The 144179-nt window shown below is 41.8% G+C and overlaps 1 protein-coding gene and 2 non-coding genes across 5 annotated transcripts; all 3 read left to right on the top strand.

The window, feature by feature from the left end:
- The first annotated feature begins 48324 nt into the window (after positions 1 to 48324).
- Positions 48325 to 99765, top strand: GPCPD1 (glycerophosphocholine phosphodiesterase 1). 3 transcript variants are annotated; one of them, XM_069495521.1, is made up of 20 exons: positions 48325 to 48474; positions 54113 to 54189; positions 57756 to 57852; positions 62243 to 62327; positions 68638 to 68713; positions 70518 to 70559; positions 73418 to 73541; positions 76688 to 76919; positions 78774 to 78936; positions 79245 to 79377; positions 81050 to 81104; positions 83550 to 83642; positions 85536 to 85613; positions 86251 to 86290; positions 87620 to 87681; positions 89833 to 89898; positions 91547 to 91683; positions 92178 to 92313; positions 92838 to 92998; positions 98569 to 99765. In XM_069495521.1, exons 2-20 carry the CDS (start codon positions 54141 to 54143, stop codon positions 98756 to 98758), a joined length of 2019 nt encoding a protein of 672 aa, XP_069351622.1. In that variant the 5' UTR covers positions 48325 to 48474; positions 54113 to 54140; the 3' UTR covers positions 98759 to 99765. The 3 variants fall into 3 exon arrangements, with proteins under 3 accessions (XP_069351622.1, XP_069351623.1, XP_069351624.1); XM_069495522.1 differs by lacking the exons at positions 48325 to 48474; positions 54113 to 54189; positions 57756 to 57852; positions 68638 to 68713 and having other exon boundaries at positions 62300 to 62327; XM_069495523.1 differs by lacking the exons at positions 48325 to 48474; positions 54113 to 54189; positions 57756 to 57852; positions 62243 to 62327; positions 68638 to 68713 and adding an exon at positions 63817 to 63827.
- LOC138401315 (small nucleolar RNA SNORA40) lies at positions 71767 to 71894 on the top strand. The gene has a single exon (XR_011236474.1). It is a non-coding gene; the product is annotated as a small nucleolar RNA SNORA40 (small nucleolar RNA).
- A 9579-nt stretch (positions 99766 to 109344) lies between the features above and the next one.
- LOC138401314 (small nucleolar RNA SNORA48) lies at positions 109345 to 109478 on the top strand. Its single transcript, XR_011236473.1, has one exon. It is a non-coding gene; the product is annotated as a small nucleolar RNA SNORA48 (small nucleolar RNA).
- Positions 109479 to 144179: the final 34701 nt, after the last annotated feature.

The raw sequence follows: 144179 nt of genomic DNA, 5'->3' as shown, positions 1-144179 counted from the left end.
GACAAAAGGAACTTTGCAGGTGTGGTTAAATTAAAGATTTAAGGTGGGAATAGTCTCCCGAATTACCCAGGTGAGTACAATGTCATCATATCACCAGGATCCTTATAGGAGAGAAGCAAGAGGGTCAGAGTCAGAAAAGGAGACGTGATGATGGAAGCAGAGGTCAGAGTGAGGTGGGGCCATGAGCCAAGGAACACAGGTGGCCTCTAGAAGCTAGAAAAGGCAAGAAAATAGATTTTTTTCCAGGCTGGGCGCAGTGGCTCACACCTGTAATCCCAGCACTCTGGCAGGCCAAGGTGGGAGGATCACTTGAGCTCAGGATTTTGAGACCAGCCTAAGCAAGAGCAAGACCCTCTACTAAAACATAGAAAAAATTAGCGGGCATGGTGGCATGTACCTGTAGTCCCAGCTACTTCGGAGGCTGAGGCAGGAGGATCCCTTGAGCCTAGGAGTTTGAGGTTGCTGTGAGCTAGGCCGACACTACTGCACTCTAGCCCGGGCAACAGAGGGAGACTCTGTCTCAAACAAACAAACAAATAAATAATAGATTTTTCCTCTAGAGCCTCCAGAAGGAATGGAGCCCTGCCAACCCATTTTAAACTTCTGACCTCCAGAACTACAAGATAATAAATTTGCGTTGTTTTGAGCCACTTAGCTTGTGGTAATTTGTCACAGCAGCCACAGGAAACTAATAAGTAAGGCACTCAGGAATAAGAATTGCTAACACGTAATAATATTTCCTATGAGCCAGAACTAAGCGCTTTAAGTACCTTGACTTAACTCCTTTAATCCTTACACAAACTGTAGTTACATTTGCTATGTGGCCTTTAATTCATTTTGCCATGTCCATTTATAATTCTTCTGTTCTATATCTTAATGATAAAAAGCTTTAAATTAATTTTATCATTACAGTTTTCCTATGTAGACATCCAATTCTCATCTGATGTCAAAAGTTTCCTCTCCCTGCTGATAAAAGTGAAGGCTGATGCAGTTTCACTTGAAGTAGGTTGAATAAAAATTGGTCTTGGAACCTTTAATTCCAGCTGATTACAAACGGGTGCTTTTTATCTTTTGCTGTGGCTCTGGCTTAGTACAGCCATTTAATTATTCATGGGAAGGCTCCTTGGTATTTTCACTTAAGAGTCACATCTAAGACTAAAATCTTACTTCCATCAACCCCAGTGATGAAGTTTCCAGACCGAAGTCATGGAAACGTCAGTGGTGTGACATTCCTGGAATCCATTCACTTAGCTCTGCAAGGAAAGCTAGACTCGGGCTTCGGGCTTCGGATTGTTGGGGCGTAAAGTTCCTCACTCCCTACAGCTGCATCAGCCGGAAAAACCAGCAGACGCTCTAAGCCAGTGACTATATTGACGTGAATGTAAAATCACCATGACTATAACAATGAAAGTTTTTGTATTCTGGGAAAATCCTTGGCATTTGGAGAAAGAATCTCCGTTGACTTGCAGGTCAGTATGCTATTAGATTAGGCTTTCTCTCTTTCTTCCTTTATTTCCCATTTATTTCTAAGTAGCCCTAGATATTAATATAAGGGGGGAAAGGTAGCTAGGCTATGGCTTCATTTAAGAAAGAAAGGATGATTACTTATCAACCAGAAGGGTGGCACCCGGGGCAGGGGCAAGATAATGCCACATGCTTCACGAGGAGAGGGGCAGTGCTGTACCACTCAGAGAGATGACAATAGTCCTCTTGAGATCTGCACCTTTGCCTTCTACCTGCTCTCCCTCTAGTTCGTAAGTTAAATGATGTCCCCATCTCCAACGAATAATTGTGGCACCCTTCAAAAGCCATCAGGCATTTGTTGAGTTCATGTCAAGGCCCTTATGTCTTTCTCAGGGCTCATGCCTGCTGTCCTCTGTGGCTTAGAGCACAGTGTTTCTAGAGTACACTGTCCTCATATTTCCCTCAGCACCTAAATAAATTCCCAGGGTTATTGCCAGAACTCAAATAAACAACCCCGACCTCAGCCTGAACTGAAAGAAAAAAAAAAAAAAAAAGGATGACCTCAGACAACCTTTCCTCCCCCTTTTAGGTACACAGACCTTTTAGCACATGACCCAATGGGATTGCATCTTATGATATTTATATTCCTTATCCACATGTCTTAAGCTAGAACCTCATAATCAGCCAAGAAGTATGTGGCAGGGACGGTCATTTATGTTATTGTGGTGAGAGACCTCATTAGTGGGAGACAACTTGTTGGCATGGGCACCAAGTAATTGAATAGACACTAGCCCATCAGACTGGATGCCTGTAAACCAGCTGTACTGGTGCATACTGGGTTCCACCATGCACACGGCCATATCACTAACTCTCCATAAAACATCCGTGATACGTGATCTCTAGTTGGGTTTCCCCCAAAAGCAAAACCGGAGAGAAGGACGTGGGTGCAGGTAGTTTATTTGGGAGGTGATCCCAGGAAACAGAAGCAGGGAATGGGGAGAATGAGATAGAAAAGGAAGAAAAGCCAACACAAGGTGTGTTCATGAGCTGGTTACCATTGTGGACAACCGAGGCTCAGTTTTGCCGGAACCTTCTGAGTGACCATGGAGATAGCACATTGGAAGGCAAAGGAGGCAGCGGCCTTGAGCCCCTGATCCTACTCCCCACTGGATGGGCGTTGCTCCCCGGGGGTGTTAACTCCCCTACACCTTCAAGTTATCCCTGAATTTGGCTCAGCAGCCTTTTACTGTCTTAGAGAAAGCAGAGAGATGTTTCCACGTATGCTTGATAGAAAATGCCGGCAAAGTGCCCAGATCTGTCTACCAAAGGTGCCCTGAAATCAGGTGGGTTGCAGGGATGTGACACACGGGCCATCACCAACATCTGCTACAAATACTTAATAAAAATATAGATGAAGTACACCAAGATGGGTACACACAGCCCCTAAATCTTAGGTTGTCATAGAGGACATATGCTATTTGTCTGCCCAACGTCCCTTCCTTTGGGGTGGGACGTTGTCTCCATTTCCATGTAATTGTGTTTGTTCTGTGCAGTGTGCAGAATAATAGCCCCTCAACGATATCCACACCACCATCCCTGGAACTTGTGAATATGTTAGATTGCATGACAAAGGTGAATTAAGGTTTCAGGAGGAATTAAGATTGTTAATCAGCTGACTCCGAGATGGGGAGATTATCCCAGATTATCCAGCGCACCCAATGTTATCACAAAGGGCCTTATCAGCAGAAGAGGGAGACAGAAGAATGAGAACCAGAAAAATAGCAACAAGATGAGGTTACTGGTTTTGAAGGTGGAGAAATAGGGCACAAACCAAGAGACACAGGCAGTCCCCAGAAAAGGCAAGGAAGGAGATTCTCTCACAGAGATTCCAGAACAGAAGGCATCCCAGCCAATAGCTTGATTTTAGCCCAGGGGTTTCTGTTTTATGTTTCTGACCTCTAGAACTGGAAGAGAATAAATGTGTGTTGTATCAAGACACTGAATTGGTGGTAAATTGTTGCAGCAGCGGTATAAACCTAACACACTCCACACTATTTGATGATGCTGACGAGGCCAAATCATGAACCCAGGGGTGCGAACATGACCCAGTCATCCTTCACCTGTCTGTAGTGATTCATTCAAGGACAAGTACATAACCTAGGCAGGGCCAGGCCTTTTCTGGTCCTAGTGGAAAAGAGACAGTTCCTTTAACTAGGCTACGGCCTTTATGGTCCTTCCACCTGTAAGGACCTTTGTAATTACACTGAGCCCACCCAGATGGCAGTTCTAGGATTACAGCCATGAGGACTTCCTTCCTTTTAATCTAACTGGAATTTGTACTCATGCCAATACTTTTGCCATGAACATAATCTCTTATTTATTTTTCTTTTTTCTTTTTAACTGTTTGTTTTTAGGGCCGGGCGTGGTGGCGCACGCCTGTAATCCTAGCACTCTGAGAGGCCGATACGGGCAGATCATTTGAGCTCAGGAGTTCGAGACCAGCCTGAGCAAGAGCGAGACCCTGTCTCTACTAAAAATAGAAAGAAATTAGCTGGACAACTAAAAATATATAGAAAAAATTAGCCGGGCATGGTGGTGCATGCCTGTAGTCCCAGCTACTCAGGAGGCTGAGGCAGAAGGATTGCTTGAGCCCGGGAGTTTGAGGTTGCTTGCTGTGAGCTAGGCTGACGCCATGGCACTCTAGCCAGGGTGACAGAGTGAGACTCTGTCTCAAAAAAAAAAAAAAAAGTAATATTTTTAATTATTGTGGGTACATAATAGTTGTATTATTTTTATTTTTTAAATAAATTTTATTGTGTACTTTTGAGGTTTACAACATAATGTTATAGGACACATATGATAATAAAAAGGGTGCACAGTGGCTCACGCCTCTAATGCTAGCCCTCTGGGGGGCTGAGGCGGGAGGATCACTTGAGGTCAGGAGTTCCAGATCAGCTTGAGCAAGAGCAAGACCCCGTCTTTACTAAAAATAGAAAAAATTACCTGGGCATTGTGGCTTACACCTGTGCAGTTCCAGCTACTAGGGAGGCTGAGGCAGGAGAATTGTTTTGAGCCCAGGAGTTTGAGGTTGCTGTGAGCTATGATGACGCCACTGCACTCTAGCTGAGGCAACACAATGAGACTCTGTCTCAAAAAAAGAAAAAAGTAAAGCGGTTACTATAGTGACCAAATTAACATATCTATCATCTCACATGGTTACTACTTTTTGTGGTAAGAACAGCTAAAATCTCCTGATTTAACAAAAATTCCTAATACAATTTTCTTAACTATATTCCGCATGCTGTACATTATCTAGACTTGTTCATCCTATGTATCTGCTACTTTGTCTTTTTTTTTCCCTCACAGGAGCAAGTGTCAGAATATATCTGCTACTTTGTATCCTTTGACCTACATCTCCCCATTTCCTGTCCCCACCTCATAATCACATCTTTAAATAAGGTCTGCTCAAATTCTGCTTTTCCAAAAAGAGCACATCATGACTACCTTCTTTTGCACTCCTAGGCCTAGAGCATTGTGTATGAATATTTTTGTTTTTGCAGTGTTTATTAAGAAGTACAACCTCTGGGAGTAAAGAGAGTACTATCTGAAAACCCAAGGGACTTTTTCCACCCACACACATACTACTGGGAAGACAGCAACATCTGGCCCCAAGGAAGCCTGGCTCATGCTCACTGGGGCTCTGGGTTAGTGTGAGCCACAGCTGTTGCCCGGGATGTGTGGGGCGCAAGAGGGAGTTAGAACCACCCAAGTACATTTATCCCCCCAGCATGCAAGTTTGGTCACATGCCTCCTCTGCTCAGAGCCCTTAATTGGAGGAATTCGTTATTATATGAATGGGTACATGCTGCAGGTCAGATCATGACCCCTAGAAGACACCATAGTCAACAAAGCCAACAACGTGTCACCTGTTACCTGTTACCCTTTTTCTTGGATGGATCTCTTTGGTGGGCTGGTGAAGTTTGTGGATCTCCTTCTTAGAATAATGTTTTTAAATTCCTAAATAAAGTGCTGTACATAGGAATACAAAGGAAACCAATTATGCTTAAATGTACTTATCAAAATTTTTTTAAAAACAAATATCTGATACAGACATAAATATGTTTCTTTATTAGCTCACTAAATATCACAATCTAAAAACAGGTCTAAAAACCATTAGTTTGTAGTAGTGATGAGTGTAAATGATATTTGAAGTTGTCTGCAATCTGGAAATATCTGGGATTTTTTTTGTTTGTTTATGTTTTTACTAGTGATGAAGTCACAATTCCTACTAACATCACTGTGGTTTGTTGCCAGCATTCATCATGGAAGGAAAAAGTCAATTTCAGTCAGATGTTAGTGAAAATAGAAATTATTCTTTTCCTATTCAAGTATATGGACCTCCTAAATTTTATCCAGATTCTTTGGGATCTATGGATCCCCAGGTTCAGAAGTCCTGGATTGGAGGGTGGGGGTGGATGAAAAAAAAAAAAAGAAGTCCCGTATTATGGTTACGCATTTCCTAAAAATATGGCCCCATTTTAAAATACAGACGGCAAAGGTAACTCATAACCTGCTACCCACCTTTCTAGCCTGACACCCCACTGGACTCCTTGTCCCCATACACTTCATGTGTGGGCACAGCCAACTAATCAACATTAACCTACAGGCAGCACAACACCCACCACCACCACCACTATAACAAATGACCACAAATTTAAGGGCTTAAAGCAACATCCATTTCTTATCTCGCAGTTCTATAGGTCAGACTCTGGCTCTGACCAGTCTCTGGCTCAACTGGGTAATCTGCTGAGGGTCTCCCAAAACCATAAGCAAGGTGTTGGCTGCGTTCCCTTCTGGAAGCTCTGGGGATGGATCCCTTCCCAAGCTCATTCAGGTTGTTGGGCAAATTGAGTTCCTGGTGGTTGCTTGTAGGACTGGGGTCCCAGTTTCCTTGCTGGTTCGGAGATGAGGGCCAGTCTTTGCTTCTAGAGGCTTTCTGCCTTACTTGTCATGCTTTCCATGTGGCCTCCTCCAACCAAAGCAGGTGAAGTCTTTCTTGCACTTGGAATCTCTCTGACTTTTCCTTCTGCCACAGCTCTCTGACTCCAGCTGGAGAAAATTCTCTGCTTACAAGGGACCATACGATTAAACTGGAACCACCCCGATAGCATAGGACAATCTCCCTATTTTAAGTCCTCAACTTTAATTTCATCTGCGAAGTCCCTTTTGTCATGTAATGTAACATATTTACAGGTTCCAGGGGATTAGGGCACGGATATCTTTGGCCATCATTCTGTTTAGCACATTGGTCTTTCCACTGTATCAGTTACCTATTTGTCCATAAAGAAACCAGGTGCAGTAGCCAGGTACAGTAGTGCACAGCCACAGCCCCATCTACTCAGAAGGCTGAGGCAGAAGGGTCCCTAGAGCCCAGGTGTTCAAGATTAGCCTGGGCAACATAGCAAGACCCCATCTTGAAAAATAAATAAATAAGTAAAGAAAGTAAAGAAACTATCTAAAATTGAATGGCTTAAAGTAACCACCAGTTTGTGTCCTTATGATTCCGCAATGGGGGCTGCACTTAGCTCTGCATTTCTTCTGCTGGTCTTGCCTGGGGTTGCTCACGTAGCTGCCTACTCATCCCACAGCTTGACTAAGAGTCTAAAATAGCCTCACTCTCAGGTCTGGGACCTTGATGTTGGCTGTGGGCTGGATGATCTCTTTCTCCCTGTGGTCTCTCATCCTTTGGCAGGAATATTAAAAGAGAGAGAAGGTGGGAGCTGAGAGGCCTCTTGAGTTCTAGGCCACCATCACAAATTTATTCTGCTATTATTCCTGTTACTTCCTGGGGTTGCCTTCTTATGGTTTTTCTACCTGGCTTCAAATTCCCTATATGGACACAGCTTTTGCGAAAGTGTTTAGTTAGCATTAACAATATATCCAGGCCCCACTTGTGCCTGACTTGGTGGTCCACACAGCAGGTCTTCTTATGATCAGAAATCAATCTTTCTAACTGGATTTGTCCTGCACTAGCCCTTTGTTTCCTTGCAGTTGCAGAGAAAGTCCAATCATCTAAAAGAAACTTCATGCTGAGGCTATAGATTTTCATTTCCTAATTTTCTCTACTACATTTTATGACTTTCTATTTGTTTCCCCAAACTCCTGGCCTGTACTTGAAAGCACTGGTTGGCATCCAATTTCCGTTCCTTGACAAAGAAAGCCCTGTTTACACTCAGGGTTTCCTATTCTGTTACATAAGGGGCCTGCAATCACACTTCCTCCTCATGCTGTACAAGAAGTTTATTTCAAGCTACATCTACACAGCAACAGAGCAATTGCAGAAATCTCAGGATCATAGTCCCTCTGCATAGCCAGAGTCTAAACACAGAATGTTAGGATTTGAGAGGCCACCGTGTACCCTCTGCTTTCAAAGAAAATATCCTTGAGTGGGGGTATTAGGGGCAATTTTAATTTTTTTAAATGTACTTTTCTGTACTTTCCAAAATTTTATAATGGTCATGTTTTTCTTTCCTTTTTTTTTTTTTCTTTTTTTTTTTTATCTTTTTAAATTTTATACCGGGCCCGACCCTGCTTAGCTTCTGAGATCAGACAGAATCAGGCGCGTTCAGGGTGGTGTGGCCCTGAACATGTTTTGCTTTTATATTGAAAAAAATGATTAAAAGCTTTTCTTTAAAAAAAAAAAAAAAAAAAAACAATGATCTGATCAGCCTCTATAACACCCTATCCAAAAAAAAAAAAAAAAAGTCCTCCTCGAGACTGACAGTCACCCACCTTTGCAGACAGAAACCAAGGTCCAAAGTGGTTAGCCTGTGGCCATCTGGCCATTTAGTGGCTGACTAGGGCCCTGCTGGGATGACCCTAGGCATGGGTCTTGTCTTGACGTAGAAATCTCTAGAAACTGACTCTGAGACAAGGACTCTCCTGCAAGTAGTTTATGTAGGATGTGAGCCCAGGAAACACCAGTGGGGAGGTGGAGGAGGGAGGCTGAGACAGGGGAGAGAGAGTAGCCAATTAAGGCATGTTATCAAGTGCGTTGCCATGGAGAGAACAGAGAATGGGAGCTGAGCTATGTCCTCAGGAGACCTCTGGGAGCCACTGCAGAGCACACTTCTGGGTGCTCCCCCAGGGGACAGGGAACTAGGGTATCGAGTGCACCGCCTCCCATCAGTCAGGTATCAACAGCTACTCCTAGGGTGGTGGCCATTCCTGGGCACTCTGGCCTGCCATGTGGGTGGGCAGAGTAGGTTCTGGCAGCAAGGAGAAGCCCCAGAGCAGCTGGAAGTGGGGCCCTGCTTGACGAAAGGGTCCGAGGGAAGGGAAGTGGTGGGCAACAAGGGTGCCTGCTGCAGGTACACGAGGGAGTGGCCTGACCCGTGAACCTTGAGGGGCCTCGAGGTCCCTAACTACCAAAGCCAGAAAGCTGCACTGGTGTCACAGGGCCCCAATTTACCACCTTTGGAAATGTCACTTAGGTTGATGGATTACTTCCAAGAAATTAATTATGAGCAGCAACACATTAATTCATGGCACCTGGAAACATCTATGTCAGTCAGAATTCTTTGGTTGCAAAAGACAAAACCCAACTCCAATCAGTGTAGACACAAAAAGGGGCAGGGTAGAGTGTTGCTTCCTCGCATAAGCAAGACAGGGAGAGTGCAAGTTTTTGTAATCCATCCACACAGAGTGGGCACACATTTTGCAATTTGTCTACCCAAAAGGGGTACCTTTAAAAATTGTTTGCATTAAAACACCTTTATGTTAGCAGCGGCTTAGTTATTCCCACAAGAAGGATACAGGGCACACAAAATGACAAATGTCCTTGTCAACACCATGAGAGATAAAGCCCTGTTGGTAGGATGCTCAGACGCTTGAGAATATTTACCATAGCTCTTCACTTATCAGGAAAATTGGATTTCATGCTTTGACTATTTATTATCTTTTGATACTTTTTTTTAGTTTTATGTGGAGTTTAATAATTCAAAAAGGTAGATATTCAGTTATTTCTTCTGGAGAGATAATAAGACAAATCACATCATCTCAGAGTCCAAGAGACATTATTAACTGTTTTGTTGATGGAAAAGTAAATTTCATAACCTCCCTGAAATGAAGACATGAGACTGGCCTAAAGTTTTCTAAACAATTTTGCAATGGTTTGACAGCTGTTTGTCCTTCTTTTCTAGGGTGTTAAACTGAAAGAATAGTATGGATTATTTGCAGTAGAAGGAAATCTCTGATGGTGAAAAAGAAATAAATAAAAATGTTGATATTTCTATTTTCTTTCTTTCTTTCTTTTCTTTTTTTTTTTTTTTCAGAGAAAGGGTTTTGCTATGTTTCCCAGGTTGGTCTTTGAACTCCCGGGCTCAAGCAATCCTCCTGCCTCAGCCTCCCAAGTAGCTGGGATTTATATAAGGGTGCACTGCTGCACCTGGTGACAATTTCTCTTTCATGATTTTAGAAAGGTAATTACCTTTTCATATAGCTTTGTATTTGCTATAGACTGAATGTTTGTGTCCTCCCACAATTCGTATGTTGAAACCTCATTGCCAATGCAATGGTGTTAGGAATCACGGACTTTGGGAGGTGATTAGGTCATGAGGGTGGAACCTAATAAACAGAATTAGTGCCCTTATAAAACAGGTCCAGAGAGTTCCGTTGTCCTCTTCTTCTGTATGAAGTTATAGCCATACAGAAGCCATTTGTGAACCAGGATGTGGACACCCACCAGATACTGAATCTACTGGTGTCTTGATCTTGGACTTCACAGCACTTTGGGAGGCCAAGGCAGGCCGATCACTTCAGGCCAAGAATTGGTAGCCAGGCATGGTGGCTTGTGCCTGTAGTCCCAGCTACTTGGGAGGCTGAGGCAGGAGCATCACTTGAGCCTATGAGTTTGAGGTTGCTGTGAGCTAGGCTAACAGCACAGCACTCCACTCAAGGCAACGGAGTGAGACTCTGTCTCAAAAAAAAAAAAAAAAGAAAAGAAAAGAATTCGTGACCAGCCTGGGAAACATAGTGAGCCCCTGTCTCTATGAAAATATAAGAAAAATTAGCCGGATGTGGTGGCGTGCACCTGTAGTCCCAGCTACTTGGGAGACTGAGGCAGGAGGATCGCTTGAGCCCAGGAGTTTAGGCTGCAGTGAGCTTTGAATGAGCCACTATTACTCTAGCCTGGGCACCAGAGTGAGACCCTGTCCCCCCCCCTCCAAAAGAAAGGTCATGAATTGTGTTTTAATCAGATCATATTCTCTGGTTTGCTTGAAGGTGATAACACAGGGAGAAGCAGGGAGCAAAAATATATAAATAAAAATATTAATTAAAAACAGAAGATAGTGACACAAACAAAAGCAAAAAATACCAAGAGTTCTATTTCCCACCCCAAGCCTGCAATTATCAATATCAGTTTTGGCCAACTAAAATATATATAGAAAAAATTAGCCGGGCATGGTGGCGCATGACTGTAGTCCCAGCTACTCGGGAGGCTGAGGCAGAAGGATCGCTTGAGCCCAGGAGTTTGAGGTTGCTGTGAGCTAGGCTGACGCCATGGCACTCACTCTAGCCTGGGCAACAGAGTGAGACTCTGTCTCAAAAAAAAAAAAAAAAAATATCAGTTTCTTCCCAAAAGGCAAACTCTTGATTCCAGAACATTGTCCCTAAAATATTCGATGTATATATAAGCATTTGATATGTTTTTTTTTAATTTTAAACAAATGCAAACTTTCTAACACCTGCTGTTTCATATCTTGTCTTTTTTCATGTGGAAAAAAAAAAATCTTGGAGTTCATTCCATATGTGCCAACAGGATTCCTCAAAAGTGACGAGAAAACATGGGAAACCAACACTGTTTTGAGTCATTTTCTTATGAAATGGATTGGTAAGTGTTTCTTCATGAAATTCCCACCCAGCATGTGCTCTGCTGCATATATGGAAAACTCAAGGATTTCGACGTGTGAGGAATCACTGAAAGCGTATCTTGTAACAACCTTTTGACTCTACGAACATTAGTAACATTAATATGTGCTTCGTGATCATAATCACTTTGCCATGATTTCAATGTCACTGTTGGAGATTACAAGGCATCGGAAAGTAAAGGCCACTCTTTAGCAGGGAAATGGAAATTAAAATAATAATGAGATACCATTTCAGAGCCATTAGATTGGCAAAGTTTTCAAGCCTGATAACACCAACTGTGGTGAGAATGAAAAATCAGAAACAGGGGCCTTTGTACTCGGCTTATAGGAGTGAAAATTTGGAATCATGACAATAAGCAACAATTTTGCAATATTTGGTAAAGTTGATGTGTACATAATCTCAACTCAACAAATACACTTCTATTAATATGAACCCAAGCAAGGTTCATGCATGTGTGGACCAGGCGTACATAAGCCTGTTCATTGCAACATTGCCTGGGATAGTGGGACAATGGAATGCCACAGAGCAGTTGAAATGAATGTGTGAATTAGAGCTACATTTTTTCAGCATGGATAAATATTAATAATAAAATGGTGAATGGAAAAAGCAAGCTGCAAAAGCACATGCAAAAATATGATACCAATTAAGTAAATTTGTAAAACATGCCAAGGATGCTTTATGTGGTTTGTAGACACATATTCTTCAATTGTTACATCCACCCTCCAGCCTTCTCTCCGTCCCCTTTCCCTCTAGCTTTGCTTGGGTTCCTCCAACAGAGGCACCAGTAGGAATCTGAGGGGAGGAGAGGGAGACTAGCATTTAACTCTGCTCCCCTTCCCCACTGATTCCCTCTTTGCCAGGCTGGGGCATACAGAGGCTGCATTTGTGCACTGAAGACCACGGCTGTTGTCAGGTAGCCCTCTGTTCCGGGGACAGGTCTCTCTGGGTTCTGCAGCAAGTCCTTCAGTTGCTACCCCAAGATGCTTTGTCATCCCTTACTAAGTTCCCTTATGGCAGCCTCCACATTTGCAAAATATCCTGCAACCAGCCTGGACAACATAGTGAGACCCCATCTCTCCAAAAAAAAAGTTTTTTTAATTAGCCAGATGTGGTGTCATGCACCTGTAGTCCCAGGTACTCGGGAACTGAGGCAGGAGGATCACTTAAGCCCAGAAGTTGGAGACTGCAGTGAGCTATGATTGTGCTACTGCACTCCAGCCTGGGAGACAGAGCAAAACTCTGTCTCTAAAAATACAGCCACCAAAAGTCCCCCATGACCCCATTTGCACATGCCTGCTAAGGTCTTGAATGATGCACATATTTATGTGGGGAGATTTAAAACTAAGCTCGCTTATGATATATGTTCAGTTCAGGAAGCTAGTTATGTCTGCAAAAGGAAGTGGAAGAAAAGATTTGGCAGAAGGGAAAATTTGATGAGGGGGTGGGGTAATGTTAGCTGTATTTGCAAAGTTTTGTTCTTTTACTTTTATTTTTATTTTTTTTAGAGACAGGGTCTCACTGTGTCGCCCAGGCTGGAGTGCAGTAGCACACGATCATAGCTCACTGCAGCCTTGAACTCCTGGCATCAATCAGTCCTCCCACTTTGACCTCCCCAGGTGCTGGGATTACATGCATGAGCCACAGTGCCTGGCCAATTTTTTAAAATAGATTTTTAAAAATTGTATCAGAAGCTATGATGTAAAAATGCTTAAATCAGTTAAATCTGAGTTGTTAATACATGAGTAACATACAATTATTATTATTGTTTTGGTTGAAATATTTCTAAAAATATTTTCCTTTAATATTTAGAAAATGAAGAGATTTTGCAGTTCGAATCAAAGCTGTTGAGTTACTGAAAGAAAAATAAAAGAAAAAGAAGAAAAAAAGAAAGAAAATGAAGAGCTTCCTCATTCAGATATGGAGTGTCATACGAGGCCCAAGGCAAACTGCGTGTGATGGAAAGTTCTCCCTTGCCCTGGACATCCTGGATCCTCTCCTCACGAGCATCTTCTTCAAAGACACAAGATAAATTCTGCACGTCGGACCAGGCAGTTCCACCCTGTTTGCCTGGAGATCGTGGGAAAGCACAAGTGCAGCTAGAAACAGGACACCCTAAGATCACACGATAAAACTGGCTCCCAGTCAACTGCGAAAGGCATCGCATGGGTGACAGATGAATGTTATTGACAGAACAGATTATTTGCATCTTTCTATTTCTACAAATTCTTCTTGTCAACCAAGACCCAAACTCATTTGTTTCCATGTTGCTGAGGAAGTTGCCTGTGCAGCCAAAATAGACACCAAATGCTGTTGAAAACTGTACAATTGTTCAAATTCCTGGAGTGAAACATTTGGTACTCTCTAAATGTTGGAGTCTAGAGTCAAAGCCTGTATTGCTTTGCCCTAGGTACAGCTCTGTGTGTGTGCGTGTGTGTGTTTGTGTGTGTGCCTGCAACGTTGAGGTTTTAAGGTTTTAAAATATTTTTATTGCTTTCTGTTGTATTTACACAGGTTATATTGCTGTAAAAAAGGAAACAGTACTGAAGCATACAGTTAACGAGACAAGTCCCCTTTGCTGCCCCAACCCCAGCTAAGCCCCTTCTCTCCCCAGAAATAAACACTGCAATTAATGAGGTATGTTTTCTACTGAACCACTTTCTATGCACGCATAGGCATGTGCATATATATATATATATATATATATCTTTAATAGTAAAACACATGTTCTACAACTTGCTTTTCTCATCTAACAATATGTAAGAGCTGGTATTTATTGATAAGTTACTTTGAGAGGCTAGGCACAGTGGTTCAGGCCTGTAATCCCAGCACCCTGAGAGGCCAAGGAAGGAGGATTGCTTGAGGCCAGGAGTTCAAGTTCAGCTTGGGCAAAGTATTGAGACTTCATCTCTACAAAAAATTTTTTTGAAAAATTATCCAGGTATGGTGGTGTGCACCTATAGTCCTAGCTACTTTGGAGGCTGAGGCAGGGAAGATCACTCAGACCCAAGAGTTCAAGGTTGCAGTGAGCTATGATCACATCACTACACTCTAGCCTGGGCGATAGAGCAAGACCTTGACTCTAAAAAAATAAAAGACTTAAAAATCAATTTTAAAAATTACTATGATACATGTACAATTCAAAATGCTACATATGGCCGGGCGCGGTGGCTCACGCCTGTAATCCTAGCACTCTGGGAGGCCGTGGTGGGTGGATCATTTCAGTTCAGGAGTTCGAGACCAGCCTGAGCAAGAGCAAGACCCTGTCTCTACTAAAAATAGAAAGAAATTAGCTGGACAACTAAAAATATATAGAAAAAATTAGCCGGGTGTGGTGGCGCATGCCTATAGTCCCAGCTACTCGGAAGGCTGAGGCAGAAGGATTGATTGAGCCCAGGAGTTTGAGGTTGCTGTGAGCTAGGCTGACACCATAGCACTCTAGCCTGGGCAACAGAGTGAGACTCTGTCTCAAAAAAAGAAAAAAAAAAAAAAAAGACCCATTTAATTCTCATTAAAAACCCTAGGAGGCATATACCACTAAAAAGAAAAAAAAAAAAAAGTTTTAAAAATGGGGAAGTGGAAACAGCTTAAGTGGCTTCCCTGAGGTGTGACTTCCAGGAAGTTCCAGAACCATGATTTGAATCCAGGCAGACTTTTAGTGCTTATCCCTGTGCTATGCCACTATCTTGTCATGTCACTATGTATAGATCTTTCTAAATCATTTTAGGTGCTGCGTGGTTTTCAATGGAATGGATGAACCATAGTTGACGTAACCATTCTCTCATGCTATTCATGTGTTATTTCCAGTGTTTTGTGACTCCTGCCTCTTCTTGTGTACAAAGGGGCACATTTCTCTGGGCTAGCTAGGTAAAATCGGAACCCCTGCACAGGATACCCCATGCATAAGGGATTGACACATTGACATTAAGGTATTGATATATGCCACTAAATTCTCTTCAGAGAGGGCTCTTTCAATTTCCAGTTCCACCAACAGCACTATTTATTCTCATCAATACTTAGTACTATTAGCCTTTTAAAATTTTTAAGAAATCCTTACAAACTCCAGTTGCTACCAATTTTTAAGGTGTTTCCTAAACTAATAGGCAAAAAATATGTCATTACTGGTTGTGGCTTCTATTTCCTTGATTTTTAATGATGTTGAGATCTTGTCATATATTTATTGGACATTTTTACTTCAGCTTCTATAAATTGCTATTATCTTTTGTCTAGTTTTCTGTTGTTTTCCTTTTTTCTCGTTGATTTGTATGATATAGATTGAAAGATTACAGTCGTTTTTCTTTTCTACACATTGCAAATATTTTCTCTCAGTTCATTCTTTGTCTTTTAAATTAATTTTTGGTGTCTTTTGACTCAAGAAGTGTTCAGCTTTTATGAAAACAAATTCACTGATCTTTTTGGGGGAAGGATTCTGGGGTTGAATCTCACTTCCCACTTTCAGAAAAACATTTGTTTCTTACAAAAAATATAAATATGTAATATATGTTTATTGTAGAGAACATAGGTACTACAAATAAATAAAAAGTAAAAGTAACAATCAAGTATAGGATGAGAGCAGTGGCTCATGCTCGTAATCCCAGCAGTTTGGGAGGCCAAGGTGGAAGGATTGCTTGAGCCCAGGAGCTCGAGACCAGCCTGAACAATACAGCAAGATCCAGTCTCCATAAAAACTAGAAAAATTAGCCAGTCATGGTGGCACGCACTTGTAGTCCCAGCTACTCAGGAGGCTGAGGCAAGAGAATTGCTTGAGCACAGGAGTTAGAGGTTGCAGTGAGCTATGATGATGACACTGCACTCCAGCCCAGGCGACAGAGTAAGACCTCGTGTGGAAAAGAAAAAAAAATCACATATAATCCTATTCCTTAGATACAAACAAATATGGTTAATGTTTTGGGTATGTCTTATCAATATTTTTAGCATAAGAACAGATATAGCACAACATTACATTAACAACAACAACAAAAAAAACACAGAGGGAAGTGGAGGAGGGAAAAAAATAAAAAAAAAAGTCACTTTTTTAAAAAAGGTTCTGATGTGACTATCTTTTAATGTCTGCTGAACTGTTTTAAGACACTCAAGACTGCAAGGTAGACTGGGCATGGTGGCTCACGATTGTAATCCTAGCACTCTGGGAGGCCTAGGCGGGTGGGTCGCTTGAGGTCAGGAGTTCGAGACCAGCCTGAGCAAGAGAGCAAGACCCCGTCTCTACTAAACATAGAAAAAATTATCTGGGTGTGGTGGTGCATGCCTGTAGTCCAGCTGCTTGGGAGGCTCAGACAGGAGGATCACTTGAACCTGGGAGTCTGAGGCTCCAGTGAGCTGTGATTGCTACGTACAGCGTGGGTAACAGAGGGAGACCTTGTCTCAAAAAAAAAAAAAAAAGTGAAAACAGGTGGTAATGGAACATTGAGTGATTATTTTTCTTTCCATTTACATTGTGATAATGATGTTTGTGCAGTAATTAAACTTGAAAGTGAAACAATGCTCCTAAAATTCACTACTTTTTTTACTCTAAAAAATGCACCCCATCTTTCACTTTAGTGGCACAAGTTATATATTTTTCTAACAACCCAAGGAGCTCAGTTAGTGAGATCCCCTTTGAAAACAATGGAAACTTTGTGCTCAGCTTCTTTAGTGCCTGGAGCAAGACACCAAATGAGGCCCAAGGGAGCCCTGGGCTCAGGCAAAGTTCCAGATGACATTTGGGGCATAAGTGCTCAGGTGGAGGCTGTGAAGCAGGGAGGGAAGGTTGGAGCCAGGGCACCTTTGTGCTGTGTTTACAACACAAGAGTGTCCAGAGCTGTCTGGGGGTGGAGGGTCCTGGTGGGAGCAGAGGCATCTTGCTGACAAACAGGGCTGCCCCTCCCCTCACCTTGAAATGGAAGTGGGACATTCTAGCAACCACCTGGAAATGTCCCCTTTACATTTCCCCAGCCAAGATTGGTAAGGACCAGTGCTTTCCTTGGTATGTGATAGTTACCTTGCAGTCTTTTTTTTTTTTTTTTTTTTTTGAGACAGAGACTTACTCTGTCACCTGGGCTGAAGTGCCATGACATCAGCCTCGCTCACAGCAACCTCAATCTCCCAGGCTCAAGCGATCTTCCTGCCTCAGCCTCCCGAGTAGCTGGGACTACAGGCATGTGCCACCATGCCCGGCTAATTTTTTCTATATATTTTTAGTTGTCTGGATAATTTCTTTCTATATTTTTAGTAGAGACGGGGTCTCACTCTTGCTCAGGCTGGTCTTGAACTCCTGACCTTGAGTGATCCTCCCGCCTCGGCCTCCCAGAATGCAGGATTACAGGCGTGAGGCACCACGCCCGGCCGAAATAAGCTGTTTTCTGATGAAGCAATAACACACTGATACATTATGAACATAATATTTTCTTATCACAAACAGCCAATGGAAAATACCTTTGGAATATGTACTCAAAATGCTTCTGGTACTCCTGGATGCCAAAGGGGTCCCTCCAGCCTTGACAACTGTTAGGGATAAAGCTCTTGGGAGGGCCAAGCACGGTGGCTCATACCAGTAATCCCAGCAATTTGGGAGGCTGAGGAGGAAGGATCCCTTGAGCCCAGGAGTTTAAGACTGCAACGATCTATGATTGTGCTACTGCACCCCAGCCTGGGCAACTGAGCAACATCCTATCTCTAAAAAAAAAAATAAAATAAAAGTTCTTGGGGCTCAGAGCCCTGACCCAATCTTCTTGCAGCTAAACTGCCCCTCAAAATGGGAAATAAGTGATAAACCTTGAGAGGCCAATGCATCCTCAAAATACGTTATCAGTAAAATGTGGAGGCTGGCCCCAAATGATCATTCAGTATCTACGTCTGCTCCATGCTTTTCTGGTTATCCTACACCTAGCTGCATGTTGAAAATTGGCTGTGGTACCAGATGAGTCCCTTGAGGGCTGCAATTTGTCCAGCAAGGTGTTGGATACATTTCACATTATATAGCATCAGTTGAGAAAAAGCCTTTACTGTGAAAAGGCAAGTTCCAGAAGGTGGGGACAGCAAGGTATAGTTACACATGGTCTTCAGTTTCTCATCAAATTAAGGACCAATCTGCCAGAACCCGAAGAGCTTCTGGACACAGAGTGGGGCCATTGCAGTGAAAGGACAGCACCCAAAATCAGGTGCCTATTGGACCGGGATACTTTCCCAGTGGGGGAATACAACAGCCCACAGACTACAAGGTCCCCAACGGCCCCAGCTCCAAGGCACCTGGTATTCCCAGACAATTCCATTCTACAGCTGACATTCCAAATTCAAACCACTTGACATCAGTCTGTGTAATCTTCTCCTGACAAGGCTACTTTATCATTCTTGCTTTGTAAGAAGAAAGACCATAGGAAGTAAGGAAGTTTCTCCAATAAAACAGAACCCACACCATATCCATAGATGCCCTGGCCCTGGTATATCTTCGTTGGGATTATGAGAAGAGGTGGTGACAGTCAAACTCTGTTGAACAGTAGAGCCACATTGCACAAGGACGAGGGGTAGAGTGAGGATGGAGGGTGTTAGTTCTCCTGTGAACTGGTAAAAAGGGCTTGGCTGGGCGCGGTGGCTCACGCCTGTAATTCTGGCACTCTGGGAGGCCAAGGCGGGGGGGGGGGGGGGGGGGGGGGCGGGGCGGGGAAGGGAATTGTTTGAGCTCAGGGGTTCGAGACCAGCCTGAGCAAGAACGAGACCCTGTCTCTACTAAAAATAGAAAGAAATGATTTGGACAGCTAAAAATATATATAGAAAAATTAGCTGGGCATGGTGGCACATGCCTGTAGTCCCAGCTACTCGGGAGGCTGAGGCAGGAGAATTGCGTAAGCCCAGGAGTTTGAGGTTGCTGTGAGCTAGGCTGACACCACGGCACTCTAGCCGGGGCAACAGAATGAGACTCTGTTTCAAGAAAAAAAAAAAAAAAAGGACTTACAGCTCTGCAGAAACAGAGCCTCTGAATGGGATGGCTGCATGAATGCAAGCGGTTTGGGACCCTAGGAGCTACTGAGGAGCCTTGGCAAAGAGCCCCCACCCAAACTTGAGGGGAGGTGACACTGGAAAGAGGTAGTGGAACTCTACCTCTTCCAACAGATCTCATGGCAACATATCTAGACTGAGTAAGCACTGGGTGCTGGTATAATCCCAAGGGAGTGGGGAGGGGCCTCTTCATCAAATGTCCGGGACTGGGTTTCCCCACCACTAAAGCCAATGGCAACTGAGCCAGATTTAATTTCATTTAGGAATATACAGATAAGTGAGGTTCTTGAGTTTGATTCTCATGGAACAAATTCATACACATTCATATATATGGCATAAAATTATATTAACAGAGGGATGTTGTGGAAGATGTAATACCCAAAAGAAAGGACTACTAAAAGGTGGTTTTGGTACTGAAAGAATTGGTGAGAGAAGTCATTGGCAACAACAATGTTCTCATATTATCTCAAATCTTATCAGAGAGGCTGGTGCCTCTCACCCTGCTTTCTGAAAAGCCTCACTTACTTGGTCTTAGAGACTTTGCAAAGAAACATACTTCAGTAGTTTGTCATTATAGAAAATTGAAAGTCAAGGCCAGGTTCAGGGGCGTGCATCTGTAATCCCAGCTACTCAGGAGGCTGAGGCGGGAGGATCACTTGAGCCCAAGAGTTTGAGGCCAGACTGAGCAACATAGCAAGACCCTGACTCTAAAAAAAAAAACAACAAAAAAAACAAAACAAAACAAAAAAACCAAAAAACTAAGAAAAGAAAGAAAAGAAAATTGAAGGTCAACTTAAGCATCATGTCCATATTTGCAGAGATGAAAGACCTTTACGTGCAATTTGTTTTGAATAGTTGCCATGCCTAGGAAAGGCAGCCAGCAGAAGATAACATTGTATTGCATCAATATAAACAAAGGCTATCTTCTTATAAACATGTGCCCTAAATACCATGTACAGCTCACTCAACCCTGGGAGTCAGCAATTGCGTACTGATGGAATGATTAGAAGTTTATTTATTTTTACCAGCTCACAGTTCAAGGAATGTGATTGGAAGTTTGTTTTTTTTTTTTTTTTTTTTTTTTGGAAGTTTTTAAGTAGGAAAAAAACCCGACAAACCTAAGATATGTCTTTTCAGGGTAAACTGGAGAGATGAATAATTACATTAATATCCTATTATGATACATATTCACTGCTGCAGTAGAACCATCTCCTTACACTGTAGCTTGGCTTCATGATAGTGGGGAAGATCACTTGCATATATAAATATGAAACTGTTACTATAATGGGGGTATAATGCTAATGATCTTCAATGATAAGTCAAGGTCAGTGGATTTAAGAGCTTTTGAAATACCTAAGGTTTATCTCAGCCCAAGATTATCTGGATGGAGAGTGATTTAGAAGAATGTCTTAAACTGTCATAACAAAATATCATAGACTGGTGGCTTAACCAACAGAAATTTATTTTCTTACAGTACCTAGCATGGGCAGATTTTGGTGAGGGCCATCTTCCTGGCTTGCAGATGGTGTTCACGTGGTCTTTCCTCAGCGGAATCTCTCTCTTCCTCTCCTTATAAAGCCACTTTATAGATCCTATCAGATCATGACCCTACCTTTGTGAATTCAGTTAACCTTAATTGCTTTCTTTTTGGAGACAGAGTCTCACTCTGTTGCCCGGGCTAGAGTGCCATGGCGTCAGCCTAACTCACAGCAACCTCAAACTTCTGGAGTTAAGCAATCTTTCTGCCTCAGCCTCCTGAGTAGCTGGAACTGCAGGCATGTGCCACCATGCCTGGCTAATTTTTTCTATATATTTTTAGTTGTCCAGCTAATTTCTTTCTATTTTTAGTAGAGACAGGGTCTTGCTCTTGCTCAGGCAGGTCTTGAACCCCTGACCTCGAGCAATCCTCCCGCCTCAGCCTCCCAGAGTGCTAGGATTGCAGGCGTGAACTACCGTGCCTAGCCATTAATTGCTTCCTAAATGTCCTGTCTCCAAATACAGTCAGTCACTGGGGTTAGGGCTTCAACATATGAATTTGAGGAGAACACAATTCAATCCACAGCAAAGAGTAAGCCGCCTCTCCTTTGTCTCAGCATGGAACTTTCAGTTTGCCAACCACAGAACCCGTCATGCACAAAGCGATAGTAACTGGTAAGGAAGGTGGAATCTACAGCTCAGATGGAGGAGGGTTGGAGTACTCAAAGGAGACTAAACTTAGGACTCTCTTGGACCATGAAGTTTGAGTGTAATTTTTTGAAACCACAAATCCATTCAACTCTTTTACTCCCTAACTTCCTTGCTCAGTGGCTTCCCATTGGCCTTAAGAGAATGCCCAGGGTCTTTATCATTGCCTACTGACCCTTTCTCTTGCCATGACCTGATGCCATCCCAGTGAGCTTCTTCCGGTCCCAAGGAACTCTCTCGGGCCTGTGCCATGTTGTTTCCTCTCCCTGGAACGCTAATCCAAATACTTCCCATCTTATCCCTTCACCCTCAGTTTATGCCTGCTGGCTTCTCTCATCCTTGAGGTCCCAGCTGAGAGAATCCTTCCTCCAGAAAACCTCAGGTTACTTCCACCAGCGCTGCTTATATGTACTTTTTATCTCACTCTCCAGCATGGTAGAGAGAATAGTTGTCATGAACCCCCACGTACGTATCACCTGGCTGCATTTGATGATGGCAATCCTCAAATATACCATCAAAATCCACGAATTTTATGATAAATCATTTTTAATAGTTTATTTGTTTAAGCCAAAGTTCACAATTTGCAAAATAACACTTCAGTTTTTCCACTGAATCATCATATGTAATATTTACCCATGGCTCATCCCTTACCCCAATGGTCAAACCACAAAGTCTGGCCTCCTCACATCCCCGGGACCACAAACCTGGGATGCAAATTCACAGTCCATATTCATATCTACAAGCTAAACCCTAACCTCAAACTCGCCACTGCTGACATTGTTTCCATCGGAAAAAACTCATCAGAATTTATTGACAGCCCAGATATACCACCAATATGGCAATTTTCAGCACAATCTGACCTCAATGCAGACTCTTCAAGAGCTAGATAACTGACAGTATGTTGTTCTTAAAAGGACAGAAGAGCAAGGGTCTATGGCAGCTCCAGGGACAGCTCCCAACTACCCCAGTACAGGCTTTGATGACATCCCAGGAAGTTTATAACAGGCAGCGTGAAATGTTTGTGCCCATGCAGGCTATGTCCCTGTGAGACACACTGTACCAAAAGCTGGATCTAAGTTTAGGCAATTTCTGAGATCTTCCCCCTCCCGAGATGCTCTAAAAATAGCTTCTCTGTTACTTAGAGGATCTATCTTGCTTCTGAACACAAATATGCTGATTTGAGTCCAACAGAAAGAGGCATTACTGCCTGACAGAAAAACCAGGGCTTTTAGTGAGGGACATGGGCGGGTAAGGGACTGTCTGAAATTACTTTCCTTGTCTTTTAGGGTATATGCAATGCCCCCTGCTCAAGTTGTACCCTGAAAACAGTGGAGAGGGGGCTCTGCCACTGCACTGTGGTGAGCATAGGAGGAGACATAAGCGGTGTCCCAAGTCCTGCTTTGTAACACAGAACATGTCGCCAAGAGAAATGCTGGAAACAGAGAATAGGGGAGGATTGATATTTCCATGTTGGCAGTTAATCACATCCAGTCTTGTTCAGCAACGCTGCTTCAGAGGCTGTTGCCATGGTAACCAGACGTGATTAAGTAGTTTATTGGATGCAGTTTCCCTGGACTGAAGCTCTGAAGCTGAGCCAGGGTTTCACCCCCACGTCAGGTGTTTTGAAGCTGCCAGGGTTTTTTCTTCTGATACATATGTTTTTAATTTCCCTCTCCATGACCACCCAAAACAGCTAAATTTAGCCAGAAATGGCTACCTGCACGAGCCTAATATTTGTAGGATTTATTTGGTCAGGAATGAAATAATTCGGCACCTTTACCAGAAGGAGGCTGTAACTGTAAATCGTACACGCTGAATTTCACATCCCAACGTAAAAGAGAGACTTTGAGAGATCACCAAGGCCAGCCCTGATTTGCAGCTTTTGCTCTCCCCTGACTGTGCTGGTTCAGAAAAACATTCATCATCGCAGCGACGTCTCTGCAACCTTTCCAAGTTCTCCACATTCCTCATTTGTTCAGGGCGGATAGTTCTCTGGTGAGAGTCTGGCCAGAAAGCTCGTCTCCTTAACCACCCAATGAGGTGTAGCAGCACCCATTTCCTCCTTGCAGGCCGCCCTCTGAGTTACTCACACGACCCACGTGGATGGGCAGCTGACACTTACAGACTGTGTACCTGGGATTCTTTCCAGAAATGCCTTATAGCAGTCACTGTGTACAAATCAGCACACACTGGACAGTAAGCAACGAGGTGGGCGCTGGAGCAGCAGCCTCTGAAAGGCCCGAGTTCAGACCCGGGTTTGGCCTCTGAGGAGCTGGGTGACTTGTTTCTTTTTCCACGACTGTTTCCTAATTCCTGGGATGTGCTGCCCACATTCCTCCTCTGCCCAAAGGACTTATTCTCCCAGCTGCTGGAAGTGTTGTCAGCCGACAGCTGAGTGCCCGTCCAGGAACTGCCTTCGCCTAAAAAGAGCTGCCTCTGTCAGCGCCACACGCCCTTCCTGGGCATCCCACAGACGATCCCTGGTTCACAGGGGCGGGGGACATAAAGGCCCGGCCCCCGACTCCCACCCACCCTGCTCCCACTCAGGCCACCTCTGAGGGTCACCCCAGCCAGCTGAAGCCCTTGCTGGGACTGCTTTGCCGTCCAGCTCCTCCCCCTGCTCAACCCTGCTAACTTGCCTTCCTGTCCAGAGGTGCTGCTCACAAGGACACTCCCAAATAACACTGCGCATGAATGCCCATCTCAGAATCAGCTTCCCGGTCACAAATCTGCAACCCTGAACTTCCTTTGGGATGTTCCCTCCCCTATCTTTGTGGTTGGGTTGTGGGGTGATTTATTCCATACTCAGCCTCGGGCTTTTTTTTTTTTTTTTGAGACAGAGTCTTGCTCTGTCACCCTGGCTAGAGTGCCGTGGCGTCAGCCTAGCTCACAGCAACCTCAAACTCCTGGGCTCAAGCCATCCTCCTGCCTCAGCCTCCCAAGTAGCTGGGACTACAGGCATGCGCCACCATGCCCAGCTAATTTTTTCTATATGTTTTTAGTTGTCCAGCTAATTTCTTTCTATTTTTAGTAGAGATGAGGTCTCACTGTCACTCAGGCTGCTCTCAAACTCCTGACCTCAAGCGATCCTCCCGCCTCAGCCTCCCAGAGTGCTAGGATTACAGGCATGAGCCACCGTGCCCGACCCCATACTCAACCTCAGGCTTAAGGCATTAGGAAAAGCCCATGTTCTTTCCATCCCCAGGCCTCACTGATTTCTGAATTAGGGTAAAAAATAAGAAGTCTACTGAAGTTTTTGACAAAAGCAGCTTTCTTAATTTTCTAAAAAGTCTACCAGAAGAGATGTCCTCCGTCATTGGATGTGAATGAGGAACGTGCATAGGGCCCTTGAATTACTGACAGACATCTTGTGATGATGAGGAGAGAAGCTTGCTAAGATGACAGCCACCCTGAGGAAGTGGAGGCAAGAAACAATCACAGGATTTGACCCACCGGCTCAAATTACACCTGCCTGACTCATCTGAAGACAGCCTTTCTCCAGATTATTGCTTAGTACCCTTCAAAGTTCCCCACCTGTAAAATGGCACTGATGTTACTACAGCCTACCTCATGGGCATGTTTTGAAGCATGAATTATCAATGCATCCTGTACATAGAAGGTGCCCCACAAATGTGAGTGATTCATATGGTTTTCAAAACTTATGGCCAATTTACATGATGGTAGACAAGGAGTTTCCTTTAAGCAGGGGTTCCTTGAGGGTACAGAGGTCTTTCTTGGACAATTTGGGCTTTCTTTCAACTTATAGTTTGAAGTTTGATCTGGAGCTGAGATTTTCGAACAATTTTTAAGCAGTGGCATTTTTAAAAACTGAAATCTCATGTGGAAACCATAGACATATATATACACAATAATATTCGAAAAAACTTGTAAAGCACTTACGATATGCCAGGTAGCCTGCTTTGCACTTTATGTGTAGGTTATATGCAAATGCACGTATGATGTAATCTAGGAGTTCACTGAAGCCTCCTTACAAGCCCGTAGCTAAGCACCGTTACCATCTCTATTGTAGATCTTGGGGAACCGCTGCAATGCATTCACCGGAGTACAGAGGATCCCATGTGGAATTTGATGACTATGACTCTCCATTTATTCAGAATAATGGATACTTTGAATCCAGCTTTGGGTCACAAGATTTTTTTTTCAAAAGCAGGAAATAGAATACATGTAGCACAAATAGCTGAAAGTAAGTACACCACACACAGAATACATTCATTTCAGAGCTTTAGCTGGGTCTCTGTGTGGCTGAGAGAGTTGTGGAGAGACAGCAGCTCAGTCACAGACCACTTTCACATTCCAAACAGGCCTGAGGGACACAGTTGAAAAGGGGAAAGTCCAGATCAAGGAAAGGAGTGAACATTGCCTTATATAGAAATGTGAAATTTTATATTCACTGGGGAGAGGCAACTGTGCAAATTATAGGGTATATTTGGAAAACATTTCATTTCCTCCTTTTGGGCTTAGATTGCACTGAGAATTGATGTCTGCGGTTGGGAGATTGCGTGTGTATTTGTGTGTGTGTGTGATCCTTCGATTCCCTCCTGGGCAACTAGGAAGTGTTTTATTTATTTACTTACTTTTGGATACTAAAGGCATCAAATGAACAACGAGGAAATTAAGAGCTGTGTCTGCAACTACACTGGTAGGGAGATTTGGAGTTCAGGGTTAGAGTTGGAGGATCATGTTCACACTGGACTCTTCAGGGAGGCTTAGAAGGCCACTTTGAGAACTGTCCTGACACCCCCAATGTGCTGCTCCAGACCAAATAAATCAGCTTCAGGGCCATATACTACTCAGGATGATACAGGGACAAGGACCCAAGACCAAGTCCTATGGGCAGGGGCTGGAGTTTCCAGTGGGTAGCAGAGCTAGGAAGGCAAGGAAGGGAAAGAGGATCTTTGACAGAGAGGAGGAGATGAGTTGGTTGGCGGGGGCAGATTTAGTAACTGAGGTGTGCCGACAAGCAACCCCAGTGAAGAATTGAACTTTTCAGAAGATTTTCCCTTAAACTAGAAGAAAATTCTTGCAATGATTCATTTTAAATTGCTTCCCTCATGTTTCATATGTAGTTTGAGTTTTCCTCCACCATTTAATGAAATCTGATACTCCTGCATATCTTGTGAATCATGGCAATTTGGGGAGGATGGGACATGGGGGACAGGCCGCAAAAAGGTGTGGTGGTCCAAGGCAGAGAAATGAGGGACAGGCCCCTGGGACCTATGGAGCTGGGGGGACCCAGGATGTGGATGTCAGGCAACACTTGAGTGCTCTGCATGTAACAGAGGGGGTCACCCTTCAGGGATCCGGAAAAATGAGTCGAGTTATAAGCGTAAATGGATCTATCTCCATGACTAGAGCAGATAAAGGGAAAAAAAAAAAAAAAAAAAGAACAAAGCATAAATGGGGTCAAATAAGCTTTATTCCCTCGCAGAGAGGAATCAAAAGTCCATTCCAAATATTTCTCTACACAATTGAAAATATTTATTTGATACTTCCTGTGGTAGAAATGCAAAACTGTGTTGTTAGTCGTTGACTGTAGAAGTCGTGGGAACTGTTGTGTCTTAAAAAGAGACGTCCACTGAGAGCGGAGGTGACATCACTCTCTGCAGAAGGTTCATTATGCAAGTAGCCCAGGTCCATGACATCCGGGTGCATTTTTTGGTAGATGTTGCTGCGTGGCAGGACATCCAGGTGGCAAGAAAGCAGCATGTGTGGGAGGGGAAAGGAAGGGCTCCAGCTCAAGCTGCCACCAGCCAGCAGTGTCACCTCGCACATCTCCTTGGCCTCTTGGTGCCTCAGATTTCTATTCTTTAACATGAGAGCTTTGCAGATCCCACCATTAGAAACTCATTCTTTCAGCCTAAGGTCTTTTCTCCCGCTGAAATATACACGCCCCTAAGAGTATACCAGCGATTGGTAAGCAAGTACAAAATTATAGCTAGAGAGGAGGAATACATTCTAGTGTTCTATAGCACTGAAAGGTAACTATAATTAACCTAAAGTTATTGTATATTTTTAAATAGCTAGAAGAGCAGATTTTGAATGTTCCCAATACAAAGAAATGATACATATTTGAGGTAATGCATATGCTAATTACCTTGATGTGAGCATTACACTTTGTATACACATATCAAAATATCACACTCTACTCCATAAATATGTACAATAATCTGTCAATTAAAACTAAAAATAAAAGCAAAAACAAAAGCCCCATCATCAGGTATTTATGCTAAACTGAATTTATTCCAGACTGGGCTTTGATGGAGGAGAAGAGGAATTGGAAGTGGTCTGGGTGCAGGACCCCTGAGACAGAGGATGAGCACAGAAAGGGAAGGTCATGCCAACCAACGTCAATTTTTGATTAGCTAAGAGAAGTAAAAATAAAGAGTTTGACAGTATTACCTTGTCAAGGGAACAAGGAAATAGAATCTATATACATGTCACATCACGACAGTAAGAGTTGAGATTTAATAAATATTTGTTCTATTGAAAAACAATTGCTAGCCGTGCTTGTTAAAAACGCAAACATAAAATCACCCTTGAGTTTCTTCCTGGGTTGTAGTGTGAGCCAGGTATACTTCGAAGTGGGATAATTAATTCCTTTTTTTTTTTTTTCCAGATTTTCTCCCTAAAAAATGTGATTGGTCGTCATTTTCTAATGGAGTCATTTATTGACAAAGTAGGAAGGTTCTACTCTGTTTTATCAACTTCAATGCCTGTGACCCTACCACTTTGAGAGGCTAAGGCTGGAGGATCTCTTGAGGGCAGGAGTTCAAGACCAGCCTCAGAAACACAGAGAGACCCCATCTCTACAAAAAATAAAAAATTAGCAGGATGTGGTGGCACACGCCTATGGCCCCAGCTACTTGGGGAGCTGAGATGGGAGGATCACTTGAGCCCAGAAGTTCAAGGCTACAGTGAGCTGTGATCAACCCACTGCACTCCAGCCTCGGTGACATAGAAAGAGCCTGTCTCTAAAATAAAAAAAATAAAATAACTTGGCCAATGATTAAAAAAAAAAAAGCAGTGGAGAAGGTGACTTCATAGGTCCCTTCCAGCTCTGAAATATTTCAGATGTGTGTCTTCCCTCAATTTCTGAAAGTGGGGGTGTCTGAAGGAGGCCCATGTCCACAGGACCCAAGTAAAAGAGAAGGCACAGAGCTCCGGGTTGGCCAATCTGACTGACTCACTGAGGCAGAAACACACCCTGTTAGCATTTGTTGAGCAATAGACGGAGAGCTGTGTCTTGTGTCTTGTTTCTCATGGCATTTCATAAACTTCCTTCAGAAATTCGCCAGACACTGTGACTTAGAGATGGAGCTGATGTAATTTTCTACATAGAAGTTAATCTGAGCAACTCACTGCAGGGCTCAGAACAAACAGGTCCCTTTAGAAGCAGCCAAGAAAATGGTCTTAACAGATACAGCGTGCTTGGACAGTTTAGGGAAATCTCTCAGCCCAATCATCTGATCCTTATGGTTTAAAAAAAAAAAAACCACACACACACACACACACCAAAAATGTTTCTCTTGAAATTGTTTTAAATTTTTATTTGGGTCTTAAACAGACTTATAAAAGTGCCAGGAGACAAAATACATAAAGTATTTCAGCCCTGAATGAAGCTTTCTTCCTCATAGAAACAAATATAAACAACTGGGCACATTTCCTCTTCAATGTTTCCTCAGGGATACACGAGCCTGGGATCTTTTACCCGTGTGGTATCTGGTGACTCACTTTCCATATGCAAAAATAATTTTAGTTGCCTAAAGAAGATTTGCCAGTATAGGCCTGTCCTCTGCAAAATACATTTCTTGCCAGAGAATTTTATCTATCCATTGTTTCATGACTTATTTTGAAGCACTTCAAACAGTTTTGGTTCCTTGGGAGATGATTTGAATTCACTGAGCAGAATATAGGCTCCTTTGTGAGCTAGAATTTTAGGGTCTATAACGCAACAAAAGTGATTTATGGCTTTTATAAATGTTGGAAAACACGAGTTCCAGTGGGTTAAATTCTACTGAAAACTTGCTGCTGATTTTTGTGATCACAACATTCAGTGATTTATTAACAAAACAGAAGAGAAGCTGTTTTACAGTGTTAGAATAGAATGCAAATTCCTGAGTTAGGTTTTAGCCACCCAAATGACAACTGGGAGTGCATACTTATTAGGAGATCTGTCATCAAGTCAGTGTATATGACACAGGTTCTCACCATAGAAACAAAAGTGAGAAGTCAAACTGTAAAGGGTATATTTTCTGGATGTTGATATTGTTTATGAATATAAGAAATTTTAAGTGCTAGAATCTAATCTGGAGTTTCACTGATACACTTCTATAGAAGAATTTGAATTCAAACCTTCTCTTAATTCTACTAATGTCCACCTCATGGGACTTTGGTCTTAAGGAGGGGGAAAAAAAAGGAACAACAATAAACTCTAATGAAAAACACAGGAAATGAGACTTGTGAGAAAATTCTCCCAGTCTTTACGTGCTCGGTTGAGTGCAGCTGTGTCACTGAGGACCAAGGTTGCAGCAAAACAGAAACCGGGTTGCTAAACACTTTCCACTGAGAGGGGTCTCAAGATTGTCCTTATTTTCAGTTTCAGCTGCTGATTTGCCGTATCAATTTTTAGCTATGGGTGCTGTTGGGATGACTGGTCACATCCAGCAGGGTTCCCAGTTCAGAGAGAAGCAGTTCGTTGTGTATGTTGTTTTTTATTTGTCTCAAATCTAGCAAGTTCCTTAAAAGTCTTCTAATTCTCTCCTTTGTGGAAAAATTGGGCTGGCATTTTGACTATGGGAATAACTGTGATGATGGAAAGAAAAAAGTAGCTAAGAAGGGAATAAGGGGGAAAAAAAGAGGATGGTCTGGGAGGTCACTCTGATGGACAATAATTAAGCTGAGACCCAGAGGAAAAGAAAGCCAGTGTGACAGAAGTAGGGGAAGAGCCTCTACGATGAAGGAATAGCGTAGCTAAGACCCCGAGGCCAGACAGAACTAGTGCTGTGAGCCAAAGAGACAGTGGCATGAAATGAGCTTGGGAAGGTGGGTAGGAGCCAGGTCTGTAGCAGCTAAGGGGACAGTATGAGTCTATTTTTAATTCAGTGTAGTAAGAATGAATTGAAAGATGTTACGTAGATTGTGGACGATCTGATTTTTACTGTTTAAGGCAGACCTATTTTCTGAGTAGACAATGGCTTCGATAGGGGAAGGAGATCAGGTGGTAATGGAGGTGGATGAGTCTGAAATGAGCTTTTTGGAGACAGAATCAACAGCACTTCTGATGAACTGGATGTAGAGGGTGAGGGAAAGAATGACTCCAGATATAATGAAATTTCTCACTAGGCTAAATGAGAGGTGGTGCCACTTATAAGACAGGTAAGGCTAGGGTGTGGGAATAGGTTTGGGTGGTGAGAACCAAGAGCACTAAGAGATACACTGTAATATCTGAGAAATTGTGTAGTGGGAACATCAAGAAGGTGGTTGAATGATAAGAGTTTCCCGTACCAGGAAGAGATCAGTTCTGGAGACATAAATGTTGACGATGTTGGCATCTAGATGGGACTGGAGCCATGGGATTTGGTAAGAGCATGCAGAAAGAGAAGAGACAAAATTTCTAGGATCCCCAGCAATTAGAGGCTGGACAGTAGAGGAAGAACTCACACAGATGGCCAAGGAACAAACGGTATCCCAGAAACCAGCAGTATTTCCAGAGAGTATTTCCAGAAATAGTGGGTGGTCAACTGAGTCAATGTTGCTTAGAGATCAGAAAAAACAAAATAGAAAAATGTCTGTTGGATTGGGCAACTCAGAGATCCATGTTGACCATGACGAAAGCAGTTGGGTGAGGTGGTAGGGCAAAAGCCAGGCCAGAGGGAAGTAGAGACAGCATGCAGAGGGCATTCTGCCAAGAAATTCAGCCCAGATGAAAGTAGTTTAAAAAACCCTTTGCTTCCCCATGTGTTGTGAAAGAACAAAGCTCTAAGGTTATTGTCATATTGCAGGCTGGTTTTCCCTTCCTGTTTTGATTGCAAAGTTCACTTTGCTTCAATTTTCAATTAGCACTAACTGGAAAATCACCTCCTTTTATCCAGCATGAAACCTGCGTATTATTGCCCTGTAAAGTAACTATCAATTATGTTGGCACAAGTAAACTTCCTGAAAGACTGTGTCCTTGTTGAATAAAGATATCATTCAGGTGACCCTGATATCTTCTTGGAAGTTAAAAATATCTTTCCATCTTCATAAAACCAATTAATTATTCAGGAGAAATATTCTCCTTACAGTTTGGGCAAGAAATTGAAAACGACTTTTTAAGGGCAGGGACAGATTGTCTGCTGTTGCTAGTGCAGGAATAACTTTGAAAGTGGAGAAACTGCTGTCATTCTCACTTCTGTTTCACCTCCTCTTATCTTCTACAAGATGTGTCAGAGATTACCAGGTCTCAAGACCCTCCACTCCATTCCTAGCTCCTGGGCTCAAATTAGTGCTGGATTTTTCCTTAAAATGCTCCTGACTCCAATATTACATACCTCCTTTGTCTCTTCTTTTTGCCCCTCAACATTAGCTATTCTTGGCTCAGTCTCCCAATGACCCCCACTTCCTGGTATTCACGCCCCTGGGGTAGTCCCCATTCTCACTGAATAGGGCTGATCTATGCAACCCATAGGATATTACAGAAATGACAGAGGGTGACTTGAGAAGCTAGGTCACAAAAACCATTGTGACCTCTTCCTTGTTCTCTCTTGGGTTGCTTACTCTAGGGAAAGCCACCACCATATCATGATAACAGTAAAGCAATCCCTTAGGGAGGATCTGACACTTCCTGCCAATAACCAGCACTATGTGTGTGCACCGTCTTGGAAATGGACCCTCCAGCGCCAGGCCAGCCTTCAGATAACTACTGCCCCTGCCGACATCTTGACTGCAGCCTCCCAAGAACTCCAAAGCCAGAACCACTCAGCTAAACTGCTTCTAAACTCCTAATCCACAGAAACCATGATTAAAATGTTTGTTCTTTTAAGCCACCACATTCTGGGGTAAATTTTATATGTCATTAGATAACTTATACATCACTGAGATTCAATTACTAGGAGCAGCTCCACAACCTCCAAGAAGAGCTTACATATTTTAAAGAGGATTGTTTTAAATTCAGATATGTAATTCATAAATTTCAGGAAATAAAAAAAGTGATATGAAAGATTCAAGGCAGAGGGTAAAGAGAGGAGATCATTTTTTTCCCCCTGAGTATATGTATCTTTTGAGATGTAGGAAAGAGCAGAAGAAATTAACACATAGTTAAGTAGGTACTGAGAGCCTGCCTTCAGATCAGACAGCTCCTAGCCTATATTTGTGAAAGCTTTCTTCCTCATTACACTTAAAAAAATCTTTTATTGAACTATGTTATTGGGGTAAATTAAAAATAGCCACTCTAGGGGAAGCCAGTCACCACGTGAGAAACCTAACTCTCCTTAACCCACCATGCTGAGGAAGCCCAAGTTAGCCATGCGGAGAGGTACTTGAAAAGAGAGAAATGCCTGACCAGCTGCAGCTGTTTCAGCCATCCTAGTTGAGGTGCCGGACAGAACAGTAAAGAAGCCATCTTGGACATCTGGTTCGGTCAGCTTGGAGCTAACTCAAGTCCCAGCTGCCATCTGACTGCAACTGCATAAGAAACTGCTGTCAAAACCACAAGGGGGTTTCAGTCTAGGTCTAGTTGCTCCTTGCACAAAGATCCAATTATTGAGACAATGAAGATGCTAAGGAAGAATTTTTAATACAACAGGTGTCTTGTCAGGAGAATGGGAGAAGCTGCCCCAAACCTCCCTCTCGGACTAATGGAGATCTTGGGCTTTGTAAGGAGGGGCCACATGCCTTGGGTTAGGTGGAGGAGGACAGTAAGCCCTGGCATCGGGAAGTCTACCCTGGAGCCTTCAGAATCTCAACTTCTTTGTCTTGCAGAAAATCTTCATTTCTGGGAAACAACTCAAAGGGTCAAGCAGTTATTTAAGGGTGAAGATTTTAAAAATCATATAGGGGTCCTTGAAATTTGTTCACTGAGCTGGTTACAAAACCCTGAACAAGAACCTCCCAGCTAAGCCCACTCAGCCAACCAAACTGAGAAAGATAATAAAATGGTTAGTTTGGGTTTGTTTGTGTTTTTTTTTTTTTTTTTTTTTATCCTAAAGAGATGGGGTCTCACTATGTTGCCCAGGCTGGTCTTGAACTCCTGGTCTCAAGCAATCCTCAGGTCTTGGCCTGCCAAAGTGCTGGGATTATAGGCATGACTCACCATGCCTGGCCTAAAATAGTTGTTTTAAACCACTAAGTTTGAGTAGTTTGTTCTTCAGCAAAAATAATTAGGACAATGAAATAAGGAATTGATCAGAGATGTACAAGGCATCCTGGTTGAGACTGGTGATCATTAGTTTGTAATGGAGCCATTTTGTTACTGAAAGTTCAGCACTTGTCCCTGAGGCTGCATCAGAAGAATGAGGACAGGTGGTTTGAGGAGAAGGAAAGAGGAGTTTATTAATTTGCCGGCAAATGAGGAGGTTGGCAGACTCCTGTCTCAAAACACCAACATCCTGTTTCTGAGCAGAAGTACAGAGCTTTTAAAGGTTCTGATTAATCTCATAATCCCATTTTTGGCTAAGACAATCTCGTGACCTCTGTCCAGACAATTCCCTTGAGCCATCTCCTGTGGCACAAAGAACAGAGGACACTCTCCTGCCCCTCCCGACCACTGGCCTGAGTCAGGGATGTAGATTTTGGTTCTCAAGAAGGGTGAGGGGGTTTTGAAGAGACAGAAAATATTTTTACCCTTTTTCAGGCCATTCTCCCTGTTACAATTTGTCTGGCTGTGTGACTTTCTCCACCTCAGCTTCTCAGGTTCAGGAGATGAGGGAATGAACCATAGGACTTATGCAAGATTTTCATTTTACCACAGGACATGAAGAGACATCAAATACCTTAGCGGTGAAAAATGGGCATTTAATAAAATTGGGTTTGATTAAAAAGGAGAAAAAGAGTCCAGAAAATGAAGGTGTGCTGCCCAAAGATTTGCTATCTAGGGCCAATGTTGCCCAAATAATGAAGCTGTTAAAAAACAAATAAACAAACAAAAGCTAATGGATGAACATTAGCATTTCCTCTTCTGAACTCTTGGCCACCGTGTTTCACAATTTTGTGTCTTCTGTTGTAATTACTTAGGCACTTGAGTTATTCCCAGCTATAAGAAGGTGACATCCAATAGGGCAGGGGCTATCTTACTCTTTTGGCATTCCTGTAGCCCACTGCCCAATGCTTCAATCAGGCCTTTAGTAAAAGTTTATAGTGCTGCTAGATATTTAAATTTTAATAAGAAGTATCCATATCTTTTCATTGCTAGTATTTTTCTTGGTCACGAAAGAGAGTGCTGGAAGCTTTCAAAACCACTGGGAACAGGCTTCCCATCACTGTTTTTGGTTCCTTGGAGCCGTCCTCTTGCTCAGGGCAAACTCCTCATTTTTGGTGTAGCTCTTGACTTCGGTGAAGACTTCCAGTGGCAAATACTTCAGACTGGGATGTTAAGTACATCATTTAATAATGAAAAAGCTTATTCTTTATAAAAGTAGGAAAAAAACAGGATGATTTTATTTTTTCCCCAAAATGAGGCTTTGGCAAGGTCCTCTAGCTGGCAAGGAGATGGCATTTGAGAGTTGGTCACGCTGGGTGGATGATTTCTACCGGATAGCCAAGAATTGGAGAGTTTCTTTCAGAAAACAGGGACATGCTATTAAAGAGGTCAGTGGGTCCAAGTTTATTCTCTTGGCTTGTACCACCCACTATTCTGAGGCTGTTCTAATTGGAGAACAAAGAGTAGGACTTACTGTCTGGTGTTTCCATAGGTGCAGTCTCAATGTTTGCTAAAAGTCACTAACTCCACAGCAACCACTCCCAAACCATTAAAACAGGCCTAAACCCATCCTGTCTGATAAATAGCTGCAATTTCACAAAACAAAGTTAGAAAGGTAAATGCTAAGGAGCCCAACATTTCCTTTTAATAACTTGGTTGACTGAGCAAGAAACAGGCAGATGTCTACAGAGTGGAGTTTTTAATCTCACTAAGTATCTGGAAGCTCTTCAACAGATTTAAAACAGAGACAAACAAAGGTAAATACCCTACCATACCAAAGCCTGAGCACTGGGCAGGAAACATTGGCTTTCATTTCTCTAAAAAGGTAAAGAACAAAGGTTACGTTCCTCATACTTTAAACAAATAAATTTATTTTATCACGCCTGTAATCCTAGCACTCTGGGAGGCCGAGTTGGGAGAATCGCTTGAGCTCAGGAGTTGGAGATCGGCCTGAGCAAGAGCAAGACCCCGTCTCCACAAAAAATAAAAAAAATTAGCTGGGCACGGTGGCAAGCTCCTGTAGTCCCGGCTCCTCAGGAGGCTGAGGCAGCAGGGTCGCTTGAGTTCAGGAGCTTGGGGTTGCAGTGATATATGATGACCACTGCACTCTACCCCGGGTGATAGAGTGAGACTCTGTCACAAATAACAAAAAAGGAAATTGAACTCCCCTCCTCACTCTCCCCACTTTCATATAAAAAAATAAAATAAATTTAGATGACTTAATACCCTGAAAACCAAAGCAGCAGCCATATTCTAAAACTCTTTCTCCAGCCATTATTCCATAATCTCATTGCATCAGAGGAAACAAACGTGTAGGATATTACTACTATTACTGAAAACTCGGCACTTGTCCATGAGGATGAAGAACAAGGACAAGCAGTTTAAGGAGGAAGGAAAGAGAGTTTACTTTGCTTGCAAAGGAGGAAATATGGTAGACCTTCTCATCTCAAAATCCCAAATTTCCTGAACATTCACAGAAATACAGAGCTTTTCAAGGACGGGTTCCAGCTCCGGCCAATTACAGTTGATAATTCTGACCATCCTATCTCCACTGAAGACAATCTCATGACCTACACCCAGGATCTCCCTTTACCAAGTTGGGCTGGGCCATCTCTTGTTGCACAAACAAAAGACTTACCCTGCCCCTGCCAACCACTGGCCTGAGGCAGGGATGCAGGCTTTAGAGACAGAAAGTATTTTTGCCATTTTTTTCCAGGCGATTCCCTCTGTTATTCTACCCTTCAACTTGGAAAACTTCTTTTGGTCATTTAAAGAACTCTTTAAAGAGGGACAAATATGGCCAGGCGAGGTGGCTCACATCTGCAATCCTAACACTTTGGGAAGCCAAGGTAGGAGGATCCCTTGAGTCCAGCAGTTCGACACTAGCTTGAGCAAGAGCGACACCCCGTTCTCCATGAAAAAATTAGCTGGTGTGGTGTGCACCTGTAGTCCTTACCTACTCAGGAGGCTGAGGCAGGAGGATTATTTGAGCCCAGGAGTTTGAGGTTGCAGTGAGCTATGATGACGCCACTGCACTCTAGCCCAGGCAACAGAGAGACCCTGTTTCAAAAAAAAAAGAGAGGGATAAATATGTCTCTTAAGAAAAGAAAAATAGGCCGGGCGTGGTGGCTCACTCCTATAATCCTAGCACTCTGGGAGACCGAGCCAGGAGGATCCTTTGAGCTCAGAAGTTGGAGTCCAGCCTGAGCAACAGCGAGACCCCATCTCTACTGAAAAAACAACACAGAAAAAAATTAGCTAGACAACTAAAAATACGTAGAGAAAAAATTAGCCAGGCATGGTGGCACATGCCTGTAGTCCCAGCTACTCGGGAGGCTGAGGCAGTAGGATTGCTTGAGCCCAGAAGTTTGAGGTTGCTGTGAGCTAGGCTGATGCCACGGCACTCTAGCCTGGGCAACAAAGTGAGACTCTGTCTCAAAAAAAAAAAAAAAGAAAGAAAGAAAGAAAGAAAGAAAAGAAAAGAAAAGAAAAGAAAAACAGCTCAGAGCAGTCTGAGCTATGTGAGTTATGCAAAATTTATCAGGCCCAGAGAGACAAGAGTATAGGACTTCAGTCATTCCCTTCCCCACACCTGCACTCATCCCTGGGGGCAATTGTTTAAGGTCATTTTGTTCTCAACTGGCTGCCTCACCCATTATCTTCAAGTTCCTAGAATTTGTGATAGAAAAAAACAATGTATAGCCAATCAACAGCTTATATTATTTTGTCTGTTTATTTATTATTTAGAGATGGGGTCTCCCTCTGTCACCCAGGCTGCCCATTCATAGCTCACTGCAGCCTCCGGGTCCTGGGCTCAAGCGATCCTCTTGCCTCAGCCTCCCAAGCAGCTGGGCACCACAGTGGCTAATTTTTTTTTATTTTTTGTACAGACAGAGGTCTTGCTTTGTTGCCCAGACAGGGCACAAACTCTTGGCATCAATCTATCCTCTTGCCTTAGGCTTCCAAAGTGCTGGAACTTCAGGTATGAGCCACCAGGCCCCTGGCTTATTATTTTAATGTAAATTGTCGGTAAACAACTCAGAAACTGTCTCTTCTTTTCCTTTAAAAATCCACTTGGGGCCAGGCAATGGAGTGAGACTCTGTAAAAAAAAAAAAAAAAAACCAAGGCAATTGAACACCCCTTCTCACAACCCCCCTTCCAAAAAAAAAAAAAAAAGTAGAAACAAAGGATATTTATCAAAGGATAGCTTTTTATGGGATAAATTTTGCTTCATGGAGAATTTTATTACATTTCCTTTGTATGTATCATTTTTCTTCCAGCAAGTCTCCAGGAATCATCACTCATTCCACAATGACTTTGGGAAAATCACCCTTGTGTTCAGGGTTCTAATGGTTTTACAGCATAGAAACAGAAAGTCATTCAGGTGAACAAAAATAAAGAAGGGTGTGTTGGTACATTTTGTGCTGCTATAAAGGAGTACCTGAGGCTGGGCAATTTATAAAGAGAAGAGGTTTATTTGGCTCACAGTTCCTCAGGCTGTACAAGAAGCATCGTGCCAGCCTCTGCTTCTGGTGAGAGTTTCAGGAAGGTTCCAATCAAGATGGAAAATTAAGAGGGTGGGCGCCTCGTATAGTGACGGAAGGAGCAAGAAAGAGAGGGGGAGGTGCCAGGCTCTTTTAAATAACCTGCACCCAGGCCAGGTACAGTTTATAAGCTTATAATCCCGGTACTGTGGAGTGCTTTAGCAGGAGGATCACTTGAGGCCAGAAGTTTGAGACCAGCCTGAGCAATATAAGCAGACCCTGTGTCTACAAAAAATAGGAAAATTAGCTGGGTGTGGTGGCCTGTGCCTGTAGTCCCAACTACTCTGGAGGATGAGGCAGGAGGATCCCTTGAGCCCAGGAGTTTGAGGTTGCTGTGAGATATGATGACACCACTGTGGGTTTGGATTTAATTTGCTCTTTTAGCCCAGATGACAGAGCAAGACCCTGTCTCAAAACAAACCTAAACAAAAACAACCAGCTATCTCCTGAGAGAACTCACTCATTATTGTGGAAAGCGCACCAAGCCACTGGTGGCAGATTCACCAGGCCCCACATTCAACATGGGGGATCAAATTTCAATTGGAGAGCCCGGGTACGGTGGCTCACGACTATAATCCTAGCACTCTGGGAGGCTGAGGCAGGAGGATCGCTGAGGTCAGGAGTTCTAGACCAGCCTGAGTGAGAGGAGACCTCATCTCTACTAAAAATAGAGAGAAATTAGCTGGACAACTAAAAATATATAGAAAAAATTAGCTGGACATGGGGGCGCATGCCTGTAGCCCCAGCTACTCAGGAGGCTGAGGCAGAGGGATCGCTTGAGCCCAGGAGTTTGAGGTTGCTGTGAGCTAGGCTGATGCCACAGCACTCTAGCCTGGGCAATAGAGTGAGACTCTGTCTCAAAAAAAAAAAAAAAATTCAATCTGAGATTTGAAGGGGGACAAACATCTAAACCATATCAAAGGATTCGAATAGGTGGGTTAATGGAAGGGATGTGGTGGAGACCATTCTCTCAATCTTTCAGGGATTGTTCTCTCTCTGCTTCCCTCCACACACTGTTCTGCCTTTCTCACCCTTGGTTGACTCACCTTGAACTTGACCTGATTATTTACAACCTCTTGCCCCAAACATTGAGCATTTACTGCAGACTTCCTTCTTAGTATCTGTTTGGTTTTGTTGTTGTTGTTATGGGTTGAATCATGTCCCTCAAAAAGATATGTTCAAGTCCTAACTGCCATACCTGTGAATGTGACCTTATATAGAAATAGAGTCTTTGCAGATGTAATCAAGTTAAGATGAGGTCATTAGGGTGAGCCCTAGTCCCACTAGTGTCCTTATAAAATGAGGAGAAGAAACACAGAGATAGACACACACAGAGGGAAGACAACAGGAAGGTAGACACCCAGGCAGAAGACTATGTAATGACAGAGGCAGAAGATTGAAGTGATGTGTCTACAAGTCAAGAAATGCCAAGGATTGCTAGTAACACCAGAGGCTCAGAGAAGGGTATGGAATAGATTCTCCCCTAGAGCCTTCACAGAGAACATGGCTCCACTGGCACCTCGATTTTGGACTTCTGACCTCCAGAATGGTGACTGAATAAACTTCTTTTGTTTTAAACTGTTAAGTTTGTGGCACTTTGTTATTGGAATCTTAGGAAAGAAATATAGTATCCTCGGGGAAGTTGCTCAGACAAGCTGATTGGCTTCCTTCTAGTCAGGTGTCTATCCCTGGTCCAGTCAGAGGCCAGCCTAGCTTTGCCCCCTGGCCTGGGTATCTGCAGGTGGAGCAGTTTGGCCACATGTCTAATACAGGAAAGCCAGCAGGGTAGGCCCTACTGGACAATGGCCAGTGAGTATGGCCAGGAGATGGAAGACATGAAGTGGGTAGAGAGGGAAGCTGGACTCTTACCTTTAGTCCCCTTTTGGGTTGAAGATTGCACTTCAGGAGGGAACAAGTTTCCCCGTTTCTTAAGCCATAATGAGGGAGTCTCGCTATTTTATTGTGGAGAAAAGGGGAAACTTTCCAAGATTGAAAACCAACCATGAAATAATGTTGACCAATACCTCCTCATTTTGATAAAATATCTTAATTTCTCTATGCCAAAGCATTCTCACAAGATATGGTCCCTTAGGAGAAGAAATAGTGCTTGGTTAGTAAAATACCTACTCCAAAGTGCAAATATGCCAAACAAGATGGGCTATTCACAAAAATTATTAATCTAGCCCTTTATGGCAATAACAGGTAGCATAGAGATTTAAAAGAAAAAAAAAAAAGCCCACATCAGCACTCAAAGGATGTATGTAGTGTATGTGTTTCTCTAATCAGATTGAAACAGATGAAATGGGAAAAATCTTTTTTGCAGGCCTTTTTTTTTTATGGCCATTCTTAGAATCCCTCTCCATTACAGCTGAGAAAACAGGCCTCATGACATGCAGAGCCAAGTTACGAATCATTCTACCTAAATAAATACATAAAGCCTGAATTTGAGCCAGACCAGTAAGTCCTTCAATCTTTCAATCCAGTAACTGTGTGTGCTGGTAAATATCGAACAACTCTCCAAGAAGAAAGGCCCTGATTTATAGTGTTTACTAATGGTTTCTGATTCCCATTATGGCCAATTTCTTTTTTTTCTTTTCTTCTTCTCTTTTTTTTTTTTTTTTTTTTTTTTTTTTTGAGACAGAGTCTCACTCTGTTGCCTGGGCTAGAGTGCTGTGGCATCAGCCTAGCTCACAGCAACCTCAAACTCCTGGGTTCAAGCAATCCTTCTGCCTCAGCCTCCCGAGTAGCTGGGACTACAGGCATGCACCACCATATCTGGCTAATTTTTTCTACATATTTTTAGCTGTCCAGATCATTTCTTTCTATTTTTAGTAGAGACAGGGTCTTGCTCTTGCTCAGGCTGGTCTCGAACTCCTGACCTCGAGCGATCCTCCTGCCTTGGCCTCCCAGAGTGCTAGGATTACAGACGTGAGCCACTGCACCCAGCCAGCATTGTTTTATTATTATTATTTTAGAAACAAGGTCTTGCTCTGTCACCCAGTCTAGAGTACAGGGGTGTAATCATAGCTCACTATAACCTCAAAGTCCTCCCACATCAGCCTTCCAAGGAGCTAGGACTATGAGTGCCACTATGCCCAGCTAATTTTTAGAAATTTTTTTATCTTGCTATGTTGCCCAGTCTGGTCTTAATTCCTGGCCTCAAGCAATCCTCTCTCCTCAACCTCCCAAAGTGCTGGGATTACAGGTGTGAGCTACCATGCCTAGCCTATTTTATTAATAAATAAAATATTGACGTCCAGAACTGACAAACGTAATACTTTCTCCTGAAATTTTCAGTGTTCTCTATATTTATACCACTATGTGCCAGGAACTGTGCTGAGGTGTGAAAATCAATCAGACATAGTTCTTGCCCTTGACCGTGTGATTACAGGAGAACAAAATAGAGATATAGCAGATAAAGTCAAGGAAGCAGTAGTTCTCACTCTCATTTTCGTTTTCTAGGTAAATAACAAAGCTATGGTGTGAGCCAGCATGTCAGAAATATAACAGAGAGTAGAATCATGGACTATGATATCCCCATCTAAATCATGCACATAATGAATTGTGTGCCATTGCCAAGAACCCCTGCCTTGCTGACTCCAGTGCCAGCTCTCTTTGGCTGGCTGCCAGTCTGGAGCTGGCAGCTGGGTTTAGAGCCCGGTGCGTGGTAACTGCGCTGTTAGAGTTCTTTTGTTCACAGTAAGGATATGCCCTGAAAACAGCACCTCATTCAACAGACAGTCATCAATATTTTCACTAAAATGATAAAATGATAGCCAGTCAATGGTTGCTACATTGAAGCAGTAAAAAGAATTTTCTTGGGGAATCTATTTTAAAGCAGAATGTACAAAACTGAGAGGCATTTGGAAAGATACAAACAATAATAATTAATGGAGCAGGCTGGAAACAAAATGTAACTTTTGCTTCTTAGTTCTATAAGGTCTTGATTTCTAAAGAGTTCATAGGACATATGTTTTCCAGAATTGCAATTATGTCAAATTATGTTACACATGGTGATTTTTCTTTAAAGTATCATGATGTCTGGTTTCACCTACATACTAGTCATTTAGAAATGGTATCTCATTACTCAGGATGTTTCTAGAATGCTACACTAACAGAACATGAAAACTTGAACTAATACTTATATGGGGCAGTTATTACCAAATGATGAAAAGTTACTTTAGTCAAAATAGAATGGAAGCTTTTCCCAATCAGTTGTGAAAAATAGTTATGCCACTGTCTCTTTTGGTTGGCAAGGAGACTTTGTATAGTAATTGACAAATCTTTCAAGACAATTCTTCCATTAAACAAATAATATTCTTTAAAGATCTTCCCCTCTACCTTTTTTTTTTCCCTTAAGAAACAGGGTCTCACTATGTTGTCCAGGCTGGAATGCAGTGGCAATTTGCAAGCTCAATCATGGCTCACTGCAGCCTCAAATTCCTGGGGGCTCAAGGGAGCCTCCCACCTCAGCCTCCTGAGTAACTGGAGCTATAGATGTGTGCCACTGCACCTGTTCTCTAATGCTCTTCATTTTTTATTATATAGATTTTAAAACATGGGTAAGAAAATCTAATGGGTAAATAACACTGGAGATCTTCTTTCTCTCTCTCTCACAGCAAGTAGCTTAATTGCCATAATTCTGTGAGTTATGGTGGGTATTACACTATTTCATCTATTCTAAGGGCTTTCTTTAAAATTTTAACTTCTCTAAAATCACCGATGGCCAAGCAGCAGTCCTGACATAGTTGTCATCTCCTGTGCATGCTTGAATATGGTTGTTTTTCTCAGTGCCACAAACAATAGCTGCAACCCTGGGGTGTTTCAATGACGGAACCATTTGAGGACCACTGGAGGATAAAGCAAAGATCCTGACTATTTTTAGAAGTCGACTGTTGACACTTTCTCTTAGGATTGAAAATAGTATTGTTACCAAAACTTGCACAACAGTATTGGTAGCTTAGAGAAAAAGACAGCATTTCTTGATTCTTAGTATTATCTTGCAATCAGTTTCTTAAACATGATGAAATTGGTAGTTTCTTCATAGAAGTGAGGTTCAGAGAAGGCCTGGGAGGGCCTTCAGCCTTAGGGATCAGCAGGCACTATGCTAGGTGCTGGGAGCCTTCTCAGACTTCACCGGAGATGCCCTGGGGTGTTTAAATTCCCATTTCAAGATAGAGAAACAGGTCAAAGGAGACATTTTGATCTTACTATTTGAACCATTCTTGCTCCAGACCTTTTGATCTTATGATGCATCTTAGAGTTTGGAAAGGAATACACCAAGAGAGCTACAGCTAATTTGAAACTGGTTAAAGGCTCACATTTGAGGAACCTAAATTGCTTTGGAAATCAGCAATTTCCTTGGCTTTCTCCATATAGGATTTATCTTTATCTAAAAGAATAATCAATAGCAAACACTAACAATTTGGTCACCTACATGAAGCATAAGTAACGCATACTGTAATTTGGGAAATTGTCTGTGGACCCAAACAGAGGGAATGAAAGGCATGGACTGTCCTTTTGAGCAGCAAGACCACCAATGAGGTGCATAAAACACACAAAATTGATAGTGTTTGAGACTGATAAAAGATTCTGACAGTAGAATGTGGAATTATCTGAAAATAGTCACAATATTTTCATGGATTGGTCAAGAGATAAGTATAAGTGATCAGTCTTTTATCCAAGTCATAATGCATATTTCTGGGAGAAGAATCAGCACAAAACAAAGCTCATTATAGCTAAAACTGCCAAGGTAAACAGTGCTATTATCTAAACATTGTTGGAAGAATCAATACTTTGTAATGAAACATAGACTTGGGTAAAAATAATGGCCACAAAAGGGAACTCACAATGGTAGAAGCTATAGTTGGTAGTTGGTTTAAAATATCATTGTATCAACATAAAGCAATTTTTTGGTGGTAAAATGCATATGAAAAAGTTGAGTCTAATAAAAATAATTTTAGTAAAATAAAAATGGAACAAATTAGCAACAACTTAACTGTACCTTCTAGAAAAATCAAGACATTAAATGGTTTCAACAGTTTTCTCCAGAAATAAAGTCTCAAAATTCATGAATAGTAGTAAAATTTTTTTTACCAAAGATTTATATTTAAAATGTCACAGATTGTGAGGGATAGGATTCAAGTCCAGCTCTGGCTTTTAAGTCTAGAGCTTTTTATTTATTTATTTTTAAAAAAGAGACAGGGGTGGGATATCTCGCTCTGGCTCAGGTTGGTCTCAAACTCCTGAGCGCAAGCAATCCTCCTGCCTTGGCCTCCCAGAGTGCTAGGATTGCAGGTGTGAGCCACTGCACCTAGCCTAGAGCTTTTTAAATCAATACTACTGTAACAGAGGTAAAGACCTGAAAAAGGGTAACATGTTTTACAAGTTGTCCCTTTAGAACCCCTTACCCTTTGTGAGGAATTAAAACCTGCATTCCTGTCCGAAGCCAGTAATCAGAGAGGCAGCGGAGTGTTCCTTGTTTTCTAGTATCTTAAACTGCAAGAGATGGCTCAACAGAATTTTCCCGACTGAGGTCATGAGATTGTCTTCACTGCAGATGCTATAGAACCCTCTTTAAAAGCCTTGTATTTCTACTCACAGAGGGGAATGGTGGTTCTTTAAGATGAGAGCCTGCCATTCTTCTCATTTGCTGGTAAATTAATAAAGTTGTTTTTTCCTTTTCCTCAAACCACTTGTCCTCATTCTTCATTTGGCCTCAGGGATAAGTACTGAGCTTTCAGTAATACTACTACTGGTTTTTAAAAAAAGAATTCATAAAAGTGAGATCTTGTGGTGCTGGTTTTAGACAAATGGGACAACATATTTCATTATTTAATCAAATAAGATAATGAATGTTAAACATTTTGTAAAATCCATAACATACGGAGCTCTTCTGGAAATAATGAGGTAAGCCCTAAATTAATCTCATTAACCACGTGTTTGAAAAGTTGTAACATTCCACAGAAGTGGCAGGAGAAAGGAATGTGTTATCTATGCTCTAATATCCCAATCAGATCAGGGTGGAAATGCAGTAATCTGAAATACATTGCATTATCAAAGAGTTTCTAACCAAGGCCGTGTAAAATGGCATTTCCAGGAATCCCTTCTTCTTCCTGGGTGAGTTTTGTTTTCTCTGTCAATCATCTAATGCTACTGGCTTGTTTCTCAGTTTTTGGCCCAATGATGGCATCCCTTTGAATATGTATAATTCTTCTGCCAATTTCAAGAGCATTTAGGGAAAGAGCGTGGATTAGGTCTAGCAACTTGAACTATAAACATTAGGCAAATAATAGCTTAACTAAATGGTGAGTACACGAAAATAAAGATCTACTACAAATATTTTTTTTCCAGAGCTGCTTAGATCTGATACTATAAACATTTAAAGGAAGCAAACACTTATGAAAAAATTTATCACTTAAGTATGACCAACAGCAAAGGAATGAAATCAACTCCAAGCTATTTTGGAAATGTAGGACAGCAGAATGTAACAGATAATGGTACATAACTAGAAGGAAATTTTATTTCTTTAAGAAATTTGGTTCCCAGGAGAAACCAAAAATAAAAGTAAAAAAAAAAAAAAAGAAAGAAATTTGGGATTAAGCACAAACTACTGTGAACTCAAAATCTTAAGCCCTCCAGCCAACTGAATGGACCCCCCCATGGTCAATGGGACCCCAGAAATGCCGTAAAGCTGAGTTGATGGCCATGAGAAGGGAGTTTAGACATGCTCCAACATGCCCCTTTCTCTTCTTGGAGATATCCTTTGTGACTCATTAACAGGCCTAAGGCTATGCAAGATAAAGCTTAAACCACACCTGTAGGTCCTTAATTTATTTAACGGATCACTTGAGTTTAATTATATGTCCTGTGGCTTGTCTCTGATTAACAGACTTCCTTAACTTAAAACATTCTGAGCCTTGAAAGCTTCATTCCTTTAAACAATTACAAACCTATAACCTGTAATTCCCCACTTTGAAATGTCTTGCCTTTTCCAGCCAAACGAATGTATACCTTCCATGTATTGATTTATGACTTTATGTATAATTCCTGTCTCCCTGAAATGTATACAACCAAACTGTAACGCAATCATGGGGAGACCACTTGCTCAAGGCTCCTTGGGCATGGCTTTCTGGGCCATGGTTGCACACATTTGGTTCAGAATAAACATCTTTAAATTATTTCACAGAGCTTGGTTCTTTTCTGTTTATAGTAGGTACTTAATAATTTTTTTTTTCATTTTTATTTACCTCAACCACATTGGAATGCAAGGACTTAATAATTATTTAACTGACTGGATGACATTGTCAGAAATGCCCTGGTATCTAATCCAAGCTCAAATATCAAATGTGGTCAGGAACAATAAGATTTATAAGACCAGAAGCTCTGTCTATGGTTAGAGCTCATCTATTCCAAACACCTTTTCAGTAGGCCCATGGGAACCAATTTGAAACTCTTACTGAAAGAGAACTTAAACATCTCCTGAACAGCTGGTTCTTTTTAGTTTTCAATACCTCATTTGATTTAAATGAAATCTGATAACATAGTTTTACCTTAGAGCTTAATCAGAAGTTAACTTTGATGCTGATGTAACAGAGGGATTGGCCTGGAAAAAAAATGGCCAAAAGCTGTTTCCTGTCTTTTAAAACTTCCCCCACTCTTTTTGGAAAACTAAGGCCTGCATCCCTGCCTGGGGGCGGGGGAAAGGGGAGGGAAGGTTGGGAGGGCCGGGGAAATGTCTTTTGTTCTTTACATCAGAAAAGAAAGCTCAGCTGAATTGTCCATCTCAGGCTTCCTCTTAAGCAGAGATGAGATAATTAGAACGTTAATGACAATAGCCTAGAACTCCTCTCTTTAAAATCTCTGTATTTCTGCTTACGTTCCGTAAGTTTGGATTTTCAGAGGAGAGTCTGCCATTTTTCCTCCTTTGCCGGCAAGGTAATAAATTCTTTCCTTCTCAACCGCTTGCCCTTGTTCTGATGCGGCCCCGTGGACAAGTGCACGAGTAACAATTTAACTTAGGTAAGTGGCAAATACTGATTAATTTTGGGGAAACCAAAAGAGAAAAAAAAATTGTGCTTTTTAAAAAAAATTTTGATAGGAGCCATTTCAGAAAAATAAAGGACTACAACTTTTGCAGAGAGGGTCTACTTTCAGAAATGTTCCTTCAAACTTTAATTTGCATACCCATAACGTGGGGAAGTTGCTAAACAGATTTGACTAGGCAGGTTTGGGATGGGCCTGTGAGTCTGCAATTCTAACAGCTCCTAGGTGCTGCTGGCTCATAGACCATACTTTGCGTAGCAAAGGCATAAACTCCCAACCATCCTAGGTGACCTAATCCTCATTTTCAACTTTAATGATTTGATCCAATGGTGACTTGTTTTGCAACTAAAAGTTTCCAGGAAACATCAGTCCTGCTAATTTCTCTGGTTGTCAAATGGGGAAAAAGTGCAATTTAGCATTGCTGGTCCAGCCTCCACCTGCGTTGGCCCTAAGGCAGTTTTGGAGGATTACGTTATGCGGCAAATGTCCTGCGCGCTGGCACCACGGCTCACGTAGGCGGAGGGGTTGGGTGGAGGGGACCCCCGGGGATACCCAGCCGCAGCCCGGAGCCCCGCCCGGGAACTCGTGGGCCCGCCCTCCCGCGCGTGGCCGCCGATTGGCTGGGACGGCGCCGGGCGTGACGTCAGGCCCCGCCCCGCCGCCCTCCGGCCCCGCCCCGCGGGGTGGCCTGGCGGTTTGGTCTGGAGCAGCTGAAACCGGTTTGAGCGGAGCGTCTTACTGCTGCTCGGCGCCGCCGCGGGCCGCCTGGGGGAGCGCTGGCGAGGCGCGGACGGCGGGCAGCCGGCACCCGGCACCCGGCACCCGGCATCTCGGCCCGCGGCCCTCGCTCTCGGGCGCGGCGGCGAAGACAACGCGGACCCGCAGACCCGCGGACCCGGCAGGTGAGGCGGCCGGGCCGGGCCGGGCGGGCGCTGGTTGCGGAGGCCGCGGCGGCCGCTCGGGTGGCGGGCCGAGCTGTCAGGGCGGCCCCGGCCTGGGGTCGCGGCGGGCGGGCGGGCGGGCGGGGTTCCCGGGGCCGGGCGGGCACTGCCCGCAGGGGAAGTAGCGGCCGTGACGTTCGCTGCGGTAAGTCGGCGGGCAGGACGCATTATTTTACTTCTGTTTGCTGCGGCGATTCCGCTGGGCTGCGTTAGTTCCCTTCTGAAAAATATCTGGGGTGTCTTAGGTATGGCCAGAGTGAGTAGAGCGTAGGACCACCAGGAAGATACAAAGTAGTAAGTTAAGAAACAAAGAAACAAAAATGCAGGTGAAGTCCTCTGGGCACCCGGTCCACAGGGCATACTCCTCGCCCATCACCGCTCTCTGTGCCTAAGTAATTCATAGTTTTGACAACTGCTTATTTTCTGAAATTGTCCAGAGACGTAGTCTGGGGCATGTTTGTATGACTTATTCCGAGAAACCAAAGTGCCTTACTTTCCTAGGAAAAGGTTCCAGGAATAGTCATTAGTGCCCTCGATAAAATTTTAAGACTGCTGCCCCGTTGTCTCCAAAGCTGTACTTTTCCCAAAGCTCTTCAACTGCCTTGCTGACAGTTCGAGAAAGCCTCAAATCAAGTAAGTGTTGTATCAGCCCCCTCCCCAGCGTCCACTGCCTAATTGCGGAGGAAATCACGCCCGAGTTGTAGAGAATTCTTTCACCTTGAGGCAGCTGTTGAGTCTGTAGCACTAACACAGGAACTGAGCAAACCAGGCAGGATGTTTGGACCTGGTGTTTTCTTCATACTCTTCTGTCGCCCTCCTCCCGGTTTCTGCGCAGCTCCTTCAGACTACTCTACCTCTTCATGCTTCTCCTTCTTGCTTCATTTCTGACAGTTGTGACTTAAGAAATAAATACAAGCTATCAGTCTTTCCAAAATCCTTAATGCAGTGGATACAAATAACACAAGATAAAGCTAACAGAGGTAAAGCTGCACACGGTCCAATCCACTTCTGATTTAAGAACTAGGGAGAAGCAAGAACTAAAGAGAACCTGTATTCTAGATCAAATTTCAATGCGCAAAAATAAGGTGTAGGAAAGTTGGACTCAGAAATAGTGACCACAAAGTAAAAAAGTGGCAGAGTGGGTAAAATTTGATATGTACAAAAACTAAGTTGATGAATCAGATCTTTGTGTATAATTTAACCAGGAAAAATGTATGAAATATATATGTGAAAATAATATCAAGATAAAGTGAAATGGAAAACATTTGGGGAAATGTTACTGCATTGTTTAGAAAGTTGATCAAGGAAATAAGTTGGCTTCCAGAAATCTATTTCAGAAATGCTTTGTTAATAAAAATCTATTAATGTCTGCATACAGTTGATTAAAATATTGGCTTAAAGTATGCTGGAATCAGAACAGTGGGTCATAATGGTCTTCCACCAAGATGAGGAAAAACTAACTCAGGGAAATGTAGACATTTCATATATTTCTTTAGTATAGTTATGAGGATTAAAGGTTCTGGGGTCTAGAAAGAGCAAGGAGATTTGGGGCCGGGCGCGGTGGCTCACGCCTGTAATCCTAGCACTCTGGGAGGCCGAGGTGGGCGGATCGTTTGAGCTCAGGAGTTTGAGACCAGCCTGAGCAAGAGCAAGACCCCGTCTCTACTAAAAATAGAAAGAAATTATATGGACAGCTAAAAATATATCTAGAAAAAATTAGCCGGGCATGGTGGTGCATGCCTGTAGTCCCAGCTGCTCGGGAGGCTGAGGCAGGAGGATCCTTGAGCTCAGGAGTTTGAGGTTGCTGTGAGCTAGGCTGACACCACGGCACTCACTCTAGCCTGGGCAACAGAGTGAGACTCTGTCTCAAAAAAAAAAAAAAAAAAGAAAGAGCAAGGAGATTTGGAAACAGATTTTTTTCTGAAGGAAAATATAGATGTTCTTTTAGGGACGAAAAGCAAACTTTAAAAATATCTGACTTCAGTTTATCTCTAAGCTAGATGTTGCTGTACCTTGGTTTACTTAAATTCCCCTTCTGTTCCCCAATCTGGTAAATCAGGAAGGTCATGTGTTGGGAAAGTTTATTTGACAAAAAGTAAAATTTATTTTGCTGGGTAGTGCGAACTTTGAAATTTTTAAAATATAAATTAATTAAAATACCATATTTTGCTAAGTGTTTGAGTCTTTTAAAAGGGTTAAAATAGTGGTAAGTACTGCTTGAAATCTGAGCTGGGAATGCTATTTATTATTTATCTTCAAAAAGTACATTAAAAAACCCAAAAGCCTGTCTCAAGAGGTATAGTTTCTGTATATAAGTTATTTACAATATCATATTTTGCTAATTGTTTGAGTCTTTTTTAAAAGAGTTAAAATAGTGTTAAATAGTACTTGAAATCTCAGATGGGAATACTGTTTATTATTTATCCTCAAAAAGAACAAAATGGAGGTTATATTTTTAAAAAAACAAACAAAAAAACTTGTCTCAGGAACTATAGTCTCTGAGTGAGATAATAGGTGAGTTGGTTAAATTATCTATTTGATCAGCTCATGTGCATACGATGACTAGCATTTTTCCATCTTACTCTCCTTTTATGACTATCTAGAAGACCTCCCCCCTCCAAGTTGGGGTGTTTTTTGCATGTTTGGAAGAGGAAGAAGTATGGGTGGGTGTGCAAATTTTTTGGTCCACAACAGAACAGTTTTTTACTTTGTCACTGCTGTTTTGGTAGTGCCAAAATTTTGCACTTCAATCCTGCACCAAAATTTGGCCTCTGTCCATGATCAAGTAAATTGCCATTGGAGCAGCTCCTCAAGCTTTTATTTGGTATGGCAGTACATTTCTGGGGAGTGGAAATTGAACCAGATTGCTTGACTTTTGGCAATTCAAGTGGAAGATGATGCTTTGTTGACTGTGAGGAGGTTTTCTGGAAGGTGTTTTGTATATATAGTTTTTGTGTATATAGCTTTGTATAGTACATTTACTGCAGCTGTTTGCTGCCAAGGTACTATAGTCATTCTTATAAAAAACTTTAAGAGTGAAAGTCTCAATTTTAATAATAAGCTGATTTCCCTCCAGAGAGAATTTTGTACCAGCTGTTGATTTTAATGCATAGGAATAATTAACATCTAATTTCCCTTAAATTGGTTACAATAGTTATTTAAAATTGATCAACAAATAGCTGAGTACCAATTATGTAATCATGTAGATGAAATTGTCCTTAGTTGAGAACTATGGCAGTAAACACTGGGTGAAAGTATACATTGCAGGTTAATATTGAGGTTGATCATTTATTTAGCCCTTTTCCTGGATGATGGGTTTTTGCTGTCTCTTAAAATTAATTTGGTAACTTAAATGCCACGCTTTTTTGTTAGCTTTAAGGTTTCTTCTTGATATGATAATATATATCTTAAATGTAAGGTTGCAGTGCTTTAATGAACCATTTTATTTATTAAAAAAGAAAATACTTTGTACTGTGTTATACTCAGATTCATATCAGATGTCATGTTAAAAGGGAACTATTGAGATAGATAACAATAGGCTAATGAGGGAGTCACAACCTAGAGCTATTTTTAGGTTTGCAGCATTCTTTGGCAGTGCTAGAACTGGATGTATGTGCTTAAATAGATCGTGTTTACTCTTAGACGCAAAAAGTTAGAATAAGGTATCGTAGAAATTATTTTCGTCAAGGGCAGGTTTTCTCTGGTGCAGTGTCTTGGGTTTTCTAACCAAAATAGAGTTGCTAGGTATGGAATTCATCCAAGTGTGATATGACCCCATGGAGACCAGTGGTCTTGGGCTCTCTGCATGAAAAAAAATACACAGCATTTACATTTTATAATTGATGCGAGTATGATGATACATAGTTTATAGCTAACATTGAACTCAAACTCCTGGTTCTCATGACAGCTCTCTGTAGATATTATAGATAAGGTTTCTCAACCTCAGCCCTATTGATGTTTGGAGCTGGCCAATTATTCCTGGAGGGCCGTTTTCATTGCATGGTGTTTAGCAGCACTCCTTGCCCTTTTGCCCACTAGATGCCAGGAGCATCACTCCCAAGTGATAACGAAAAATGCCTTTAGACATTACCCACTATCCCCTGGAGGGCGAAATTGCCTTCCCTGAGAACTGCTGGGATAGATCTACTCACCTTGACTTGGCAGTGTGTTTAACTGTGGGTAGCAGTGTTCGTTAAATGACCATTGCAGAGTTATGAATGTGTTCAGGAGGAGGGGAAAGGGAGCAAAGGAGAAATAGAAGAATGAATAATTATGAGAGGTACTTTGTTTTATAAAGTAGTAATATGTAAGTGCAAATAAAATTTAAGTTGGTAAATTAATGGAAATGATGCAGAATAAAGACATGATTGGAATTCTTTTAGGAACATTGATGGATTGGTGTACAAAAGCAGGGGTGTTGGAGAATTTATATAGAATATGATGTGTCCTTGTGTGGAGTATGTGTTCTTTCTCGATTTAAATTATTTAACTATCTTGAGGTATATTATGTCTGTATTTGTGTATATATTTTTTTCTAAACCTATTTTCTGTCTTCCCTTGTGTACTTACGTTAGAGAATGGTAAACAGATTAGCCTCAGAAAGCTAGAGAAGAAATGAAAAAATTAGCTAGAAGGAAAATGCAAATAAGCCGTAAGGGACCTCAAAGTAATTCCAAGCCAGGGATGTGAGGAAGGATATTTTAATTGATATAAAATGTATTATTGGAAAGAGATTTAAAAGCCTAAATAAGGGTAGGAGATTTAGGGTTTTGAATGAAGTTGATAACTTTAGAAAGAAAGACATGGATGTAAGATCAATTAAATAGAATCAATAAGATTTGGTAATAGATTGTAGAGCTGAGACACTAAATTTGACCCTGTAGAACTTGAGTAATGGTGGTTCCATGGTTAATAAAGAGAAAATCTGGAAAGTTCTTTGTGGGGGAAAAGGTTTTATTTTAGTAATTAGTTACATGTGTCTTAGAAGCAGATTCTCAAACTTGTTGCAGAACATAACTAGTTTCAGTGGGTAGTACTTAAGTTCTTTGGTTTCCTTGTTATTAAAGTTCGTACTTTGTTATTAAAGTAAAAGTCCTCTTGAGTTGAGCTTTTTCCTCTCTCTACTTGTTTTTTTTCTTTGTCCACCATAATGAGCGCCTGGTCAGGAAAAGATAGGTTGAATTCAGAACAGCTGCTTATCAGAAGAGAAAGCATTAATATGTGGCAAGAGTAAGAAGGTTTGTACACTTTTTGTTTTGCAGCACATATTTCAGATCTATAAATTCTTTCAAAGTAGGTTTGTAACATCAAGCCTGAAAACTTGCTAGATACTTCCCAGGTAATTCATTTAGTTTATACATAAGGACTCTGAAATGAATTTTTTGCTCATAGTTGAGATTCATTTTCATTTTTTACTTGTTTCTATTTTTCCTTTTTCCCCACTCATCAAAATTAGTTATTTTTGTAAAAACAACCCCAGCATAAAGCTGAAAAGATATTAAATATTGCTTTTGAAAATATAAACATAGCTCTTGTTTTAGCTTGTTTCTTGATAGTATTTTCATGTACTATAAATGACAGCTTTTTTTTTTCTTCCTAGCACAACATCCTAAAATAAATCCATCAGAATGACGCCTTCTCAGGTTACCTTTGAAATAAGAGGAACTCTTTTACCAGGTATTGTAAAGTTTGACTTTAAAACAATGTCTTAAAGTAAGTGAATATTTTTCTTATCTGGATTATCTTAAATATAGTGTTACTATAAGAGTGGGCCTGGTTTTTAGATGAAAACATCTTTAGGTCTTGGCTGATATTAGAAATGTACTTGGAGCATGGTAAACTCAACAACAAAAAACCTCCTCAAATAGTAAGTGTCTTATTTTCGTGTTTTCTAAGAAGCTGTGAATTTAATTTTGCACAGTACAAAGATGGTTGGGCTATGATTTTTAAGTAGCATGAAAATGAGGGAAATTTTGCTAGGGCAGGAAATTGATGAAATATTTGGCTGAGATAACTTTGTTCTTGTGAATGTCTATTTTTTGTTATCTAAAAAAGCACTGTGAAACAATTTTAGTGTAAGCATGTCAAAACAGTATCGCACCTGGGTTTTGTACCTCCCTATCTTATATACTCTGGCTATATTGGCCTTTCTTTCAGTTCTTCAAATCTGCTATATTCCTTTCTTCTTTATTCCTCTTTTGGGACTTTCTCAAATTATGTTTCCTCTGTCTAGATCTGTGACACCCCTCCCCCCACAATCCCACATTACCCTAGGTTAAGGCCCCTGTGAAATTTTCTCAGGGTTCCAGCACTATTTTGTAGCGCCTTTAAGAGATTTTATGGAATTATTTGAGTAATTTTGTTTATAGACAGATTATAAACTCTATGAAAACATGGCCTTGTCTTGTTTATGCTGAAGTCTTGCACCTAGCACAGTCCCTGGCTCAGAGCAAGAGTATAGTATCTATGTATTCAAAGAATGAATGAATGACTCACTTTACATCTAACATCTTTGTTCTAGCACTCATTTCAGCAGTTGGCAGAGTGTGTGTGTGTGTGTCTAAGTTCAGATCCTTAACCAAGGTCGTCTGGTACAGCTGCACCTCTGGGCAGAATTCTCCAGATTGAAAATTGCTAGTCAGCTGATGGACTGGCTCCATCAAGTGCTCACCTCTGGTCTAGCATGTGTCCTCCTCTGTGGAGAGAAGACTGTAGAACTATGTCGTAACCTTTTAGGGAGTTGCAGGCAGGAAGTTAAAGCTAGAAAGAAGGAGCTGGCCATGTCGGGCAAATGGACTGACCACAGAATTAGCTATAGAAGGGTCAGCATGGTGAGGGGGACACTTATTCTCAGGGATTAGAGGGAAGAAGAGAATGGTGGACTTGGATGTAGAGGACTCTGTAGATGGGGATGAGGTGGTAGAGGGACAGCAAGAGGATATTGGGGAGACTCCCCACCTCAACACCTCCATCACCTTGATTTCCTCACTGCATGGGAGGAAGGGTTCACTGCTGAATGTGGAGACAGTGGGGAGTGCAGAGAGGAGTGAAATTGGAGGGAACAAGTGAAAAGAATATGTGGAGTTACTGTTTGCAGATTCCTTTAGTTAGCATTCAAGCCTTTATAATCTTTTATAAATGAGGGCCAATTAAAGAAAGAGGCCTGTTTGTTCTAGTGAAAAGTTTCCTTTTTCTCAGAAGCCATAATCCCTGGAAATCAGCAGCAGAAGAAATAACACTGCAGGAGGGAAGTGGTAAAATGCAGGAGCCACCTATAGGACAAAAGTGAACCACTCACTGATTTGCCCAAGTTTCATTTTTTCCATTTGGGCCCTATGTTCTTTTCAGAGCATAAAGTAGCCTGCTGTTTTGGGTGGGGATGAGAAATAACTGACTCCATGAAAAAGTTTTTCTTTGTTTTGTTTTGTTTTTTTTAAGACAGAGTCTCACTCTGTTGCCCCAGGCTAGAGTGCCATGTTGTCAGCCTAGCTCACAGCAACCTCAAACTCCTGGGCTCAAGCAATCCTCCTGCCTCAGCCTCCCGAGTAGCTGGGACTACAGGCATGCGCCACCATGCCTGGCTAATTTTTTCTATATATTTTTAGTTGTCCAGCTAATTTCTTTCTATATATATATATATATATATATATATATATTTTTTTTTTTTTTTTTTAGTAGAGACGGGGTCTCGCTCTTGCTCAGGCTGCATGAAAAAGTTTTAATTAGACTGTCCTTTGTGAAAGAACTGTGATGGCCCAAATCAGTGATTTTGTGGTAATCTCTACAGTGGGAGCCAGGAGCCATAACATATGTTACATATACGCATGGCAACCAACATAATGATCTTGGGAATGAATATTTGTGCCTTATATTTAGCTCCATTGTTTACTCCCCCTGCCTTTTTTTTTTTTTTAAATCAGGGAAAGTAGTGATACCTAAGTTTATTGCAAAAAAAAAAAAAAAAAAGATCTGGTTACTTTCATGGATTGGTGGATATTTTGACATGAAATCCTTAACCATGCTGTGTTTCACACACATGTAATTCTAGTCCTGAAAACTGAATGACTATCACACTTGGAATTTTACAGTCCAGGCTTACAAAGTGCTCATGCAGGTGGCCAAAGCTTACTACGGTTCTAGTCTTCCTAGAGCAGTGCCTCAAGGTTGGAAGCCCAGTTGTTTTCAGAATGTGGAGGAGTTTCTCTTGAACCGAATCAGCATTTGGACTCATTATATTTTTTTAATGAATTTTAATTATATTTATTCACAATGTGTTGATATATGTCAAAGACTTAGGCATACTTGTATCCAAGAATTTGTAGACTTCTGCTAAATATGCAAGATTTAGCAAGTAGAGATGAAAGTTTTATGTTGGCTTTTAAAAAGCCTTTTATTTTATTTTTGAGACAGGGTCTCTGTCACCCAAACTGGAGTGCAGTGGCACAATCATAGAGGTCACCGCAGCTTGGCACTCTTGGACTCAAGCCATCTTCCTGCCTCAGCCTCCCAAGTAGCTAGGACTATAGGCATGCACTACCACTTCTGGCTCATTTTTTGTAGAGATAAGATTTTGCTGTGTTGCCCAGGCTGGTCTTGAATTCCTGAGCTCAGGTGATCCTCTCACTTCAGTGGCCCAAAGTCCTGGGATTATAGGTGTGAGCTAGCACGCCTGGCCAACTTTTAAGTCTTTTGATGAAAAGTGTTCAGAAGAAATGATAGTCATTATTTCTGTAATAAGTACTAGTAATAGATTTTTCACTATATAAGTCTTTGTTTTGTGGGGTTTTTAATTTCATTATTTCTGTCCTATTAGTAGTGTTCTTGACCTTTAGCTTGTTAATAGTTCCTCAAAGATACTGATTAATATTTCTCTAGTATACTTAATACGCACTTAGTATTTGCCCCTTTAAGTTGGAAGCTGCCATGAAGGTGGGGACTGTGGTTTGATCACTTTGTATTCTTGGGTGCTTGTTACTGGCTTAATAAGTAGTTGAACAGATGAAGGAAAGTGCATTCCTATGCCTTCCCCTCTTCTGAAGAGGTGAGTCAGGTTAATGTGCAGGTGGTAGTGTGGTACCTGGGCCCAAACCCATGCCTCTAGTGAGGCTCTTTCATCTGCTAAAGGAGATTCCACATCTGGTTGAGCTAACTAGTGCAACTGACTGCTCTTTTCTTGCTCCCTAAAACTAAAATCTGAAGCTTTCTTATTTATCCTTCTGTAACTGATTGTTTTGTTTCTTTAGGAGAAGTTTTTGCAATATGTGGAAGCTGTGATGCTTTGGGAAACTGGAGTCCTCAAAATGCTGTGTCTCTTCTTCCAGAGAACGAGACAGGTGAAAGGTAGGCATGGAAATGTCAGGTTACAGAATAACTGCAACATTCAGATTATAAATGTAGGGGCTTCTAAGATACCTTGGTGGTTTTCTTCTTTTAGATTTAATTTTTGTCAAAGTTACCACATTTGTATAGTTGAAAGAGTGAAATTGTTTTGCAAAGTTTGTGTGAAAAAATAGGTTCCTCTGTTCCGTAATCTCTGCCTCTCAACCACTTGATTCTTGACTGGTTATTTAGGTACTTACCACAATATTTCTAAATAACTGGGCTTATATTGCTTTCTTATTTTTTAAAAAAACTTTTAGGCATTATCTTTTGGCTTCTACGTATATATTGATAATAAATCTAATTCTGTTTTTGCCTATAAAATTATTTTCCTGAGAAGTATATGGTATTAAAAGGGGCAGAGAGTGGAATGCATACTTAGATATCTTAGCTAATGTAAAGAAATGTATCCCTAGCAGCTTAACTTAGTCTGGGTGCAGTGGACTGGGGAAAGGAAGACGGTGCCGGTGGCCCTTCTGCAGTGAACTGTCTCTCACATGCTAGTTATTCCCTTCAAGTGGCTATTTTTTCCCTTGATTTGCAGATCAGCCATTCCTGGCTGAAGTGAAACCTCATATCTTTCTGAACTTGTCCCTAAAACACACCTCTATCTGTCTTAAGTTGATTTTAGCCAACTTGGTCAAAGCAATGTGAACAGAATGAGATAACATTTTAACTACTTAACTTTAAAGGACCAGTGCGTTATAAATTGATGTGCACTGAAGTAGAATTGATTCATATATAACAGATAGTGTTTCATAGGGAGAAAGGAAGCAGATGATATGAGAGAATGTGTTTGCCTTTAGACAACATTCTTATGTTAGAATTGTTTCTTTCGGATTTCAGTGTACCATACATCTAGGTCCTCTGTGCTCCTCTTTCATAGTCTCTTAAACTTTCCCTCCCCAGCTCTCCATACCTGTAGGCTCATGGCAGCTAGAGCTCTGTTGGAATTTTTTTTCTACTTACAGATAATTTGAACATCATAGTATTGTTTCCCAGTAATGCCAAAGATGTGGGTCACTTGTGGTTTTATTTGGTCTCCTCGTTAAGATTTTATGGTATTTTGGGAGAGGATACGAGGGCAATTCAAAATCAGGCAGCCACACTGAACCATCTCACTGCCCTTCTTTCCTGAGTTTTCTTGAATTTTATCAGATTATGTTCAGTCTTCACTGAGCCATTGTGCTTTATTCTTAATTTTGCTGCATTTGCTTAGAGAAGTGACGTAAAAATACTCATTGCTTTGTCTTTAGTGTGTGTATGTGGTGTTTTTTTTTTTCCCCCAAGAGATGAGGTCTTGCTCTGTCTCCCAGGCTAGAGTATAGTGACTCAACCATAGTTCACTGTAACCTCCAACTCCTGGGCTCAAGCAGTCCTCCCACCTCAGCCTCCTGAATAGCGAAGACTATAGGCGCATGCCACCTCAGCTAATTTGTTTTGTAGAGACAGTATCTTGCTCTTTTGCCCAGGTTGGTCTTGAATACCTAGCCTCAAGTGATCTCAGCCTCCCAAAGTGCTGGGATTACGGGCATGAGCCACCACTCCTGGCCATTTTAGTGGTTTTTAACCAGGAGTACACATTAGAATCATGTGGAAGGACTTGGGGGAAAAAAAAAAAAGCCTAGATCCTACTCCTGGAGATTGAGAAATAGTGGACGAGAGGGGGGCCAAGCACATTTCTCAACTCTTTTTTTTTTTTTTTTTTTTTTTGAAACAGGGTCTCACTCTGTTTCCCTGGGTGAGTGCTGTGGCATCAGCCTAGCTCACAGCAACCTCAAACTCCTGGGCTCAAGTGATCCTCCTGCCTCAACGCACAGCTAATTTTTTCTATTTTTTAGTAAAGATAGGGTCCTGCTCTTGCTCAGCTGGTCCTAACTCCTGAGCTCAGGCTGCCCTCCCACCTCAGCCTCCCACAGTGGTAGGATTACAAGCGAGCCACCATGCCCAGCCAGTTTTCAACTCCTACCACTAATTCTACTACACATATCTGGGGTTAGTTTCACATACTCTGGCTGTTTTGTGGATGAAATAGTACTGGAAATTTGTCTTTTTTTTTGTAGCAGAGATGGCAGATTTCTACTCTTGAGTTTGTACAGTTTGCCTGGAGACCTGTGTTAAAAGTAGGGACACATGTGCCAAGTATTTGCTATCCTTGCTTTACAATGGTGATTTGTAACCAGTCATATACATCTGAATGCCCTGTAAAGTTTTATCAATTTACGTAGGACCAGGCACCACCCCAAACCTGTGTAATCAGGATCTCGAAGGGTGGAGCCAGGGCATATGTATTTTATTACTACCAGATTCACCTGATTGTTCAAGCTGGGATCATGGGTGACAGTTGGTTGTGGATACAGGCACACTTTGGAGGTGTGTGGGTTTAGTTGCAGACTACTGCACTAAAGCAAATATTGCAATAAAGTGAGTCATATGAGGGTTTTTTTGTTTCCTGATGCATATTAAAGTTATGTAGTCTGTTTGGTGCAGTAGCAGTATGTCTAAAAAATATATATACCTTAATTAAAAATATTTTATTGCTAAAAAAGACAGTCATGTGAGCCTTCAGTGAGTTGTAATCTTTTTTGTTGATGGAGGGTCTTGCTTCGATGTTGATGGCTGCTGACTGATCAGGGCGGTGGTTGCTGAAGGTTGGGGTGGCTGTGGCAGTTTTTAAAAGTAAGATGACAATGAAGTTTGCCACATTGACTCTTCCTTTCATGAAAGATTCTCTGTAGCCTTTAATCACCGATGAAAAAGTGTGAAATACTGTGAGAATCACCAAAATGTGACACAGATAAGAAGTGAGCACATGCTGTTGGAAAAATGGCATCAAGGGACTTGCTCAACACAGGGTTGCCACAAACCTTCAATTTGTAAAAAACAATATCTGCAAAGTATAATAAAGTGAAGTGCAATAAAACGAGGTATGCCTGCGTTTTGTTAGGAGCCAGGATTGCATCAGAGTGAGGATAATGCCCTAAAACTTGTCATGGTGGAGCCAGGTGGAGAGCAGTGTTAGCCATCTGGCATCGTGGAAGATTATTTGGGGTTGCCATTTATTCACTGAACTACCTGCTGAATTAATGTTTGGGTAATGGTCTATGACGGTGGTTCTCAAACTTAAGTGTTCATGAGAGTCACCTGGAGGCTTGTTAAAATACAAATTTCTGGGCCCTCACCCCCAGAGTTTCTAATTCAGTAGGTTTGAGCAGGGCCTGATAATTTTCATTTCTAAGAAGCTCCCAGCTGATACTGATGGTCCTGGGACTACACTTTGGATATAATTGGTTTATGATCTGAAGTTAAAAATCAGTTACAATTAAGAATTGTAGTGAATTCACGTTGAGGCAGCCGTTGAGTCAAAGCTTTAGTTTCTGGCCGGGCGCGGTGGCTCACGCCTGTAATCCTAGCACTCTGGGAGGCCGAGGTGGGCGGATCGTTTGAGCTCAGGAGTTCGAGACCAGCCTGAGCAAGAGCGAGACCCCACCTCTACTAAAAAATAGAAAGAAATTATATGGACAGCTAAAAATATATATAGAAAAAATTAGCCGGGCATGGTGGCGCATGCCTGTAGTCCCAGCTACTCAGGAGGCTGAGACAGGAGGATCGCTTGAGCTCAGGAGTTTGAGGTTGCTGTGAGCTAGGCTGATGCCACGGCACTCAACTCTAGCCTGGGCAACAGAGTGAGACTCTGTCTCAAAAAAAAAAAAAAAAAAAAGCTTTAGTTTCTGTTAGAATAGTGTAGTTCAGAGGAAGACATGAAGCTGAAACAAGATACAGGTACTGATTGTTTGGCTAGGGGAATAACCAGAGCCTGGGCGGGACAGTTAGAACAAGGGACAGTACGGAACGTGAATTAATTTACCAGTGTGCATCACTCACTTGTGACGCAAAGGCCTTGGGCCCAAAGCCTTTTAGCAGCCGTGTAACATCCGTAGCTAAGTGGAATGTCAGAAGATCCTGACTCTGGCTTCCAACTTTGCACTACTTGGGTTTTCTGTTTGGAATACTTTGGCTCTTTGTATGGCTGGTTCCTTCTCATCATTTAGGTCTCAGCTCAGATATTCTTCCTCATCCAAGTCTTCCTTCCAAAAGGCTACTCCAAAATTTCTGTTGTGTCTTGTTTGGTTGTTTGTCTATCCACACACACAGCAAAGGAAGCTCCTTGAAGATGGGTCTTTTTCTGCACTATTTATTTCTGCAGAGTGAGCCTGGAGTAAAATTTTGTGTAGGAAAATAAATGAGTGGTGTTGATCACAGATTTTATTTAAAGGGTTTTGTGAATTAAGAGGTCTTTATGCATTGTAGTTTGATATTGATGCTGTTGCTGTTATTTTTTTCTTCACAGCATGCTGTGGAAAGCAACCATTGTACTCAGTAGAGGAGTATCAGTTCAGTATCGCTACTTCAAAGGGTACTTTTTAGAACCAAAGGTATGTTTTCTTTATCTAGTTTCCAATTTCTTTAGCACTTCTTTCAAAAGCAATTAAGTTTGAAAACATTAGTAGTAAAATGAGTCTGGTCAAATAAAGATTAGAACTCTTGATTAATAAAATTTTAGTACCAAAAACAAGGAAAATAGCCACTTCGGAGGCAGGTGATATCTGCCATGGAATTTTAAAAAGACATAGTAAGTATGTTCTGCAATATTCTTATCGTGAAATTAATTTTAATAAATGTTCTCTATACCTATGCATTTTCTATAATTTGTAAACTAGTAACCCATTGCAGAGGTTTTTCTTTTTGTTTTTTAATCCTAATGTGAGGTGAATACATTTAGAGAAATACATAGCCAGCTTTGAGTAATTTCCTTTTTAAAAATTATTTTGCAGCAGCCATCTCTTAGTAGCTGCATGAAATCCAAAACTGAGTGATTCCTTTTAGATTTTTCTAAAGATTGTATTGATAGGCCAGGATCTTTTCTGAAGGCCTTTGGAATATCTGTTAATTCTAAATCTGCCTGTTCACAATAATTCATTATTTTGGGATTGTTTTCATATTTAGAAAAGACAAGTCAATTCTTTTTCTTTCATTCTAAAGATACTTATTTGCTGAAAGGATTCTTTTCCTTCAGATTTTTACCTTTGGCACCCTGGGGTTGCATGTGAATAAGGGTTTAGGGCAGGAGTCTAGGAAAAAACATGGATTACAACTTTTTAAAGAATGTATTTCCTTTGGGGTCATTGAATACTTTTGTGACATGTGAAAAATGCAAGCAGCCACTGTTACCTCATTTTCTTAGCCACCATTATTTAAAGAAAAAAAAAAAGGAAAGAAAACTGACAAACCCACTTTAGCTGTCTTTTGCACCTATTACGTTTCTTATTCTGAGAATATTTTGTGAATATTCAGTGATTGAACTTAAATTACATTATGGTTGATCATTGTGTTGGCTTTTCTTGACAATAGTCTCACTTTAACAACTTAAGAAAGGGGCATCTATCATTTATTTGGCATCGAGGTTATATGTACATCATGACAGAGTTCTTCAATATAAATTAAACTGTTATGTGTAGATACATAGGTCATAGCTCATGCCATTGGAAGTTTATCTGAGGATCCTGGTATATGAAATTTAGCTTTGTAACCTGTGAAATCAACTAAATTTTTACTTAGCAAGGGGGATTTGGACAAGAAAGATCATATTGAGTCCTTTGGGTATAGTTTTCTAAAGTAAGACTATTGTCAACACAGGTCAAATTAAGCCAACCTATAGTATTTTTCCTCTTCAATGAAAATGTAACCATAAGCACAAAATCAGCCCAAAATGCCTTTTGAAAAAAAATTGGCAAGAAGTCTGCTTAGCAGTAAAAAACAAGTTTTTCCGCTTGTAATACTTGCAAAAGTTTACAGTATATGTTGGTGAGTGTGTTTCTTTAAGTAGGTGCTCTGTATCGCGTACACATGTACCGTGTGATGCAGGGGCTGCCATGGTAAGTATGTTTTAAGAATAAATAGCTACATAAAATCCCATGCATATGGCTACAGTTTTTTTTTCCCACATGCCAGCTTAAAGTGACACTTCTATTAAAAGTTGGTGGCGCTTTTTAAATGAAATATTTGTAATATTATGCAAATATTATGAAACTTTGTTTCAGTTATCTATTGTCAAATGGTAGAAGTAATGTACAGGGGACCTTAAATTGTGAAATGATGTAAATTATTGGAATACGTATGTTAATGAATATAAAGAATGATAGGAAAGCATTTAAAAGCTGAAATGGGAGATAAGATTAATTTTACTGGGTCAAAAGTTTTAAGAGGTAGTCTACTCAGGCAGTTTTACCTAAGCTAAAAGTCTCCTAATATTTGGACAAGCCACTTAACCTTTAGGCTTCAGCTTCCTCATCTATAAAATGAAGGGTTTGAACTATAGACTTCTTAGATCCCTTTCATTGCTAAAATTTTATTGAGCAAATAAAATTTTACCATTTATATTTTTCTATTCCATGCTTTGCTTTTTCTGGCATATTCCTTTTAGTTTAAAAGTTGCAAAGAGTTCTGAAATCCTTTTTCTCAATTTTTCACTGCTGTTCTCTTACACTTTACAAATTGGAATAAGATATTAATGTGTCAAAATTTTAAAATAGTTTTACAGATGTCAAAACAAAATATTTAAACACAGCACACAAAGGTAGTGTATTACTGAAATGAAAACATTGGTATGAGTCTGCACATAGTACGTTGATTTCATATCTTCACCAAGATCCTTTTTGAATTAACATGTAATTTACACGTTTTTGCATGTGACTCTTTCCTGGTGACTAGAATTAGGGATCTTTCCTCATAGTGAAATGTTAGCCAGTTTTTAAATTTTATCATATGAAATATTTCCTTCATTTTTGTGAAAATAGATCTTTATTTTTCAGTAACATACTGGTGTTTTTAACTTTTATAGGTGCTAACAGTCATAATTAGATTCATTACAAACTTTCTTGTTTAGGTCTTAATCTCCCTTGATTTTTGTTTAAATCCTTTAACAAAAGAATCAACCATCTGTGATAGGCATATAATTATTCATTTTCAGAATAGGTTGTCATTTTCTTCAGTGGTGTCTTAGTATAGTAGAATTATCCTCTGGATGGTAAATACTCCCAGCTGTTGAGCTATGAACTTTCACAGAGATGTCTGTTTGCCTAGCTTCCTTTGCTTTTTACTCATGCCTAGGTGACCATTTTTCTTACTGGTCTTACTAAAAATAAGTCTAAAAATTTTAGATAACTATGGGTCTGGCCTCTGTGTGGCCTCATGGATAAAAATTCCTCAGATCCCCCTTTACATTCAGGTTGTTTTCAAAATTGTGGAAAGAAAACAATCAGTAAAAAATTTAAAGTTCATGATATATGCAAGCAGTAATATTCCATAACTGATAATTTTGCTTGGTGGTTTATTAAAAATAAAACCCCACACTCCATGTTGGGTAGTCTTTTGTTTATTTCTCTCAGTTCTTGATGTAGCTGAGTGATGTCAATAGTTGCTTAAGAAAGCAGTCATTAAGACTTTTTCATGTGGAAACGTTGATTTTTTTTAAAATATTTTTATTAGGCCGGGTGCGGTGGCTCACGCCTGTAATCCTAGCACTCTGGGAGGCCGAGGCGGGTGGATTTCTCAAGGTCAGGAGTTCAAGACCAGCCTGAGCAAGAGCGAGACCCCGTCTCTACTAAAAATAGAAAGAAATTATCTGGACAACTAAAATATATATAGAAAAAATTAGTCGGGCATGGTGGCGCATGCCTGTAGTCCCAGCTACTCGGGAGGCTGAGGCGGTAGGATCGCTTGAGCCCAGGAGTTTGAGGTTGCTGTGAGCTAGGCTGACGCCACGGCACTCACTCTAGCCCGGGCAACAAAGCGAGACTCTGTCTCAAAAAAACAAACAAACAAAAAAAAACATTTATTAATATGCATGTTTGAAAACATTTCTTCAATCATCTGATTTTATATGTGCTAAATTGTTCAATAACTCTTCCAATACTATTAATGGAATATTGTCTTAGACTGATACTGTTACTCTTTTCTCCAAAGATCCACCTTCTACTTTACTCAAAAAGGCTTAAAATTATGGCAGCCTTTTGCATAGTGGAACTGTTCTTTTTCTAAGATCTTGAAAAATGAGCTTTTATGGTTAATGTATTAGAAAGAATTGCATGTTTTGGAGTCATCACTGAGATTTTGAACTTTCTAACGCTCTGTTCTTAAATTTTTTTAAGAACTTATATAAAGCTAAACTTTAAGATTACCTTCTAAAGTTTAATAAAGTAGTCATAACAATTTTGGAAATTGTATTTTAAAACTAGGTTCTTTTTCTCTATATCACTTTATGTATCAATCAACATGGATTTGTAATGTGAATGCTAATAGATGTAAATTATCTTTAGAACTGTCCTTTTGGACTGCTCCTCAAATACTCTATTCAAGTCCAGATTGTTTTATGCTGTGGATAGTGGATTTGTTACTAAAGTAGATGAGAGTGGAGATGTTAAAATTGCTACTAAAAGGGCCAGGTGCGATGGCTCATGGCCTGTAATCCCAGCCCTCTGGGAGGCTGAGACAGGAGGAATGCTTAAGGTCAGGAGTTGGAGGTTGCTGTGAGCTATGATGACATCACTGCACTCTAGCCTGGGTGAGAGAGTGAGACCCTGTCACAAAAAAGCAAAACAAAATAAAATTGCTACTAAAATATGTTCCCTATCACATTTAATCCACAGGACTATTCCTATATGATTAAGTACTGCACTTAATACTTTGTAAAGTTCCCCTGACATCTGAATTAAAACAAAATAAACCCTCTCCCTTTCCTTACCCCTTTTTTATCCCTGTTGACATTTAATCTTATATTCGTGCCACCCTTTTCAACTCACCTTTGATTAGTAACTTTTATAAGGATATAGGTCCATACCACCTTTCCTGAAGTTTCTTTTAGTGGTGGTGGAGCAGGGAGGACAGTCAGAGGACTTGGGAGGGTTGGAGGAAAGGCATGGTTAGTTCTTCCTGACTGCTTATCATTGCTAAGAAGCATTATTCCTATTTTTAATGTATACATTTGTATCTTTTGAGGGTTAGAAAGTTTGATGCTTAAACACATTTTAAAAATGTGTCAGGAAAAAAGTTGTAAAAATGCTGCACGTGTAGGATCAAATAAATGTATCTTTTTCGTATATTGGATATGAAATTCATATATTAAGATGAACAGTTTCAAATTACATTTTTGAATAAAAATTTTACTCAGACTACATAATGAACCCTTTATAGCAGGGAGGTATTCAGCTTGAGAAAAAGCATTCATTTAATATCCCAGGATTAATGATTTGAATGAATATCTAATGCTGTTTTAGTTTTTAAACTTCAAAAGTTTGCAAATTAAAAGAATTTAACCTGGTTATTTAAGTAACAGAACTATCTCTTTTGCATTATCAGTTAATTTGTTATGTATTATTTGGCACATTTATTATAATCAGTGTTAAAATCCTGTAAAACGTATAGAAGAGTATTTAGTGCTATCTAAAGATACATACTATATAGAAAAGTTTTATTTTCCAGGCTTTTAAAGAATATGTGTAATATATGCCTGGAAAGAGGCTCAAAGATTATATATGAAAATGTTGATAGTGATTATCCCTAAATGGTGTGGTAATAGATGATTTTTGTATTTTCTTTTTGATTCTCTGTATTTAATTAGATTTCTTCAGCAATTATGTAAAAAAGAAAAAAAAAATTAAAGTACCCCGTAAGGTTACAGCTTGAAAATTTGGTTCTAGTCTATGGCCACACCACCCTGAATGTGCCTCATCTCCTCTGAAAATTTGCTTCTGAAATGTGTATTTAAGGGTTTTATTTTGGGCACATAATTTGAATTAGTGATTTTTTTTTTTTAATAATTGAAGGAAAATTAAGACACTTTTAAACTTCAGTCTTTTAGATATACTCAGGTAATCTTTGGTGGTTCATTGCTTAAAAATTGCTCTATGTTGTCAACAGCATATAGAGCTTTGTTTTCTTTTTTAGTAAGGGGACTTGATAACAGACATTATGAGTAATTGCTACACTGTATGAGTTTATAAACTCATAAGGTATAAGAATGAAACGGGATGTTAGTTTCCCTTTTGTCACACTTGTTCTTCAAATTTACCCATCCATGTGTCCTTTCTTTTAGGGTTTCTATGCCCTTTAGGAGTAGTGGTTACTATGATATGAGAATTCTGATATTCTTCTTATTTTCCATTTAAATTATTCTTAAAATAAGAACTTTATTCTTGTTAGCTCCCTGTGATAATTGATCTGGAAGTACTTGTACCTACTATTTCTACTATTTTAGATTTGGTTTTTTTAAAGCACTTGGAGACTTACTTAAACAGAGTAGGAGGTGGATGCTTTATCTAGGAATACCTCATTGACTGTATATTTGGTGTTTAACTTAGGACAGAATTAATATCAGTTAAAATTAAAATTTCTTTGAAAAACATTGAGTAATTGTGGGCAGATTTAAGAATGGGTTTAAAACAGTTTTGTGTGCCAGTTATCTCATTTTTCTTTGTTTACTGCCTCACTCTTAATTTTCTTCCAGCATTTCATCATGTTTTGTGACCTGGTACATTCTGATTTTTGGCATATAATATTGATAATTACCAAGATGAATCTCTTGGTCTCATATTTAGCATAAGACTTAGGACACAAACATCTAACGGAGTCATGGGTAGAAAATAAGATATAAGAAATTATTGCAGACGTTTAACTTTTAAATTGCAGACTATCGGTGGTCCATGTCAAGTCATAGTTCACAAGTGGGAGACTCATCTACAACCACGATCAATAACCCCTTTAGGTATGGGCATTAACTGCATCTGTTTGAGGCATATGCATAAAGTTACTAATATGCTGCACAATGGCTTAGTGGGATTTAATAAATTTTTATTCTAAAGTTTAAAGTCAATGCATTGTCAGTACTACAAATTTCACTGAGCATTTCATGGATCTTACTTTCAAAACTAAACAGTTTTTAATTGCCTGTATCAACTTAATTAGAAATGCTTGCCTAGTTATTTTTATTTTCTTGGGTTAGAGTAATTTAATTTATTTCATATGGAGTGGTTAGAAAGTTTCTAAGATACCATTCTTCTTGATGTAACATCCATGGCTCTATTTGATACTTGCTTAGAGAACATTTGAGGAAAGAATTGATCCAGAACAAAGACTCTTAAATTTTTAACTTTGAACAGTAGAGTAATAGAATAAGTTATTATACCCTTTAAACTAGTAAATATGTCAATAAACTTGTATGAATGAACTCAAATTTCTTTGTTGTAGTAGACAATATATTTAATTTACTTAAATTCCCTGCTGGCTATGCTAACATTCATATTCAGAGGGGTTTTATTTTATTTAAAAAAATTATTTAGTCTTATATGCCTGTGGCATTTCTCTTCATACAAGTATTTTTTTAATTTCCTTGTCCATATTGAAAATAGAATTTGAAGTTCATTTCACATACATTAAATTACCTACTTTATCATCTGTAAATTGACTCATTGCTTAGTTTTTAGGTAAAGTTAAAATTTAAAGATAATTAAATGGCTTGCTGGTTTACTAGCTTAGATTAAAAAGCAATGAAAGTTTCTTCTTTACCCTGTAGCAAGGGCACATCTTGTTTAAACAGATATCTCATTCCATCCTCTTTATTGGATTTTCTTTTTGTATGTTTTAATATGTTTTTGATAGTGTATTTAGACTTTTTATGATCGTATACTTAAAATTGTTATAGTCCCATACTGAGGTTGGAACATATTAGGTATTAAACATTTAAAAAACAATTTGTATTTTAAAGCATCTGTATTTTTTTATTGTGAGAAGTTGGATGATTTTGTCTGTTTAGAAAGAAATATATTTTATACTTTTGAGAAATAGAACTTTTGAACTTAAAAGCTGTGTGAAATCTAGAGAATCTTTATTAGGGACTATCACATTTATTTTGACAAATATTTCATACTTATGTTAAAGTAAACTGGAAAGGGAATTAGGCAGGGAAGATAATTTGTATTTTACTCAGAGGGGTGGAGCTTTACAGCTATTCTCAATTTGAATTTGTTAGGAGTAGGGGATGTGCTAGCATTTACTCTTCTTTTGGTAGCTCCTCACAGCTCTGTATATAAAGGTAAGTTTATGCTGTTTGTAAAGCTTTTAGCTGGGTGTAGGGAATAGTGGGGGTTTGAGGAGAATTATAATTTAGACAAGTTCAGAATGTGCTACATAAGAATAAGCATTTTAATTGTGCCAAGACCTTTGGTTTGAAAAACCGACAAGGAGTTATGATTGTCCAGCAACCTGTTAGTCTTGTATATGGGTGAGTGTAGAAGTTCATCCCAGTGCCTCTAGAGCACCTCTCTGAGGAGTTTTCTTTCTCTTTCTTATGATATGAATAGTCACCAAAGTATGTAAGAACTATTACTGTTTGCTAGTCTCCTTAAAAGGGAATTCTTTATTGAGGGCTACAATAAATATGCTTATTCACTTTGGGCTGCTTTCAAGTTGTAGATTTAATATTTTAAACCTTAAGGTGGGTAGTTTCTCAATTTTTCATTCTGTATACATCATGAGTTTTAACTAGGTTTTCTATTTTCCTTAAATTCTAGAAAATGAAATTCTTATTGACGATGGACAATTTGGAATCCATAGTAAGTGAGACTAAGTTTTTTTAAATGTTTGCTGATATGATTAAGATGTTACTTTACATTTCATTGGAAATATAGGAAAATATAGGGCACAGGGAAACAGTACATACAGCCATGTGCTGCATAACAATGTTTTTGTCAAAGACTGACTGCATGTATGACAGTGATTCCATAAGATATAATGGAACCAAAAATTCCTCTAGCCTAGTGATGTTGTAGCTGTCGTAACATCATAGTGCAATGCATTACCTTTTCTATGTTTATGTACACAAAAACTTACCATTGTGTTATAATTGCCTATAATATTCAGTATAATAACATGACATACAGCGTTGTAGTGTAGGAGCAATAGGCTATACCATGTAGGTTTGTGTTAGTACACTGATGTTCCCAAGACAAATCATCTAGTGATGCATTTCTCAATGTATCTCTGTTGTTAAGCGATGCATAACTGTAGTATGATTTGAAAATAGAGACTAGATCCAAGAAACAAATACATTCTGTTAAATAATGATTAGTTTCCAATATAATTTTTATGCTTTATTATTTTTATCCTTTTGATTTTAATTTGGTGATTTCAGGCACGTGATTTTATGTAATTAATTTTAAAGCATATTGTACATTTAACTATTAATATAGCATCTCTTTTTAAAACTCTATTGTATTTGAAATTATATTAACGATTCTAAACATCTAAAATGTGAAACATTACTCTTAGGCAGAGTGCATTTTTGTGCTTGGATATGCATTTGCAGTAAAATCCCGCAGACTAACCTGAATGTTCCAGTAATTCTGAGTCTTTAAAAATTCATTTACAATAAAGTAGAAAATGCTTTAACTTCTGAATATGTTGAAAATGTTATGTATCTGTATACTTTTCTGCTTTAGTAAATACTGTATATGGCCTGAGAACTCAAATTTTCTTTACTGATTAGCATTTTTATGGTGTATCAGGGTTATCATGGTAAACTGCATTCTCATTTTAGATTCTATATAGGAGTCAAAAAGTAGAAAGGGGGTTGGCAAATGTGTGCCTGCTGACTCTGAATCAGAGATAAATTGCTGCTAACCAGTGCTGTTCCCATGCTGTTAAGCACTGGAAATGACAGGGCATGAGTGTTTTGGTTTTGGTTTTATTATGTATGTATGTTTATGTGCATTAGAAATGTACATGCTCTGGCAGTCTTCTGTTAGGAATTTAGCTTCTTACAGCACTTGTATTTGTTTTTGTCTAACTTGTGGACAAAGACTTATAGATAGGTGCAAAAAATAAATCCTCTTTTGCAACACAGAACTCATTGTTCAGTATGAGTTTTGATACATATAAGAAGGAATATTATGAGGGGAAAAAAAAGAAAAAACCAAACCAAAAAAAAAAAAAGGAATTTAACTTCTTTCCTTTGATTTTGTTTGGGGTTGTTTATATTATATCAGAAGATTGTCTAAAATGTTTGAATAGCTTTAGTGGTAATTATTTTAGAGTCTTCTCCTTTTTTTTAATATTTACAAACGATAATATTGATGCTACATGTTTTGGAGAACTTTCTTTGTGGAGGAGTAGTTTTCTCCTTTCAGTGGCAATGCATGGCATGTCCCTCTATTACATGTTAATTACTGTTCATGGTTTAAAGCATAGCATTTCATGCCTCAGTTTTTAGTTGCTTTGTCTTAATTTCAGCTTTAGTTCACTTTCAGGATGGAAAGCTATTTCTCCAACTTTGTCTTTTTCTGAAAACAACGTTAAAAATTTGACAATTTTTAAACATTCTTAAGTTATACTAAGGAGAGAAATTTCTTAATATACACAGTCCTGTTGATGAAATAGTGTAGGTCCAAAACATCAACAGCTTCTCCAGTATTTACGAAAATTTTATTACCTGTGTTAGTAACTATCCTTTCCTTTCCTTTCCTTTCCTTTTCTTTTCTTTTCTTTTCTTTTCTTTCTTTTTTTTTTTTTGTTTTAATTAAAGGGGTGGGAGGTTGTGAGGAGAGGTGTTTGGTTGTTTTTGTTGAGACAAGAGTCTCAACTCTGCTGCCCTAGGTAGAGTGCAGTGGTATCATTGTAGCACACTGCAACTTCCAACTTCTAGGCTCTAAGCAATCCTGCCTCAGCCTCTCAGGTAGCTGGGACTACAGGCACGCCACAATGCCTGGCTGGGTTTTGTTTTTTTTTTTTTTTCCTTTCTTTTTGGTAGAGACAGGGTCTCGCTCTTGCTCAGGCTAGTCTCTAAGACCTGAGCTCAAGCTGAGCTCAAGCTGTCCTGCCTCGGCCTCCCTGAGTGCTAGGATTATAGGCATGAGCCACCACTCCTAGCCAGTAACTTCAAGTTAATGCTAACACAGTGTCATCACAATCATGTAATTTATTTATAACAGAATATATAAACGTGAGAATACAGAATTGACTTGCAATTTTGTTCTCATGTCTCAAACCACTAGCACTACTGGCATAACTTGTTTTAGTTAAATATCTCATGTGAAGCTTTGGGAGCATAATAATAATCCCCATGAGAACAATTGCTACGTTAGAGGCTATCTTGGAACGTGTGCCCTTTCTGAAACAGATTTATATTATTTTAATCATGGATTCAATATGAATATTTTAACTTAAGTTGCTAAAGCATAGCTAATTGTTAATAGTCCTTTAACTTTTTCTCCCTACTTCACATAAAAGTTCTTTTTCAATGACAAATTTAAGATTGCCTGTACATTTGTTTTGGGGAGAAAAGTACCGGTGTTATGTAACTTCTATGTATTAAAATGTGAATGTGAACAAGAATTGTCAATATGCATTTGGTACTTACTGGGTTGTTTCAAAAAATATGTATAATAATGACTGTTCTTCATATTTACTCTGCCAGATGGTGTTGAAACTCTGGATTCTGGATGGCTGACATGTCAGACTGAAATAAGATTACGCTTGCATTATTCTGAGAAACCTCCCGTGTCAATAACCAAGAAAAAATTTAAAAAATCTAGATTTAGGTATGACTGCGTATATTTGTTAGTTAGGCCTTTTATTTTTACTAATGATATAGATTTAAGACCCATTTGGTTTAAGTGTATAAACTAAGAACAAAACACACTTATAATGTTACATGTTCTGATAACTGTAAAGTCTGTAGTAGTGAACTACTCCCCCCCACTCCCAGATTGCTACTGTTACACATACGTAAATTAGTCTTAATCTCCAGAATCAGAACAAAATAAATTGGTTTTTCCTAAGCTAATATCTTTATAGTCTCTATCATTTAGTAATAAATAGTTTTAAAAATGGATATAATGGAAATGATTTTGTGTTAAATTAGGGGAGAATGGCATAAACAGAGAAAATAATTATTGGAAATACTCTTCAGCATTCTAAATTTTACTGTGGCTTAAAAATAAAAATTTTCCATGAAGGTAGAAGTTATCATAGCAGTTCCAGATTAGTTTCTTTTTAAGCCCATATCAATTTTAGAGAGTAATTGATAATAAATACAATACTTACTATCTTCATAATAAAATTTATAGTAACATTGTAGTTTGTAAATCCATAAATATTTTACCATAATTGTTTAAATATAGTATTTATATATTATAGTCATAAAACAGGGAAGGGAAAGGGTGGGTAGCACTTTACAATCCCTTGGTGTTGGCTGTTCTGATAGTGAGTAGAGGGTTTTGGGTGTACCTTGTCCCTTTGCCTTAGCTTTCCTAGGCCTCTGCTTTGCTTCTAAAGAACCAAAGTCATTGGACCACATGGTTCATCTGCAAAGTGCATTTGACCTCAAAGATTTTCTCTAAGTTGTCAATTTTCCATGATGGAATGTTTTATTTACATGTTATTTAAAAGAAGCAAATAAATTGTGTTACAGCTGTAAATTGTCTTATTAGAATAAGACCTTGAAATAGAAGTGAAAGATAAAAGTTTGATGGGTTGGCTCTTAAGATTTTTTTCCCTTGGCTGCAGTTAAGAAATTAATAGATAATTAATAGTTGGGGATCTGATTGGAATGCAAATAAATACTGAGTCCTATGCCGTTCTCTCTCTCTCTCTCTTTCTCTCTTTTTTTGGAAATCCCCTTATTTTCTAAATACATTATTATTTATATAGAAATCACTTTGAGCGTTTGCATATATTACTGTTTTCTTAGGCTTAAATTGGATATCATCTTATAACCATATTTAGTTAGGCTCTATAAATTAAATGACTTGATTCCTATTGAAATAATTGTGCATAGCTAGAGATTGGTATTCTGGTCATCTTTTTTCTCCAAATTGATATTAATGCTAGACTGAGCCTTCAAAGGGTAAGAAATAAATTTGTCCACAAGGACATCAGGACTTTAAAAAGGTTAGTAGTAGCTGAGCATGGTGGTGTGCACCTGTAGTCTTAGCTACTCAGGGAGGCTGTGGTGGGAGGATTGCTTGAATCCAGGAGTTTAAGGTTGTGCAGTGAGCTGTGATTGGGCCACTGCACTCCAGGTTGGGGGACAGAATGAGACTGTGTCCTTAAAAACAAACCAAAAAAACCTTGGCAACATTTTATTCTTTGTTTTAAGAGACAGAGTCTCTGTTGCACAGGTTGGAGTGCAGTGGCTATTCATATACGCAATCATAGTGCGCTACAGCCTCGAACCTCTGGCCCCAAGTCAGCCTCCCACCTCAGCCTCTCGAGTAGCTGGGACTGTAGGCATACACCACTGCACCTGGCTTAGCTTGTACATTTTAAACAAAACACTGGATGTGCATCTCATTACCACTAAGTTTTAAACATACATTTCTTTTTTCCATTGACTACACTGGTAAGTGGAAAGCATGTAGTCTCTTTATGATAGGCTATAACACTTATATAGCTATTTGAAGAAAACCTTTAACAGTGTAACATAAACTAAGTTCTTTCACAGATCTCTTCCCTTTAAACTTTTTTGGTTTGTTTTAGTAAAATTGGCTTTTCTGCCAACGTTGGCATGCCTCTCTTGCCTGTTCATTTCTGTCCATTTGCAGTCTCTCCGTATATCCTGTTACAGAATGTTTGCTCTTTCAGGCTCACCAATAGAGTTAGTTGTCCGGAACCATTCCTAAGAGTCTGGTTTCAGAAAAGAGATGGTGATTTTTGTTCTGGGTTATCAAAATGCACTTATGGCTTTATAGTGTGATTATAAAACAGTGTTCTAATGGAATAATCTGTATAGCTGACCCCTCAGGGAGACCTCAGAATAATGTAGCTATAAGACATGGTTGGGGGCAAGAGGTTATACGGAGAGAGCAGGCCCCTCTAATACAGTTTTATTATTTGTATTATAAATCCCATTTAAATCTAAAATGAAAATTTTTTGTATTTCCATTGTTACTCTTTATAATAACATTGTTCCCTATATTAATAGTATAGTATTAAAATGTTTAATCTACGTATATTTCAATTGGTGCAAGAAATATTCCAGAACTGAGTTTACTTATTGTCCTTACAAGTGCTCAGTGCAAATAATTGCTTCTCATTGGGAATAGACTAGTCTTTGTGGCTCTATAACTTGGGTAACTTGTCTTTGTTTTCGTTGCTGTGAGGCCTGTAAGAGTTTTACACTCTTGGTTTATTTATTTCATTTTATATATATGTATAAAACAACATTTTTCTTTAGTAATATAGTTTTCACAAAGTACCTGGACTTTCACTGTGATAAGCTAAGGGAGAAATCTTCAATTTAAACCTCTACTTCTAAGTCTTTTAATACATGCTAACAGCATATGTTTCAATTTTGTGCTTGTTATACATATATATATTTGTGAAACCTATCAAAAGGACTTCGTATTTTTTGAAGGTTAAGAAATTGAGGTAGCCATTTATAAACAGGATGATCATAAATATCTCTTTAAAGTCATTAAAAAAACAAAAGAATTAACTGTAGTAGGCATAATGGTCATTTATCCTATTTTAATTCTTTGCAGAAATATATGTAGATAATAACAGTATTTTATAAAACATGTAATGACTTAACCTGTAGAATGTGTAGTCTATATGTAACATATTGTTATTTGAAGATTTAGCATGTTTGGGGAGCACTTTTAAATTCAGCATTTAGGTAACATTTGTATTTAAGTTTTTCTTCTGTGCTACTTTTTGCATTTCATTGTTTTTTCTTAATATGCAGGGTAAAGCTGACACTGGAGGGTCTGGAAGAAGATGACGATGATAGGGTATCTCCCACTGTTCTTCACAAAATGTCCAATAGCCTGGAGATATCCTTAATAAGTGACAATGAGTTCAAGTGCAGGCATTCACAGCCAGAGTGTGGTTATGGACTACAGCCCGATCGCTGGACAGAGTATAGCATACAGACAATGGAACCAGATAACCTGGAACTCATCTTTGATTTTTTTGAGGTAAGCAGATACTTCATTGAGGGAGTTGACAAAGAACACAGGCGTAAGCTTATTTTTACATGTATTTTGATTTTTATTTTAACCCAATTTGTGTAAAAGTCATGATTCATAAAACGTTTTAGATGTTTATGCCTCTGTACACTTTAGGAGGCTTAAAAATTTGGAGTTGACATACTCAGGTATAGTTAAGAATATGATTAAGAGAACTTTAGCAGAATAGATATTTCAAATTAAGACTAGATGTTTTGATGTCTGTCTCTTAAATAATCTAAATGTAAATGAATTGTATCCAAAGGAGCCTGTAAGAATAAATAGAGGGCTGGGCAGGCTGTCTATCTTGAACAACCTGATGTAAGTAGCATGATTGAGGGGTCGTCTTGAGGAAAGAAGTCTTCTGTTGTTTATCAAGGTGCTTTATTATGAGGATTCAGTGTGACAGTGGACTTATTTTGCAACCTTACTTGATTTGTGCATGTGTGTGTGAGTGAGTGACAGGAGCTGTGTGTTGGGGGTGGGCGGGGGGGAGATGGAGTGAGTGAGTGAGTGACAGGGTCTGTCACCCAGACTGGAGTGCAGTAGCGTGATCATAGTTCATTGTACTGGGCTCAAGCAATCCTGCTTCAGTCTCCCAAGTAGCTGGGACTACAGGCGTGTGCCACCAAACCCAGCTAATTTTTTAATTTTTTTTGTAAGACACGGGTCTTGGTATGTTGCCCAGGCTGGTCTTGAACTCTTGGGCTCAAGCAATCCTTTCACCTTGGCCACTGAAAGTACTGGGATTACAGGCATGAGCCACTGTGTCTGGCTTTATTTTATCAATATATAATAAAAGTAGTTATAAAACATATGCCAGTTTGTTCAGAATCTGAGCTGCCAACTTTCTGGAGCTACTTGTGTTAGCTCACTGGCCGTTCAGATGCTCCCCTTACATAGTACTTGGTGGCTCCCCTAAAGTCCTAACCGCAGTGTGCCTGGCTCAGTAGTTAAGTGTACTTTTGTTTCTTAGCCTCTAGCTAGCTCTTCTGCCACCTTCACTCCCATTTCCACTAGACTGGAGTTTAAATCTTTGAGGATAGGGAACATGTTCTGATCAGCAGGAGCACCTAGCCACAGTTTCTTGAGAACAGCGCAATTTGGGATGGTTTTACACCTGTGGAGTGAACCTTGTTACATACAGTAAAATTATTATAATCTTTGAGTTGTTTAATTTGATGCCTTTAGACATCCTTTGTGAATTGCTTTTTGGCTACCTTACATTGTATGAGATTTAAAATATTTTCTCTTACATTTTATGTTTTTGTAAATTCAAAGATCACATTTTTAAAAAACTATAATTTGATCTTACCTAAGCAATAAGATCTATGAGACTTCATTATAAAAATAAGTTTTGGTTAACATTTCTTTGTTCCTTTAGGACCTAACTTTTAATAATCTCTTCAGCATCCTAATTTCCCTTTCATATGGTTAGCATGTTTGGTAATAGTTTTATTCATAGACTAGGCTGATAAAATAGCCAGTGTATTTTCAAAAGTATTTGGTTTCCTAGAGAGTTCCTATGTGCCACTTATATAGACAAATTTTTGGAGAATCTAATATACATTAAAAATTCACTACAAGTATATCTTAGTCTTACAATGTAAAAGCATTTAGAAATATATAGGCAGTGCTTTAAATTCACCTAATGTATACCTTTTATTATAAAGAACCATCTAAATTACCTGAATATAAGTTTGATTATGTTTCTTATCAGTCCTCTTCCATAGAATGAGTTGACATTAAGGTAGTTTTTTGATCTTTAAATTGAAAATAATATAAGTTTAAGAATTAGGATTATTTTAGACCTCATTTTTTCAGGAAGATCTCAGTGAACACATAGTTCAAGGTGATACCCTTCCTGGACATGTGGGTACAGCATGCCTCTTATCATCCACCATTGCTGAGAGTGGGAAGAGTGCTGGAATTCTTACTCTTCCCATCATGAGCAGAAATTCCAGGAAAACAATAGGCAAAGTGAGAGGTAAGTTTGGAGAAACAGTGGGGAGACCCTTTACAAATAAGCTAAGATAAAGTTAGAATTTTAAGTAGTTTCAAATTGAGAATGGTAAAAATTAAGTTAAAAATTTGCTTTAGATTAACAGATACAGCAATTTTAAGGAGATACCATTTTCTAGGAGCTTTACTTTGAATCAATTTTGAGTTGATTTTTTTTTCTATTTGATAAAGATTGATAAGGCTGATTTAAGTGTTATTTAAATGTATTTGAACTCATAATGGCCTCTTTACTCATCTTTATCTTTGTCCCTCTGTTCTTTTTTTCTATGAAAGTTGACTATATAATCATTAAGCCATTACCGGGATACAATTGTGACATGAAATCTTCATTTTGCAAGTATTGGAAGCCAAGAATACCATTGGATGTTGGCCATCGAGGTGCAGGAAACTCTACAACAACTGCCAAGTAGGTTGAATATTTGAGTAGGGTTAGCATGCACTAGCTTATGTTAGGCAAGGTTACATTGGTTTGAACCACTAACAGTCAAATGATTTTATTATTCCCTGGGTAATTAAATGTAATTTGTCAATTAGGATTACCATTTCAAAATAATTAGAAACCAACCCTAAGATTCTGCTCAGACTTTATAATATTCTACTGAATTGGTAATGAGAAAGATGTTAAAGGTGGAAAGTCGGGAGGGAAAGCTTGATGCAGAAAGTTTTGTGACATCCGTGTGTCTCTGTTGTGGTCCGTATTTTTGGCGTGTTGCCCTCTCTGGGTCTCTGTTTCCGCATCAATAAAATGGAAGAGTTTGGACAAGATTATCCCTGGTATTCCTTTTAGCTCCAAGCACCATGGTTCTAAGAAAGTATAAGTAAACACAAGAAATATTAGTTCATCTAGACCTCAACGGAAAGATGCTGTCTCTTCTCAGAAGACAGATTCCAGCCTAGTGCAGCTGTCTTTCCCTTCTGGTTTTGCAAGTTTATTTAATTACCTGCTCATTGCCACAGATTTTCTATAAATTTTAAGCTTACCCCATTTTATTAATAAATTAATTTATTTTTGAGACAGAGTCTTTGTTGCCCAGGCTAGAGTGCTGTGGCGTCAGCCTAGCTCACAGCAACCTCAAACTCCTGGGCTCAAGCAATCCTCTTGCCTCAGCCTCTCGAGTAGCTGGGACTACAGGCACTTAACCACCGCACCCGGCCTACCCCATTTTATTTTAAGTGTTACTGGGATACCTTTGGGATATGTGGAGATCATTATGATCTGTTAAGGTCTAAAAATCAAATCAAATCACCACTGAAGGAAGATGCACTCTCAGGACCCATCTTAAAACAATAAGTTTAAGTTTTCTTGCTTTATGTTCTTTTTTCTTTTTTTCTTTTTTTTTAAGACAGCATTTTCCTCTGTTGACCAGGCTAGAGTCCAGTGGCACGATCGTAGCTCACAGCAACCTCCTACCCCTGGGCTCAAGCTATCCTCCTGGTTCAGCCTCCCAAGTATCTAGGACTATAGGTCCACAACACCACACCTGGCTAATTTTTTTTTATTTTTTGTAGAGATGAAGTCTTGCTGTGTTGCCTATACTGGTCTTGGCCCTAAGTGATCCTCCTGCCTTGGCCTCTCAGAATGCTAGGATTTTAGACATGAGTCATTGTGCCCATCCCGTTCTTGTTCTTAATACAGTTCCCATACTTCTGCCCTGTTGGTGTGTCAGTCTTTTCCCATTCCCCCATGGTCTGCCAATATTAAGTCATCTGGAGGCTTCGCTGCAAAGAGCAAGTTTCTGTTTCATGCCATTGAAAAGGATTATTTTCCCTGATTGGTCACTCCACTTGTCTCCGAGAAAAAAAATCCATAGTTCAGGGGAGGTATATGTTGTGGTATAGGATATGTCTGTGTTCAGCTTGTAAATGCTTATAGGTGCTAGAGATTGCATTTCTGGAATAAACTCACATACCAGCCAACTGATTGCCACCGTCATATTTTGGGGATAGTAAAATTAACCTCAAAATAGAGAATAAGTACCATTTCCCATTGTTGAAAATACATTATAATTGGCTTTCTATTACATTTGTTTATTTATCTTTCCTATATTCTGTGATAACTATATTTTTCTCTATTTTAGGCTGGCTAAAGTTCAAGAAAATACTATTGCTTCTTTAAGAAATGCTGCTAGTCATGTAAGTAACCATTCTTTCTTTAAACAATTTTGGATTGCTGAGGTAGAGAAATGTGGCTTGAGGGGTTTCTTCCAGTTTGCATTAGTAGTTTGAAAGCAGATTTTTTTTGCGGGAGAGGGGAAAGAGTCTTGCTGTGTCACCCCAGCCTGAGTGTTGTGGCGGCATCACAGCTCACTGCAACCTCAAATTCCTGGGCTCAAGCAATCCTCCTGCTTCAACCTCCCCAGTAGCTAGGGCTACAGGCATGTGCCACCACGCCTGGCTAATTTATTTTTAGTAGAAACGGGGTCTAGCTCTTGCTCAGGCTAGTCTTGAACTCGTTAGCTCAAGTGATCCTCCCACCTCGGCCTCCCAGAGTGCTAGGATTACAGGTGTGAGCCACTGCACCCGGCCCATAAGTGTCTTTTTTTTGAGATAACAATTTTTGAGCAATTGGGACAAGAAAATTCTCATTAAGCACTGGTTTTCACTACTTGAGTAGTGTAATTATTCAGATACTTTGGAAATAATGCTTATGGAAGGATTTGATGATGCTTCCATGTAACACTTAAAAAAAAAATATCAGTTTCAACCATTGCACACCAATTGGATTATGTTAAATTTCTTAACTCCTTTTTTTTAACGTATCATGAAGGATTAGAGTCTTTTTTTTTTTTTTTTTTTAGTATGTAAAGCAACTGCAACTTGACATTTTTAATCAAGAACCTGGGTTTCCCCGCTCCATACCCCCAAATTTTTTGGTGTCTGACCAGATAGCCTCATGTTCCAAAATGAAACTAGGAGTAAAATAGACAGATGTCTCATTTTTTTATTTCCACCTTTTCTACATTGCCTCCCACATGCCTTAAATGTTGCCTTTTTAAAAATAGTTCAGTGAGTAAATTTGATTAGTTACATCTTCAGTTTTATCAGTTATATGAACTATCATCTATTCTGAGAGGTAATTTTTAAATAGTTTAACATCTCTGAAAGTGCAATAGGTTTTACAACTTAGCTTTGAGTCATGGTTTAATTGGCAGCATTTTTCCCCTCTCTTAGCGGTATATAAAATAATGATGTATTTTATAATTTATGGCATCTTGAATTATAGTAACTTAATTTTTAAGAATTTTAATAGTTTTATCTTTGTGTTAAAGAATGATATTAATCTATGAGTATATTGGGCTATAATTCAAAATTTGGGACCAATATTAGTTCATTGTAGCTAACCAATCTAAACATCATTTTATTAACTGTAAACATGTGATGGCCCTGATACAGAATTTTCTGGTTCATGCTTTTCAAGAGAGGATTTCATTGAGCCTCCTTCTTCCATACTCTGATGAAATCAGTTAAAAATTATTTTCCAAAAGGATTGTGATTATTTAAAATTAAACATTTACACTAGAAAGCTACAACTTAATAGTTAGAACTATTTATGGGGTGCTAGGGTTATTCTCTTTGGTAGACATGATTTGTGTTATTGTCTTGTTTAAAAGGAGCTAAGTTTCCCTGCTTCAGAAGTCACTCAGGAAGGTAGGCGTCATAGCCAGATTCATGAGCTTCTGTGGTTCTAGTCTGTGATCCACGTGTACTTACAAGTTAAGCACCCTTCATGGCTACAGCCAGCGTAAGGGGTAGAAACGCATCCATGCATTCTTGTACAGCACTTCTGTGGGTCACAGTCAGAACATTACAGAATTCTCAGACCTTGTTTCCTTTGATTCTAGCTGGCTTTCTTTCAGTGAATGTACACAATTGTATTATCAGTTTATGTTCCTAGCCTTTAACTGTATTCATAGGACAGAAAGGATCTGACTTCAATAACTGTAACTCTCAGCATCCTTATCTGTTCAGTCTTTCATCAGGAATTTGACATGTGTGTCATTCTTGTTGCCTGTTTCTGTTTTCTATGTCCTGCAGCAGTATAGCTTCCTCATTAATTCGACAATGACATATTGCTGAGAAAGGCTATAAACTGCTCAGGTGCACTGGGGATCGGAGCTTAGAGGCTCTGCAGCTTATTCTTTTTCTTACCCTATCTTTGAGGTTCCACTGTCCAGCTAAGGTATACAGGGGCAGCAGGCAGCAAAGTGAGGGAACCTTGAGCTCCACGCTCTTGTTAGGTTCCATTTCTGCTAATGACAGTAGCAGAGGTGACACATGTTAAGGCGGTCTTACTGCTACCGAGGTGTCCTCGGTGTTTTCATGTAGATCAATTCCCATTCTTGTGGTCAGGAAAAAGTTGCTGCACTTTTGCAAAAGAGAAAAATGATTGTTTATGACAAGAAATCACTTTTAGAAAAAGCTTGAAGTGTAGGTGTAGTATTAGGTAATTCATGGGGAAGTTTTATGTTTTTGTGTACAGGTCTGTAATTTTAAAGAGAATGGTCAATATTTTATGTCCTTGTAGTTTTAGATGTATTGTGTATCAGCTAATGTCTTTCAAATACTTGCTTCTGTCAGGGTGCAGCCTTTGTAGAATTTGATGTACACCTTTCAAAGGACTTTGTGCCTGTGGTATATCATGATCTCACCTGTTGTTTGAGTATGAAAAAGGTATGTTGAAATTCCTTGGTTATAAATTCTAATTGTTAAGTCCAAGGTTTAGAAACTACACAATTTGTTATATTACTAATAAAGGGACATTCTAGATGTTTCCTGTATCAGTCTGCCACTGTTACTGTGTTGAAGCAGGAGAGGAGAGAGAATGTTGTAGTGTTTGTTTTCTAGGCTCCCATCTATTTCTGTTTCAAGTTTTTTCTCAAGTTAATGGGCTAGTACAATTTGGCTAAAGCAGGAAGAGCCACTGTAAAAAACTGGAAAAGTGGTTTGGAGTCAGATAGTCGGGGAGCCTCAGTGAGGGGTTTTGACTCAAGAGCTAGGGAGTTAAGGAAGATACAAAAGACTTTTTAGGTAGGAAGGGAAATGTCCAGAACTAAACTTCAAGACTAATGTTTTGGTAGCTGGTGTAATAGGAGTGTCAGGGGACAGAGGCTGGTGGCAAAGGGGAGCAGTAATGTGGGCCAAAGGTAAGGTAAGCCTGAACTAGAGAGAACAGAGAGGAGGGTGTGTTGGGGGAGAGTCCAAAATGAGAGTAGAAAATGCATGTAATTTAAAAAAATTCTAATTGTTGTACAAACGAGTGAGAATCCTGCCCTGTCAAAAGAATTGTAATTGTTGTTATACAAATGGGTGGAAAACCTGCAGCTTTAGATCCTTGAGTGCGGCCTTTTGACTGAATCCAAATTTTACAGAACAAATCCGTTTAATAAAGGGATTTATTAAAAAGTTGGGATTCGTCTGAGGGGCTGCACTTGGGGATCTGGAGGGCCACATGTGGCCTTGAGATCGCAGGTTCTCCATCCCGAATGGTCCAGGTAATTTTTGCTGTAGTAGAACTGTGCAAAGTGAAATGAGAAGGAATGAAGTGGTAAAGAATCTTAGTAGCAAAGATTGAGATTAATGGGGATCTAGCTGCAATTTCTTTCTAAAAATCTATGAGAGTTAAACAGTATCATTGATCCTCTGTTTTCACCCAACTCTGTCTTGCTCTGAGGTTGAACCTGAATGAGTTAATTGGGGGAATGAAAAGTAGTGAACTGCATGTATTTTTAGGTTGGGTTTTAATTTATAAGCTGGTATTTTTCTTTAAAAACAATTCACATTCATTAGAAAAAATATAAGTAGTTTAGGAGATTATAAAATGAAAAATCTTCCTTCCCATTTCCCCTTGTTTTCACTCCGTTATGTTTAATAGTTTCTTACGTATCCTTCCAGAAAAATTTTATGCATATACAGGTTCATACTGGTGTACATGAATGAATGTATATGTAATGGGTTTTAGTATGTTTGTTGGATTGTTGATTTATTTATTGGTAATACCTTAATCCATTTCCTTAAGACAGAGGTACCTTCAACAATGACATTTGATCATTCGATACGGCACTAAAACCTAATAGAACACATTTAGAGAAACATGATAAGAGTTCTTGTTAAGTGTTACTGCTTGTGTAGCTATTTTTAAACAAACTTAAGTTTAAAAGGCTTAGAAATGTTTAGAAAGTTACTGACAGAAACTAATTATATTAATAGTACTTTCATGTTAATTTCCTAGTCATGTAGCATGAATATGTGTTAAATAAAATGTGTATAACATACATAACAGACAGTAGGGGAAATGACTGACTTCTGGCTCCGTCCTTAGTTGTGTCTTCTATACCACAACTTTCTCCCAGCTGTTTTTTTTCTTCCGACACTCCCCACCTACACTGAAACAAAAGCCAGAATATAAGAGGTTGTTTTAGGTAAGAAGGGTGCTCCTAGAAGCCTCACTATGGCTACTTAACAGTTATTTTCATTGTTAATTCAATTGAGATGTTAGGCTTGTCTAGTGTAAATATTCTGTAATAATTTAGGGTCCATTTTTCTCATTTATTTATTTATTTTTAGAAATTTGATGCTGATCCAGTTGAATTATTTGAAATTCCAGTAAAGGAATTAACATTTGACCAACTCCAGTTGTTAAAGGTAATAATAGCACTTCCCTATATATGGTAATGTTCTCTTTCCAGGTGGGGATGACTATATATTTAACATCTGTAGAGTGTATTGTTTGTTTGGTCTTCTGTTCTATTTGGGAGAATGGGTTTGTGGTGATCCATCTGTCTTTTATGACAGTATCCATCAATCGCTTTGGTTTTTACATTCATGAAGGAACAAACTAGGTCATAAGTCTTTACAGGCCATAGGGGCTAGCCCTTCTCACTATGACTTTATATCACTATTAGATACAGGCCTTTTATGGGATAGTTATTTATAGATATGTTAATTTCTAGGATCTTTATATATTTTGTTGTATCATGTAATTTTACATGGTTCCTCTTCCCATCCCCATGAGATACCTAAAAAATGTTCAGTTAAGTTTAAACAGTTTTGTAGCTTTAAGAATTTTAATATTCTTCTTTCCTACTTTGGTATTTGAATCATGATCAAATGCACATAAAAATATATACAGTGGTTAGTACTTATTAAACATCGGATAATTCCACATTTTATAGTCATCTCTAACTTGCTAACAGTTAGAGTTAGCAAGTTATAGTTCTGCTAACCATCTCTTCATAAACTGAGAAATTTTTCCTAATTGTATTGTGTGTATGTTTCCTAGCTTGCTCATGTGACTGCGCTAAAATCTAAGGATCGGAAAGGTATGTACCAATATGGAAACATTTTTCATTTCGTAATTAGCATTGATAGGATTTTTAAAACCCATTTTCACATTGGTCATTTTAATGAATATAATACTAGGTCCTGTAAAGGTATTTTTTAGAGACGTGAAGACCTTACATATGTTAATTTTCAACTGAATATATGCCATTTTGTTACTTTTTTTTAGCTTGATCAAAACTCTATAATTTTGTACCTATCAATCTTCTCCAAAAATTCTTATTCGTTACAAAGTGGAGTATATATCAAATATAGAACCACCTTCAGAGCCGGTTTGACCCAGCTCTATCATTTACCAGCTATGAACTTAGGCGGGTTACATAACTACTCTGTGCCTCACTTTCCCCAGAGCTTGCTCTGCCTACCATGTCCTTTGTCATTTCACTTTGCTTTCTACTCCCATGGAATTTAATAAGTGGTACCATTCATTTGAGGCTTATCGTATCCATTTTTAAGCAATTTATTTTTTTATATGTACTGTCTCTTCAATAGAACAGCCTCGTGAGGGTAGGAAGTGTTTTTATCTTCCAGAAAATTTTATGGTGCCCCACATATATTAGGTACTCCATAGATACGTGTCTATAATTGTGATAACAGTACAGTTTGAATACCTTTATGAAGAAATAGAGAAGTGCTTAAGATTAGACTCACCCAGAGCTTAAATGTCACTGCATATGTTTACAGATATTTCATGATTATTAATAGTAAAATGAGTTTTACCATTAATTTATTCAGCTGGAAGCTTTTATATGATTTTAATCTTTGAATTGGTAATACATATTTGGTTTTGTTTTTAGAAAAACTTGATATTTTAATTTTTCTCTTTTGGAAAAACTGTGTCTTAAGATAATGATTATGGTAGCAAAAGCACAGTTAGTAGCTTTAGTTTTAGGACTACTTGTACTTCTTAATTGCTAATTACTAAACTGATTTTGGTATTTCACACAGAAGTCTTAGCAAAATGACACAGCTCTTAATTCTTTGAGAAAGTAACAAATCATTGCTTATGACTGCTTTTTAAAGAATAATGTATTATATTACAATTTTTATAAGAATAATCACTCATGGAACTACAGAGTCTGGTGTTCATATTAAATGTTGCAAACTAGTTTTCATGAAAGTTTCTTATTTAGAAAATGAAGTTTTTAATGGTTAAAAGTAAACACAAGAGCCTTAAAAAATGCTATATTTGAAAGAGTCTCATAATCACTCAGCTGTAGGCTTGTGCACTCTCTCCCTCTTTAAGGATTTAGGAAAAGATTTTAGTGATATAGTGGCATTTACTGAATTTTTGTATTTTAAAATTTTAGAATCCGTAGTTGTGGAGGAAAATTCCTTTTCTGAAAATCAGCCATTTCCTTCTCTTAAGATGGTAAGTTCTTTGAGGAAAACCAGGGGAAGGCCATCTCCTTAATTCTATTATATCTGAATAATTTAATTTGATCTCTTCAATGGATACTAAAGGCTGTGTTAAAGATATTAATATAAAGCATCATTGTGCATTTTAGAGAAGATATGTTCTTGTGTAGTCTGTCTGTGGTACTCTTTTTTTTTTTTTTTTAAGTAACTTATCTGCTCAAAGGAATAAAAATTCCCATCTCAATGGGTTGATTTGATAAGAATAGCAAATTCATGTATTTCTGTGTAAAAAAAGGAAGCAGAGGACACAGAAAAAGGGGTGGGTAGAAGATGTGATGGTGGGAGAGGCATTTTTACAATATTTAAAGCTGTTCCTTAGCATTTGGAAAGAAACGAAATTCTCCAACCAAAGAAAATAAGTATCCTTGTGTTACTTAAGACATAAATTTCAAGAATTTACTCTGAAAAAGTATAAGCAAAAACTAGCCTTGAAGACTTAAAAATTAGACACAATTCATACCTGAATCCCTTTTCAGTATCGGGAAGGCCCACATAGATGCCAGAGAAATTCTGTGTCTACTTTTGTTCCATTGATCTTTCTTAAATTCTGATCTTCTTCACTTTTTCTGATAATGTCAGGTGCAGTGAATTTCTTCAGCAAAAATAGATCATTTTAGTTTAACATGATAGGGAAATGTATGTTTGGGAGAGAAGCTTATTAACTTAGTAGAATTTAGCTAGTAATTTATCTGGTTGCTAAAGTGGGTGTGTGTATGTGTATGATTTAGACAAAAAAGTGACAGTAAATAATCTATAATGAAGGTATTTTGTTGAAATATTTAGGTATGTATTACCTGAAGAAGACTTTATAAAACAGTCTAAATCATTAAAGAAAATCTCAGTGGTTAAAGGTAAATGAAGTATTGATTATTCACTCTGCAACAAGGATGTTACCAGAGAGCCCTTAAAATGGACATTTTCCTCATGTATTTGAAACATGATTTGTATAATTTTACAGATATTTATGAAGTCCAGCTAAGTGGGATTATTCCTTCTAGTTCAAAACTCTAAAACTCATTTGTTGCTTAGAAATTTCATGATTCCCAGACTATGAATCATAGAACAAAACAAATTTTTAATAGTATTAGAGGTTTGATAACTTTTATTTATCCAAATAAGTTAAACACACACACACACACTAACTCAGTCACTGTGCTGCCACCATCCATTAATCATAAAGAAATTGTAACACTGAGAAAAGACCAAATGTCTCAGTATAAAGATAGTCTTTCTGCAGATTTGATGTTTAACAGTGTCAACACTATGATGCACTATTATCCTTATCTCTCTAATTTTGCATCAGTGCAATAAAAGCATGGTGACAGGTGTGTTAAATAAGACTTTAGATAAAGGAAAAGAAAGTGAAAAGGCCCTGCAAAAAACTGTTTTAGGCACTGACTTTACATGCAGCTGAGCTGGTTAGTGTAAACCCAGGGCTAGACCCAGGTCACCCAATTTGCAGGCTGTGTTCCTACCACCATACTATTCTGTTTGTATGCATTTATTTGCATTATAAAATTAAATACCATATATATTATGCATATTAAATGATTTAGGAGCCTCAATGCAGTCTTTCATTTGGGATACATCTTTTCAGGGAGTAATCAACATGGTATTTGTTGAGCATTATCATCACAAAACAAGCTCAAAATCATGGTTTCTTATATAATTAAATCTTAGTAAAGTAGATTGACATACCCAAATGCAATTTGGAAAACGTGTCAAATGTCATCTTGAATTCATGCTGTTGCCCGTCTTATTACAGCTCACTTTAGATGTTCAGTAGTGGTGAAAAGGATTTCAGTTAAGGATCCATCTTGGTGGTAGTGATGGTGATTAGTTACCACAGATACTGCCTGAGACTACTGCTTTTGCTGTTTAATTTCTTTTGACTTTTCTTACTGAGCATAGTAACCACCAACCAGGTTCTTAGTTTGAGTATTAGAAAAAATAGTGATTTATGCCGAACACAGAAAACATTTTATTCTTACTAGTGATGTATTCTTATTGATTGCTTTTTGTAATAATTGTGTTTTCTTTGTTTTCTTGTTCTGCCATCCATCTCATCTTAAATGAAATTCACCACCAACAAACAAAACTCTAGGTTTTAGAGTCTTTGCCAGAGGATGTAGGGTTTAATATAGAAATAAAATGGATCTGCCAACAAAGGGTAAGTAATTCTGTAGGCAACACATTCTTCTTTCCTCTCTACTGCTCTCTGTTCTAAAAAATTCTTTTTTTCTTATATCTTTTTGTGTTAATGGAATAAGTGAAACTAAAATCTTTCTGTGGTTTTCTCCATCAAGCACAATGCTTGTTGGACCTTTTAAATCATGTCTTACACTTACACTCATATGTGAGTACTTAAAAATTAGTGATGAATATAGTAGAAATTTAAATTTACACGTACCTTGTGTGCACATTAACATGTTGGTTTCTGGGCATCCTATAAAGTGGACAGTCACTATGCTCTGATTTAGTTTTTCTTTTCTTTTTTTCTTCTTTTTGAGACAGGGTCTTGCTTTGTTGCTCATAGCTCACTGCTGCCTGAAACTCCTGGGCTCAGGCAGTCCTCCTGCCCCAGCCTCCCAAGTAGCTGGGACTACAGCCATGTTCCACTATGTCCAGCTAATTTTGTTTTTTTTGTGTTGTTTTTTTTTTTCTGAAGAGATGGGGTTTTGCTGTTTTGCTCAGGCTAGTCTCAAGCTCCTGGGCTCAAGCCATCCTCCAGCCTCAGGCTACCAAAGTGCTAGGATTACAGGTGTAAGCGACCACACCCAGTCTAGTTTTTATTTTCTTATCCCCATCTAAAAATACGTTTTAAACAATTTTCTAAGCAGTTTTCTGTTGGGTAGCAGTAGCTAGTAATAGGTACCCAGGAAAGGAAATTGCTATAGTTATGTTATAAATCACTCCGAAATTTAGTCATTTATTTGTTCAGCAAATATTTTTTGTAAAGCTGCTAGGAGCTGGGCATTTTCTGAGTGCTGAAGTAGCAAACAAGACAGAGTAAGGCCTTGCCTTTCTGGTACTTATGTTCTAGTCAGGAAAACAACAACTTAACTATTGAATGTAGGAGAGAGGGGTATGTATAAATGGATAGGATGCATGGTGAGAGGGTTGCTGTGCGGGGGAGGGTGGGAAGTAGTTAAGACAGGTTTCATGATTGGGCATTTGGAATAATATTCTTGAATTTATCTTGTTCAGAATAATCTGTAACTGCTCTCAAACCATGCTGTTTGTGACAAGCTGGTCCTGGTTAAGATAGTAACATAGTAAGTGCTCAACCATGTGCTCTTTTTAGTTTTCTGAACTTCTAGAATAATTTTAGTGACTATAATCTATAAAACATATAATATTTGAATGTCAGTAGGACTGACTCTTGGTGTCCTGGCTATATTTATTGAATTATTTCAGTTATTTTTGAGAGTACTTGATATACCTAAGACCCAACGAATGAGGTTTTTAACTGGTAATTCATAATTAATAGAGATTTTTTTTGTATTGTGTTAACAAATGAAGTGTCCTATAGCTTATGAAGATAAAATCATAGTAGACTAAATTTCCATAGTTTTGGCTTTTATTTTAACTTTAATAAAGCAAAATCTATTGATGGTATAATTGTTCGCTTTTTGTGAGAGTCTCTACACCTGAATTATGATTGCTGTGCCATCACTAAATTTCTGTGTGATGCTGGGCAAGCCACTGTACCTTCACAGGTTTCCTCATCTGTAAAATAATTGTTGGACAAGGTTTGTTTTAAACAGTGTGATTTTTGCATGTGCGATGCCTTTCATTTTCCTTTCACTTTCACCTAGGATGGAATGTGGGATGGTAACTTATCAACATATTTTGACATGAATCTGTTTTTGGATATAATTTTGAAAACTGTGTTAGAAAACTCTGGGAAGAGGAGAATAGTGTTTTCTTCATTTGATGCAGATATTTGCACAATGTGAGTAATACTCAGTGTTGTTCTCCTATAGTGTTGGAATGTATCTAGGACTTAAGGCACAAGTGGTGGTTTACAGTGGGGAAGTTGTCCAGCTTTGCCCTTGCTTTGTCCTCTCAGGTCGTGTGTATTCTCATGTCCATTCATCACTGCTTGCTGGGTGCCCTCTACTGCTGTGCCGTCCACACCTACTGGGTCCTAGTGCCACACACTCTGTGTTTTATTTTACAGGCACGTCACATCCTCCTTACCAGATTGTAAGCCCTCTAGGGCTTTCTCACTGACCATTTTTGAGACTATTTTAAGTCTCCTAATGAAAAATTTTTAAGCTTTATTTTTTGACTGAAAGGCAACATGTGTTAATGGTGGTTGTATCTGAGTAATGGGATTATGCTTTTGTTTGTTTTCTTTATACTGTTAGTATTTTCTAAAATTTCAAAACTGAGTATTACAATTACCTACCCAGTGAAAAGTGTTTTTCAAATTGTCTTTTTCAGGGTTCGGCAAAAGCAGAACAAATATCCCATATTATTTCTGACTCAAGGAAAATCTGATATCTACCCTGAACTTATGGACCTTAGATCTCGGACAACCCCCATTGCAATGAGCTTTGCCCAGTTTGAAAATCTACTGGTAAGTTAGGCTTGAATTTTAACTTTTAAAAATTTTTTTTTTTTTAGAGCAATAGTAAACATGGTTTCGTATTACTTTAAATATCTAATGGTTAAAGTTTTGACTGAGGTATAATGAATAAGTAGCTCTACTTAAAAATGACAATATTAGGTCTTAGAATGCAAAGCAGTTAAATGAAGAAAAGTAAAAATTTTCTTACAGGCCTACATTAAGTTTTCTAGTTTCATGAATGGATTTTATGAATCATCTCAAATGGTTAAATGGTAAACTTGTTTTGATAGAGCATTCCATTAATAAAATTTTTGGACCATGCATTCAATATCTGTATGTTTACATACTATATTACTAATATAAATATATGTACATGCGAAATATTCATTAAAAATGTAAAATAAATCAGCAGAAAAATTCTAATTTTCCTGCCTATTCTCTATGAGTATAGAGCACTCATCTAGATTATGAGCATGTAGTATTTAAGTTTAATAAGTTCCTTTTTCCTAAACGACTAATTTTTCTTCTTTTAGGGGATAAATGTACATACTGAAGACCTGCTCAGAAATCCATCCTATATTCAAGAGGCCAAAGCTAAGGGACTAGTAATATTCTGCTGGGGTGATGCTACCAATGATCCTGATAACAGAAGGAAATTGAAGGAATTTGGAGTTAATGGTCTGATTTATGATAGGTATTTGTTTTTCATGAAAAATTTTTGTGGAATGTTAGAAAAAGTATAGTTTTCATCTAATAAAATTAAACTTAGTTAAGTCAAAATTCTGTAGTTCAGCCTGAGGTTTATCTTGCCATTTGTCAGTGGGTTTTTTCGAACTTTGGAATCACTTGGAAAGATTGTTAAAAATTCAGATGACTGCCTCTACCCACACTTACTAAGTTATCTTGTGGGTAAGAGTGGCTGCCTGCCTCCAGATCTCTCTTTTTTTGTCTATACCAGTCTTCTCAGTGATCTCGTCCAATTCTGTTGATTTTCATAACTTTATATGTCCCCAAATTTATATATCTGCAAGTCAGACCATTCCCCTGACCTCAAACTTTCATATCCAGGTACCGATACCTATTCCTTCTGTAGTCTGCCTGATTTTAGTATAAATGACAATTTGTTTAGTTTTTCAAGGCCAAATTCTTGGAGGCTTCTGTTATTTTATCTCATATCCCAGATCCAGACATACAGAAAATCTTGTTGGCTCTGTCTTCAAAATATACCTTCTATCTGTCTACTCACCGCATTTACTATTGTCACCTCATGTCTCGTGTGGATTACTGACGTAGCCTGCTCCCTGGTGACTGCCTCTACCCTATCTAGGCTTAGTACAGCAGCTAGGAGCCTTTTCAACCTTTGTCAGATCATGTTGCTGCTTAAAACTTGCCCACGGTTTTCTGTGTCACCTAAAGGAAAAGCCAAAGTCCTTACAAGGCCCTGTATAAGCCGATTCCCATCCTTCCCTCACACATGCTTCCCAGCCCTCTTTCCCTCTGACCTTGCTGGTTGCGGGATTGCCACAAACCTTCAGTTGATGAAAAACCAAAATACCTGTGATGCACAATACAGGTATGCCTGCACTTGGGCAGCATCATACAGGAGTAAGTGATAAAATTCTCACAGGCCTGCTTTTAAAAGAGATTGTCCTTGGATTTAGTTCATATTACTGTTTGTCCTATAGAGATTTATCACTTCACAATAAAGCTTCTCCCCACCATCACTATATTGTCTCAATTAGTCCGGTCTTAAAATTGCAGCCCAGATAATTCCTACCTGCCTTGTTAACTATTTGGCTAATTTTGCACAAAACAACATGACTCATAGCTTTTTTAATAAACATTTACAATTAATTTAAAACTTTAGGTTAGTAACTTGAAAGCAAATGTCAGCTTTAGCAAATTTTTGAAGAAAGTATGTGTATAAATACAGATATATATTGAGATGAGAGTAAAGATTGCAAATATTTTCACACAAAAAAGTATTTTGTGAGATTATACCATGTATGGCTTTGTAGGGTATACAAATGTAGGCATATACTTCATCTCAAGGGTTTTACTTGGTTTGAGCCAAATGCTGACATGTAATGGAAAACAGGAAGATAAAGTCCTTCCTGGCTTGGAGCATCAAAGAGGAAGAATTGAGATGGAATTTTGGGCGTGATTAAATTTGCCTTGGCAGGATTTGGGTTTTAGGTAGAGACAAGAGCCTGAATCAGGACAAGGCAGTATTGAAGGTGTTGGAGGCTTTTGAGGAAATAGCCTGGGACGGACTCCCATTAGGGTCTGGTGAGAGGCAGGGTAGATTGTGTTCATTGGTTGTTACCCTCAAAAGGGCCTTTTTAAAAAAATTTTTTAATCAAAAAATTACATGTATGTAGTTTAGAAATTCAAATTACTATAAGGCTTACAGTAAAAATAGCAGTCCCTTGTACGTATTTCTTCAATTGTCCCTAGCCAAATCTCTGTCCCCTGATTTTTCTTGATAGCTGTTTCTCCTGTTTACCTCTGTGTTTCTAAATAATCTGCTTATGCTGTTATGTTTTTCATTATCAGATTTGGACATTATATAGAAGGTTTCAAATGACTAGTGATTTGGAGCTTTTGAGGCCTTTTGGATTGGGGAGAGATGTGGTAAAAGTGGGTGTTTTAGATTATCAAAAACTATTTTCTCTTCCCCTGCAAAGTCACTAAAATACAGGAGAGTTTCCATTTAGTTATGGTTTTGTGATATATATTGTCTCTTATATAAACTACATTTGATTCTCTAATATTTTTTTTGGCGATTTTGCATTATGATAATGAGTAAGATGACCTTTTTGGAGATAATACTGGCCTCATAGAGTAAATTGGGCAATGTTCTCTCTTTTTATAAAAAACTCTTTGTATCTGCCTACGTGATTTAAACAGTAATACAGTAACAATACAACAGACACCCGTGTTTAAAGAACATTATTACTGGTTTTGAAATCCCTGTGTGCCACTACCTAATCCCATTTTTATCTCCTCCCTCAGACATAGCCACTTACCAAATTATTCGTCTTAAAAACTGTTTTAATCTTATTTCTATCTCTAAACAATATACCATTTAGTTTTGCATAGTTTAAGCTTTATTTGTACTTTTTAAACTTGTCATTATGTTCTTAACATTAATCCATATTATTGCATATAGTTACAAATCACTCATTTTCATGGCTGTCTGATACTCCATGGTATATCTCTACTACAATTTATTCTCCTCTTTTAAGAACATTGAGATTGTTACCAAGTTATTGCTATTATACACAGAGTTGCTGTGAACATCGTTGATCAGGTCTCCTAAATAAAAGTATAGTTTCTCCAGGGCAATGACTCTTAAACCTTTTTGACCCCATTCCATTTTATATAGTAACTCAGTACACAGTTTGGTATATCTACAAGTGTGTACCTGAAACACTATTCAAAAAGTAGTGCCCCTTGAATACTTCATATTCATGTGTGTACTTCTTAAATGCTAGTTGTAGCTTTGTGAATTGATGTGTGACCCACTACTAGCTCAGCGCAATCAGGTATCTACTGTGGGTCAGGTACTGGAAGCACAGCAAGAGTATGTCCACCCGAAGTGGGCTATTCTGCATTTCCTGTATAGCCTGCTACCAGGTCTCAGGAGTGGGACAAAGCATTGAACTTCTGTCAGGTAGTGTGGAAACTTATTCAACACATGACTAAGACAAGCCATTTTTTTTTTCTTCCCCCTCCCTTCTTTTCTCAGGTGTTTGAAAGACAAATGATATTTAAGGAACACTCTGGTTCAGGCTCATTAGGGCACTGTGTCCTGAGATTACAAAGCTGCTAGAGTGTGACTGGGAATACTGGATGCTGTAGGCTTTTCTTTTAAAAAAAAAAAAAAAAAAAAAAAGAATGAAAAAGAAAAGAAAGAAACTGCTAGAGTGGCAGTGGCCCTCTTGGGGAGTGACTTTTAACATGCCTTCCCTTTCATCGGGACTTCTCTAGTACAAATTTGTTGACCTCTGTGGGCACAACCGCCACCCTGTGCCCTGGCATTCCCTGTGTTAGATCTGCTGTTTCCTGTAGCCCATACCTTTTTCTCTCTTGGTTCACTATCATTTTTATAGAAAGCATCCTTCAGCATCTTCTTAAGAAATAAGGACACAGAAAATGTTTTTGAGATCTTATATGTCTGGAAGTGTCCTGCTGGGCATAGAATTCTATGTTAGAAATAATTTTCCTTTAGAATTTTAAAAGCATTTCTCCATCAGCCTTACACTTCAGTGTTGCTGTTGGTGAAGCCATGTTGACTCCTGTTCCCTTGCATGTTTCCTCTGGTAGCTTGGAGAGACTTCTCTTTGTCACTAGTGTTCTAAAATTCTACAGAGATGGATCTTGTGGGTCTGGTTTCACCCATTGCGCTGGACACTTGGTAGCCCTTTTTAGTCTGTTGATGCATAGCCTTAACATGGGGAAATTTAAAAAAATTATTTCTTCATTATTTTTTTTGTCTCTTTCACTCTTCTGGATATTTTCTCTGTTTAGAAGTTTTGTTTGAATCAAAAACCTCTTGGACCAGACTTTGAATTCTTTTCTCTGTCTTTTGCTCTACTTTGAAAGATTTCCTCAACCTTCTACCCGTTCGGTTGAGATTTTTATATCTGCTATTGTGTTTTTAATTTCCAAGGACTGTCTTTTTTCTATGAATGCACTTTTTCCCTATATATATAAAACATCTTGTTCTTGTTTGAAATTATTTCCCAGAAGTCATTAAGGAGTTTTTATTTTTTGGTGTTTTGGGGCTTTTCTTCTCTTTGCCATCTTCCATATTAGAAGCTTTTCTCAGGTGTTTGTAAATCCTTGGCTGTCTCCTGTGATAGGGAATTGGGATCTCCAGAGCTTGTTGGAAGCTCTGAGTGGTATGAATGAGGTCATTGACTTGAACTGTACTGTGGGATGATCTGGGTGGCCTGTTGGGTCATACATCCTGATGCCAGTCGGTTTAGAACTTTATTCTTTGGCTGATCAGATTCCTCACAGATGAATCTATATATTTTACCTGGAGGGGAGGGTATCCAAGTCTGGCTGCCTGGGTTCTTGGAGTGAAGTGAGGAAAGAGAGCTGAGCGAGGGAGGGGTGTCATCACATTTCATATTTGATACATACGTATTGTCTCTAAATTCCCTTGATGGTGGCAGTGGTGGTGGTTTTGTAAAATGCTCAACCGTCATCTGGTCCTGTAGTTCTCATAATAAACCAACAACAGGGAGCGGAGGAAGGGAAATGCTTGCTGCTGCCCACAGCCTTCCCTTCAGCCTCCCTGTCTTAGCCTCTCCTTTTTACTCCCAGTTCAAGAGGAATTTGATGTTGCTTTTAACTCAGCCCCTTTGTTTTTCCTACTACCAGTTTGTGATTTGGCCTCTTTAGTTCCGCTAGTTCAAAAAACTTTGTTATCCATCAGTTTTCCGTCTTTCAAAACTTTGTTGCTTTGTCTCTTGGGTTTTTCTTATATTCATGTTTTTTTTTTTTTTTAAGTTCCCTTTATTTTATTTTTAATGGCATTAGGGAGAGAGTGAAGTTAGATGCTTTTGTTTTGTCCTGATACCTTGACCCAGAGATCATTTTTCATTCTCTCCTACTATGATATCATAAAGATTCTCTTGTAGTGCCTAACATAGTTGCCTGGCTGTCACGTTGAGGCGTGAGAGGCCATCCTTTCTCTGCGCATGGGCAGCACCAGTGCTGCTGACTGTCACGTGCTGCTCTTTCTGAGCTCTCGGACTGTGGACACACCTGCCATTATTGCACAGCTTTTGGGTGGTTGCCACACTGGTGTGAGCAGTCTTATCTTGATCTTCGGTGACTTCGAAGGCAGAACTGGGTATGAATTCCAGCTCTTTATAGCTTTCCATCTGTAAAATAAGGCATTTCTGATTGACTGACTTGGGGGGGGGGGCAGATACTTTTAAGAATCACTAGTAAGCTACACATTTTCATTTTCTGATTCAGTTGCTTTATAATCAGCTCTTAAACTGCATCAGAAAAACAAAACAGCAACGCTGCTATTGTGGATTATCGGACTGTGGAGAAGAGAAATTTTTAAAAATAAAACTGATGCTTTCATATTTAAAACAAAACAAAACAAAACAAAAACTCTGTAATATGGATGTTCCAGGCATTCTGTAAATGAATTCTCGTGTCAAGGTGAAGTCAGCAGGTCTTAAGTAAACCATAAAATTACACTATTTTATATATTTTGTGTTTGTTTCATCATAGGATATATGATTGGATGCCTGAACAGCCAAATATATTCCAAGTGGAGCAGTTGGAACGTCTGAAGCAAGAATTGCCAGAGCTTAAGAGCTGTTTGTGTCCCACTGTTAGCCGTTTTGTTCCCTCATCCTTGTGTGGGGAGCCTGGTATCCATGTGGATGCCAACGGCATTGATGACGTGGAGAATGCTTAGTTTTTATTGCACAAGGGCCGTTTGGGGGCATGCACCGCTGTTCTGGGGATTCATTTTTCATCATTGAGCATTGTATATCTATGCCTTTGGGGCTTCTCAGTTCAATGAAGCAATAATGAAGTATTTTACTCTTTCACTACAGTTCTTGCAAGAATTTCAAGTATGCTATTTAAATCACTTGGCCAGGTATAATTACCAGTCGATCTCTTTACAGTGGGAAAATTTATTGGTTAGTAAATATTTTAAACTAAATATGTAAATCTGTAATGTTAAACAAATGTTCATTAAAAGCGTAGCACTTTGAAATTAACTATATAAACAGCTCATATTTACACTTCTTAAGCTTTTCATTTAATCAGGTCTGAAATCTTTAGCACTCGAGGAAAATGACTATGCATAATTATACCTGACCATGGAAAAAATAAGTACCTCAAATGCATGCATTTGCACTGGTGATTCCAACTGCACAAATCTTTGTGCCATCTGTGTATATAGGTATTTTTTACATGGACTGACATGCACATACACCATTTTCATTCAGTATGAACCTTAAGGCTGCTGCCATTTTTCCACTTGACCAAACCAGCCTGAAGGTGAACCTTAAAACTTATTTCCTAAATCTTTCAGAAGTTGTTTTACATAAATGTTAAAATTTCAAAATGCTGCAGGGTAATCTAATGTGTTAAACATTAGTAAGAAGTATGTATCGCATACTTAGTAGAGTAGATCACAATGTATAAATTCGATTCAGTGCATGCTTTAGGTTTTAAGCATGAGATTGTACACGTTTACTGTTAAGTCCTTGCATCTGTGGTGCTAGGTGAGTGTGAGAAGATGTCAAGGACTGGAAATATTTTGTTGCCTAAAAAAAAAGCCTGTTTGTAGGCATTTAAATATGCTTATTTTAAGTGTCTCTCACTACCTATTACGCACCAATGCTTTGTGGGTTTGTTTTGTATGTGTTGTACAGTAGTTAAATCTCCATGCAGAAAAATAAATGTCCTGAATTCTCATATTGGTATCTTTATTGATTAATATACATCATGCATGTAATTTATTTAGAAATGTAGAAGAACTTAACTAAATGTATATGCATGTTTTTAGGATTAAACTAAGATTTCATTCATTAGAAGCAGATTGTGTTGACAAAACTGTAACTTAAGGATGAATGTTAAATAAAATGATAAGGGTTTATTTTCTTCATTATAAAATGAAATTTCAAGAAGGTGTTACTTTTGTAGAATGGTTTTATATTATGAGAAATAGAATTTCAGTGTCTACCCTAAAAGGATGGCTTATTTGCATCTACCTTTTACTGCATGTTTTTCTTGAGGCAGTTTATTCATATATTTACATATTTAAGTAGCTGAGAACCTAAGACTTGAAATTACTCACTGTATTTTTTAAGCTAAGCAATGCAATTTTGGTTAGATCTTAACTGTGTGAATTATAGGCCCTGAAGTCCTGTGGTATTGTATTTGTAACACTGATACTTATGCAAGGGTACTATATACTTTTCCCACATTGAATGAGATTTTCCAACATTTACGTGTCAATTAGGCACTTTTAGAAAACTCCTGAAAAAGAATGTTTTCTTTATCTGCAGGCCTCTGTCTAATGCAATTATCATTTCTTTGTGGTAACTTGATTGGCCGTAAGTGTGCACTTCTAGTCCTGTTCCTTTGCTCCTTTCCTATGCCTTCCCAGTTCTAGCTCCTTTTAAAAGACTCCAGGGCAGAGGGGAAGCAGATCATAAAGGGAAAAAAAGCGACAGAAGATACTACACAGTGGTGAAATCTGGGGAAAAATAAAAAAGGGACAGAAGAGAGGCTGAGGAAAGGAGGTAGTAGCTGGTGCTGGGAAGAACTGTCACTGCTTATGATACAGAACTTTCCTGCTCACTTTCTTCCCTGTCTCTTCCTGACCTTATAAACCAGTGTTAATAGCTGATTAAGCAATGGCTCCTCATTTTTATACGACTCAGTCCAGACCCTCATGTCACTAGCTGCTGTCCTTTACACTCTGCTCTGCCACACTGTACCTGTGGTCAGCCCTGAACACGCTATGCTTCTGCACCACTCCCTGTGTGTGTCCGTATGTCCTTGGCCTGGGAGCCACTCCACCCCACAGCCACTTTCTCTCTGCTGAACTCATTTCTGCTGAAGCCATTGACCCCTCTCCCGAGCCCTTGCTGAAACTCCTTCAGAAGGGGAATCTGGTTTTGTGCTCCGGAGCATTACTCCCATGCCTTGACCATGCTGTGCATCACGGGGCATTCTAGGTAGGCGTCCTTGATGTTTCTCTCCTAACAAGCTGTGGGCTCTTCAAGGGCAGGGACCTCGTCATACTCATTTTTATTTCCACAGTGTGTGGACCATAGTAGAAAATGTTGGAATTATTGGGATAATATACTTTGTATCAAATGTCCTTTTGCATTAAGAGATTTAGTTATGTTCACTAAGATTGTAAACTTTGAATTGGTTTACATTTTGACAATTAGGGAGGTATGTTGATGTCAATTCTGAAATGTAGAGGTATAATGTTAAATTATTTATACTTTCTGGAAATCAAGTGAAATGTTTGATAAAATGCCACCATTGTCCTTTGGTATTTTCCACTCTAGAATTATGTACTGTGAATGATTGGATGTAGCGTGAGGGACACCGCTCATTCCTGTGTGGGCGGAGGCCTGAGGGCGGCCGCAGCTGGCTTCCTGCCACCCACTTACCTCACTCCCATTGCTCCTGTGACACTTGTCTCTCTTCTACCCTCCAAACTCCAAGCTTACGCCTACCTCAGTACTGCTTTCCTTGTCTGAAATGCCTTCTCTGCCTTCCTTCAGTGTCCGCTCAGGTACCACCTCCTCCATAAAACTCACCTCAGCTTTTGATCTGAATCATGATGGAAACAAAGGCAGACAGCCTCTAAATCTTACTCCTTCATTGTACAGCTGGGGCAGTCCGCCCGGAGAGGGTAACTGACTTACCAGGTTGGGACTAGAATCTGGGTTTTGTGACTCTGAATCCTGTGCTCTCAAACTACGCTGCCTTCTGAAGTCTGTGGCATTTGTTAGCATATGCTTTCTTGTAGTGCAACTTCTCATGTGCCTGTTACATTTCCCTAATAAGATTGTAAGCCCCTTAAGGGCAGGGACTGCTTTGCATCTCCAGCACTACTCTAGTGTCCTATCCTTAGTTATGAACTAGATAAATAAATGGTGGTGGCAACAATCCTAGTTTCCTAACTCAGATTGTTTCATGATAAACATACAATTCTGTATGGCGTGTCTGGCCATATTGTCTGGAGTGTGTCCACATGTGCACGTGTGTGTGTGTGTTTGTGTTTACACGTGGAGTTCTCACTCTACTGGTTGCTTGGTGTCACATGTTTGATGGACTACCCTAAACCGATTTTTTGCTCACTGCTGAATGAGAATTATGAGAATAGTAGTTATTATTCCATTGGTTTAAGTGGAAGATTAGGTACAGTTTTCCCCATAGCCTGGCTTCCCCTTCCTGGGGGAGTGTACCTAAATCCTGCAGGTGGTGGACTGGTGGTGAAGAAGGTGCTGCTTGGATAGGACTTGCATGACCCAGGGGACAAGGCTGTCTCACTAGTCCTGGTGGATGATCGTTACCCTTTCTGCCTAGGCTCTTTGTCTACAGCTGCCTGAATTTTGTCTTTCACGTTATTACTGGTTTGGTATTCTAGGTTGATAATGGAGTACTGTTAATTTAGATTTGGATATAGTTGATTTACTCCTTTCCTTTTTAGGTTTGGATCATGTGCTTTGGGGGTAGAAAACAAAGTATTCATATTAGAAATAATTGTGTTAGTTTGCTATTCATGATTGGAAATTCAAATGTAATCTTTTAGTGGGCTTATGTAGTTTGGAAAATAAATTTGAGATGTTTAAAATGCAGGACAGCATATGGTTAAGAATATACCATGCAAGTGTGTGTAGGGAGTAGGGAGAAGAGATTATGGACTGGAACAGTCAAAGACCTTATGGAGCTCTTAAGCTCCTTACAGACTGCGGTAGGGGTCAGAGTAGTTGTGAAACCAGTTTGGGTCACAACCCATGTAAACCCAGGGGCCAGGGTCCTGTTCAGGGGGAATGAAGGAGCCATCCTGACAGTGGGGAAGGTATTATGAATGCCAGATAGAAGCTTGACATCTGTGTAGGAGATAAAAGTTTGTTAATAATTTTTAAGAAGGGAAATGACATGAAAGGCAAGTGTTTTAAAATAATGAGGAAACTAGTATTAGCATAGATATAATAAAAGGAATACTGTTGACTAATCTGTCTAGTCCTCTACTAAATTTATCCAGACATACCTCTACCTACACCTGTTTCCTCAGATGGAAAACAGAAATGTGGATGGGATGGGTGAACTTCTGAAACTTACCTGCAAAGCCAAACTGCATAGCCTCGTAGGAAGAAAGCAATAACAGCATATTCGGTGGCATCCCGCACACAGTTTCAAATGTATCACTCTGCAGCTGGTCCTAAGTTCCCCAAAGTTCCAGATTTATACATCCAGCTGTGTCCCCATCTCCGCTTAGGGCTCTGATGGGCATCTCACACTTAATGTACCTCCACAAAGCTCATCCTCCCTCCCGCCTTCCAAGCATGCTCCCATCTTACCCTCCCCAGTGTTCTATGTTTCAGTAGGTGACACGGATTAGTACAGATCTATATTGTGGTAGTTGGCCAATTTTTTATTCAATTTTTAAAAATTCTTCCAAATATTTTTTTTCTGTTTCTTGTTACTGACTTGAAGCTTATCAAATATTTTCTTTTATAATAACTTGAGAATCACTTTATCAAAGTGCCAGAGAGGTCTTCTTAGGATTCTGAACAGTGTTTAATTAATTTGCTATGTTAAAAATATAGCAGTTAATGTTTTAAAACTACATCTTTCTCTCCAGAACTCAATATGTCTCCATTTATTCAGAATTTTTGTGTTTTCCAGTAGAGTGAGTTTCCATGTGGGTGTTACATACTTTTTTCTTTTTCTTAATTGAGATGGAGTCTCACTATGTTGTCCAGGCTTGTCTTGGGCTCAAGTGATCCTCCCACCTCAGCCCCTGGAGGAGCTGGGCCTGTAGGCTCATGCCACTGTGACTGACTGGTGGCTGTACGCTTTTTGAAATGTATTGTTAGATTTTTAAAGACTACTTATCTTATTTGTAGTTTTTTTTAAAAAATTTTCTATAACATTTCTGAAAATACTTTTCTTCACCAATAACAAGCAGTTAATTTTTGTTTATTGATCTTATTTCTAGCTCTCTTGCTGACTTGAATTAGGCAAAATATTTTGTTGAGTCTCTGGGATTTTCTAGATAATTGTCTAGATATTGTCTAGATATTGTCTAGATAATTGTCTAGATATTGTCTACAAATGCATTTTTCTTTCTAATTTTAAGTATCTTTTCATTTTATTACTAGTAGCAATTCTAAGCATCCTTGTTTCTTTCTTGATTGTCATGGGAATATAAGTATGATGGCTGCTGAAATTTTCTAGTAGACAATTTAAAATCGTCTACATCCTTCCTTTGGGGTGGAGGATGCATTATCCCATTATCCTTGATGAGAGTGCCGAAGATCTATACTTTTTTTTTTTTTCTAAACCAGCTTTTAATGTTCTTGAGCAATGTTTTTACTATCTCATAAATTACAGCTCTTAAGTTTTTAAAATTTTACTTAATTTGGACTTATTTGGTACTTTGTCTTACATCTTGAGCTGAATCTACTTGAATATTAAAGACAATTTTTATTCTGTAACAATGGAATAGTAGACCTTGATCTTGGAGAAATAAATAGAAGTGGAATAAGAATTTTTATTATTTTAAGAAAAAGAATCTATACTCCTTACTTAGAGTTGGTGTTTCTGTAATAATGGGATTATGCACTATATAAAATAATAAACTTTTTCATTTTTTGCTAGTCTGACTGAACTAGATTTCCCCTATATTGTCATTCATTTAAGCATAACTAAAATATTTGCTGAGAGCTTGGGTAAGCTGTAGGAAAATAAAGCAGCTTCTATCCTCAAATTCCTCATTATTTACTTGAGGCAATATATGTTTAAAAAAATAGGAGATAGCAGTTGTCCAAAAGACCAATAGGAGGAAAATCACCAAACCACATCCCAATGCTGATTTTATGACAGAGATAGTCCTACCACCTCTACTTCAACTGGAATGGCTTTGTTTTGATCAGTTCTGTTTCTCCTAGTAGAGATGTGCTTTCAAGATGGAGTTCTGTGGCTTGAAATCTTTGAGATGCCTATTAGACATCAAAAGGAGTGTTGCATTTTTTGTGATTTCCTTAGTATTACAATTTATTTCTCTTTTACTATTAATATATCCTACCTACTCTGTTTATTGCATTTTAAGTACAGGTTGAGTATCCTTTATCCGAAATGCTTGGGTCAAGATGGGTTCTGGTTTCAGATTTTGGAATATTTCCATTATATGTTTACTGGTTGAGCATCCCTAACCTGAAAATCCAAAATCCAAAAGGCTCTAGTGAGCATTTTCTTTATTTAAGAGATTTTTTTTTTTTTTTTTTTGTAGAGACAGGGTCTCACTGTGTTGCCCAAGCTGGTCTTGAACTCCTGACCTCAAGTGATCCTCCCAGCCTTGCAAAGAGCTAGGATTACAGGTGTGAGCCGCCCTGCCTGGCTCCCAAAGAGCATTTTCTTTGAGCATTGTGTTGGCACTCAAAAAAATTTCAGATTTTGGAACATTTTGGATTTTAGATTTTTGGATTAGGGATACTTAACCTGTATTAAACCATATTTTTCTTTTCAAGATTTCTACTTGATTCTTTTTCGTGTTCATCTGGTTTTGTTTTATTCCTTTCCATTTTTATCAAATATTTTTCAGTTCTTTTTAAAATGGAAGCATAACTTTCATTTACCACTTTGAACACTCTGAACCTTTTAAATTTTATTTTAAAGTCCTTTCAGGCTGTTTCGAAATGAATTCCTGCTTATTTTTCTTTTTGAGACAGAGTCTTGCCCTCTTGCCCGGGCTAGAGTGAGTGCCGTGGCATCAGCCTAGCTCACAGCAACCTCAAACTCCTGGGCTTAGGCGATCCTACTGCCTCAGCCTCCCGAGTAGCTGGGACTACAGGCATGCGCCACCATGCCCGGCTAGTTTTTTCTATATATATTTTTAGTTGGCCAGATAATTTCTTTCTATTTTTAGTAGAGACGGAGTCTCGCTCTTGCTCAGGCTGGTCTCGAACTCCTGACCTCTAGCGATCCACCCGCCTCGGCCTCCCAGAGTGCTAGGATTACAGGCGTGAGCCACCGTGCCCGGCCTGAATTCCTGCTTTGATTATTGATTTTATTGGCTTTTTCTCTTAGCATTCAGTTTCCTCATGTGTTTTGGTATTTTGGTGTGCAGGAATATGTTTTTGTTTATTTCCTTCTCTTTTCCAACCTCTGGTAGTCTTGTGGTTGCCCCCTTTGGGAGCTCCAAAACCTTAATCTACACCCAGGTATATGATTGATTGTACCTGGTAGCACAATCATGGGTGCTTATTCACCTCTATGCCAATCTTTCTTGTCTTCCCGCTTCTGCCAAGACTTTCTCTTTTTCCTCCTCTCCTGGCACTAGGGATTGTTGCATCTCCAGCGGCTGATGGTTGGAGGGGCAGCATCATCTACCTTGGGTTAGATGGTGGGTGACATCCAGTGGCCAATTTTTTTATTGCTGGTTCTAGTTCTTAAGGAACTGTCACAAACTTTCTTGGGAGTTGCATATCGGAGAGACCAGCATGCTACATGTCCTCAATTGCTGGTCACATATCTGGCAGTACTCCAGGAGGATGGCGACACAAAGGCACTGGAGGTGGCACACTCAGACCAGAGACCCCAGGAGTGCCTTGGTGACAGTGGACATACAGAACTGTTTTCATCTAATAAATCTCTTATTTGTTTTGGTAGAAAGGAGACTCGGATGCTTTCATTTTGGGTAACTATAAAAGCCAAAATCAGCCCCTATCAATCAGGGTGATAGTAGTCTGTTGAAAATAGACTTCACAAATGACCAGGGACCCAGCAATATGTTGATATTTAAATACTTAATTTTTATGACAGGTGAACTAGTTTCATAATGTCATTTAGTTAATATCCATAGGAAATGCACAGCCCTGAATGTATTAAGTCAATGGCAAGAGAAGAATTACTAATATCTGAAGATTAGAATTGTAAGTGGCTACTTTCTACTAAAGTCTAATAAAAAGATTTGGGGTAGGGTTTATGTTGGCAGTAAGGAAGGTTTTCCTGTTGTAAGTTATTAAACATGAACAAGTAGCAAATTCTTTTAATTAGCGTGCTGCTCTGGGTTGAAATGGATTAAAATCTCATAAAACAAAAGAATGAACAAAGACTTGATTGTCTTCTGACTCTATGTGTGTGACATTTTCACTTCCTTTAGAAGTTAAATATACACCTACCTTAAGACCGGCCATTCTAATCTTAGTTGTTTACCCACCAGAAACGGAAGCCTCTGTCTGCATGAAGACTTGTACATGAACGTTTACAGCAACCGGATATGTACCACCCCTCTACGGGAAACAGCCTAAATGCCCACTGGCAGCGAATGGATTTAAAAATTGTGGTCTGTACATACAAAAGGAACTACCAATACAACATGGGTGAATTTCAGAAATAATTTTACTGAGTATAAGTAGCAAGATAAAAAAGGAGTGCATACTATATGAGTCCATTTAGATAAACTTCTAGAAAATGAAAACAAATCTATCATAACAGTGGATCAGTGATGGCAGAGGAATGGGGGTGGAGTGGGAGGGAGGAGTGGATTACGAAAGCATGAGGAAATTTTGGGGAGTGGTGGATATTTTCAGGATTTTAATTGTGATCACTTCATGGGACATGTACATGTCAAAACACATCAAAGTGTACACTGTACTGTACATCAATTCTATTTCAATAAAACTACTGGGGGTAGAGGCCAAACAAGGAAAATAAGGAGAGTAGAGCCTCCCAATAAGATGTGTTCCAAAGGGTAAAAAACTTTCTTGATAGAGAATCTTATTTTAAAAAAAGTTTATTCTTTGTACCCCAGTCCCACATAGAATAAATCGGATGATAGGCCAGATCTTACAAGAAAAGTGGTTACAACTGATCTCCAGACCAACAGGGGACATGGAGCTGCAGGGTGGCAAGGTGGGCGTTGACTCTCAAGAGCACCCATCATGTTCGCAGGACAGGTGGGGACTGCCGGTGCTTGTCTGGGCTGTGGCACTTGTCGGTGATGGTAACCACAGAGAACCTAGGCCTTCGCCCAAGAGACTAGCTTTCCTCCCCTCTGGCTCAGAAAGAGCCCAGAGAACCTGTTCTTTCACCCTTGCCAAGCTGTAACTAGGCATCCCAAACCGCCACCAGGATTGTGCCACATACAGCCCAGTGGGGAGCCTGGACTTCCATTCCCACAGGGAGGTAAGGATGCTCCTCTCTGCCTCCTTTCTGGGCTGGAGTCAGACGCCTGGCTGAGAATGAAAGGGTTTCATCAGCACACAGTGGTGCAAGGCTCCTCCTGGGGGCGTGTCAGTGGAGACCACATGGGGAGCCCAGGCTTCCATCCCACCCTGTGGTAACAGGGGCCTCTCCCCCTCCTCACTCTAGTGCTGTCAGAGGTGTCTTGCAGAGCCTGAACTCCCCACCCTGCTGAGCAATAACCAGGAGAATTCTGTCCCCTGGTTTCAACAGGGGCCAAGTGGAGAACCTGGATTCCCCCCTGCCCTGGCAGCTTTGAGGCAGTGCCGCCTTCACACACCAGAGCTGCGGCGGAAGCCTGTTAAAATACAAGATTTAAGTAAGATCCAGAGTCTTATAACACCAAAAATGTTCACATTTCAATTGAAAATCGATTGTCACATCAAGAACTAGGAAGATCTCAAACTGCAGGAGAAAAGACCATCAACAGACAGCACCGAGATGGTGCAGATACTAGAATTATCAAAGATTTTTTTTTTTTTGACAGTTTTGAGATTCATGTTTTATTTACAAGTAAATAAAGAATGTCCCCTGTAAACTCTATTTGGGGTAAGAAGAACAATATAAAGAAATAGTAGTTGCTGGCTCCACAGTGACGGGTGAAAGGAGTCCATGCCACTGTTTCTTTAAACAATGATTTTGTTGTTTAAGAAAAACAAACAGAAACCTCAGATGATTTCTTCATGTTAATGTGAAAGAATTGAAAATAAAAGTGACTTTTCAAAACTCTACAGTCTCTGGTCCAATGTGTGAGGTGACCAGGATGTGACTTCCCTTCAATGATAGCCCCTGCTCTTCAAGAGCAGCAGCCTCTGAGCAAAGGACTTAATACTCATCAAGAGTGTCTGCTTGGGGAACGGAGAGCCCTTGATCCTTAAGAACCTGAACTTTCAGCTTCTCTGCTTCCAGTCTGGTCTGCTGTTCCACCCTTTGTTCTTCCAGGATTTCTTCAATAGACACTTGTTGGAGGGGTGTGTCACTCTCCTTTTCCAAGTCTATTTCTCCTAGTAGGACCACATTTTCTCCTCTGACCACAAAAATCCCTCGAGGTGTCCCAGCCCCGGTAGAGTGGCATCTGGTTGGTGGTGCCCATCTCTCATCAGCCAGGGACAAAGCAACCCCTTGTGTATCCCAGCTTAGCTTTTGGTCTGTGCCTATGCCTGGTTCATGCCTTGGTCACATGAAAAAAAGAAAAATCCCTCGAGGAATATCACCGTATATTTTGCCCACATGAATACGCTCCACAGTCTGATGCAGCACTAAGCAAGTTGATCAATGCTTCTTTAAAAGCCTATTAAGTGTTCTTCCATCTCGAAGCAGGACCAAGTGTTTTTTCTCGATGTCCTCGATAAGGCTGGCGGTGCCAGGCATATAATTCATTTTGAACTGAAATAAGGCTGCCATGTAAAGCGGTGGTGGGCCAATGCGTCCCACTTACTTCCTCCTACCGCAGTCGCCGTCTTGGCAGGACCGGGACAGGAATCCTGACGGGGACCAGCACTTCTGCCCCGGCTTTCAGTCGCTGGGGCCTGCCGGAAACTCCTCCATATTACCTCCACCCACTTTCGGTATCCAGCTGACAAGGATTTTAAAACAGCCATCATATGGCGTGGATGCAGAGATAGGCACACTCATACACTGCTGGTGGGACTGCAAACTAGCGAAACCTCTGTGGAAAGCAATATGGAGATACCTCAAAGAGATACAAGTAGATCTACCATTTGATCCAGCAATCCCATTACCGGGCATCTACCCAAAAGAACAAAAGACATTCTATAAAAAAGACATCTGCACTTGAATGTTTATAGCAACACAATTAACATTTGCAAAGATGTGGAAACAACCCAAGTGCCCGTCAATACATGAGTGGATTAATAAAATGTGGTATATGTATGCCATGGAGTACTATTCAGCTATAAGAAACAATGGTGATATAGCACCTCTTGTATTTTCCTGGATAGAGCTGGAACCCATTCTACTAAGTGAAGTATCCCAAGAATGGAAAAATAAGCACCACATGTACTCACCATCAAATTGGTTTCACTGATCAACAGCTAAGTACACATACAGGAATAACATGTACTGGGTGTCGGGCAGATGGGAGGGGGAGGATGGGATGAGCATATACATAATGAGTGCGATGTGCACCGTCTGGGGGATGGACGCGCTTGAAGCTCTGACTGGGGGAAGGGGGGCACAAGAGCAATATACGTAACCCACATTTGCACCCCATAATAAGCTGAAATAAAATAAATAAATAAATAAATAAAACACCCATCATAAAAATGCTAACAGTTTCCAAGAGCTCAAGGTCTCATCCCTAGGATGACCTTCCCACGCCCCTTAAATACTTGCCTAAGAAAACACAAGGCTGCCAAAGGAATGTACTGGTTGTTTCAGCCAACACCTGAGGACTGGGCCTGTCTCCCTGTCTGTGAGGGGAAAGAATCCTAACTTCAGCAACTGCCCACAGGCAGACACAGCTGTCCCAGTCACGTTTACACTGCCCAACCCTTTTTCATTCTTCACTTCCCTGGCTCTACTGAGCCCGCTGCCCCCCTGCCTGTTCCTCAGACTCTCTCTTTTTTTGAGATGGAGTCTTGCTCCATCACGTGGGCTAGAGTGCCATGGCGTCAGCCTAGCTCACAGCAACCTCAGACTCCTGGGCTCGAGCGATCCTCCTGCCTCAGCCTCCCAAGTAGCTGGGACTACAGGCATGTGCCACCATGCCTGGCTAATTTTTCTGTTTTTAGTAGAGACGGGGTCTTGTTCTTGCTCAGGCTGGTCTCAAACCCCTGACTTCAAGGGATCCTCCCACCTCGGCCTCCCAGGTGCTAGGATTACAGGCGTGAGCCACCACGCCGGCCCCTCAGACTCCCTTTAAAACATCAGTCATCCTTGTAGAAATCGAAGTGGAGTTCAGTTCTCACTGGCCTCTTTTCTCTGTCGCAATAGTTATTACTGATTAAAATCTGTCCTCATTACTTTTAACTAGTGTCCAGTTTCCCACCACAAAACAAATGTTTATTTAAAATAATAGACAAACTCTTGAGTCAGCAAGAAAAATTCATAGAAGACAAAAACCAAAACCAAAATTAAAGTCACAGCTGCCCTTAAAAGACTGGTCATTCCAGAAAACCAGAGACTGGGTTCCAAAGGCCATGTGGCGGCACAGGAGTGAATGTCTCTGGCCCTCACAAGGTGGAGGGATGGAACTGAAGACCCTACAAAAGGCCAGGGATGCCAAAAGGCAACAGTTTGAGTGAAAGGATGATGTTGGAAAAAATTTTTTTAAAAAGCCCACCAGCAAATGGCTGTCAGTCATCCATCTCAGGTCTCTGCTCAGGGAAGAGGGAGAAAAGTCTCCCCTTCTAAATTTTCAAGTCATAGATCTATCCTTACACAGGTTCCAGGGTTGGATTTACACTGCCACAGGATGAGAGAAAAACAGAAACAAAATGATTTTCCGATGCTTCCTGGTAGATCATTCCCAGGGCACCACACCCTGCAGAAGCAAATGCAGATTCTTCCTGGAAGAAGCCGCCTCACCCCAGGCCCCTGGGAAGTCCCCCGCATGAAGGTAGGCCAGATAAATATTAGTACGGGAGACGAAACACACAAGCAAGCCCCACAAGTGAGTCAGCAGAAACGCAAAGAGCAGATTCGGACGCCCCCGGACTCCAGAGAGCAGCTTGACCTTCCCGGCTGGACCTGGAGGAGCCGGCGATGGCGGGAGCAGGAAGCTGACTCAGAGGCTGGCAGGGTAGTGTCTGACTCACTGGTTCACTGCAGGAGGTGCGCGGCCACGGCAAATGGGTTTTTACTTTTTTTCATCATTGGAGGAGGTGTAGGGCCACATCGAACGGGTCTTTATTAACCCAAGCTGGTTGGGTGACTGCTTAATGGCTTGGTGCATTAGGTACCCATCTCTCCCCTCCATGGGCTCAATTCCCAATTCTCTCAGGCAGAAATGGCCACTTGCTTCCTCCTTTGTGCCTCCTATGGTCCCCCTAGATCCATCTAGCTTGGCATCTGTGACATTTTGTCTCAATTCCTTTTTATGTTTTCCCTCTAATCAGACCATCATAGGGGGAAAGAGGCCCTTTCAGTACACAGAAATATCTAATGTGTTTGTCACATCAATACCAAGCACTGACCTGGAAGTAATGCACATATTAATAAGTATTTATTGACTGGATGGATATTCAGCAGAGAAGAGAGGAGATTGTCATTTTAGGAAATATACAGTAAGTTTTAAAAATGTACTGAAAACATGTATATGTGGGGAGATAAAACAAATGTGGTAAAATGTGAGCAACCATTAAACCTAGGTGAACGTGAAGTATTCATTGTCCTATCTGACAACTTCTTTTTCTGTTGCGGTGGCCAGCCGGGCCAGCCGCCGCTCTGAGAGCTGGAGGCACAGTGGAGGAAGCATTTGGGTTTCCCTGGCGGCTTCCTGGGGGTGGAGAGTCAGGTACGGGGCACACGTTTTGCTGGCAGGGGGTGCAGTGCCAGGGCCACCCCTGAGGCTGTGTCTTCCTGACCTCCCAGCTCCCACCTGCAGGAGAGCCCCCAGGGTGGGCCCATCTTTCTGTATCATTTCGGGAGATGTTCTCAGAAACTGGGCCTACAGCCTGTTCATCCAGCCTTTCAAAGGCTTTTGTGCACACCTAATTCCTTGTTTAAACCCCTTTCCCTGCACACCGCTGGCGGGATTATTTTTCTCTGTCTGAACTCTGACAGTCATGCTGGGCAGCCGTGTGACCCACCCTTAATTGTGGATGGGCTGGAGCAGGGTCCTCGTGCCACCCCTTTAGACCTGCTTATGGCTAAGTGCTTCCGGATGCCATGCACCGTAGTGGTGCCCTGTGCTTCTTGGTGCCCACTCCAAGCACAGTGGGGCAGCCAGCCTTGGCAGAGATGCTTAGGGCGCTTTGGTTTATTTTTTCTTAATTCTCAGCAGATGCCGAAGCCGGGCAGGGCGGGCAGGGGAGGGGGGCGATGTTATTTCAGCTGAAGCGCGTTTGGCTGCATTCTCCACCTCCCTGGCATGTCTGCAACTGGTCTGTCCTTTATCTGCAGCCATGAACTCCATGCCTCCCTTGGGATCAGGATTCATTCTGGTAACTAACAAACAAACACACAAACAAACAGGATTCATGGACGAGGAGGGCAACTCCCTCAAGGGAAGGGGGGACACAGCCGTGGGGCTGGGCCTGCTGTCACCTTCCACGCGTCCTTCCCGCAGTGTCTTTGAAGCCCAGCAGCCCAGAGCTGCTCTGCTGGTCTGGCTTGGCCTCCTCCTGTCAGGGAGGCCACTTCATCCAGAATTCGGGCCACCATGGGCCTTCAGAAAGACCCCCCCCAAAACCAATCTCCTTTTCTGCATTTTCCCAAAGGCTGCATCCTTGGGGAGTCCCTTTGGTTTATACCTCTCCCATTAGGAGAGCCATTTAGTAGACATGTTAATAATTATCTTCATTCATTCATCCCATAGGCCTTGCGTGCCTGCCGTGCTCCAGGGGCTGTGCTAGGTGCTGGGGAAATACTGTGCATGTCAGTGGTTCAGTCTCTCCCCCTACCTGCTCCAGGGTCATCTGGGCACATGGTACCTGCTGACTTGCTGGCACAGTCCACCCACCGGCCCCTGCTCCAGTTCCCTCCTCCTGGCCTTCTTCAGAGGTAGTCGAAGAAGTGGTCGTGCCGCTTCTGACCTTGCACTTCTCAGTGTGGATTAATTTCCACGTGCAGGTGCCGAGAGAGTAGATGTTTTCATTGACAAGGAGGGCAGGCAGATAATTTTGGAAAGCAGCATATCTGGGTCTTATCCTCTCTCCAGAATACAGGTGTGTAAGACAATATGGAGGACAAGAGCTCAGAGAAAAAGGTAAAGGTGTGGATCTGGGCGTGAGGGGGTACCACAGAGAAAAGAAATGAATAAACAACATTTTGCCTAGCAGTGGCCTTGCACCAGGAAAGAGACAAGCTTCTCTTCTCTTCCTCTCCCTTTTTGTTCTCAGACACAAGATTTGGGAGGCACAGGCAAGAGGATCACTTGAGGATAGGAGTTTGGCCCAGCTTGGACAACATAGTGAGACCCCCCCCCATCTCTACAAAAAAATAAGAAAAACTAAACAGGTGTGGTGTTGTGTGCCTGTGGTCCCAGCTACTCAGGAGGCTGAGGCAGGAGGATCCCATGGGCCCAGGAGTTAGAAGCTGTAGTGAGTTATGACTGCACCACCGTACTCCAGCCTGGGTGACAGAGTGGAACCCCATCTCTCTTTTTATTTTTTTTAAAAAAAAGACTACTGTAGTCTAAAAGAGATGTAAGAGACATAACAACCAAAGGCAATGTGTGGACCTTTTTCATCCTGATTCAAACAACCTAAATGTAAAAATATACTTTTATGATACTTGGGAAAATAAATATGGATAGGTATTACACAATATTAAAGGAGTTATTGTTAGTTTTATTGCATGTTTAATAGCATGTGTTTTTCTTTGAAAAATATTCTTATCAGTTAGAGAAGCATGCTCAAGTATTTACAAGAGAAATGATACAACATCTTGGCTTTGCTTTAAAACAATCTAGTACAAATAGGGGAGGATGGATAAAACAATACTGGTAACTTGTTGGTCATTGTGATAATTGTTGTAGTTGAGTGACAAGTGTATATTTTGTCTACTTTTGTATGTTTGAAATTTTCCATAAGAAAAGGTTAAAAGGGAAGGCAGAAAAAGGGGCCTGGGCTCTGGTTCTGGTTCTGCTATAATACTAACAAGTTTTGAGCTTTAAAAAATTAGTTCACCTCCCTGGGCTTTCAATTTCTCTATCAGTAAAATCAGTAAGTTAATAATGGCCTTCCAGCTCCTAATTTCTATGATTCTTTATCCTCTCTCATTTTTAAATGTCTCCCCAGCCATGTCCAGGAGAGGAAGCCCCCGTTGTATGGGTTGTGTTTGGAGGCATGGAGCTCCAGAGGGAAGTGGAACGCAGAACAAACCCACGGTTGAACAGTCATGATCAAGAGTTTGTGTTTTCTTAGCTAACCAAGGACCCACAAAAGGGAAGAAGGATTCATCTTATGCAATTTCCTTCTTCTTTTGTTTTGGTTTTGTTTTGTTTTTGCAATATCTGCTGCTAGTTAATTTCTGTGCAGAGACTTCTATGCTCCAGGTTTGAGTGAGAGAATTGCTTGTTCAGGCCGGGCTCGGTTGCTCACGCCTGTAATCCTAGCACTCTGGGAGGCCAAGGCAGGAGGACCGCTTGAGCACAGCAGTTGGAGACCAGCCTGAGCAGGAGCAAGACCTTGTCTCTACTAAAAATAGAAAAAATTAGCCGGGTGTGGTGGTGCATGCCTGTAGTCCCAGCTACTCACTCAGGAGGCTGAGGCAGGAGGATGAGGGTGAGTGTGAAGTGCTGAGGCTGGAATGTTAGTGGGACGTGGGATTCCGTGGGTGTCCTGTGTGTGGAAGAGGTACATGTGCATCAGGGACTCTGTCTCCTGCCCACCTGTCCCCTTGCTGTTTCATCCATTCACAGTTGTGTTGCTCAAGTACTATGCACATCGATTCCTCTCCTGCCCCTCCTCCAGCCATAAATAAGAAATGGGAAAAGCCAACTTTCCAAAGTTTTTTTTTTTTTTAAAGGAACCGTTCATGTCCAGCTATTTCACCTGTCCTCAACCCAACACCAAACTGACCATGCTGCTGGAAGTCACCATTTGAAGTCAGTTGTACATGCTTACCTGCCACCCGCCACTTCTACAAGGACTTTTGGCCACCTCATGGAGTTTTGGATATCAATGTAATCTCAGTCCTACAGTGAAGTGAAAGAAAAAAACAACAACAACAAAACCCCATCAGAATCTTATGAACCTTTCTCTTGATAATAAATTGCTAATTACTCTTCTCAACTGGTGTAAGATTGAACATATAAATGATCATACTGGTTACAAAATACTCTATGCGGGGAGACAGCCCCTCAGTGGAGCATTGGACCGAGACTTCAGTAGTAAAAGCTTAAGTACGAGCGCCACCTAGCGGGAGCCTTGTGTATGGGCGGAGTGTTGGGAGCCAGGCAAGCCAGGTTCTCAGTCATTACCAAGGTTCCTAAAGGGTCTAATCCTCACTTTCTCTACCTGTAAAATGAGGATAATAATCACTATACCAGACGGCTGAAGTAAATTTTAACCTGATAATGCACGTAAGGCATTGACTATATGCCCCACATTGTCTAAATTCTCCGTAAATGAGCAGTAGCAATTCTGAGACGCTCAAGCCATGAACCCAAGCATGTCACCGGGGCAGAACAAATCCTTTTATCGAGTGCGATTGACTTCTTTTTTTTTATTATTGTTTTATTATCTTGGACCTGCAGATAAAGTGATTGACTTCTGGCTTCAGGTGTAGGTTACACACTCTTTACCTAACGGCGAAGAATTCTGAACTACATGTTCTCGTCATCCTGTTAACCTCTGTATCTAAGTCAAGAAATGATGTGTGTATTTGAAGCACATTATCATAAACGTGGATCAAACATATATCCTAAGCCTTTTAGTGTGGTTTTTCCAGAATGGCAGGGGCATTACGGGAGGACAGTTTAATGGCCACCCTGTCTCAGGGGGAAGGAGCTGTAAATGTGGTGTGCATGTGCTGCCATCTCGTGGTGACTTGGGGGAACGTGTCTGAAAACTTATGTTTCACACATCGGGTCATTTTATTCATGAAGTTACTCACACGTTGTCGGAAGTGTAGAACAGATGACAAGGCACATCCTGGCCAAAGAAGGAAAACACGTGCCCCTTCAGAGGCCAAGGAGGCAGGGTGGAGGCCGTATTTCCTGCGCGCTGAAGCAGATCAGGGAAACCTAAGGCCCTAGAGATGTGGTTCAGGATCCACCCAGCAGTACACTGACTGTCGAGTTCTGCTGGTGTGCTAGCACTGCTCTGTCCCAGCCCCACGACACACACCCTCCCTCTACCTCAGCCATGTGCCCATTCTCTGGAAAGCTACACGCGTTTCAAATCTGAATTTGTACAGTGTCAGCCCTGAGACTGCTCTGGACATTCACCCATTGAAGGACATCTGAGCTGTGTCCCGTTTGGGGCTACTACGAATAAAAGCTGCTGTAAACATGTGTGTACAGGCTTTTGTGTGAACATACGTTCTCATTTCACTTGGATAATTCCCAGGACTGTAATTAGTAGGTCATATGGCAGTTGCATGTTTAGTATTTTAAAGAAACTGTTAAACTGGTTTCCAGAGTGGCTGTACCACTTTACATTTCCACCAGCAATGTATGAGAGATCCAGTTACTCCTCTTCCTCGCCAGCACTTGGTATTGTCATTATTGTTTATTTTAGCTACGCTGATAGGTATATGGAGATATTTCACTGTGTTCTTAATTTGCATTTTCCCTAATGGCTCATGATGTTGAACATCTTCTCAGGTGTTAATTTCCCATCTGTATATCCTCTTTGGTGAAATGTTTCTTCACGTTTTTGCCTATTTTTAATTGGTTTTGTGGGGTTTTTATTATGAGTTTAATAGTTTAAATGTTCTTTATATGTTCTAGATATTAGGCATTTGTCAGATATGTAGTTTGCAAATATTTTCTCCCACTCTGAAGAGACATCCTTTTAAAAAGATCTCTTGCAGGCCAGGCACGGTGGCTCATGCCTGTAATCCTAGCACTCTGGGAGGCTGAGGCAGGAGGAACACTTGAGCTCAGGAGTTCAAGACCAGCCTGAGCAAGAGCAAGACCCTGTCTGTACTAAAAACAGAAAAATTAGGCGGGCGTGGTGGCTGGAGCCTGTAGTCCCAGCTACTACTCTGGGAAGCTGAGACAGGAGGATCACTTGAGCCCAGGAGTTTGGTTTGAGGTTGCTGTGAGCTGGGTTGACACCACAGCACTCTAGCCCAAGTGGCAGATCGAGACTTCGTGTAAAACAAAAAAAAATCTTTTGCAAAGGAAAAGTTTTTAGTTTTGATGAAGTTCAATGTATCATTTTTTTCTTTTATGAATCAAGATTTTGGTATAAAATTTAACAACTCTTGACTAACCTCAGATCTCAAAGATTTTCTCTTGGATTTTTTTTCTTTTTTTTTTTTTTTTTGAGACAGAGTCTCACTCTGTTGCCCAGGCTAGAGTGAGTGCCGTGGCGTCAGCCTAGCTCACAGCAACCTCAAACTCCTGAGCTCAAGCAATCCTCCTGCCTCAGCCTCCCGAGTAGCTGGGACTACAGGCATGCACCACCATGCCCGGCTAATTTTTTCTATATATATTTTTAGCTGTCCATATAATTTCTTTCTATTTTTAGTAGAGATGGGGTCTCGCTCTTGCTCAGGCTGGATTTTTTTTCTTAAAAGTTTTCTAGTTTTGCATTTTACATTAAAGTTTATGAGCTATTTTGAGTTAATTATGTAAGATGTGAGACTTATGTTGAGCTTTATTCTTTGCCTATGGGTGTCCAATTGTTCCAGCACCATTTGGTGAAAAGGCTATCCTTTTTCTATTGAATTGTTTTTCACCTTTGTCAAAAGTCAGTTCACTGTACTTGTGTGTGGGGCTATATCTGAGTTTTCTATTCTGTTCTTTTGATTTATGGATCTATCCCTTAGCCAATACTGCACAGTCTTGACTATAGCTATATAACAAATCTTGAAATCAGACTGATTCCTTCTTCATTATTCTTTATCAAATTGTTTTTAATTATCATAGTTCCTTTGCCTTTCCACATGAATTTTATAATAAGCTTGCCTAAATCTACAAAAAATATCTTGCTGGGATTTTGACAGGAATCATGTCAAACCTCTATAACAATCTGGGGAAAATCAACTTCTTTACTATATTGGGTGGTCCAATCCATGAATATAGTATGTCCCTCCATTTATTTAAATCTTTGATTTCTTTGATTAGCGTTTTGTAATTTTCAGCATACAAGAGTCCTGTACGCTGAGACAGGGAAAGGCCCTGAAGAGGCAGGAGGAGGGCGGCGTGGGGACGGGGAGGAGGAGGCGGGGAGGAGGGTTGGCCCTGGCCAGGCCAGGACAGCACTTCTCTGAAGATTGGAGAGCAGGAGAAAAGGAAGGGGAGGGATTGAGAAATGCCCTGGAGGTTCTCAGCGGAGTAGGTCTGCTGTTGGGATGGAGAGGAGCGCCGGGAGCAGCAGTGATTTACACGATGGAGGGCGGGAGAGGGGGCACAGACGTACTCACAGGGGATCGGACAGTCCCGCGGTAACTTCGGTTAAGTCCGGGTTCAGTCCTGGAGAGGAATCCGAGGGGAAAGGCTGGCTGGACCGAGAGCCTGCTCTCAGAGGAACGGGTACTGCGGGCTCCGGAGGAGGAGAAGCTGGGAAGTAGGAGTGTCCCGGGCTGGACCAGCCTGGGACTGGGGCAGATCCACTCGCAGGATCGGGGAAGGGACGCCTGAGGAAGGGGGGTTCTGAGAGAGGGAGCGTCTGGAGGACTGGAGGGGGGGGTCTCTGGAGGTGATTTCTGGGACAAGAAAGTCCGGGCGGGGCTGTGAAGTCAGGAAAGGGACTGTGAAATGATGCACTTTCCCCCTGCTGTCCATTCCTCGGCCACCTCCTGAGCCCTGGGGTCCGAGGCCCCCGGGTCTGGTGGGTGGGGGGGGTTCAGTGGCGCGGGAGGGTCCAGGGCGGCGGCCCTGAGAGCGGCCTCTCAGGTCCATCAGGTAGAATTCTTTGAAAGGGGCCACGAACGGCCGTACTGAAAGCTGCGCGCGCACCCAGCAAGAGCCAGCGCCCCTCCCCCCCAGAGTGGGCGGGGACAGCAACTGGGCACCTGCGCTGCTTACATTGTGACGCCACTGCATCTCCTGGGCCCCCGGGGTGCCTGGCCACGCCCCTTTCCTTTCATCTTTCCCGTGGACCAATGGGCTGGGAGCATTTGGGCCACGCCCACATATGCGTTTCCCTAGTATTGCTCTGGTGCCACCTGTTCTGGCTCAGTGGCACTTCTGCTGCGGTAGCGAGTGGAAGCGACTTGCGGTGCTTAGTGGAAGCGATTTCACAGTGGTTGTCGGGATCTCTTGTTGATCTCTTGTTGCGTTCCTAGAGATCCCATATTTACCCTCCCTCCCGCCTCACCCCCCCACTCCCCCATCCCCCCCGTCTCATCCCCCTACCCCCCCACCCCCCACCCCCCCCCACCCCGCCGCCGGGATGCCGGCAGACGGCCGACAGCAAAAATTGGCCAGGGCCAGGAAAAAGGTAAAACGCCCCGGTCGCGGCTCCCGACCCAGCCCGAGGCTCCCTCCCATGGCAGGACTATGGCCACAGTCTGTGCCACTCCTGAGACACGCAGGGCTGTCCCCACAGCGCCCCTTGACTCCCCTCATCAAAGTCTTCTCAGACAGCCCCGCCCCTTCAGCAGCCCAGCCCCCGCCCTCGCCAGTTGCCCCAGGGTGACTTTGGGCTGGGGACTCCTGGGGCTCCCAGCTCTGGACTCAGCCCTTGCCTCCTGCTGCCCCAAACCCGCCCTCCCTGGGCCCTGTGGGCTCCAGTCTCCAAGGACCTGGGTCCCGGCCCTGCGCTCCCCTCCCCCACCGTGGAGCAGAGACTGGGGCGTAGGTAGGGAGAAGTGGAATGTTGTTACGTCACAATCCCCCTGGGGACTGTCATTACTGCGGAGTGCCTGGCCTTGGACCTTAGGACCCAGTACCCCTCTAAGTGTTTTCACTTACTTTCTGGTTTCTCTGTAGCACAAATTTCCAACTGGAAGGGGACTAAGGACTACAGAATTTAGGACTGAGAGATTTCCGTCTCCCTGACTCCCTTAACTTAGACGTTGGCAGTACGAAAAGCCTACACTTCACCAACAAGCTCAAAACCTTGACAGCATCTCTGGGTGGCAATGGGAGAGTCGGTTTGGTTTGGTTTTCTCCCAGGTTTCCACTGTCCAGAGAGACTTTACAATTTTTTCCTGACTTCTCTACCTCACGTTCACTCAGTGCTCTCTGGCATGAGATCTACTTACCTTCTGTAGAACAGATCCTGGGAAACTGAACTTCACAGCCTTGATCTTCCCCAAATCCCCTTCTCAACCTGGGGTTCTCTGAGTGCCAGGGGGTTAACACGGAGTAGCTTTCTGGAGCATCAGTTTTGCCTGATTTTCTTGAGAGAGAAAAAACACTAATGTACTTAGGGATGGTGTTTGCACAGATTTTTAAAATTATAATAGTCTTCTCTGTGAACTGCTGCTTGGCTTATCCCTAGATTCACAAGGGCTGTGCCTTCACCATCCTCTGCGTTAGGATACATTGCAAAGTTGGGGACGTACTGGTGTGCGGCCCTAACACATGTGTAAGAAAGGGCCCCGCTGTCTGATTCCAAAGCACGCAATGTACACTTCCTGCCTACTGAACGCTTGCTTTCTACCTCTGCCTTTGGTTTTGCCCCCTGGCTGCTGCAGATTCCTGGCAAAACCCCGGAGCTTGGAGTCAGAAGACTGAATTTAAATTCCATTATTGCCTTTTTTAAAAAGCCGTGGTATCAGTCCATTTCAGTCATCAAGTGATCATTACAACACCTTGTACGGTTGTGGGTGGCATTAAATCAGATGATGTACACAATGAGAGTCTTTTGTAAAAACTGTAAAGTAAAAAATAAATAAATAACTGTAAAGTAGAACGTGACTATATGGGCTCAGGGTCCTCACAAGTGTTACTGCTTTTCCTTCCCACAGTTGGCGGAGTATCAACTGAAGCACAACCTCCCATCATCTTATACAAAGAACAAAAAGAAAAAAGTTAAAAATGGTAGTAGCTCTGAAACAACTGCTACTGATAATGGTTGCTGCCCGCCTGAGAATGTGAGTCTTGGCTGGCCAGGCCCCTGGGGACAGGGGCTTAAGGGAAGGAAGTAAAGAGTACTGGTTAAGATTGTGGAAAAAGTGTCGGGTACTGGGTGAGAATTCTGTGTTTGAATCCTCCCTCTCCCTCTGCTAGGGGTATGATTTAGGGCAAATTGTTCGGTCTCTTTGGATTTCTCTTTTCACACCTGTAAAACAGGGGTAATGTTTTATTTACACTTATAGAAGTTTAAATGAGGTTCTTTTGTTGTTTTTATATTGATCCCCAGTTCAGGGCCTGGTGTAGAGTAGACATTCAATAAATGGTAGTTGCCATTTGATTTTCCTCGTCCCCAGCCTCAAGGGGAAGTGAGGCCAGGGAGAACGGCCACTTGCCACCTCGCTCTCCCTGTCTCTGCAGCAGGGTGTGGCACAGAGAGCCCCAGGCACTAGGATTAGGAGAAGATCTGAATTTTGAGACCATTTTTGCCACCACCTTGCTGAGTAACTTCAGAAAAATCACTTCCTCCCCTGGGCCTCAGTTTCCTCCTCTCTCAGTTGATGTTGTTGGATTCCATCAGTGTCTTTCAAACTTACTTTATAGCTGTAGCCCCCTTTGTTCAAGTGAAACCTCACGGGGAAGGCTGGTTTTCAAATGGAGGGGAGGGTCTGGAGCCTTGGCAGATTTCCTCCGCACCCTGGGCCTGAAGAAAGGGCCCCGTGAGCGTACGAAGAGCTGCGTCACTCGGAGACTTTTCCATCTACTTGTTTCTGCCTCTGGCAGAGCAGCAGGTAGCCCTTTGGAAGGATGGTGCAGGCCACGGTATTGATCTCCTCCCTCCTTCAGCATTTCGTTTCCCTGAGCCCACGTCTTCTTCCATGCCCGACCTTCTTGCCCGTCTCTAAGCCACTTCCTTCTCCCCTGCCCTTGTTTCTCCCTTTTCGGCATCTCCTATAGATTCAGGACATTCTGAAGGTGCTGGTGTCCAACCTTAACCTTCCAATGGGGTAGCACTCCCCCCATCGGACAAGTGGAAGGTGAGGCAACGCCGAGACCCCTCTCCGGCTTGCTCTCTCCCGGCTGTGCATGCCCCTGAGGCTTCCCTGACTGGGGGGACACTTTGCTTCTGGCTTACTCTATGTTGCTGCCGTTAATCCCTTGGCCATCTGTCTGCTTCTTCCCCTGCCTCACTGATTGGGTTTTTTCACTTCTCCCCCATATCATTTATCATCTTGTAAAGGTGAGACATACCTTGACGGGTCAAGGTAATTTGGGAATCACTTTTGGAGCAGATGTGTGGGATTTGGGCTTTTAAATGGTACTATCAGACTAGGAGAGACTTTTAAAAAACCCAGCAAACCTTTAGGTGTGGCCCTCTGGGCATCTCCCCCAAAACCAGTAGACCACATAGAAGTTTGTGATTTTTTGAGTTGATTTATTTTGGTTTGAGAGTAGGGAACATACAGTTTCAAGGAAGAGTTTGCATCATAGTTGTGAGAACTGAAGTTATTTTTTCAGAGGAACTAACTGTAAAGGATGTGAGGTTAAGCAAACAGATGAGTGACCAGGACATTCTGCCCCTAATTCCTTTTAAAAATCCAGTGGACACTTAGCCATATGCACTGGGCTCTTGGTAGCAAAGGCACTTTGCTAAACAGTGGAGAAAATAGATGAGGAGGTAGGATTGCACGCTGAGGGAGGCTGAGGCCTCGGAAAGAGTAAGGGGGAATGTAGGGACGTTCCACATTCTCAGCTGCGGGAAGGTTGGTCCCAAATGGACTTGAGGGTGGAGGAGGTGACAATTTAAGGCCAGTTTGAAGGTTAAAGGTGGGTAAGATCCATCAGTATGGAGAGTGGGGGAGGCAGAGGGAGCAGTGAGGTCACGGCCAGCATTATGGGCTCATAGAACATCTCTCAGGGACGCAGGGAGCTGGGTGGGGGCAGGGCATCGGGGTACACAGGGCTAGGAGATGACCTCAGAGTGTGATGTTGGCACTTCCTCCACACCTGACTTGCCTTGGGGCCTCTGCCAAGCCAGAGGAGCAGGGCTTGCAAGAGAGCCAGATCCTGTGGGAGGTGGGCATGGGGACACATTGGGACAGGGCACCGGTAGAGAGTTTTCCATCATCACAGCTGTCTCCCACAGTCAGTCAGCTCTGCCCAGGTGCTGTGACTCACCTTGTTGGCTCAGAGGAGACACTGAGTGGCATGGAGAGGGAAGCACAGGCCTGGAGGAGTCCTGGGACCGTGTATGTGGCTTTTGCTCTGCCAGTGGTCTCAGCGGTTAAGGGATCTGGGGCCTTAGTTTCCTCATGAGAAAATTATTAGTGTGTTGTGATGCTCTAAAATTCTGTGCCCAGCCCAGGTCCCTCTTCTCTGGAAATAAAGGCCCATATCCCTATCTTTCCTTCTTACTGTGTTTAAACTCTCTATATCCATAACTATTTCTCAAGTAACTTTTGTATTGCAGGAGTGCAGGCCTGTGGTTGCAGTATCCTTGATAGAGCTGACAACATTTCCAGAAACAGGGAATAGTGGAGAGAGAAAAACATTTTTAATGGGATGGGACATTTTGAGCAGAGTAGGCATTTTTTTTTTTTTAAACTCCACTCTTAGTTGCAGGACTTCAAACTGTGAAATAACTTGGTTGCTCACCAAATAATCATGGTATATGTATTGGAAAGTCCTCAGAAAAGTCCTTTTTTCCCACCTCTGAGTGTTCCTGTGTCTAATCCTAGAGGTCAGTGGGAACCCAAGATGCCAAGAGGGACCCAGAGCCTGCCAGGGTCCCCTGAAGTCTCCTGCCTGGCCCGCGGCTCAGTCCCTGCTCTTCCCTGTTAGACTCAGCTGTGGACATTGTCAAGGCAACACCAGGTTCCAGGGCCATGGTCACAGTCTACTTGCAGAGATACAGAGACAACCTGGCTCATTCTCGGGTCCTCCAGCCTCTGCAGCACTTGCTCTAAGGAGGGAAGTAGCTTTGGGTTTTCAGAGGCCAAGGCCGAAGGGTCGGGAGAGCAGGCAGCCCTTTCCCTGGAGAGAGGTGCAGCCACTTCCTCCCCAGACCTGGCTCCCCTGACCAGGCCTTGGCTGTCCCGCAGTCTTCTCTTGTCAGGCTGCTCTTCCATTCTCTGCCCATCTGGCCTGCGGGACACGAGAAGATCTCTAGAGCCAGGGGCTGCGGCTGAGAGTTAGGCCCGAGCCTGGAGAGAGGGTGGATGAGGCTGCAGTCAAGCAGGTGGGGCCAGCTGGGGGCGGGGGTGGGCTTTTCCATGGCTCAAGTCCTAAATGTGAGGATTATCCCCTAACTGCTGTTCCCAGGAAAGAGGCCTCATGACTTCCAGGTTGCCGAGAGTCCTAGGGCAAACATCTGGGCACTGGTTTCTCAGGTGCTCTCTTGGTTGGGTAGGTGTTTCTGGAGCTAAAAGGCGGGGTGAGGGTAGCGGCCATGAGACTATGGTTTATTCTCCTTTTACCTCCAGGGGGCAGGGAGAGGCTTCTAGTTGGGCAACATTTTTTCCTAAAAAGGCCTGAATCAGAAATACAGCCCATGGTTTGGCCAAGGTAAGGGGAAGGGAGGCCAGGGAGAGAACGAGAGGGAGAGAGAGAGAGAGAGAGAGAGGGAGAGAGAGGGGCAGACAGCTCCACTGACCACAACGAGACCACTCACCACACTTCTCTGCACAGTAGGCGCCCAGGTTAGGGTCATGCTGCGGCACCAAGCGGCTTTCTGGAAGAACAGTGCCTTTCTTCTTCCTGACTTTGGCACACCTTCCTCTTGCCGCTGTGGCTGCTGCGGGTCAGAGCCTGGTGCTGTCTTTTGCTGAGCTCCAGGGACAACAAGGTCCTCGTGTGTCAATGGAGGAGGTCGTGCAGCCCCTGCTTTGCACTTTGGCTGCAGGAAACGCTGCCAAGTGGTCCGAGGCCTGGGCAGGCTGTGTCCACACCCCCGAGGGGCTCCCAGCGTGTGTCACTGTCACTCTGACTGCAGCAACACCTGTCCTGCCTGCTCTGCACCCTTGTGTCCATGGCACCAAGGTGCCTTCTCTCCTGCATGGCTCCCTGACCCCTTCTCTGTTCTGTGACAGGTGCCCAAAGACTGCGCTTCCCCTGCACCACTATCTGCTCATGACACCAAGTCACCTGGTGGTATCCCTTCCCAAGATGACACCATGTCACTTGGTGGTCATTCCACTGATGACAGCCTGTCAACTGAGAGTGCCCCTTCCTCTGATGACACCCTGTCATCTGGCCGTGTCTCTTCCCCTGATGCTAGTATCACTAGCATGGAATTACTTGAAGTCTGTGCCTCTTCTCCCTTTGCCCGCTGCCTTCCTGTGTGCTTGTCCCACTCTCCCTCCCTAAGGACTAGACCGGCCCTGGCTTCTCATCTCGTTTCTCAGGGAACTTGGTTCTAGAGCCAAGTGCCCTTCCTAGGGACTGGGACGGGGAAGCTAAGACCAGGCTTTGTCTGGAGGTTTGGGGAGATGAAGATTGTGGGAATGAGCTTGGCTTACCCCACCCCTGGCTGAGTCTTATGGAAATTGAATGACCACCTCATAATGTTTCTTCCTAAACAGGACCACGATGCCGACGACGCTTCTCATCTTGTGGACAAAATCAAGTGAGTGTCTCCTGTCGGGGCAGCGGTCCCTAGGCGAGGGAGTCAGGGCAGGCTACTGCCCGTGACCCTCTTTCCCACTGAGCCCCCTGCTCCCCTGACCCCTGTCTCCCTCCCTAGGACTTTCTCATCGACTGAGAGGCTGTGTATTAACCATCTTGTGTCTGAGGTACCCCAGAAATTAGGGCCCAGAAGGGGGGCGAGGGGGAAGGAAACATGATACGAGGAGATGGAGGCAGGGGTTCGTGAGAGAGAGATGATCGTGGGACCAGCGAGACTTGCTGGGGAACGCTGAGCAAGTCGCCTCTTCTCTGGGCCTTCCCCCTTGGAGCTGTGCAGGACAAGGAGTTGGACCACAGGGCCAGTCACGTGTCTATCCTGCTGGGGGAGCACAGGCTGAGAGCTGCTCAGGAGGGAGGGACGGTGGGGAGATAAGAATGCTGAGAAGTTGGCACAGAGGGATGACGGGAGGAGGGGTCCGAGTTAGGCAGAACAGAAAATTTTGCCAGTTGAGGGGGAAGAAGGGAAGTCAGAGGGCTTAGCCATGAGGGGCAGAGCATCTCTGAGTGAACCCTCATCTCTTTTAGTCTCCATGCCACATCAATGGAGTGGGCCCTTCGTCGTCCATTAACACGAAGGAAATGGAAGTAAGTGGCCCTGAACTGTGGCCCAGTGACCCTGCAGGCCAGCCCCTGACCTCCTCCCACAGCGGGGGATGGGTGCCCTTCTGCCAGCTGAGACAGCCCACAGACCCCCAACCCTAATGATTGCTCTCTCTGCCTCTCCCCCAACCCTCCTCCAACTCCTCCTCTCTGCATGTGCCTCAGCACCGCTACCACGAGCTAAGGGTAGCCCTGGACTCCAGCTATGTAACCAACCAGAAACTGAATAGCAAAGTGGAGCAATTGGTAAGAGTCCAGCGGGGTTCCCGGATGCCACGCTGCCCATCCTGAGCTCCAATTTCCCCTTGGGGCTCTGAAGAAAGAGGCCGGGGGGCCCTGGTGCCAAGGGAGAGTGGGTGCTGGGGGGGCCTAGGCTTCAGCTGGAGGGACCCCGAGCACAGAGCATGCCGCATGGCTCTTTCTGTCGCTGCCCTCTTTGCTTACTCTCTCTTCTCCAGACAGCCCTGCTCATCCTCGCCACACTTGCCCCGGGCTGGTTGGCTCTTGTGGAAGCCGGAGCTTGGCGGGTTGTCATCAGCCCTGTGTTCCCGCCCTGGCTGTCCCTGATTTGCTCTGTCCTTGATTTTGGACATGCGACCTCTCCTCCCTGTGCTTGAGTTTCCTGAGGAGGTAGAGTTAAAGGGTGTTGAAGGTCTCTTGTCTTGTAGCTCTGAGCATCAGATTTCCAGGCCAACTAGAATGTAAACGACAGGGGGAAAGTATCTCGTGTGTCCTTTGCGTTCCTATGTCCCTGTTCTTAAGAGCAGTACCTGGCCTGTAGTGTGTGCTCAGTAAATATTTGTTGAGTGAATGCACCCTCCTAAATCACAAGCTGGCAGAAGGGAAGTCTTTTTTTTCTCAAAGTCCATTTCTAGAGTTTTGTGTTATTGTCCTTTAAGGAGAATCCAGATTCAGGCTTTCAGTTTTATAGCTGTGAGCAAAAACCAGCAAAGACACAAATTCTCTATTCTTGGGAGCTTGAGGGGAGTTTTGTCAGTTCATGTCCCCATAGGGTCGAGAACTTTGCCTTTAAAATCCATTCCTGGCCCCTGCCCACCCCTCCTTGGTCTGGGGAATAGAGTCGAGGGGACCACCTCAGTCACCTTCCTTTGACTCTCTCTACAGCAACAGCAGAATCAAAAACTCATCGAGCAGCTGGAAAAAGTAATGTGATCTCTTTGTTTATAACATGGCTGACGGGTTTGGGGAAGGACCCAGATGTAGAGGCCCCAGGCTTGTCTTGCGCACTCCTGGCCTGGAGAAGGCTCAGTTCTGGGGCCCCACCCCCATTCCCCGCAGGACTCCTGATAATCTGGTCTGGTGGGTGGGTCTGCCCTGGGGCATTGGTGGCATTCTGGGGGCACATCCTTTGCTATTCCATCTCTGCCTCCCCCAAGTAAGAGATCTTTCTTCCTTCTTTTTGTAGGAGAAAGAAGAATATCGAAAATCGACGAAGGAACAGGAAGCCCTACGGCAGCAACTCCAAGTGAGTGGATGGAATGGTATCCCCTTGTGTCCTCTAGAGAACATTCCTTTCCCTCTCTTTCAGCACTTGTTTGGCTTTTCTCCCAAAGGTTCACATTAAGACCATAGGGATCCTAGCATCTGAGAAGTCTGATCTCTATTCGGCACTGGTCCACACTCAAGAGGCGATGAGGCAGAAAGAAGGTGGGAATCTGGGCAGCCTTCAGCCTTCAGCCCGGCGCCTTGGCAGGCCTTCAGGGGAGGCCTTTGGGCTCCATCTGGACTCTCTCATTCCAGGCAAGTTGGAGGATGTTGCCAGCTGCCTGCGCTCTTGCCGGCAGCATATAGGAGATCTGGAGCGGACTCTGTCTGCCATCGCCATGAAGCAGAAGCAGGTGGACAAGGTGAGCCCAGGCACCTGCTTGGCCACTGGCTGGCAGGCCAGCTTCCCAGATGGGGGAGTAAGCCTGAAGGTCCCTTCTACAGGGTGGAGTGTCCCCCTGCCCAGAATGCAGCACGGGCCATGTCTTGCTGCTTTGGTTGTGTGGTTGTCAGAAGCAGCCTGGGGTGTGCGGCAGTGCCCACCTGTAGTCCCAGCTACTGGAAGGCCGAGGTGGGAGCATCTCTTAAGGCTTGGAGTTTGAGGGCAGCCTGGGCAACATAGCAAGACCTCATCTCTAAAAAAATAAATAAATAAAGGGGAAAAATTAAAAAAGAAAAAAAAAGCAGTTGCTCGGGGATGAGTTGGCTGCCGTGCCTGAGTTGGGGAAGTGCTGTGGGCGTGAGCACTGAATGCAGAGCCCAGAGAGCCAGTGCCCACCCTGCCCTTGACTGGCAGTGGCCTTGGCCACTGTGCTAGGAGAGGGTATATGGTATGCGGGCTATGAAGACACAGAAGAATATCTTTAGTTTTTACCATTTGTATAGAGAGAAGGGATGCCTGTGTGTGTGTGTGTGTGTGTGTGTGTTTACTATGTATAATACATATAAAATGTTCTATGCAGAACGACCGTGCCACCATCAATGGTGCCGTCTCCTAGGACCTTGAGCTGAAGAAGCAGCTGGCCGAGCTGCAAGACGGCTTTATCAAGCTCGTGCATAGCCCCACTTGGCTAGCCTGCCCTCCTCATTTGCCCTCTGGGACTCTGTTTCCCCACCTGTAAAATTGGGCAGGGTAGACCTTATGTGAAATGGTACCAGAGCCCCACTCCAATATATGGTGGCGGGGGGATGGGTTTTCAACCTGTCACCTCCTGTCCCTGTGCCGTGGGAGGTGGACATCAAGTCCTGGGGTCTCCAGCTGCAGATTACTTCTCTCTGTCCAGAGCAATGACAACATGGACATAATGAGTGCACTGCTGTCAGGGCAGCATGTGAAGACGGAGCTGGCTAAGAAGCTGGGCCAGCTACAGGAGAAGCTGGGAGAGCTGACGGAAACGGTAACCGCCGCTCCATCTGAGAAGTGGGGGAGGTGCCGGGCCAGGACAAAGGCAGTGCCAGCCTCTGGGGGACAGAGGACCCCAGAAGCCTACAGAGCAGTCCTGTGACTATTGCTTCCTGCCCTCTGACTTTGAGAGGCGGGTAGCCCTGGGCTTCTCCCAGGTCTGGACATAATCGTCTCAGCTAGAGGCACTGGGCCCCCCTAACCCTAGGGGGAGATGGTCTGATGGGCGGCTCTTTGGATTCAGACTGGATTCCAGTCTCGGCTCTGCTGGCAGATATTCAAATACTTTCCATTTAGCCGGGCATGGTGGCTCCCCGCTGTAATCCCAACATTTTGGGAGGCTGAGGCAGGAGGATCGCTTGAGCCCAGGAGTTTGGGGTTGCCGTGAGCTATGATGATACCACTGCACTCTACCCAGAGTGACAGAGTGAGGCTCTGTAAAAAAAAAAAAAAAAAAAAAAAAAAAAACTAAGCAAACAAAAGAAAAAGAAGTTAGCATTTTTCTCAGAGAGGTGTTGAGGATTAAATGAGATAATGCATGTAAAGTGTCAGGCATTTAGTGTGCACTTAACAGGTGTTTGCTGGTTGGCTCCCTTTGCTTTTCCTCCCATCAGTGGCCTAAAGTTTAAATGGTGGGCAGAAGATTATGGGATGTGAGGCTGGGTGAGGAGGAGTCGTCGGGGCTCTGTGCAAGGGAGACAGACCTGGAGCCAGGGGCCAGGGGCCTGGGCAGGCGGCAGAGTCCCCCCCTGCCCGCCCCACTACCCCGTTGGTGGGCTCAGAGTCTGGCAGCAGGCCACCACCTGCCCTCACATCAGGGTCTTCCCACAGGTGAGGCTGAAGAGCGAGGAGGCGAAGAGGCTGCAGCAGGAGCGGGACGGGTACCTGCTCTACGTGCAGCAGTACTCAGCGGCCTACCAGCAGCACGCAGCCGCCTGCCAGCAGCTGATTTCACAAAGGGAGACTCTGCACAGGGAGCTCCTGCAGCAGACCCAGGCCGTGGCTCAGCTGCAGCAGGAGAAAGTGCAGGGCGCAGTGGTGGCCGAGAGGGTTCGCCAGGAGTTGCAGGAGACCCAGGTGAGGGAGGTGCTGAGGGCTGGGCCCCTGACTGGGAGGACTTGGCAGCCTCCAGGCCTTCTCACCCTCTTTCCTGGCCCCTTAGGAGCGCCTGAAAGCCGCCAGCCAACAGAACCAGCAGCTCCAGGCCCAGCTGAGCCTAATGGCTGACCCTGGGAAGGGTAAGTGAGGCGGAGGGGGACCTCTAGAGCAGCTGGTGATTGTGGGGGGAGCGGCTGGCCCAGGTCACACAGTGAGGGAGGTGGTCCATTCTGCCTCCCTTGTTGGGTTGTCTGAGGACTCCTCTGGCTTCCCCCAGGAGATGGATTGGACGAGGAGGAGGAGAGACCTGACAAGGAGGAGGGAGTGGAGGACACACCTGGCAAGGAGGAGAAACCTGAGGAGGACCCGATACCTGATCAGGAGGACACACCTGACAACAAGATTCCTGACAAGGAGGACACACCTGACAACAAGATTCCTGACAAGGAGGACACACCTGACAACAAGATTCCTGACAAGGAGGACACACCTCACAACAAGATTCCTGACAAGGAGGACACACCTGACAACAAGATTCCTGACAAGGAGGACACACCTGACAACAAGATTCCTGACAAGGAGGACACACCTGACAACAAGATTCCTGACAAGGAGGACACACCTGACAACAAGATTCCTGACAAGGAGGACACACCTGACAACAAGATTCCTGACAAGGAGGACACACCTGACAACAAGATTCCTGACAAGGAGGACACACCTGACAACAAGATTCCTGACAAGGAGGACACACCTCACAGCAAGATTCCTGACAAGGAGGACACACCTCACAGCAAGATTCCTGACAAGGAGGACACACCTGACAACAAGATTCCTGACAAGGAGGACACACCTGACAGCAAGATTCCTGACAAGGAGGACACACCTGACAGCAAGATTCCTGACAAGGAGGACACACCTCACAACAAGATTCCTGACAAGGAGGACACACCTCACAACAAGATTCCTGACAAGGAGGACACACCTCACAACAAGATTCCTGACAAGGAGGACACACCTCACAGCAAGATTCCTGACAAGGAGGACACACCTGACAACAAGATTCCTGACAAGGAGGACACACCTGACAACAAGATTCCTGACAAGGAGGACACACCTGACAACAAGATTCCTGACAAGGAGGACACACCTGACAACAAGATTCCTGACAAGGAGGACACACCTCACAACAAGATTCCTGACAAGGAGGACACACCTGACAACAAGATTCCTGACAAGGAGGACACACCTCACAACAAGATTCCTGACAAGGAGGACACACCTGACAGCAAGATTCCTGACAAGGAGGACACACCTGACAACAAGATTCCTGACAAGGAGGACACACCTGACAACAAGATTCCTGAAAAGGAGGACACACCTCACAACAAGATTCCTGACAAGGAGGACACACCTCACAACAAGATTCCTGACAAGGAGGACACACCTGACAACAAGATTCCTGACAAGGAGGACACACCTGACAACAAGATTCCTGACAAGGAGGACACACCTGACAGCAAGATTCCTGACAAGGAGGACACACCTCGCAACAAGATTCCTGGCAAGGAGCAAACACCTGAGGAGGAGGGAGCAGAGGAGCAGGAAGGCATGGATTCGGAGGCTGCTGGGTGCGAGCTGAGAATCCCAGAGGACTTAGAGAGCCGAGAATCCATGGTGAACATAACTCTTCTGGCCCCTTCTCTGTGCCACCTTCCTGCCCTCTGATTTCTCTTGACACCCCCCCCCCCCAACCTTCCATCCCCGGCTTCCTTGGAAGCCAGTGATGAGACACCATCCACTTGTGAACAACAGGCGCATCCCCTGAGGCCCCGAGTTGGGAGGGTTCCTCTCTGCTTCCTTTCGTCTGTAAGTCCTTTGTGTCCCCCCACGAGCACACTCACTTTTGCCTGCAGGTAACAGTTTTCAGCTCAGCTCTGGCCAGTGCTGAGGAGGAGCAGGCCCAGCTGGGTAGGCAGCTGAGGGCACAGAAGGTGCGCTGCTTGGCTCTCCAGGCAGCCCCGGCCCCTGGAATTGGCGGCGACGTCGTGTCTGGGGAAACCTATCGGGCCCTAAAGGTGGACATGGAGAAGCTGCAGGTGAGGGAGTCTCTCCTGACTTGAGCCAGGAAGGGAGGGGGCAGGCAGGTTGCTGCCCAGACCTGACCCCATTATTTTGGCACCAGACCCGGTTCGTGGGGCTCATCCAGGAGAAGGCGGATCTGAGGGAACTAGTGGATGAGCTGGAACAGCGCTGTGTCCAGCTGGCCAGACAGACGGATGCCATTGGTGAGCCAGGAGACCAGGACATGGCCGGGCAAGGTCTCCGTAGGGTCGGGGGAGCCCCGGAGTCTGAACCCTGTCCTTTTGCAGGGGACTATATCACCCTGTATCAGTATCAGAGACTGGGACTAAAGCTGCAGCAGCATCAAAATGAGGAGTACGTTCGGCAGGTGTCAAGGGAAAAGGAGGATATGAAGGTAGGGCCCAGAAGGTTGCTGTGGGCACGGGCAGGGGTGGGATGCGGGCGCTGAGCACCTCTTCCTCCAGGCAAAGATGCTCGAGCTGCAGGGGCTGGTGATGCAGCTGCTGAACGAGCACAACAAGGACCACGGCAGAGTCCTGCCGGACACGCACAGCGCTGCGGAGGAGCCCACTCCAGGGCCCTCAGCCCTCCAGGAGCATGGAGCTCACAAGCAGGGGGGTAAGGAGAGCCCGTGGGCAGGGTGGGACAGGAGCAGGAGAGAAGGGCTGCAGGGGGCTCAGCGCCCTGCCCCTCTCTCCCCAAAGGTTCTCACGAGGTGAGCCTCTCCAAAAAGGAGCCCGCCCAGGAACTGGCCAGGAGGGGATCTGGTCCTGAGAGCCACACTGCTCAGCAGATCATGGAGCTGCTTCATGAAATGCAGCGCCCCGACTACGACAAGACGGGCCTGGGCGTCAACCCCTGCATGCCCTTATTCTACCGGAATAAGGGAAAGCACCAATTCAAGATCTGGATCGCCTAAAACTCTTACAGTGCCGGCAAGGCTTGGAGAAGTGGGGCTGCCCCCGTCCCACCCCTGCCACTCCCAGTCAGCCTTGCTCCTTAGAGTCCCAAGACAAGACCCCTCTCACCTGGGCCAGGACTACGTCCTAATTTTTGGATTATTTTCAAGTGACCATCTTAGCAGTATTTACAACAATTTTAAATTATTTCCCTTCTTGGAAAGATAAAACCAAATTTGGGGGCTGGAAGGAGGGGAAAAAGTTGTAAAAAGCAAAAATAAAAAAGTTGTTTCTCTTCATAGCTGGGTTTATACATACATTATTTCCCTTCATAGATGGATTAAATAATTTAGATATATCCCTTCTTAGAAGGAAACACACAAATTTTGAGCTGGAGGAGAGAGAAATGTTAGAAAAAAGAAAAATAGGAAAAAGAACAAAAACAGAAAAAAATTATTTCCTTTCTTAGCTTGTTTGAAAAACAATATTTCTCTTCATAGTTACATATCAAAAATTGGATTATTTCATTTCTTAGAGGCATTAAAACAACTTTGGAGACTGGAGGAGAACAAAATTAGAGAAAAATTGAAACAAAAAAACCAACGTAGAGAATAAATTATTTCAGTTCTTAGCTGGCTTTAAGAATAAAATTATATTATTTTCCTGCATAGCTGGATATGAAAAATTGGATTATTTCCCTTCTTAGGTTGATAAAAATTTCCATTCTTACCTGGACAAAAAATTTCCATTCTTCAAATTTTCCATTCTTACCTGGACAAAAAAACTTTGTGTTATATACCTTCTTAGTGGGATTTTAGACAACTAGATTATTTCCCTTCTTATGTAGATAAAAAAAAAAAATTATTATTTTCCTTTTTAGATGGGGCCAAAGGCTCATACATTTATTTTTTTTTAAGGAGGCTGCCTCCAGGGACAACCTCCCCCTCCCCTACCCCCCATTTCGTGCCCCAGAGCAGTCCTTTCCTCAGGGACACTCACCCGGTCTCTCAGAGGGCAGGGGCAGCACCCTTCCGCTGTGATCAACAGGGGCTAACTTGGCCGGGCCGGGACACCCACCTCTATGTACTGGATGTGTAATATTTTGTATATTCAGGGGTAGGGCCACCCCCTGTATCATACCAGAGTATGGAGCTGGCAAATGGGGAATAGGCCTGAATCCAAGATAATCTTTTAAAAAACCGGGGAGGAGGTTCAAATAATTATTTGGGGCTGGGAAACTTATTTATTATATCATAATACAGAGGAAGGGTGCAGGGAGGTGGTTGTGGCACCCTGGTGACACGTCTCCTGTTTATCTTGCTTTTTATTTCTTTCTTTTCTTTTTTTTTTTTTTTTTTTTCCAGACAGTCTCACTCTGTTGCCCAGGCAAGAGTGCTGTGGCATCAGCCTAGCTCACAGGAACCTCAAACTCCTGGGCTCAAGCGATCCTCCTGCCTCAGCCTCCCGAGTAGCTGGGACTACAGGCATGCACCACCATGCCCAGCTAATTTTTTCTAAATGTTTTTTTAGTTGTCCAGATAATTTCTTTCTATTTTTAGTAGAGATGGGGTCTCGCTCTTGCTCAGGCTGGTCTTGAACTCCTGAGCTCAAAAGGATCCGCCTGCCTTGGCCTCCCAGAGTGCTAGGATTACAGGCGTGAGCCAACACGCCCGGCCTACTATGAACTTTTACAGTATGAAAGAAATTTGTTCTGAGGTCCTCTCACTTGTGAACAATTCAGGAATTTTAGTCTCAAGGACAAGACGATGAAGTACCAAGAGGTGGCATAAAGATTTTTCTCTTAGATTCTCCTCTGTACAGCACCTAGTTCAGGTTCACTTCTCATCACAGTCCTAAGTACAGTGTAGAGCACATCCCAGATTCTCAGTACATATTTGTAGAATTAATTTCAGACATAGATTAAATGGAGTTATAGTCATATTTTGGAAAAACAATTATATTTCATTCTTTTGTGAAATATCTTTTCTAATCTCAAATAAAATGGTTTTCTAAAAATTACATGTGACTGCTGAGAATTTTTCCTTGTTTTCTGATGACGGATTATGTCTCCCTTGCCTTCTTAGGGTAGTTTGAGTCCTTAAGGACAAGAACAGAATAAGATCGCTCTATCACACTACTAAAGCACTGAGTGTTATGCAAGCCCTCGTATCCTCTTTGTGTGCATGTGTTTAAGTGAAAGGAGCCAGTTCTATATAAGAAGGGAGAAATCTCGCTGTTGTTCACCAGGAATCAAGGGCAAGTTCGTAGTCTACCTTAATTATTACTATAACTCCCAGCATGCTGCCTTATGGGTGGGAAGTAGTCACATACTTGCTGAATAAATCGTAAATGAATGGAAGGTGATATGTCAAATAAACAGCAGTAAACATAGTACATAATTGCATATAAAAATCCTAAATGAAGGACTAGTGTTAGAGCTAATAAAATAATATGTCACTTACCTGCAAAATCAAGGGGATGCTCTGGGCTTAGTCAAAAACCCATCTGTCCACCTAAGGCCACACACAGGAGTAGGTGGAGGAGGTGGCCTGTGGGTCACAACCTGCAACATGCTAGAAGCGCTGGGTTTATGGATCACATCCATCTTTGCTGCTCAATGGTGGGATAAAAGAGAAAGCCCTACTTTATATGTTCAATGTCTTTCTTGGAAGTATCTGTATCTTCTGAAAAAAAGATATTTGGGTAAGCTTACTATTAACGTGTAAACCAAAATGCAATACCAGCTATATGGTATTTGGATATAAGCTGGGTGATCAAAAATCAAGCTGGGGCCAGGCGTGGTGGTGCACACCTGTAATCAATCCTAGCACTCTAGGAGGCTGAGGTGGGAGGATTGCTTGAGCTCAGGAGTTTGAGATCAGCCTGAAAAAGAGCTAGACGCCTTTCTCTACTAAAAACAGAAAAATTAGCTAGGCGTGTGATGGGCACCTGTAGTCCCAGCTACTTGGGAGGCTGAGTGAGGGAGGAGGATCCTTTGAGCCCAGAAGTTTCAGGTTGCAGTGAGCTATGATGACACCACTGCACTCTAGCCTGGGCGACCTAGCAAAACTCTGTCTCAAAAAAAACAAAAAACAAGCTGGAATTTCCTACATTTTCAACCAGAAAAGGAGGGAGAACTCATTCCAAAGAATTCTCTTTACCTACTATCATAACACTGTTCCGTTTTCAGTACAGGTCCCCAGATAAAATATGGTATAATATTCAGTGCTCAGAGAACCAGTATGGCCGTGTGGGCAGAGGGGCGTTAAGAGCAGAAGGGTTATTAGTGATGCCTGGAGATCAGGAATCATGATCTTATTGGTGCAATTCCTGGCTTCAAGCCTTCTCTCTTTCTTTGCCAACATCAAGCACTTTAGAGTTGGTTTAACAGTCTAACTAAAGGCAGAGGGGCCACAGACAGTGCTTGAGCTGGCAAGGGCACAGGTGAAGCCAAGCCTGAGGGGAGGCTGGGTATGGAGGGATCGGAAGCCTGGGGGAGAAGAGGCTGCACCACCCCCAGGACGAACGTGGGGGATCACTGAGGGTGGGGCCCAGGCTCACTCACCTGCGGAGTTTGGATGGTGCCCTGTAAATATTTGCTGACGCGTCTTGGAAAGAACAGAATGGGAACGAATAGAATTAAACATGATGAGATAGATGTGCACTAAAAATTTGAAAGAAGCACTTTTCAAAGGACTTGGGGCAAGTGGTGGGGTACAGAGATGGACAGGAGCACAGTGTGCAGATTCCCCCCAAATGGATTCCAGAGGCAGAAAAGACACGAGTGACTTGAAAGCCTCTTCTATCCCCTGGCCCCCAGGCCCCTCAATCATAGCCAATATAACTTTCTGTGCCTTTGTCACTGAAGATACCAGCTGAGGGCTCTGACCCACCTACTCACCCATTTTCAAATAATCTAGAAATAAAACTGAAATGCTGAACCACAGAATAAGTAGAAGAGAGACCAAGACTGTAGGGAGTGAGCACAGAAGATGCGGAAGGATGCAGATGACAGGAGTTTGTAACATGCACCCTCCAAGGAAGAGGGCAGCATCATGAGTTGCAAAACCGAGTCCCTTCCGTGCAAGATGGGGCGTGGGGTGCACAGGCTGGCGGGAGCTTCCCTAGAACTGGTTTCATCCTAACAGGGAGAGAAGCAAGTAGGGCCCAGTGAGACTCCAGCAGCCACATTTGCAAGGAAGCAGTTTGCCTGATGGAGAAAGGGGCAGCTTCTTCTTGTGAGCAGGCCTGAAGCTGCCTCTTACTCTTGGCGAGGTCTATTACTCTGGAACTGGGGGTGTAGATGGGTCCAGTCACTTTGGACTTTGATTTTTCTGAGTAAAGTTAAATGTGGATCTCTCCCGTGAACCAGCAATGCTACTTTTACATAAATAAAAGCGGTGTTCTCAAATTACCAAAAACAATTCTCAAATAAATAAGTGGCAAGCATACGTCAAGACTTTATTTAAATCATTAATGAAGGAAGTAGCATAATGTAAAATCAATTCCATGAGGACATGAGTACAGGTAGTTATAGAATCTGTGAAAAAAGAAATGCTGAAACAAAATTTCATTTGCACCTGTAATCCCAGCACTTTGGGAAGCTGAGGCAGGAGGATCACCTAAGGCCAGGAGTTTAAGACCAGCCTGGGCAACATAGCAACACCCCATCTCTCAAAAAAAAAAAAAATTATGTTGGCATGGTAATGTGCTTCTGTAGTCTCAACTACTCGAGAGGCTGAGGTAGGAGGCTCACTTGAGCCCAGGAGTTCGAGGCTGCAGTGAGCTATGATCATGCCACTGCACTCCAGCCTGGGTAACAGAAAACTCAACTAAACTAAATTTCTAAATTTGATTCAGAGCTGGTTACTTCCCCCATCGGGCAATAATACTGTAACCCTTGGCATTTGCTCCTTTACTGAATATTTTTTATAAAAAACAATCAACACACTCAACTAATTTTCTACAAGTGAATCTTCAACATTAGAGAATTATAAAACATGAGGGCCTTAATCAACTACACACGATAAGTCAACAGAGTTTCATTCCATGAGAGTCAGATGAATAAAAAATACTCTTTAGAATATATAAATATCTTCTAATTTACTTCACAATTTTAGATAATTATGCTAAATAGTTATATAATCTACAACAATTTTTGCACACCTGCCTCAGGACACATTTGCAAGATGGTTCAAAACAGGATTATCTTCATTAGCAAAATCTAGAAACCACTCAAATGTTTATTAAAAGAGTGATGAAAAATAAATTATGGTGTAGTCTTTACAATAAAATACCATACATCAGTGAAAATGAATAAACTATGGCTACATAGTCCAACATGGAACAATTTCACAATGCAATTTTGCGACACTATTTGGCTTTGGCTACATCATATGACTTGCTTTGGTCAATGTGATTAGTGGACACGACACAAACAAAAGCTAAAATGCACTTGTATGCTTGGTCTTGTTTTCTTGTGCTTCTGCCCTTTTGCCCCTCAAAGAACATGCTTCTGGGAGCCGTGGGTGTAAAGACAACCAGGCTGTGTCCAGATGTGTCGTAGATGGATCTAGATCCAAGCCCAGCTGAGCCCCACCATCCCCTAGTCACACAGCCATGAAATAAATGTTTACTGTGGTGTCCCCCTGAGTGTTGGGATGGTTTGTTATGTAGTGTTACTGAGCAATAGCAACACAAACAGAATCATTTGTATATAATATTCAGGCACGTGCAAAAGGAGCTAATGAATTCTGTGAATATATAAAAAAATGTAGTACATCTATAAAGAAAAGCAAGTGACTAATAAGCATAAACATCAGAGTAATTAATGGTTACCCCAGGTGTGAGCAAGGGAAATGTTTGGGGCACACAGAGGCCCTTAAGAATAAGGGTAGTTGCCTGACAAAGACAACGCAATTAAAAAAGAAAAAATAATAACTGTAGCACTTTATTGCTTAAGCCGAGAGGTGGGTATACTGTTTTTTGTTTTATTAGTACTTGCTATAGCATACATACATATTATAAAACCTCTCATTTATATACTATGCATTTCATTTTCCTTCAGATGAGTAAGAATAACCACACACCAAATCTGGAATGGCAGTAAAGTACATGGCAGCCTGGGACACGACCACCATGAACCTTTTACGGTGAAACGCAACTCACACAAATATGAGTTATCAAAAGGGGATGCGCACATGCTCTAATCAAAGATGCTACCAGAAAAAGAAAGACAGGAAGAAGAAAAAAGAAATGGTTGACAAAAAAGAAAAAAGACTCATTAAAAAAAAAAATTGCTCCCACAGGGTGAATGGAAAGTACGACCAAATATTTTTTGAAGCAATCCCCTAGTCTAAAAGCAAGAGGCAAATGTGGAGATACAAGACACTAAGGAAGAAATATCAGGGGTAGAGCATGAGATTAAAAGAGAGTTGAAGGAGATTTTCTTTTTTTAAAAGAGGAAAAGATCAAATTACTAACAGTGCTTTTGTCTGAGAGCAGACAGCAGAGAGAGGAAGCGGAGGATCCTCTCTGTGAGCCACGCAGAGTTACTGGCCTCTTAAAAGTGTGTGAGTGTGTGCCGTGGATATTGAAACGATATTTTTAAAAATATCTTTTTCTACTTACACCCCATGTTTGAGTCCCTTGGCACCGTCCCTGCAGCAGTTTGGGAGTCTGTTCAGCTCCTCCAGTGCCTGGGAGACCCGCGTTTCCCCAGGTGTCTGCCCTGTCCTCCGACAAACTTCTAGCACCCAATCTTCTCTCCATCTGGCTCTAGCTCTGCGTGCTGGGGACACGTAAACATCAGCATTCTCCAAACCTGCCTAGATTGCTCCCAACAGAAGCCTGGACCCCAATCCCGTTCGCCTGGGCACTGCTGCCCAGCTCCCAAGGTGGGAAGCCCCTGATCTCAGAGCTGCGGAGTTCTGACTCCAAGTCGCCTCTACTCCCAGAGTCTGGCCCCCACCTCAGGCTCCATCTCCCCTCGACCCTATTTATCACGTCTGGACACTTAGCACAGATGGGATGAGGAGGGACGTGGAAGTCATGGCAGAGGCAGCCGTGAGGTTTAGTTACCATCACCGTGGAAGCCTTTGGCCACGTGCACAGGGTGGGGCTATGGAGGGTGCAGGGTCAGACAGCCCTTCTCGGCCCTAGGGTCACAGGACCTCGGTGGAACTCTTGGACACTGGGAACCCCTGGAGGCAGCCATGTGGTGGAGGCCCAGTTTCAAGGGCTTCCACACTTCCAACTCTGTGTGATCGTGACAAGACTGCCCTCTCTGTGCTCCAATTTGTCTTATCTCTAAAGGGTGGGACATTTTTTATTCTATAGGGAGCGGAAGGCAGGTGGGATGGAGTGAGAGATAGCTCGCAGCTGGAAGAAGGCAAAGAATATGGCTGGATGGTTCTCAAGGCCATCAAGGAAGGCGTCCGAGGATGAGTCGCAGTGGTGCCGAGGTCTCACTGGGGAGCGGGGAGAGCAGGAGCTGCTGTCGGCCAGGCAGTCACCACAGGGGATGAGAGTCTTGGCTGCCTTGCCCTGAGACAGGGTAGAGAGAAGTCTGAGCACAGTCAGCTCTCCCGGTCTTGTGCTGCTCCTGATACATATCTTGCCAACACCCTAGACATGGGACTCTGCTATTGAGCCCACCTGGGGCAACACGCTTCTGTGAGGCCTGGCTTGCCAGGGTGGGCACAGCTGCGTCAAGAAGCCGAGGGGCCCTGGGGATGAAGAGGGTGGCAGGACAGTGCGTCAGGGTAACATCCAAACACTCAGGTACAAGCCCTCTTCAGGGGACATTTAATGTCCACTGACGACTCCTTTGACCTTGGATGACAATTAGTTTGTGCTTCAGTGAGACACTCAGAAGAAAGGAATTGAAACACCAGTAATTGGAATGAATGAGGTCCACTACCCCAAAGGAAGATATCAGAAAATTAGAAAACAAGTCCCTACACAAATATATATCTTCTGAGCCAATCCCTAACTCAGTGTAGCAAAGTTGACCCCATTGGAGCTAAAACCAAAGCTTCACCATAAACTGAGAAAACCTCCTCTTGCCTTAAAGTGACAAAAGACTGGATGAAATTTCACTGGTATAGGCTACACCACCTGAGGGTCTGAGACCTGGACAGATTTGATTAAAGTTCTTGGGGAGTCTATTATGACACCGTTTTTCCCTTTGGGCACACTCCATAAATGGACAATGTCAAGGGACTCAGAAATGGATTCAGCAGAACTTCTAGGATATCAACCCCATACTTAAGAAGGAGTCAAGATACCATCAGATTATTTCTAAAAGCACAAAACCGGGAAGGAACCTTTTGAAAACACCGGGTCACCCACAGCAGCAGACTCCAGAAAAGAAGGCACCAGGGAAGGAGAGCAGCAGCTCTGGCGGGAACACCGGGAGACGGTTACTCTGTAAGAACCTGGGAGCAACCAGCGACTAAGCCCAAGAAAACAACTGGAATTGAAAAGAGAAGAAATACAATTTATGGGCCAGCAAAAGAAATAGTGCTAGAACAAAAGCCTATGACACCATCTCTAGCTAAGAGATGACCTGGTCATGAAACCCTTCCAGAGAGAGGTCCCCAAACCCAAATTCACCTCTTTGGGCCATGACTGAAACTGGCAGAGTCACCTGACTGCCCCAGTCATGCTCACACCTGCAATGACTTTCTCCCCTTTTAGTGAGATGGGCTTAGCATTGAACTTGGGTTTTGAAGATGGGTCTTCATTTCCCACTTGCCCACAACTTGCTTATACCTTTAGGGTAAATGTAATAGTTTCAAGACTGTTGTTTTCTGTCATGAAAAAACACCACCAAAAAAACCACAGCAATAACTTCACCAAGGGATTCTCCCTTGGGCATTGGACCCACTGGCCATATCAAATGGACTCTGATTTGTGGAGTTAAGAAAGAATTAAGATGTGCCCAGTTGGGGGGCTGCTGAGGAAAGCACGTGCCCCTCAAGACAGAGGCGTGAGAGGAACGAGGGTGCCAAGGCTCTGAGAAGTGATTGTGCTCAAAGTAGCTACTGGCAGCAAATTGTAATGAGGAACAGCCCTCCCTGAGAGCTTGGATGCCTGACCTGGGTTTCTGCACATAGAACTCGCTAGAAACCCCCACGTCAGTGGAGTGGGATCTCTTATCATCACATTTAGAGAGGAGAACAAAGGCACAAAGAGGCTAAGGAAACTTGTCCGAGATCACACAGCCAGCTTGTGGCCCAGCTGCCTTTGAACTCAGGCACATCATTCTGTGATGAATCCTGGTTCCCTTGTCCCCTTCCCATCCCAAGCTCTGCTCTGTCCTCAGGCTCCCAACTGAGAGGCCTGAGGACATGGAATTAGTTGTCCTGGACTGGCAGGGACTGCGTCCAAGTTCCAGGTTTCTCTCTGAGCCCAGGCCTTGTCTGGCAGATGTGAGCAGCTAAGACCTGGGTGGCAGCAGAGGGCAGCTCTGCGGGGCATGAGTTTCCTGGGGAAGCCGAAGGTGCACTGCCTCTCCCCAGGTGTCAGCCAAGTCCTGTCCTGCTCCACGAAGGAGGTGGCCTCGGGCCGCTCGCAGCCTCCCTGAGCACAGAACACCAAATCTGAGAAGCCACATGAGGGGTGGGGGTCCCATTCTAGGAGGGCTGTGTGTGCGGCCACCGCCTTCAGGCTCCCTTGTCATCCAAAGGGCTTTTCAACACCTGGGAATTTGCAAACGGAGAGAGCGAAACTCCTAGAGCATTTGTGTGGTCCACACTGACCCTCTTTTGGTTTTCTCAGTCTCTGT

Source organism: Eulemur rufifrons, chromosome 20 (genome assembly GCF_041146395.1).
Source record: "Eulemur rufifrons isolate Redbay chromosome 20, OSU_ERuf_1, whole genome shotgun sequence".
NCBI lineage: Eukaryota > Metazoa > Chordata > Mammalia > Primates > Lemuridae > Eulemur > Eulemur rufifrons.
This window is presented reverse-complemented; position numbering and strand designations above follow the sequence as displayed.

What these genes read in the sequence shown, in the direction of transcription:
- GPCPD1 (XM_069495521.1), top strand. Translation starts at nt 54,141, where the DNA reads ATGACGCCTTCTCAGGTTACCTTTGAAATAAGAGGAACTCTTTTACCA. An exon ending in AAGAGGAACTCTTTTACCAG is followed by an intron (nt 54,190 to 57,755) that starts GTATTGTAAAGT and finishes TTGTTTCTTTAG; the next exon opens with GAGAAGTTTTTGCAATATGT. An exon ending in AAAATCTAAGGATCGGAAAG is followed by an intron (nt 86,291 to 87,619) that starts GTATGTACCAAT and finishes TTAAAATTTTAG; the next exon opens with AATCCGTAGTTGTGGAGGAA.